At 40.4% G+C, this 115,615-nt stretch overlaps 1 protein-coding gene and 1 long non-coding RNA gene across 42 annotated transcripts; one reads left to right on the top strand and one right to left on the bottom strand.

The window, feature by feature from the left end:
• Positions 1-1,317: 1,317 nt before the first annotated feature.
• Positions 1,318-79,642, top strand: LOC149129218 (uncharacterized). Of its 38 annotated transcripts, XR_016240231.1 has the most exons (8): positions 1,318-1,470; positions 12,635-12,740; positions 34,153-34,267; positions 70,993-74,225; positions 75,769-75,849; positions 76,298-76,353; positions 77,228-77,321; positions 79,297-79,642. XR_016240231.1 is itself a non-coding variant. In XM_089346700.1 (4 exons), exons 1-4 carry the CDS (start codon positions 1,329-1,331, stop codon positions 71,098-71,100), a joined length of 471 nt encoding a protein of 156 aa, XP_089202826.1. In that variant the 5' UTR covers positions 1,318-1,328; the 3' UTR covers positions 71,101-74,237. The 38 variants fall into 38 exon arrangements, 2 of the variants coding, with proteins under 2 accessions (XP_089202826.1, XP_089202828.1); XR_016240226.1 differs by having other exon boundaries at positions 70,993-74,104; positions 77,228-79,642; XR_016240229.1 differs by lacking the exon at positions 75,769-75,849 and adding an exon at positions 75,680-75,725 and having other exon boundaries at positions 70,993-74,104; positions 77,228-79,642.
• LOC149129217 (uncharacterized) lies at positions 71,654-86,248 on the bottom strand. 4 transcript variants are annotated; one of them, XR_016240251.1, is made up of 3 exons: positions 83,527-86,248; positions 80,287-80,301; positions 71,654-72,004 (listed from the first exon to the last, which is right to left on the bottom strand). It is a non-coding gene; the product is annotated as an uncharacterized LOC149129217 (long non-coding RNA). The 4 variants fall into 4 exon arrangements; XR_016240249.1 differs by having other exon boundaries at positions 80,283-80,301; positions 83,527-83,663; XR_016240252.1 differs by lacking the exon at positions 80,287-80,301.
• Positions 86,249-115,615: the final 29,367 nt, after the last annotated feature.

Genomic DNA, 115,615 nt, shown 5'->3' with positions numbered 1-115,615 from the left:
GGCAACACCAGGCTCCAATCTAATTTGGTAGAGTTTCTACAGCTGGATGACCATCGTAACGCCAACCACTCAGAAAGTGTAGTGGGTGCTTTTACGGAGGACAGAAGAACATGTCTGGCGCCCAAAGAACGTGCCCGGAGCAGCAACTACATGCCTCGAGCAGTATGTACGTGTCTGGGGCCGTAGGTACGTGCGTGGGGCCGTAATTATGTGCCTAAGGCCGCAAGAACGTGCCCAGCAATGCAAGAACGTGCCTTGCGTTGCAAGACATTCCTAGAGCCACAAGAACGCGCCTGGGGCCGCATGAAGGTACCTGGCGCCGCAAGAACGTGTTCGGGGCAGTAACTACGTGCCTAGGGCCGCTAGTAATTGCCTGGGGCTATATGCACGTTCTTTGGGCCGTAATTACGAGCCCGGGACCGTAAGTATGTACCTGGGGCCGCAAATATGTGCCCGGGGCTGTAAGTATGTGCTCAGGGCCGTAAGTACGTGCCCAGCGCCGCAAGAACGTGCCTGGCGCCGCAAGAACGTGCCTAGGGGCACAAGAACATGTCTAGGGCTGCTGCCAGAAGCTGCTTAGAGACGCAAGAACGTGATCGGGGCAGTCACTACCTGGGGCCGCAAGTAAGTTACTGTGGCCGTCTGTACGTGCCTGGGGCCGTAAGTACGAATCCCGGGCTGTAAGTACGTGTCCGGCACCGCAAGAACGTGCCCGAAGCCGCAAGAAAGTGCTCGGCGCCGCAAGAACGTGCCTGGCGACGCAAGGTCGTGCCCGATGCCGCAAGAACGTGCACCCTACTGGCTATGCAAGCAGGGTAATGTCTGTTCTCCCCGATCAGAAAGATAGTCCATTGCTGGGAAATCTATTTACAATTGAGTGGACTGCAGCTATATGAAATGAGGTGTTTTGCTCAAGAATACAATGTACTGCTCAGTATGGGAATTGAACCCACAATCTAGCCACTGTGAGTGCAACACCCTAACCGCTAGATCACACGCCTTCACACACACACATGTATACATATGCATATATATAGAAGTATATATGTATGCATATGCATGTATGGCAATCATTTTTATGTCTGTTTTCCATGCTAGCATGGGTTAGATGTATATATATTTGATGAATTTTATCTACGTCTGGATCCCATTCATGTCTTAACCCTTACCTATTGCTCAAATAAGGGATCTCTTATTCCAATGGTTTATTCATTAACAGGGGAAATGATAACAATCTAATTGCTCATAGCTAAAAAAATTGTCCGAGACAGAAAATGTAAACACACGAAGTATTGAGTAGAAGCTGAAATTAAGGCGAAGGTGTGAGAATGTTTTGGTTCTGTCTGGAGTTCGTCCGGACGGAAGCGTGGATGGGAGCATGCGCATTGGTGAGCGAAAGAGGTCAGAGGGCAACTGGATGTCATGTTTACAACGAAGAGAAGAAAACCTTCCCCTCCAGATTGTTGACAGGTAAGAAGAAAAGCTCATTTCCCCTTGTTTTTTTTAATGTCAACCCTCCTGTTTCTTAATTTTCCCTTCATACCACAACACACACGCTTTTGTGAGAAGCAGAGGAGTGTTTATAATCCGTAAATAACTTATACTGAAAAAAAGAAGAACCAAAACAAAACAAGAATACATTCTGGCATTTTAAATGAAGATTTCCAAGAGTCTCTTCTTCACAGTTCATTTAATCTACCAAAACCTCGCCCTTGCCTCAGCTTCCTATCATCTTTTGATTTGTTTTATTTCTTTCATCATTTTTCAACGACGACTTCGGGTATTTTCTGTACCCGAAATGGGAGAAGAAGAAGAAATCTAATGGATTGTGTTTGCTTGATTGTTTCTGTCTGTTTTTATGTATCTATGCGTTATAGATATAACGAAATCATGCCAGCAATGTCTCATTTTAAACTAGAAGAAGAAAAAAAGCCTTACAGATTTATTCTCACCTGCTTCAGGTGTGTATGTAAAATGCAGAAAACAGAATCGAAGTTTTATGCATCAGATGCGTCTATTTTTAACGCATCTGTTCGAGTTTAGTTGATACAACAGAGACAATGCTTTTATGAATTTCATAAAATGAGACACCCAACCGTTTAATTTCTTCTGACTCTCCTCCCATTTCGTTAAATCTCACTTGACGCAGAAATACCCGAAGTCATCCGGTTATATTTTGTTTGCAACGTCCTGTACCCAGATATGCATCTATATATATATACAGGTACGTGAAGGTATGTACATACATGTACATATATAGATGTAAAAATTTACATTTCCTTCTCCAAGCCTAGATTCGAAACCGAATCTAAGAATTAGCGGTCGCCCAAACACGACAATCAACAGGCGCGAAAAACAGGTTTTCTTTGTCCTGTCAAAAAGTGATCGATCATCTCCCTTTGACCTTCGACCTTAGAATGTCAGGCGAAATTCAACTGGTCAGCATCTAACCTATTTAGGTACAAACTCTGCTGCAGTATGTATGTCCTTCTAGCTGCCACGATTCTTATAAATAGAGTGGTCAGCAAGACGTCAGGACACACAGGGACAGACAGACAGGGAGACTGCTACTATGAGACCTCTGCTAATGTGAGACAGAGATTTTCCTCCGGCCAAGCAAGATGAGAGAACGAACACACACGAACATATCCTGGTTCCATCATTTGTCTAGCAACTCGAAGCAAGTTGTTAAAATTGAATGTAGTGGCTATTAATATTTATTAACTCCAGCTAATAAAAATGTTATAATTGAATCAGTTACCACTTTGTCATTTCTCAGGCAAACACATGCCTATCGCACCGACACTCAACAAAAACACACTACATTCTGGTGACTCCACTACATTTTGGTGACCCCGTCAAAGAATTCCGGCCTTCCCTGGAACCAGCTTCTACGAAGAATAACAGCCTGCACATCATCTGTCAACAAACCAACTGTGAATTTCTGCGAACACCATGGCTCTTCCAGAACCGAATCCAGCGGTGAATCCATTACCTTCCGACACGACAATTCAAGCGGCGATTACGTGGAAAATTCCCCCATTCTGGACGCACGACCCTGCATTATGGTTTCACCACATAGAAGCCCAGTTTTCTTCTCACCGAATACTGAGCGATGCGTCTCGACTGTCGCATGTAATCGGTTCTCTTTCACCAGAGATCATGAACGTCGTCCGTAATCTCGTCATGGCTCCACACGGTTCTGTGTCGTACGACACCTTTAAAACGACACTTATTAACAGAACTTCCGAGTCCCAACGAAAGCGACTTCACCAACTTCTGACATCCGAAGAATTGGGCGACAGAACGCCTTCCCAGTTTCTAAGAAGAATGAAGCAGCTTCTTGGAGATGAGAGCCTCCCCGACAAAGTGTTCAAGCAGCTTTTTCTCCAGCGTCTACCCTCCAACACACAGGTGGTTCTCGCTTCCACACGAGAATCCACATCCATTGAGGAACTGGCAGAGCTAGCGGACAAAATAGCTGAGGTACTACATAAGTTTTCCACGGTATCGACGGTGACGCCAGCCGCTCCCACTACCAATCCTTTCCTTGCGCCGACCAGTTCTTCCGAAATTGCGGACTTGCGTTCATTAATGACGCAGCAAGCCGCACAAATACAGACCCTCACAACCCAAATACAGGCCCTATCGCTTGGAAACCGGCGCCGAAGCAGCAGCCGACCGCATCGATATGGTAGACGATCCCGCAGTCCCAGTGCTACCCGCAACTCACCCGACACGTGCTGGTACCACCGAAAATTCGGTACACAGGCGCAGAAATGCACCATACTATGCTCATTCGCATCACCCAGTTCGGGAAACGGTACAGCCGGGAACTGAATGCGACGGACGTTCCTGGTTCGCACCCACAAAGTCGCCTGTTTTTCGTTTGCGATCGGGTAACAGGCACACGTTTCCTAGTTGACACCGGCGCGGAAGTCAGCGTAATCCCCGTGTCCAGCATTTCAGGAAAACGAACGGAGACACCAGTCTGTCTTCAGGCAGTCAATCACTCGCCAATCCAACAGTTAGGGAACAGTCCCTAACACTGAACTTGGGACTACGCCGCACATTCCAGTGGGTATTCGTCATCGCAAAACTGCCGACCCCTATCTTAGGAGCCGATTTCCTCCATCATTTCGGTCTCCTAGTAGACATACAAAACAGACGACTTGTCGACAGCACCACACAGCTTACTGTGCGCGGTATAGCCGCTCGTATGGCCACAGTCAGCCCAACCATATTGCTTTCAACAACGACTCGTCACAGTACCATCCTGAAACAGTACCCGGACGTCGCTCGACCAGTTTTCCACAACCAGCCGATCAAGCACGATATCACCCACCACATCAAGACCAGCGGTCCACCTGTTGCTGCACGACCCAGAAGGTTACCACCTGATCGCCTCAAAGCCGTCAAACGGGAATTCCAACACATGCTCGACCTTGGAATCATCCGCCCGTCCAGCAGCAACTGGTCCTCGCCGATACACTGCGTCCCAAAAAAATCATCGACCGACTGGCGAGTTTGCGGTGATTATCGGTCACTAAACAAAAGTACCGTCAGTGATGCTTACCCAGTCCCTTATCTGCAGGATTTTTCTAGCTCGCTGCATGGCGCTCGCATTTTTTCCAAAATCGACCTTGTGCGAGCGTACAACCAAATACCGGTTGAACCCGAGGACATCCCAAAAACAGCAGTCACGACACCTTTCGGAATGTTTGAATTCCTGCGTATGCCTTTCGGTTTACGCAACGCAGCACAGACATTCCAAAGGTTCATCGACATGGTCACCAGAGGTTTGCCTTTCGTCTATGCCTACATAGACGACATACTGGTGGCCAGTAACTCGGAAGAAGAGCATGACCAACATCTGCACTTGCTATTCGAACGTCTGCAAAAATTCGGAGTCGTCATCAATCCCAGCAAATGTGATTTCGGAGTTGCTTCCCTTCATTTTCTCGGGCACATCATCGATAAGGATGGTATTCGTCCCCTCCCTGATAAAGTACAGGCCATCGTGGAATTTTCGCCACCCACATCTCTCCGCAAATTAAGGGAGTTCCTCGGTCTAGTGAATTTTTATCGGAGATTTGTACCTCACCTTGCCGAGATAGCGCAACCGCTCACAGATTTGCTACGTCAGCGAACCTGCAAAAATACCGAAATTGCCCTGGATGAACATCAGCTCGCCTCTTTCGCCGCCCTAAAAAAAGCTTTATCCGACGCTAGTATGTTGGTGTATCCGAAACCAAATGCCTCGCTGTGTTTACTCGTCGATGCATCCGATTCCGGAATAGGAGGCGTCCTACAGCAGCTTGTTGATGGCATATGGCAACCGTTGTCTTTCTTTTCTAAGCGGTTAAAACCCGCCGAAACGAAATACAGTACCTTCAGTCGGGAATTATTGGCGGCATACCTGGCCGTTAAGCATTTCCGACACATGCTAGAGGGTACCAATTTTGCCATATACACCGATCACAAACCACTGGTATATCCATTCAACACCAAGCCTGATCGCCACTCGCCGAGAGAAATCCGCCACCTCGACTTCATATCACAATATACGACGGATATTCGCCACATCAAAGGGACGACTAACTTAGCAGCCGATGCACTGTCTCGAACGCAGATCAATGCCATCCACACCACGTCTACAATTGATCTGGCTAGTATAGCAGCTGAACAGGAGAATGACGAAGAACTTCTAAAGCTCCGGAATTCGCCATCTCTCAAATTTCAACATGTTCCGCTACCATCTTCCTCGGCCCATATTTGGTGTGATATCTCCACTGGTCACCAACGCCCTTATGTACCGCAAAAATATCGTCGTGAAGTTTTCTCTGCTCTGCATTCTCTGTCACATCCTGGTATTCGCTCCACTCAAAAGCTGATATCAACCCGTTTTGTGTGGACCAATATCAACAAGGACATCAGAGAATGGACCAAGTGCTGTGTCGCGTGCCAAAAAGCAAAAATCTACCGGCACATAAAATCACCAATCGGTTCATTTTCGCAACCCGACGCACGATTTCAGCACGTTCACATTGATATCGTAGGACCTCTGCCACCTTCGCAGAATTACACTCATCTACTCACCTGCGTGGACCGTTTTTCGCGATGGCCCGAAGCTTGGCCCTTATCCGATTCATCCGCAGAAACGGTCGCCAAAACGCTGATATCACAATGGGTTTCGCGTTTTGGCACACCCGCAACAATCACCACAGACAGAGGACGTCAGTTCGATTCCCACCTTTTCGCCGAACTGACTCGTCTACTCGGGTGCAAACACACCCGCACTACTGCTTACCACCCTGCAGCAAATGGCATGGTTGAACGCTTCCACCGCCAACTCAAAGCAGCTATTATAGCATCTGCAGACTCTTCCAACTGGCTGGAACATCTCCCCTTCATCCTCCTTGGTATTCGATCCACGGTTAAGGAGGAAGTTGGACACACTCCGGCAGAACTAGTCTACGGCTCAACACTCACCTTACCTGGGCAGATGATTGAACCTGTTGCATCACAACACCTTCCTGACCCAGCACAATATGTGCACCGATTGCGGACATCCATGTCGCTTTTGTCACCTGCAGGCCCCAGACAACAGAACGTCGTTTCACATGTTCCCAAGTGTAATAATTAAATTGTATAACTCGTTATGTTATCTCTGCGAGTCAGTCCGAGGGAAACATAACAGAGTTTATTGGCGTCGCCGATAGGATACATGCTTACTTTACCGTAAAATTATTCATCGTAATAACAATGGCTGAAAAACAGACAGTAGAACTTATTAAATTGTTTAGGGAACAAATGGACAAGCAAATGCAACAACATCAGAGAGATATGGACGCTCTGTTAAAACTGTTTGGTGCTCGACAAGTTGAAGGCGATTCTAGTGGCTATTTTTCAGCTGCTTCAACAACAGTGTCGATTCCACCATTTACTGCATTTGATTCAGCGACAGAACTATGGCCTGATTACTGGTCAAGATTCCGTACGTTTGTGGCTGCTAATGCTGTACCTGAAAAACGCATGGCACAAGTGTTCCTGACCAATCAGACTGCTACTGTTTACAAACAACTTGCTAATCTGGCTACCCAACAAAATCCGCCTAAAGATATCAACAACTTGATAATGGACGAAATCGTTGACTTCATGAAGGAACAGTTCGACCCTAAACTTTTCATTGTGAGAGAGCGTTTCAGGTTTTGGAGTGATATGCAGCGGAAGCCAGGCGAAACTCTCCAGGAGCTGGCAGCACGTATACGCCAGGATGCAGCTACCTGTGATTTTCCAGCGATCACCAACCCACAGGATGAAGCTCTGAGACAGAGATTCATATGTTCGGTTAACAATGAAGCGGTTCTGAAGGCGCTTTTTAAGATAAAAGACTCAGAACTAGATTTTGCCCGTGCTGTCCAGGTTGCCATTGAGACTGAAGACGCAGCAAAGGTTGCAAAAGAAACTGTATACGGTTCCAAAACCAAGCAGGTGTACAAGGTCCAGCAGAACAGGAATAAGAGTCCTCAAAAGAAACATCAGCAGTCTTATTCCACAAACCAGGAGAAATGCTACCGATGTGGAAAGGCCCACAAAGCAACAGACTGTCCTTTCAGGGAAACCAAATATCATTTTTGTGATAAAAAGGGTCATTTGCAAGCGGTGTGTAGGAAAAAACAACATCAGCAACGCAATGGCCATTCACAAACTCCCGTGAAAAGAATCACAAAAGCTGAGCTAGTCAAGGCGATCCTAGGTGAAGTTTCCCGAGACACTCACAGTTTAATTGTGCCAGTAACAATCCAGAACAGACTGTTCACAATGGAATTGGACACTGCTACTACAGGCAATTTTGTTTCCTTGTCAGTCTGGAAACAACTTGGAAGACCAAAGCTGCAAGATGTCAAGCATCGCTATGAATCTGCCAGCAAGCACAACCTGCCTGTTCTAGGAACTTTCATGGGCCAAACCAAGGATCCAACAACTGGTAAGCAGGATCTTATACCTTACATAGTCACCAAGATCTCTGATCTTAATTTGCTGGGTCGGAATGCTATCCAGACTCTGGGAATTTCCGTAGACACTGCTCTAGGTTTGAAAAGCATAGACAGCCAAGCTAAGAGGGAAGGTGCAGAAGGGATGTATCCAAAGACCTCAAGCGAGCCCTATGTTTCCCTGCAGCAAGATTGTCACAACATGTGTGATGAATTTCCAGATCTTTTCAAGCAAGAATTGGGATGTCTCAAGAACTTTGAACTGGAAGTGAAGTTCAAATCGGACGCAACACCAGTCTTTCACAAGGCACGTCCGGTCCCATTTGCTCTTCGTGATGACCTGGCCAAAGGTTACGAAGAAGGCATCGCCAAGGGAATCTGGAAGCCTGTTCAATTCAATGAATACGGAACGCCAGTGGTACCGATTCGTAAAGCACACGCTTCAAGCAACCTGAAGCCCAAACTACGGATTTGTGGTGACTACTCTGTGGGAATTAATGACCAACTTGCTGATCACCGTCATTCAATGCCACTCCCTGCTGAACTGATGCAGAAACTCGGAGGTGGATTCGGATATACAAAGATAGACCTTGCTGATGCCTATAATCAGATCAAGCTGGCTCCAGAAAGTCAACGCAGACTCGCACTCAGCACTCACCGTGGAGTACTCCTGCAACAACGACTCCCTTTCGGAATTAAGTCAGCACCTGGTTACTTTCAGGAGATCATGGAAAACCTGACCCATGATCTACCTGGAGTGGCCGTCTTCCAGGATGACATGCTCGTCAGTGGGAAAGATGCAAACAGTCACTTAAACAACCTAAAGTGTCTGCTCACACGTCTAAGCGACAATGGACTCAGATGTCGCCGTGAAAAGTGCCAGTTTGCACTACCCAGTGTAGAATACCTTGGACACATTTTGTCGGCTGAAGGGATCACTAAGGGATCCAAAGTCGAAGCAGTCTTAAAGATGCCACGTCCAACGAACGAATCAAGCTTGAAATCTTTCCTAGGTTCAGTTCAGTTTTATGGAAAGTTTATCCCAAACCTAGCCAGTATAGCAGAGCCACTCTATTGCCTTACAAAAAAGTCAACTATTTGGAAGTGGGGAGATGAGGAACAGTCAGTTTTTGATCACTTGAAAAATGTACTTTCATCAAGTCAAGTTCTGATACACTTCGATCCAAACAAAACTTTGCGACTGGCTTGCGACGCATCAAACGTTGGTATTGGAGCAGTCCTGTTTCACCGCTATCCTGATGGAAGCGAGCGCCCAATATCCAATATGTCCAAGACTCTCACTTCTGCACAGCGTAACTACAGTCAAATTCAAAAGGAAGCCCTAGCTATCATATTTGGCTTGCAGAAGTTTTACCAATATTTGTACGGTCGTAAATTCGTACTCGTGACTGACCACAAGCCACTGACATCACTATTCAGTCCGAGGAAAGGGACGCCACTTCTCGCTGCTAACAGACTAGCACGATGGGCCCTGTGGCTGAACCAGTTTGACTACACCATTGAATATCGGAAATCAGCAGATCATGGCAATGCTGATGCCCTCAGTTGCTTGCCATTCGGTGATGACAACGACTTTGACAGAAAGGAAAATGGTGAAGACATAGACATGGTGTGTGCCATCAAAGCTCTTAGTATTCAAGTCCAACCTGTGGATGCTAACGTCCTCCGTCAAGAGTCAGGGAAAGATCCAGTGATATCTACAGTGATGCGCTACGTCCGTGAAGGCTGGCCACCAAAGAACATGGAGATCAATGACGAATGTCATTGATATATATATGGCGGACATGACTTTTGTTTATTCATAACGAACATTGGGTGAGTGCGTTCTTTGTATGTAATTGAACAATAAATGTAATAATTAAATTGTATAACTCGTTATGTTATCTCTGCGAGTCAGTCCGAGGGAAACATAACACCAAGGACATCAACACTTGGACTCATGTTTTCGTCAGAAACGATGGCATACCATCGCAACTCCGGCCACCATATTCCGGGCCGTACAAAGTCATCAAACGAGAACCCAAGTATTTCGTCCTCGATATCGGAGGTAAACGAAATACCGTTTCGATTGATCGTTTGAAAAAAGGCTTCATCGAGGACGACTTACATTCAGTTCCCTCTGTTCCTCGAACAGACTCACCAACCCCAGCAAGCACTACAGATTCTGCACAACCCCGGCACACTAAATCGGGAAGAACTGTTCGATGGCCCGCAAGGTTTGTGCAAGTTTTTCGGGTAAGTCCCAATTCTCAACCTACCCATCTTCTTTAATGGAACGCATACATCAAAACATAACTCATATGACTGCATCACCTACATTCAAACCTAAAGAATTCAACGAACAATTTGTATACATAAAAGAAAACATTGTTCCATATCAGCGAAAAACTTTCTGTTTGAACATTTTACTGAACATTTCACAAGCGAACTTTTTCGATGAACATTCTTTCATTTTTTGCATGTACATATGTTTTGTTTTCTTTTTAAACTGTTTTGCTTTCTTGTAAAAATATTTTGTTATCTGACGTTTACACACACTTGCAACAGTCACATTCTCACTCGTGCTACCATTTGATCTTTTGCACCACTGAAATACAACCTGCCTCTATTTAGACCTCTAGTGGGTCGAGCAATCAATAGATGCACGTCTCTTTCAACGCGCCAACATGTTTCTGCCTGGGCACATATATGCATTGCCCACCATATAGCACACACCAACAGTGAATCCTTGCTTCATATTTTTTTTATGTCCCATGTTTTTGACATTCACTTGTCTGTTGCACCTTGTAAAATCTTTTTGTGCATACACAAAAAGATAACATTTCCAAAATCGTTCGATCTCCGGCCTTCTCACTAGAAGAGGGGTAGTGTAAAAATTTACATTTCCTTCTCCAAGCCTAGATTCGAAACCGAATCTAAGAATTAGCGGTCGCCCAAACACAACAATCAACAGGCGCGAAAAACAGGTTTTCTTTGTCCTGTCAAAAAGTGAACGATCATCTCCCTTTGACCTTCGACCTTAGAATGTCAGGCGAAGTTCAACTGGTCAGCATCTAACCTATTTAGGTACAAACTCTGCTGCAGTATGTATGTCCTTCTAGCTGCCACGATTCTTATAAATAGAGTGGTCAGCAAGACGTCAGGACACACAGGGACAGACAGACAGGGAGACTGCTACTATGAGACCTCTGCTAATGTGAGACAGAGATTTTCCTCCGGCCAAGCAAGATGAGAGAACGAACACACACGAACATATCCTGGTTCCATCATTTGTCTAGCAACTCGAAGCAAGTTGTTAAAATTGAATGTAGTGGCTATTAATATTTATTAACTCCAGCTAATAAAAATGTTATAATTGAATCAGTTACCACTTTGTCATTTCTCAGGCAAACACATGCCTATCGCACCGACATATGTGGAGGTTTCTGTGTGTGGGGGTGTATGGGTGTATGTGGGTATGTGGGTATGTACACATGGGTATGCGCTTACGTATGTGCGCACGTGTTTGTAAATAGGTGTCTGCACGCTAGCAGACACATATGTAAACGCTCACTTTAATTACCTCCCCTCACCCACCCGAATGACTCCTTGACCACAACCTTTAGCATCACATCAGAGACACCCTCCCTTTATATTTCTATGTAAACTAGCGTTCTCATGCCTCTAAAGCCCGTGGAATAATATCGGTGACCCCGTCGTAACTCTATGTAAACAAACCTTCTGACGGTCACTGACCATGTAACACCTCAGCTGGTAAGTTACCCCTTCATTTCGCTTTTGTCTTGCTACTAAATGTTTTATTATGTTCTCCCTGGTGAGAAACAAGTGATAATTCCAGCTACCCTTTCTTTTTTTGTGAAATGGCCCTCATTTGCTTGGAACTTTCATCGACATGCGTTTTGCTCCATTTGTTGTTATTATGCATATACTTATATATTATTTGTATTTTATTGAAGGAATCCCCGTTCTTCCTATCAAGTTCACAGGTGCCCTTAACTCAGTCAGACCCATTAAACTTCACTTTTTCCCACCCCTTTTTCCGGGATAACACTTAACCCCTCCCCTTTTCATCTCCTAATTACGTGGTTACCCTGTTGTCCACTTCTACCTGACAACGACACGTCAACAGCTGATTTTAAAGGAAGGAGATAATTTGACTTCACTAACTATTTCAGAAGAGGTGCGCATTGCCTAATTACTAAACACTCAAATGGTTCAGTGTTTTTAATTCTGGTGACTTTCGCTTATTGGCGCCTCAGAGATGTTCTTGATCTGCGCGGGATTTGGCTGCTATTTCTCGCTGTGGAAGACAGGTGTCTATGATCTGTGCGTGATTTGGCAGCTGTTTCTAGCTATGTAGATGTCTCCAACGACTAGAACTCTAGAGCCTCAAGAGATTACTTTACTTGCTGTTAGTTTCAACAACAACCACTGGCTTCCAGTCCGGCTATTTGCAGAGACTGAATTAGTGGTTAACAGTAATCCATGTGTCCTGTTTCTATTACTCCTTCCTTTACCATTTGTAGTCACCGTGTTTCTTATAGAAAACCTTTGAAAGACCACCCATACTACCTTTACACAGAAACTTAAGTAAGATCAATATTTCTAATACACAGTTTGTCAACATCAGTTGCTGAGATGTCCAGAAGAAAATGAAACAAAGTGTTTCGGCCAGAAGCAACTCAAGTGGAGGTCTCCGATGAAATTTCCCAGCTCGTTCAGGTATGGTAGTATGTTATTGCAATTTGCAATTCGTTTTCTTTCTGAATGTCAAGTTTTATTGACTTCTCTTTCTTTACTAACATTGAAAATGCTTTGATATGGTATTTTACTCACTTATTTAAAAAAAAAAAAAACATCCAAAGCTTTATTATTTTTTGTTGTTGTTTCATTTCCACACAGCAGAAATGTTAGAAGGTAAGTTTCTATTTAAAAACCTGATATATATATATAAAAAAAAAAAAAAGTCTCACATTTTATGAATCTTTATAACTGATTGTGAATATTGGTGTGGTTGTACCCCCGCCCCCTCTGTTAAACTTTAAATCACTGTGAAATAGGAAGTTAGTATTGTAGAACAAAGATCAGTTTGATCAGATATGTTGGTATCAAAATGGTGTAGAGTTTCTTTTTCTTTTCTTTTTTTCTTTTGTTGGTTTGTAATATTTTAAGCCACTTCACTGAATTTCCTTTGCAGATTCATAGCTTGTTGAGAGCCTCCGAGAAATGTGCTGTTGGTCAGACCAAACTCAAACGAGTGCTCATCTCCATAGCCGGTGTGTCCACACTTGTTCTCAAAGGAAATTCCGAGTTGACTGCAGAGACCTGCAATGGCTGCTAATATTTTTAGAGATTCAGGACGATTTTGTCTCTTGATATTTGTGTTATTTTTTGAGTTCTGTATCTATTTTGTCCTTGTCTGCATGAGTGGCTCCGTGGTTAAGAAGTTTGCTTCGCAACCACATGGGCTGACCAAAACTTTCAGAGTGGATTTGCTAGATGGAAACTGAAAAAAACTCATATATATGTGTGTGTGTGTGTATATATATATATATATATATATATATATATATATATATATATATATATATATATATATATATGTGTGTGTATATAGATATATATATACACACACACACGTGTGGTTATGTACAAGGAGTGAGAGTGAACGAGTAGACAGGCATGAAGAAGCATTGGAGATTGATTTGCAGTGCTGCTCATTGGGGTTAATTGATGATGGTGACTTTGCATGTGGTGTGTCCCCTCCCCTCCACTAGTACCAAGACCACCATCATTCACCCTAATTTCAAAATGTTTTTAAAACTTGCGCATATGCGCACGGCCTGTTATTAATTATCGGTTGAATGACATCACGTAAAGTTTGATAATTTAAAAAATTTTTATGAATTTGTGTTCTGCAAATATCTTGTACAATTATGCAAGTCCCACCCCCATAAACCTCTGTGGATCCTCAAATTAGACTTAACTGGTATCGATCCCAGTAGGAATTTTTGTATAGATTTAAGAGGTATGTAAATGATAAATTGTTTTGATAACATAATTATCTGTTAGTAAATATCTTTTCCTTACACACACACACACACACACACACACACAAACAAACTACCTTTATCCTGTGAGGTGTCGAAATTAAAAATTTCAAATTTTATTTTATGTTTTAGTTATTTTAGAACTTCAGATTTTTTTTCTATAATTCTATTTATATAAATTACCATTTTGTGTGATGTTTTGGCTTGTAGAGACTGCAGTATATTTTTGGTTACTGTTATAAAAAAAGTGACAAGGAATAGTCCTACAAATGAAAGTAAATTACATGTTACCAATTCTTTTAGTCCTGCCACCTCTGTTTACCATTCTTGTATACTTTGAAATGGACTTTGTCTCTGTAAAAATTTTTTGTTTACTCTGTACGTTTTCTTCCTTTGGCAACAATTTCTCAAAGATCAATTTAATTTTTCAATCGAACATTAGATCTGCAGGTGACTTGCCTGAACTGATATTTAGAATTTATTTAGCATTTCGTCATTGCCTAATTTTTTTTTTCTCTCTAGCACTTACTTCAAAGTATCTACAAATCATTCTGCTTGCCCATTTGACCCTGGGTGGTAGGGTGGAGTAAACGTGTGCTTGATTGCATGCATTTTATACAATTTCTTGAACTCATCCTGTAAATTATGTTCCATTGTCCGATACTATGGTGTCTGGAACATTGTATTGAGCAAAAAAGTTCATGCAGGAACTTTGCTACCTTCGCGGTAGGTTGACCGCACCTACATACTTCCGGTCACATGGTAAGGCTATCAACAATGTAGTAGGCACCATTCACTGGTCCAGTGTAGTCTATATGTACTCTGGACAATGGACTCAGGCCATGATTGGTATTTGTGGTGCCTTGGCTGCTGGCACACAACCTCTACAAGATTTTACCAAATTTTCAATGTCCTGGTCCAGTGTCGGCCAAGACGCATAACTCCTTGTCAAAGCTTTCATTCTCGACATCCCCAGGTGTCCACTACGAAATTCATGTAATATCTGTTTCTGTAGGGCAGTTGGTACCACCACGGCCTTTCCTCAGCTTCAATGTCCCAGGCTTTGGGATTGATGTCGGTCAGTTTTAGGCTTTGCCTCAGCTGATCCTTGTATCAGTGGCATGGATGGCCACACAGTGGTCACCAGATAAAATCTGACGCAGTAGCTTGGTTTCTTTCATTCTTGCATTTGTGGCCTGTCCATTTCAGGATGATGGCCTCGATGCTATTGTTTTAATTTAATATTGAGATCACATATTTTTGGTATCTTTTTACAATTATATTTTCATGTTCTTGAATTCCGGATGGATTTGACGAAAGCCTTCTTGACTCTATCCACATTTTCTGTTTCTGGTTCAGAATCTAATATGATTGTCTTTTCTGTTCTTGAAAATATTTTATAAGGTCCTATATAACAAGGACTTAACGAATGAGGAGTGATTTCTTTATTACCCACAAGGGGGCCAGTGGGGACATATAACAATTAGAAAAAAACAAAAACTTATGATAAAAATGAATGATAATGAAAATGAGCTACTTTATTTCATTATATTGGCTATGAAAGCCGTACATAGGTGGAGTAGCTGCGGGCTGGACAAAGACATTGATGAGATGAATGATGAACACGATGATATTAATGGGAGAAGGCAGAAGTCTCCCGCCGAACTCTGCTTCTCTAAAACATTGTTCTTTTATAATTTACATATTTGAGGCAATAAACCTCTTAGCACAGTTTCTTATTGGACTCAAGCTCCTTACAATGAAGTACTAAGCCTCTTACTGCAGACGACACCATGTCCTTAAAATGAAGCACCTGCCTCTTACAACTCTTCTCATGGGTCACATGCCCCTTCAGTATGAGGCACTCATCCTCTTACAATCTTCCGACCCAAAGTGCCACTTAGGCACTCCAACAGTGCCACGATCGGAAGCACAATATATCCTCAGGGAAGGAGTCCATTCAGGCTATGTCTCCTCCCTTGACAAGCCCTGTAAAAAAGCTCTCCCAACGCCTCCTCTCACCTTCTGGAGAAAACCAAATATTGTTCCTCCATTTGTTCGAGGCTACAACTTCCTCTGTCGGTGGCACAATTCCCACCGACGGGGCTTTGGAACATGCCAGCAGTGTGTATTAGCAATCATTTTGTTTGGCCAGGACATACATTCATGGGTTACTCTGTTTCTCTGGCACGAAAAGAGTCTTGTAAAACCAGTGGAGATGTCACGGCAAATGTATTGGAATCAACTGAAATTGCAATGCAGAAGAATTTGATTTACCTGTTTCCAAAGCAGACCCTGAGCAGTTTAAGGGGGCCTTTCGTCAAACGATGCTGTTGGGAGGCATTGACCTGCCCCTGCAGGTGCTAAGTTGCAAGCCCGACTGATTTAGGCTGGTTGACTTTTGCCCCTGCCACTGCTTCATATTTTTTAATGGGATCTTCTTCACGAAGTCGCTGCCCTTCATCAGACACGAGGATGGTGACTTCATCCACATATGCTGTTGCTCCCTTACCATAACGTAGATCATGTGGTCTTCCTGCACAGTCCCCAACCTCCGCAGCAGTGGCTCAAGGGCTAATATATGCAGAAGCAGCAACAGGGGGCAGCCCTGGCAAATTTAATGCTTGATTGCGAATGGCTTTGAGAAGAGACCGTTCACCTGGATGACTGATTCGATCAATGATATACATAGCATTGATCCAGCCATGGAAAGTTGAGCCCAGTCTGACCCCCACCAGATACCGATGGTCAACCGTATCGAATGCTGTAGACTGGTCTAAATTCACCAGTGCCCCACCCTTGCCAGGAATTTTTCCTACCTGCTCTATGGTGTAGTAAATGAGGTGAAGGTTGTCGTAGCAACTGGAAAAAGGGATCTGCTGTAAGGAAAGTATTTCCCAGCAGCGAAAGACCAGACCTGAGTCAATCAGAAACAGCCAGAATCATCTTCCTTAAACATTGCTGGATAAAATTTGCGAAGTTGAGACAGAAATCTAGGGCAGTGAAAGATGAAACATTGGTAAAAAAATGAAGCCAAGAAAGTGATGCAGTTGTTGGTGGGGGTCAATGAAGGCAGGTCCTTAGGAGTCACAGTTTTGGTAGGGTGCCATCTTCTTCGTTTGTTTTACTATCAACTCTCAGTCTGCTGAGGGGTAATGTTGTAAAACGTGATAAATCTTTTTTGAATACTTCAAAGGTTAATCCCAAATAAGGAGCCAAAGTATTAAAGGAGTCTCAATATGGTAGAGGTCTGATGGATTTAATTGGTGAATCCTCTTCAATTCACAATTTACCATCTTAACGAAGAACATATTGGGCCATGTGGCTCTGGGTTCTTTACATTTAAGAATTCCTTCTGGCTGAAGGAATTTAATCCTGGGTCTCTGTTTAGTGAAGTTGCGCCTGAGAATAAAGAGTAGCAACATTTACACAGACCCCACTTCTTTGTCTAATGATAAACATTCAAATGCAGTGAAACACTCAGTTTCTTTTAGTGATTTGTGTATCCGTTTTTTGGGATTACAACTTAGAAACCATTTGCATAGAGTTTGGTAGCTCTGTCTTACAATGTCAAAGGGATAGTTATGCTTGATAATTTCCAGGTCAATAGTTTTAATTCCTAAGAAAATACCAGCTTGCTACCAATTACTTCCTAACTGATGTGCCACCTTCAGGAGATGCTTCTCTTCCAGGTTTTGAGAACCAACTTATTGGGATAGAACCTCTAATGGTTGTGAATCAGTCTGTACTTTCTTGTTCTCAACCTTTGCAGATTCAACTGTCTGTGATGTCGTCAGGACCTCCTCCATACACGTTGGAGTCTCAACTGCCACTGTTTGAACTTGCTTCTCTTCAATCTTTGGAGTCTCAACTTGCTATGGTTTCCTTTCTGATGTAGGTGCCAACGTGGGATTCTTATAAGTAGTTGGCACCCTAGACATCATTTCAGAGGAATTTTGGAAAAGCATTCCCCACAAATCACAACATGACCACAGGGATAGAATTTCATGTTGTATTTCTTTACTTCACACAACCTACATGGTGCCTGTGCTGTGAATAATAGCTTTAATTTTTCTTTCAACTTTGCATTTTTAAGTGGAGTTAATTCTCTTGCTTTTAAAGTAAAAATTTCCACTCTCATGGACTAGATAACTAGCAACCACCACACCAGAGAGCCTTTCTCTATTTCGCATGTTGAGCTTCATGCAGTACTTAACTAAAATGGTCAAGTGTTCCTCCTCAGAATGAAACACTTTCTTTACAGCAAGGTGCAGACAATTGTTGCCTTCTTTGTTCACAGCGTTTACGTCTGCACAAAAAAACTTCTTTTAAAAAAAATGAGATTTTAAAATCCACACCATACCTAATATCACTTTTAAATGTCAAGTCATACCCTAATTCAAACACAACTATGCTTTCCCATTGGACACCTCTTAAACTTCCTATGAGAAAGAATCACTTTGTGCTGATAGAAGTAAATGAGAAAGAGTTATTATATATTATTATTATTCATAATTTACATTTGTTTTCTTATGGTAATCATAAATATAATAGAAAATAGCACAAATAAATAAATAGTTGATATACTGGAAATTCTTTCTTTCGAATACGTAGAGGCATATTTATATAATAAATATTGATCTACGTTATAATTGTTTTTTTTATGTGTTTTAACTTTGTTTTTTTTTTATGTATTTGAATTCTCATTGCAAATACTCTTAAACATACGGATTTCGAACCAATATTTTGTGATTTAGCATTCCTTGAACATAGAATTTCATGTGTCTTTTTGAAATATTGTACTCAAGTGGCTTATGTACAGAGATATGTATTGTTTATCAATCAAATATTGTATATAAGTCAAAACAAATTGTTGGCTTTGTCTTTTTCAAAAATTTTTATATTATAATGTAAATAAATTGTTAGATTGTCAATTGTATTTTTCTATTTAATTTATTATTTGTAATTTATACTCCTATGTCTGTGGTATTCAACTGCTGTACCTGTGAACTGGATGTTTTACACTCCATATAATTTTTTTTTCTTTTGTTACATTATATATATATATATATATATACACACACACACACACACACACACGTAAAAAGAACCCTTCATGTGTCATTGATGCCAGTGTTGCCTGACTGTTTCCATGCCAGTGGCAAGGAAAAAGCATTCTAGCGTGGTCGTTGCCAGTGCCGCCTGACTGGCTCCTGTGCCAGTGAAATATAAAAAGCACCCACTACACTCTCATAGTGGTTCATGTTAGAAAGGGCATCCAGCCGTAGAAACCTTGCCAGATCAGATTGGAGCCTGGTGCAGCCTCCTGGCTTGCCAGCCCTCAGTCAAACCATCCAACCGACTCAGTGAGAACAAAGTCTGGCTGACCAGCTAGAACCTTGGCCAGAGGGAAAACTGAAGTTTACTGTCAGCAACTGTGAGACAACGTCCCACAACCCTACGAGCTCTAATTCTCTTCTCTTACAACATCATTCTATCTCTCTCTGTAGTTACTACTAAACATTGAAATAGGACACAAACACAAACTTTACTTCGCATGCTTTTGGATCTATCAGAACCTGTCCGTCGAGGCAAGGTATTGTAACATAATGGTAAACAAACACGTCCTTAAAACTTCAAGCATTGTTCATCTTTCACATCCTACAACTTGCCAGTATAACAACAAATTTTTATCGTCAAAACCGCTGACTCTGACATTTCATAATATTGTGTCCCTAATCCAACCTTACCCTTTACGACTGGTAACTACACAAATTATTATCGTTACATATATATATATATATATATATATATATATATACACGCACACACATACACCTTACAAACTGATTGGCGGCAAGAAGGGCATCCAACTGTAGAATCATACCACAAATGAACCCATTAGCTTGCTTACCAACCACACGGTTCCGGGTTCATTCCCTCTGCGTGGCACCTTGGGCAAGTGTCTTCTACTATAGCCTCGGGCCCACCAAAGCTTTGTGAGTGGATTTGGTAGACGGAAACTAAAAGAAGCCCGTCGTATATATATATATATATATATAATCATCATCATCATCATCATCATCGTTTAACGTCCGCTTTCCATGCTAGCATGGGTTGGACTATTTGACTGAGGACTAGTGAAACCGGATGGCAACACCAGGCTCCAATCTAATTTGGCAGAGTTTCTACAGCTGGATTCCCTTCCTAACGCCAACCACTCAGAGAGTGTAGTGGGTGCTTTTACATGTCACCCGCACGAAGGCCAGTCAGGCGGTACTGGCAACGGCCACGCTCAAAATTGTGTCTTTTATGTGCCACCCGCACAAGACTCAGTCCAGGGGCACTGGCAACGGTCTCGCTAGAAAATCTTATGAAGGCCAGTGAGGCGGTACTGACAACGGTCACACTCAAAATGGTGCATCTTATGCGCCACCCGCACAAGAGCCAGTCCAGGGGCACTGGCAACGATCTCACTTGGCTTGCCGGGTCTTCTCACGCACAGCACATTTCCAAAGGTCTCGGTCAGTAGCCATCGCCTCAGTGAGGCCCAATGTTCGAAGGTCTTGCCTCACCACCTCAGCCCAGGTCTTCCTGGGCCTACCTCTTCCACGGGTTCCCTCAACTGTTAGGGTGTGGCACTTTTTCACGCAGCTATCCTCATCCATTCTCACCACATGTCCATACCAGCGCAATCGTCTCTCTTGCACACTACAACTGATGCTTCTTATATTCAGCTTTTCTCTCAAGATACTTACACTCTGACGGGTATGCACACTGACATTACACATCCAACGGAGAATACTGGCTTCATTCCTTGCGAGCTTACACATGTCCTCAGCAGTTACAGCCCATGTTTCACTGCCATGTAGCATGGTTGTTCATACACATGCGTCATACAGTCTGCCTTTTACTCTGAGTGAGAGTCCCTTTGTCGCCAGCAGAGGTAAGAGCTCTCTAAACTTTGCCCAGGCTATTCTTATTCTAGCAGCTACACTTTCAGCGCACCCACCCCCACTACTAACTTGGTCACCCAGATAGCGGAAGCTATCGACTATCTCTAGTTTTTCTCCCTGGAATGAGATAGAAGTTGTTTCCTGTTTGTTTACAGTGTTTATTGCACCTGAACATCTGCCACATACAAAAACTAACTTCCTAGTTAACCTGCCTTTGATATTGCTGCACCACTTATGTGTCCATAGCTTGCACCGGGTACGTCTTATAGAGTTACTACCTACTCCTTTTCTACATACTGAGCAGGACCATCTACCTGGAGGGGTTTGTATTTTATCTACATTCCTACTTATTAGGATTTTGGTTTTAGCTAGGTTGACTCTAAGGCCCTTCGATACTAGTCCTTGCTTCTACACCTGAAACTTCTCCTCTAGTTCTGATAGTTACTGCGCAATTAGTGCAAGGTCATCAGCATAGAGGAGCTCCCAGGGGCAACCTGTCTTGAATTCCTCTGTGATCGCCTGGAGGACTATGATAATAGGAGGGGGCTGAGGACGGAACCTTGGTGGACCCCTACCTCTACCCGGAATTCATTACTGTACTCATTTCCAACCCTCACCTTACTGGCAGCATCTCTGTACATGGCTCGCACAGCTCTCACTAACCATTCTTCTATCCCAAGTTTCCTCATTGACCACCAGATAAGGGATCGGGGGACCCTTTCAAAGGCTTTCTCCATGTCAACGAAAGCCAGGTACAGAGGTTTATCCTTGGCTAGGTATTTCTCCTGCAGCTGTCTTACTAGAAATATGGCATCAGTGGTGCTTTTACCTGGCACGAACCCAAACTGCATCTCATCTAATTTGACTCTCTACCTAATTAGTTGGGCTATGACCCTCTCCATAACTTTCATGACCTGATCTAACAGCTTGATGCCTCTGTAATTATTTGTATCTAAAGCGTCACCTTTACCTTTGTAGCAGTTGACTATGGTGCTGCTATACCAGTCATTGGGTATGACTCCTTCGTGTATCACCTGGTTCGTAATACGGGTGACTAGGCTGTAGCCAACACTGCCAGATATTTTGAGCATCTCTGCAGTGATTCCTGATGGGCCGGGGGCTTTCCCTGTCCTCATACTCTTAATTGCTTTATCTACCCTGGTACTATCAACTCGAATAGCTGGTCCCTCTGTTGGGTCGACATACGGCAGGCTCTCTTTCTCCCATTCATTCTCTTTATTAAGCAGTCTATCGTAGTGGCATCTCCAGACCTCTTTCTTTGCAGCCTCATTTAGTGCAAGATCTCTCTCTGTAGTTACTACTAAACAATGAAAGAGGACACAAACACAAACTATACTTCGCATGCTTTTGGATCTTTCAGAACCTGTCTGTCGAGGCAAGGTATTGTAACATAATGGTAAACAAACATTTCCTTAAAACTTCAAGCATTGTTCATCTTTCACATCCTACAACTTGCCAGTATAACAACAAATTTTTATAGTCAAAACCACTGACTCTGACATTTCATAATATTGTGTCCCTAATCAAACCTTACCCTTTACGACTGGTAACTACACAAATTATTATCGTTACATATATATATATATATATATATATATTTATATATATATATATACACGCACACACATACACCTTACAAACTGATTGGCGGCAAGAAGGGCATCCAACTGTAGAATCAAACCACAAGTGAACCCATTAGCTTGCTTACCAACCACACGGTTCCGGGTTCATTCCCTCTGCGTGGCACCTTGGGCAAGTGTCTTCTACTATAGCCTCGGGCCCACCAAAGCCTTGTGAGCGGATTTGGTAGACGGAAACTGAAAGAAGCTCGTCGTATATATATATATATATATATATATATATATATATATATATATATATATATATATATATATATGTGTGTGTGTGTGTGTGTGTGTGTGTGTGTGTGTGTGTGAAACAGGTAAAAGAGAGTAAAGATTATCTATATATATAAAAATGAGAATGTGTGTCTGTCTGTCTGTCTGTCTGTGTGAATCCCTAAAACTCGAGAACTACACAACCAATTCCATTCAAATTTTACACATGCCTTACTTAGGGTTCCAGTTGTGTTTTAGTTTAAAAAAATTATTAACTTGTTGCAGAGTTCGAGCACACGGCAACATAATATCTCCTCCACTATTACGTGTCAAAAGTGAAACAAAAACACTCATGTCAAATACTTTCACTTTAAAAATGAAACTATTCCACTAACTGAAACAATCACATTTCGATACTGTAGTGACAGATACTTTCACAGAGAGAGAAAGAGAGAGAGAGAGAGAGAGAGAGAGAGAGAGAGAGAGATGTATATGTATACATATATATGTATATGTACACCATTTCGATACTGTAATGACAGATACTTTCAGAGAGAGAGAAAGAGAGAGAGAGATGTATATGTATACATATAGATGTACACGTATATGTATATATATATAGATCTATATATACATGTATATGTATACATATGTGTAGATGTATATATATATATATATAGATGTACATGTAATATGTACACATATATACATATATACATGCATACAGATATCTATACATATATACACCCATCACACACACATACACATGCACACAAACACACACATGCACACAAACACACACATTAGTCATTTGTTTTCTTATCCAAAACTACGTCAAAAGTACTGAATGGATCTTTATGAAATTTGGAAATTATATTCTTTGCATATATTTTTGATGTTGATGAAATTTTAACCCGAACATAACAGATGAGCATTATTTAGAAAATGATGTCACACGTTATCGAGGCTACCATTCTTTCTGGATTTGCAAAAGGGGATGACGTCTTTATTCCAAGAATTCCTCTTACTCCATCAGGAGCAGACATTCCTTTTACATTCAGAAGACTACAATTCCCCCTTCGTGTGACTTTTGCCATGTCCATAAACAAATATCAGGGTCAAACACTGTCTGTAGCTGGTCTTCTCTTGGAAGAGCCCTGCTTCTCACATGGACAACTGTATGTTGGCTGCTCAAGAGTGGGCAGCAACAAAAAACCTATTTGTATATGCTCCACAAGGGAAAACAAGGAACATAGTTTACAATGAGGTGTTATAATCACAACAGCAAGAAAGTATGTACATGATCACCTTCTTTAACGAAACTTCATTGACTTTCACATATTTATATTGCTATACATATATATATACGTGTGTTTGGGTGCGTGTGTGTATATACATCTCTATATATAAAGATGATGCGTAGTCTAGACGGCGTTTTTAGATTTCATTATTCTCTTTAACCCGGGCAACGCCGGGTATTTCTGCTAGTGTATATATATATATATATATATATATATATATATATATGTATATCTGCCTATCTGTCTGTCAGTCCATCCCCCTATCTATCTGTCTGACTGTCCGTCAGTACACCCATCTGTCTGTCTATCTGTCGGCCGTTTGTTACGTTGACTTCCGTAAGCTGAAGTCATTTTTCTTTGTTAAAAAGCTGCCCAACAACTTTTGCCTGGCCTCAAGCGAGGCTTTCACCCTTTAAAGGGTGAATTTTCGAATTTTAAAACATTTCATAAAAATGTTTTTCATCTGTCTAGAAAAATGAACAGCCTTTCTAAGACTGCCAAGTGTTTCGGTCTTTAAATTAAAATTGGGATTTCCACCATTGCCGCCGACGAGGCAGACTTCAAATAACACTCAACACATTGAGACACTGTCACACTCACCCTTTTGAATAAGCACAATACACATACTGATCCAAGTGGGAAGGGGAGGCAGAAACAACGAAGACACTGATGAAACAACGAGCAGCAGGGCAACCCCGACTATCACTTCTCCTCTCACCACTACTCTCACTTCCGTCCTGAAAACTGCCATCACCGAACAACAAACAATGTCACGGACAAACTAAATGATTTTGCTTCTGTTTTAAAGCAAAAGAAATATTTAAAGTCCTTCTCAAAGGAAGAACTTCTACAATGTAAACAATTATTATACAAAAAAGACAAAACCATTAAACTGAACACCTCACACAGCATTTTGTAAGACATCCCCACCCCAAAAAACCCCCATTATTTACAAAACCCTGAACATAAAAAATAAGATATTAGAAGGGGCCACTTAAGAAACAGTTGGGAAATGTGTACAGGCCATAATGAGCATTCAAAACATATATTGCAAGAGTGTAAAGATTTGCCTGGATCGAGGTTCGATTTGATACGGAAGAACGGGCAAAGGGACACTCGACAAAAAGTGTTTGGATTGCAGGGGATTTCTAAGGATTCCCACTTACCTTGGTTATCGGGTGACAACGGTAAAAATTAAAAGATGAATGGCAAATGGCCATGGAGGGGGGGGGGAGAAGAAAAAGGGGAAAGAAAAGAGACATAAAATCAAACAAAGCAGGGAAGGTTCACCGCTCAGAAGAGCAAAACTCCCACACAAAATAAAAAAGATTGACAGCAACACTACAAACACACGAATACCAAATGGCCCCACGAAAGTTGATAGCAATAAACACAAACAATTCAGACCTAATGTAATACACCAACAGAAGTGAATGTGAAAACAAACAATCACCCATGCACAACACAAAAAAACCTCCTTCACGTGACACAAAACATACTGAAATCTCTCTACCTTGATGCAGGAGGGAGATTTCAAAAGTAATTAACAGGAAAAAAAAATGGACAAAAAACATTCTGAGAAATGATTTTGAGGAGGGGAACAACCAACCTTCAAACAGTTACTTTCTCTCTCTCTCTCTCTTTCTCTCTCTCTTTCTCTCTCTCTCTCTCTCTCTCTCTCTCTCTCTCTCTCTCTCTCTCTCTCTCTCTCTCTCTCATTCTTTTCCTTTTGTTTGTAAAACACAACTTTCGATAGGAACATGCTTAGAATAGGTTGTATAAATGTGCGTGGCTTGGGGTCCCCATGGAAACAAGGCTGTCTGTTAAATGAGATCGAGTCACAGAATAGACATATAGCCATCAGTGAGACCAGACTCCACAACCCACGGTCTCCCCAACACATGTTCAGCAGACAATTTGACGTTTGTTTTTCTCCGTGTCTGCCAAGAATGGGAGGAGGTGGTACCATGGTGCTTTTAGGAAGAGTCTGGACCTCAAAGTAAGAGCAATATTCCTAGACCCGGAGGGTAGGCTGGTCGTTTTGGATGTCAATGGTGTGCTTTTCGACCGATAACAATTTATGCACCGTCCTTAACAGGTCAGCTGGATTTCTTTCGACGTCTAGAGGTTTTCCTGGGAACGTCTCGACTTTTACTTTCAGTGGGGGATTGGAACGCTACCTTGGACATGCAACTAGACTACGTGGGTAGAGATAGAAATAGAAGGGGATGTAAATGCTTCAAAGACCCACTCAGACATTTCCAACTGTCTGATAGGTACCGACTGGACCACTTGAATGCACTAAAGTGGACATGGACCAATCGCATCGGGCCATCCTGATCGTAGTTAGATAGTGTTCTACAGGACAGTGGATAGGGATAGTGTAGGTTGTCCACAGTTTCATATAGTCAGCTACACAGGTCATAAATTTGTGACTTGTATGTTTGACTTAGATAAGAGTCATAGGCAGGGTCCCAGTTACTGGAAACTAGATGCGTTATTCACGGCGTGCCAGGTTTACAGAGACCGGATTAGCACACTAGTTAAGAGGGCGTTGACGGGCACCAGCATCAACAATAGATGGTGGTATGCCCTAAAGAAAGCAATTAAAATAGACTCGGTTAGGTATAAAAAGGCTCTGGTGATAGGTCGAAATAGAATAGAGGGAGACCTAGTTAAGAAATTAGAAGAGGCACATACATGTGGCATCATGTCCAATGTGTTGGCAGTGAGGTTGGCCCATGACCAACATTTCAACGCCAAACACGAAGGATATGTTGTCAGAGCTAGGATGAGTGCTCTGGGAAACGAAGGAGTTGGAGCCACCTGAGAGGTCCAAGTGGCAGAGGCGCAACAAGGCAACAAAGCCACCATTCGGTCTCTGACAGATGAACAGGGGCGCGAATTACTCGAGCCCGAAAGGATGTGTGAGGCCTTTCAACAGTAATTTGCCCGACTGTACGGGACAACTGGTGGGTCAGAATGCAGGGTGGACTTTAGTGCCTACCTGCATGGCTTGGAGTGTATGTGGTGCAATGACAGGCTGGGCTTGGACGGTCTGCCTTACGAGCCTTATTGTCATATTCCAGACTTGTTTGGAGGCATTTTGGCTGCAGTCTACTGTCACTGGCATCAAAATGGGAGTATCCGCAGTTTTGTGAGGTGGGGAGCGGTGGTAGCGTTAAAGAAAGATCCAAACAAGGAGATTGTTATGGATCATTTTCAGCCCATCACTCTGCTCAACGCAGATTTGAAAATTTTGGCCACGGTGCTAGCCGAGAGGTTGGAGCTTATCGTTGAGACGCAAACATGCGCTGTGCCGGACAGGAGTATCCATGACAACTTCCATCTGATGCGTTACATCATAGACAGGGTAGTTAAGGAATCGTGCATGGTTGGGGGCACCGATCAGTTTGAATCAATCGAAAGCTTTCGATAAGGTTGACCATCGTTACTTAGAAGCTGTCCTTAGGGCACTGGTTTCGGTTCCTTGCCTGAGGTCACCGTGGTCTTTTTCGCAGACTCCTCTTTCCACAGATAAACTTAATTTGTTTTACCTTTTTACTCCACTTTATTTTGCTGTTTACACGCCCCAAACTTTTTTAATCGTTTTTGTTTTCCTTTCTTTCTTTCGAATAGAAAAGTTCTACATTGTATTTTCCCCTCTGTATACGGCCCTGTGTAGCTAATAAAGAAATCTATCTGTCTGTCTAACGGTCTACGTTCTGTCTGTCTATCTATACACACACACCTATCTATGAAGGGTTACGTAAGTTACTCAAGAGTTTCGTAATTCAGACTCGTCAAACTTTGACGAAATCCATTCACGGAACTCTCGCACTTTCCCCTCATTTATTTAACTTAACAACTAAATCTTAAATAGATTTTACTCAAATTTACTGCTCCCCGCCTCTTCTTTTATATATATATATAAATTTGTGGGCTTCTATGAAGCACATACACGCTATATATATGTATGTGTGTATATATATATAAATATAAACAGGCATATATACAAGGGCCGGGAACAGGGGGTGCAGCGGGTGCACCCACACCCCCTAGAGTTTTCAGGGGTTGCAAGATCAAAATTTGCATCCCCTACAAAATCTTACCAGTTGCAGAAAAAAAGTGTTTAAAATCTATCGGTATAAAATGCTTAAGTTCGATCTCGTTTCAAAACAAAGAAAAAAATAAACATATAAATAAATAAAAGTAATGAAGCTGGCATAAAATTCCTTAGGGAGTTTAGAACCACTAACTTCTGAACTGAAGGCAAATAGCGTCAAAATACCAAAACTTAATTGACAATAACAACAGTAGCAGCAACAATAACAACAACAAAACCAGCATGTATGGTTAATTTTGAATATATAGCATTACTTGAATTCTTGAAGACAGCTCCCACCTAGTTTCTGTCTGTCAATACTTCTCTCCATCTTTTAGTACCACTCCCAAGTTCTTTGTAATTGGTGTTGCTAAAGACTTAAAACACGGTTGACTAGATTCGACCGTTTGACCCCAGTCTAAAAATAAAACCCCTTCAAAATTCTTTCAATACAAAACGACCATTTAATACTCCATACCATTATTTGCTTGACCACTGCCTGGGTAAGTGCCTTTTTTTTCAACTCCAACCTGATTCACCTTTTCATTAAATCTTTACTTTCCTTTTGTCTTTATTCCTCTCTATCTGCTTGAGTTCCTTAGGAAATAGTTTCCTTTTTGCGTTACTACTAACAAATCGTATCTTAAAGACGTAGTTTAGGCAGAATACCTTATATATTGACAACTTTCATTTTTTATCTTGCCTTAATTCTGTCATATTATTAACCAAAAGTCTTCCTGCCTATATATAAAATAGTATCTGCGTCATATCTGTTTCCGATACTGTCCTGCTTTTTCGTTTTATATAGAAAACGTTGATTTAATTAGTTTGATAAGTGCCTCTGCACGAAACTCTCGAACCTTCAGTCACTATGTAACTTTCTCCGATGAATAAATCTATACTTATTGAGACTGACTCAACATAAATTCTATTTTTCATGTTTGATGAGAACCCAATAATGTTCGGAAATCGATTACAGTTGTTCATCTTTTTTTTCAATCTACCGAGAAATGGCTAAATTTGCCCTCTTTATAAATATACGATATATATATAAATCTAAATAGACCTCGATAATCGGCTCGGGAATCTCCACAATGACTTTACAAAGGTCACTTGGGGCCCCAATTCGCCGTGAAACCATTTGGTAGCTGGTATCGTTACGAGGTCTATTTATATTTACCCACTTCTCTACTTGGAGAGTAAGCCCTCCTCCTGTTATATGGTTTTACCGTATATTATCACATATGTATATATATATATATCTCTCTCTATATATATATATGTATATATGTGTGTGTGGAGAGAGAGAGAGAGAGAGAGAGAGAGAGAGACGTAGGTAGGTACATATGTAAGCACACAAACACGCACGCATATATATACGAATGTATGTATTTGTGTGTCTGTATGTCACCCCACCATCGCCGTATAACTAATGTTGATGCGATTATGCCCCTGTAACTTGTCGGTTCGAAAAAAGAGGCGTATAGGCTACTTTTGTATTATAGTGTGCGTGTTGTTATTTAACCCAGGGTCAAACCTGACTGAGCAGGCTCGTGCTCAAAGTCACTCTGGCCGTGACCATCCCATCCTATTCCTACGTCTCTGCTTGAAGTAGTTGTGTGGGATTTTAATCGAGATTTGGTTACTACTTCTAGCAGTTCGAGCCAAAACGTATAGGCCAGTTGTTGTTGTTTAATCCCAGGTCAGTCCTGATCCGGGCAGCTCTACAATCAAAGATGTTCCAGCAATGACCATCTCTTCTGTTATTCAGACAGAGTGTATCTAGGACTACATTGTGTAATGTATAGTATAGTGTTCAGTCTTAATAGCTACAGTTGTAGTTAGTTCCGTCTTGGTTCAACTTGCGCTTGGTAGCCTCTTCGTTTACACCCTTTAAATCCCACTTCAACTCAACAAAACTCTGTTACACACACACACACACACACATACATGCAGAGCCACCTTTGAAAGTGTCAGTCTTTAAGGGATTATGTTCGTCCACCACTGTTTGGCCTTCATTGCTGCACATTCTCTGTGTGTTTTGTGGATAAAGTTTCCTTTCGATCTCAGCAGAACTTTTTGCCAGACACTTTGTTCACGTCGATTGAAGCAATGACAAATAAAGGGTCTTCAATGTACCTGAAAATTGAAGGAAAAGATGATGGATAATGAAACGAATAATGCATGGCAAATTGAATGCAATTTAATAAATGATAATATACGTGTGTTTAATTGTAATCGTCTAAGCCCTCTAACCACTAAGCTACACACCTGCACTTGTACGTATCTCCTGGTAGTTTTGTCTCTTGCATGTGAGATATCTCTGTGGGTTTAAGTGGAGCGGGGTCAGTTGTCTGATGTTCCATGGGGTTTGCTGCTAAGAAATCAGATAGGGTTTGGCAGTCTGTTATTTTGGAACCAGTTTTCTTGGTGATTTATCCAGGGTTGAAATAGTTGCCTGGCAATGTCTTGGGGACAACGGATTAGATGTCGGTTGATTATCCTGTTATGTTGTTATTTTATAGGTGTGTGGCTCCTGGTTAGGAGATTCAGCTCATAATCGTAAGGGTGTGGGTTTGGTTCCCACACTTTACTTCAGCTCACTCAGCTGGCAGAAATGAGTCATACCTGTAATTCAGTGGACCAGCTTATCATGTTCTGTGTTCTGTGTTGGATTTCCCTGAGAACTACATCTATCGTATGCATGTCAGTCGCATCTTGTCTTCTACTATAGTCTCAGGTTAAGCAAATCCTTGTGAGTGGATTTGGTAGAAAGAAACTGGAAGAAGCCCATCACATATATGTGTGTCTATGTGTTTGTCCCCCCACCATTCCTTGACAGCCAATGCTGGTGTGTTTGTGTCCCTGTAACCTAGTGGTTCAACAAAAGAAAGCGATAGAATAAGTTCTGAGGTTGATTTCTTCGACTAACACCCTTTAAGGCGATGCTCCAGCATGACTACAGTCAAATGGCTGAAGCATATAGAAAACAGTAAAAAATGTCTGTGGTGCACTTAGCCACTTGCTTGTTAATTTCACGAGCAGGCTGTTCCAGTGATCGGAACAATCCTAATTGACCAACAGCATTTTTAGATGGTGTTGGATCACTCGACACTTTGGTTTGCCCTCATTCTGCGCTGTGGTTCTGTCTTCAAGTGGTTGTGAAGTGTTTTGTTTGCCAGATGGGAATGTGGTTGAACACCATCCTCTTTTCTGATGTTGTGAGGATGCTGAAGGATTAAGGGGGGAGTGTGGTGGCTGTTGTTGTTGGTGTTGTTTAACCTCAGGTTAGTCCAGATTGAGCAAAATCCATGATCAAAAGTATCACAGCCATGACCATCCTGTCATTAACAAATCCAGAACCACATGACGCAGCATATCCTGAGTCTAGCCACCATGTAGTGGTCTCCCTCATTGGCTCATACATACATACATACATATATATATATATATAGATAAGAGAGTAGGGTGTGATTTGAGGGAGATTTGGCTGCTATTTCTAGCAGGTCCAGCTACCATGTAGAGGTCTCCCTCATTGGCTCATACATACATATATACATAGGTAAGAGTGTAGGGTGTGATTTGAGGGAGATTTGGCTGCTATTTCTAGCAGGTCCAGCTACCATGTAGAGGTCTCCCTCATTGGCTCATACATACATATATACATAGGTAAGAGTGTAGGGTGTGATTTGAGGGAGATTTGGCTGCTATTTCTAGCAGGTCCAGCTACCATGTAGAGGCCTCCCTCATTGGCTCATACATACATATATACATAGGTAAGAGTGTAGGGTGTGATTTGAGGGAGATTTGGCTGCTATTTCTAGCAGGTCCAGCTACCATGTAGAGGCCTCCCTCATTGGCTCATACTTACATATATACATAGATAAGAGAGTAGGGTGTGATTTTGAGGGAGATTTGGTTGCTATTTCTAGCAGGTCTAGCTATCATGTAGAGGCCTCCCTTATTGGCTCATACATACATATATACATAGATAAGAGAGTAGGGTGTGATTTTGAGGGAGATTTGGTTGCTATTTCTAGCAGGTCTAGCTACCATGTAGAGGCCTCCTTCATTGGCTCATACATCATCATTATCATCACCATCGTTTAACGTCCGCTTTCCATGCTAGCATGGGTTGGACGATTTGACTGAGGACTGGTAAAACCGGATGGCAACACCAGGCTCCAATCTAATTTGGCAGAGTTTCTACAGCTGGATGCCCTTCCTAACGCCAACCACTCAGAGAGTGTAGTGGGTGCTTTTACGTGTCACCTGCACGAAGGCCAGTCAGGCGGTTCTGGCAACGGCCACGCTCAAAATGGTGTCTTTTATGTGCCACCCACACAAGAGCCAGTCCAGGGGCACTGGCAGCGATCTCACTTGGCTTGCCGGGTCTTCTCACGCACAGCACATTTCCAAAGGTCTCGGTCAGTAGTCATCGCCTCGGTGAGGCCCAATGTTCGAAGGTCTTGCCTCACCACCTCAGCCCAGGTCTTCCTGGGCCTACCTCTTCCACGGGTTCCCTCAACTGTTAGGGTGTGACACTTTTTCACGCAGCTATCCTCATCCATTCTCACCACATGTCCATACCAGCGCAATCGTCTCTCTTGCACACCACAACTAATGCTTCTTATGTTCAGCTTTTCTCTCAAGATACTTACACCCTGACGGGTATGCACACTGACATTACACATCCAGCGGAGCATACTGGCTTCATTCCTTGCGAGCTTACGCATGTCCTCAGCAGTCACAGCCCATGTTTCACTGCCATGTAGCATGGCTGTTCAATGAATTTTCAAAATTCTAGTCGTTCTATTGACGGGATTTTGTCAAAAGAAAGTGAGCTAAAAGTAAAAAAGATACAATTCCTCTTTCCATCAGGAAAGGAACCTTTGGAGAAAACTCCAAGCTGCCATTATATGGAATTTTTTTTTTTTTATTTAGTGTTTAATTTTATTTTTCATTTTCGAATTAACTGTCACGATATCTGCAAGAATAAATTGCATTGATATAAGAACTGCCGTTCAGTGGCACCAGTTCTGTAGAGATGTTTGTTTGGCAAAAAACTGGTGCCGGACAAAACTCCAATTGCTGGTCCGGACCATAGAGTGGAGTTCCATGAAAGTTTGTTCTTCAAAAAGAAGAACAATGGACGACGAATGTGTCGCAAAACTTGGGTTGTTGGATGTTATGACACCACAACCAGAAAAAGGATTTCTTCAACGTCTACCCGATAGGAGTGCAGAGATGTTGGAGAATGTTATCAGACAAAACGTTCTTGCAGAAAATTTATGACTGACAATTTGGCAAGCTATTGGAATCTGCATATACTCGGTTCCATTCACCAGACAGTAAATCGTTCCCCAAATTTCTTAGATCGGTCATCGGGGCATGTAAAAATCAGCGGAGGTAAAGATTATGGGAGATTATTTTTGTTGGTTTTATTTTGAAATGAAAACATTATATCAAGGTACGATTCAAGAAGAATGGATCCAGGGCGCGCATCCGCGCATGCGAGACGTGACTAGTGGATCCTACGACTACCTAGCGCGCGTGCGCCACGCACAAAACATGTATGAGGGTGTTTGCGTTTTGTTTACAATGTGTTTTATTTACTTTGTTCAAAAAAACCAAAACAAACCGTCCTGCATGTTTTGTGCATACATGCATTGGCAATAGATTGTTATTGTAGGATCGACTAGTCACGACTCACGTGCGCGTGCGCAATAGCAGGTGTGTACGCCAATTAATGGCGGTGAATTCGAATGTGTGAAAAAAAGGTAAATTTCAACATTTCTCTCGTTCAACACCCGACAAAGCATAAACCACAAAATTCACCTTTATTCTGTAATTCTATCTCCAGAAAATCGAAATATACAAGTTATTCGCTGAAAAATTCTGCGCCAGAAATCGCAAAAGAAGCCAAAACCATTTCACAGCTGATGTCTTCTGCTGAATCGCAGACATTTTCGAACAAGGTAAGGCAAAGAGATTTCCTTTTAATTGGCTTTCGCTTGTTTCAATAAAGACAAAACAAAACACTAACATGCTTTTGCTTTTGTTCAGACTTCGTTACTACTAATTTTTATAATTTCAGCATTCGTTTATTATTGTTTTCAAACGTATTTCTGCCAAATGTCATTTATAAAACATGTTTAAAGAAAAAGGGTGCGGATGCAGTCACGCCCCTCACCTTCGAAAATGTGTTTTTTAGTGAAAGGTTTCTAAGGAAACGTGTCTGTTTATTATTACATGTGTGTTTATATAGATGTATGTAGGTATATAACGTGTGTATTTGTCTTTCTATAGCTCGAGAGAGAGAGAGAAAGTTGTAATGGAATTGAAGGCTTGTAATGGCTGTGGAGTATCTCTGGGTCAGTTCGTCGTACTTTATATTGTCTGATATCGTCTTTAAATCACATTTCACCTTCCAACACTTATAACCCCTCCTGAATCTCAATATTTCGTCGTTTTTTTGGCTTTCGGACACCTGAGTGTTTGTCCATCCATCGACATGCACAAATCTTGCAGTCCTCCATTTTGTTCTCTTCTGGATCCTTTCTTGGTCTACGCCTTTCAAACACGCGCGAAACAATTTCCAGTGGGAGGAGGGGGAGCCTGTTGAGCCTTGTGTTTTTTTGTATTTGTTTTTTTTTCTCTTGCTTTGTATCGGAGGGGAATGGGTGGAGGGGGTGTCTGAGAAGGTGGGTGGGGTGGGGTGGGACGGGGTGTATGGCTTGGGGTTCTAATTCAATCTGTCCTTTCTTCCTCTTCCTTCAGCTACCATCCACTGTTCTTTGTTTCTCTTTTCTTCCTGTTGCACCTTCTCCGGCCCCTTTCTAACTTCTTCCTCTGCAGAGGCCTTTTTTAGCAACATTTAAAGCAACGAGGGGTTCTGCCCTCCACCCCCACCCCCACTCTCAACACTACATCTCCAATGGTCACCGTTTCCACCATATTTTCAGTGGTTCTGCCAATACCCAATATGATCAGGTCCAATGTTTGCTCTTTCCATACAGAATTTTCTGTTTTCGTGGCCTGCAGGACGGCTATTTCTTCTTTACTTCCGAGAAGAACAGCCGCCACAACCCAAGCCACATCTGTTTCTGGTGGGATTCTCTCCACCCTAATCCTGGAAGTCCTTCTTCCAAGATATGTAGGTTACTGTGGTTACAGCATATTCTTTTGCCTTTCCTGCCTTCTTGAACCACAATTGTTCCAAATCTGCTTCCTCTGCCTCAACGTTTTCAATTTTCCTTTCTTCCACTGAGTACACCTTATATATTTACTGTTTTCTTACCCATATTTTCCAATACTTTCTGGAGTAGGGACAACTTAGCATCACCACCGATCCTACGTGCCATCTTCTCATATTTCTCCATGTTTGTCAGGTCCACCTCCTTTTTTGTGACTTCTGTCACTTCAGCAAATCTTTCTTCTTCCTTAAACACTTGTCCATTCTATCAACTGCTCGTACGAGCCACTCCTCCGAAGAGGACAATTCGGACTCCCTAAGGTCTGAATAGAACATGTTCCTTACTGTTGGCATTGCTGATCCTGCTTAAGGCGGAGAGAAAGCACAAGACAGTCGACCCCTCCTCACACAATCAACAAATACACCAACACTATGTAAAAGCGTGAGATGAAATGGGAAAGAAGAAAGAGAGCGAATGTCTTAATTCTCCTGCTTAAATAGTCGTTGCCGATGGGAGTCTTGCCGATGAGAGTCTTGCTGTTGTATTAGATTGATAGATAGAGAGATATTGAGATATGTAAATATATATGTGTGTATATATTTAAGTGCAAGATCTCAGGATCAAGGTGTAGGAAGTGAGTAAGCTTCAAGCAGTCCATAGTAGAAAGTATAAAAAGCAACTTTGAAGAACATTAGTGGTTTATTGTCAAAGAAGATTGTAAATGTTTTCAAAAATTAGGGAACAGAGGAGATAAAATCACCAGCAGAACCTCAGAAATAGTAATTAGCCTAACGAGGGGTACTCCACTAGCTACTGATAAGGGTGAATACACCTTAGTTAAATGAAGGTTACATTGTTGTCAAAATATCTCAAGAGAATAAGGTTCTGCTAGCTGGGAGACATATGTTACTGGGATTTTCACCTGTTCCAATCCTTAAATTTGCATGTGTCTGTAGTTATATGTGTGTTTGTGCATGTGTGTGTGTGTGTGTGTGTGTGTGTGTGTGTGTGTGTACATGTATGTAGAAGAGAAGAGATGAGAAAGGAATAAACGATCATCTTCTGAACTTTCTAGGATGATTGCTCCTTCCTTTGTCATTCCTTTTCTTATTACTGCTCCCTACTTGACTAATGTGTCATTCTGGTGTATATTCAGTTTCACACCAGGTTATTTGGATCTCAATGCCTTAGCAATATATTCTTTTACTTGTTTCAATCATTTTGATTGTGGCCACGCTGGAGCACCACCATTTAGTCAAAGAAATGGACCCCGGGACTTATTCTTTGCAAGCCTAGTACTTCTGTTGGTCTCTTTTAATGTATTTTAATTATCATGTGCTTTTCAAGAGGCTTTTATAATTGAAGATTTCAACTTCACAATTCAGTCTTAATTCACTGTGAGATACACGTTTCAAGGTTGTATTAATGTCCAACAGAAGTGTACCCCAACACCGTAACTTTGTTTCCTCATAGCTGCATGCAACAAACATGAATATTTGAAGATAAAATTCTTTACAAATGGAGTAGATTACAATTGTATCTGGATTTGTTGTGAAAGAAAGTTTTGAAGGAGGGTGAAAAGAGGAGTTTCAGATAAATCACCCATGGGTTGTGAATAAAAATAGGGAAACAGAATACTTTGAGAGAAAAACCCCACCCTTTTTTTTTTTTAAAGCTAATTTCAATAAGGCAAACCCCCATCTGTGTCATAAACAGATTCACTGTAGACACAATAAACATATGGTCCTGTGATATTGGACTGGGGTGGAACAGTTCTCCACTATCTACTTGAAGCTCTTCTATAGGCACTGTACTAAAAATAGCAACCCTTTATATTCTTAAGGTAGTGATATACAAAAAAGAAAACTTAATAAATTTATCATACAGACAGAGACATGGCTGTGTGGGAAAGAAACTAATTTTGTAATCTCATGGCTTCAAGTTCAGTCCCACTGCATAGCACCTTGGGAAAGCGTGTGTATATATATATACATATATATATTGATTGAAGTGTACAGTATTATAGTACTATGTATCCATTGTGGCCATCCTTACCAGTCGGTTTTGCACTTGGGGCTTAATAGGTTGTTAGATAACAGTCCAATTATGTAACCCTGCACTCTTCAGAGCAGCTCTACTGTCTGTTTTGTATGGTTTCTATGACTGAATGCCCTTCCTAACTAATGCCAGCCACTTTACAGAGTGAACTGAGTTCCTTTTTATGTGGTGCCCATGCACATATGTTAGTACATTACAATATTAGAGAAGTATTTCAGTTGATTTCACCAATCAGGCTCCCACACAACAGCAGAAAATCCCAATCCTGGTGCTTGTTAGAAGAAGGGCTCGTGCAAACAAAGAAGATTGTGCTGAAATGGATTTGTTGTATATATATAATATATATACATGGGTTGCATGGAGGCAAAGTGACTGAGTCCCTTTCAAGTGTTGGGCCTCATGGAGGCAATGACTGAGAAGACCCATCAAGCTGAGCAAAACCGCAGTTGTGGCAGATACTGGTACAGTACAAATTGGCATGTAAGGGCATCCAGCTATAGAAAACCATGCCAAATCAGAGAGGAGCCTGGTGCAGCCTTCCAGTGTGCCAACCCAGTCAAACCATCCAACCCATACCAGCATGGACAATGGATGCTAAATGATGATGATGATGACACACACACAATAAATACATATGTGTGTATACATATATATATATATATATATATATATATATATATATATATATATATATATATATATATACATACATATAATTATATATATATATTTCGTTTTTTTGGATTTGGTTCCCAAGACTTATTTTATGTCATTTCGTGTGTTGAAGCATCTTCTGTTGTGTCTGGGGAGAGTCATTTTCTTATTGTGCCTTCAAATTTAACACTCACCGGTAACATTTCCACTTATTTCTTATTTTTATTTTCCTAAAACTTTCGTTGCGTCTTGCAAACTTATCAATAGTCTTGACTCTGTCCGTTATTTATGCATGTGTGTGTCTCAGTGTGTGTGTATGTATGCGTGCATGTGTGTGTATGTATGTCTGTGTGTGTGTGCATATGTATATATGTATGTATGGGTGTGTATGCATACATGTATGCATGTATGTATTCTGCATATTCCTGTGTTTGTGTGGGTTTTTATGTATGTGTGTGCATGTGTGTATATGTATGTACCTCTGTCTCCTTGTGTGTGCATGTCTGAGTGTGTGTGTGTGTGTGTTTTGCTGCTATGTACCATGTTTTTATGTATGGGTGTATACACATGTGTGTGTGTGAGTGTATCTCTGTGTATGTATGTATATATGTATACTTGTGTGGGTGTGTGTACGTATGTTTGTAAGTATATATGTGTGTATATGTGTACATATCTATGTATATGTATATATAATTGTGTATGTATTTGTATAAATCCATATGTATGAGTTATTAGGTTCTGTATGTATGTACATATATCTGTATGTATGTGTGTGTATATATGTATGTATGCGTGTATGTGTGTTTGTGTGTATATATATGTATGTATGTATATATATATATATATATATATATATATATATATATGTATGTGTATGTGTATGTATGTATATATGAAAACACTTGAGTTCTTTTTCTTTTATATATATGTATTTGTATGTATGTATGTATGTATGTATGTGCATGCGTGTGTTTACGTATGTGTTTGTATACATGTATGTATATGTATATGCGTATCTGTTTATTCGGTTATAGGCGTAGATGTATATGTATGAGTATATGTATGTGTCTATTTCTATTTATACATGTGTATATATATATATATGTATATATGTGTGTATGGGACATGCACACATATGGGTATATTTGTATAGGCATGGGTACGTATGTGCATATGTGTAAATGTGGACGTATGTGTGTATACGTGTGTGTGTGTATATATATATATATATATATATATATATATACACATATATATATGTGTGTATATATATGTGTATATATATGTATGTATATGTGTATATGTCTTTATGTATGCATGTATGTTTTCACACAGTTATATGTATGTGTTGTCCAACCCACTATCCGGTAGCGTCCAATTCTCTAACGGTTTTTTTCAAATGAATCAAGTCATAACCTTATCCATCTATTGTTTTCATAATCGGTCATAAAGTCTTACGTTTAAGATGATTCCCATGCATTCCCTGAAGAGAAGGTTACAATTTTAATATCACAGATCCCTATGGATCACACAGGTTGTAATCCTTTGAAACATATGTAGGAATAAAGTATGCAATTATAACATGCGTTTTCTCCATTCCTTAAATTTTTAATATATATATATATATATATATATATATATATGTATGTATGTATGTATGAGCCAATGATGGAGACCTCTGCATGGTGGCTACACCTGTTAGAAGTAGCAGCCAAATCTTCCTCGAATCACACCTTACTCTCTTATATTTTAGATGAGGAAAGTATTTGAATATCCCAGGAGATTCTTGTGGTGGTGGTGTGGTGGTGGTGGTGGTGTATAGGGCAATCATTGTTAAGGGGAAGGGCTGCAGAACTGTCCCTGAATACTTAAGGGATTACGTAGTAGAGATACAGCCAATCCAGGGAGGGTCCTGCAACGTTGTGTGAATGTAGTTCCTTGTTTTTGTGTGTTGACTGTGATCTTGAGCATGATAAGAGGGTCTGCCATGTTGTTTAACCCTAGGGCAATACTGATCCAGTAGACCTATGATGGTGGGTGTTACAACTATGATTATCTTGATTTTGTTTGGTTTTAATTCAGCCCTAGTGTATCTTGGAATATATAATTTAATGGGTCTTTCCAACTTTAAGACAGTTAAGCAGTGATTTCAGGGAGAGTTAGCTGCTATTTCTTGTAAAGTAAGGTACCACATAAAAGTTACTCACCAATTTTTGATGATGATGATGGTGATGATAGTGGTAGTAGTGGTGGTAGTGGTGATGATGATGTTGATGACAATGATGGTGGTAGTAGTAGTGGTGGTGGTCATGACGATGATAGCAGTAATGCTGGTGACAGTGATGATGATGATGATGATGGTGAATGCGATGGTTGTGGTGGTGGTGGTGGTGGTGTTAAGTAGAACACAATGAATCGCCCCCAAGAGGCTCTGTGTGAAGGAAGTAAAACAGCAGACTATTTTCTTAGGACACCCAAGAGAGAGGAGGGGGGCGCAATGGGGGTGGGGGTGGGGGATATAACATTTCACTGTTGTCGTGTTGACGTGGGTGGTGCATATATATATATACACACACACGTATGCATGATATAATCTCGTATATATATATATACATAGATATATTCACTCCCTCACACCCTCTCCCCTCATACACGGCTTATTTTTTCTCGAAGTGTCTTGAAGTACACAGAGGAAGCTATAAATAAGGCCTTGTAAATACTGAGTTGAGAAAACTATTTTGGACCCCAAAAAAAAAACAAATCAGTTTCTAAAATGCTTTGGTCCAATGGTAGAACATCTGTCATGTTCAAAGATGTGGGTTTGAGTCTCACTGGCAGCCTCTTTGATTTTTACTCTCCAAATAGTTTCCATGTTTCTATTTATTAGCTTCACGTTTGTGCTTCGAAATCCACCATTTCCCCAAAAAAGGGATTCTTTTACATTCGTCGAAAAATTTATTACAAGAAGGCAAAGCTGTGTGGTCAGGAAGACCCCTTTGTAGCCAGTTGGTTTTGGGTTCAGTCCCACTGTGTGGTACCTTGGCTAAGTCTTTTATACTATACTGTCAGACCAATCAATGCCTTAGACATGAATTTTGTAGATGGAAACTGGAAGGAAGCCTATTCTACTGGGTTGGCCATGTGATTCAGATACCAAGTAGCCAGTTCCCAAAGATGGTCCTCTTCAGCAAGATTCAGACTGGAAGTTGGCCCCGTCGACTTTCGAAAGTTTGTTTTGCTGCAGGTCTCAAGTGGTCTCTCATTTTACGTAGTATCCTTCCCAATTGGTGAGGGTCCCTGGCTGTTAATTGGAAGCCATGCAAGTCCATGTGCTTTTACCTGTCTCTTCTCAAAGCTCGTTACTCCAGCGTTCACCACATCAGCTCGTTAAGTCTCAACAGTCCTCACCGTTTGTTTTTACTGTTTTGTTCTTGTTGTTCTGTTTTGTTACCACTTTAACCTTCTGCGGGAAGGACTGTTTTAACGAAGTCTCATCTGGTCCCTGCCTTTGAAATGCGGAGTATATAAAACAGGGGGAAACTGATGAAGGGAATGTTCTTTATGTTGCCTGTTTCGTTTCTCTGTTTGTTTCTTTCGATGTTCATTGTTTGTGTCTTTTTTATGTTCTCGTTTCTCTTTTTGTTCACATTTCTTTGATGCCCTGTACCAATATATGCATGTATATATATACATATATAAGTAGGCATGTACATGTATGTGTGTATATATGCATATACTTATATGTTGCTTTCCAGAATTCTTTGCTACCAGCATAAATAAGTTATTGATAAAATGGCAAAATTGTGTTGATGATTTAGGTGCATTCTTTGATTAACTGCATTGCTTTTCGTTGAGATAAAGTAAAATAAACTTTCAGTTCAAAATCGGATCATTTCATTCTTAACGACCTGATATAATGTAGCCCTGTACGTTTACTTTAAATCCACAGGTTGGTCGTGAGTGGAACACCTTTGTTCATTGAACAGCCGTATCAGGGTTGGCCTAGGGCTAAACAATCACACACACCCACAGATTTCCATAACAATACAATCCTTGGCATTTGGGGTGGCCACCAGTTGCAAACAGATGGTGCACTTTGAGTGCAAACATGTACACACACTTTTACTGTCCTTGTTGTTTTTGTTGTTGTTGGTGGTGGTGGTGGCGGCGGTGGTGGTGGGGTGTTGTCCCTGTTTGGTGTCAATGTTGTTTTCTTTGTCTTTCATGGATTATTTAATGAAATATATTTATACATACATAGACGCATACACAAACACACTCACACACTTATATACATACATTGCATTCATACAAGCATACACAGATACATATATAGAGTTACTCATACATTCACATGTACACACACACACACACACATTCATACACATACCTATATATATCTTGCATTCATGCATACACACACAGTACATGCATACATGTATAGTGACATGCAATGACATTAACTCCCACATACATGTTAGTCAATACACACACAGCCTGGAAGACTTCCTAAAAAAAAAAAAACCCCATATATCACAACACCACCACCACCACCACTACCACCTCAGCCACCACTGTCACCACTACCAACACCACTACAAGTGCTGCAACATATACCATCACAAAATTGCCACCAGAACTACCACCACCACCACCACCACTGCCACCGCCCTACTCGCTACTCACTTCATAACCACTACTACTATCACCTAAGCTGCAACTCCTACTTTCACCACCACCACTTTCCACCACAAACCAATGAGGGAGATCCGCCACTACTAACTACATTATTATAAATAGCAGCTAAATCTCCCTCAAATCACACCCTACTCCTCTCTTATGTATGGACCAATGTGGGAGGCATCTACATGGTAGCTAGAGCTGGGAGAAATAGCAGCCAAATCTCCCTGAAATGGCTCCCATTTTAGAAATAGTTACATTGTATAAACAAAATTTTAGGGGAAAGGCAAGATGGTCACAGCTGGAGTGTCTGCTGTGACTGGATTGACCTGGGACTAAACTACCACCACCACCACCACCATGTTGTTATTATTCATGTCAACATTTCCATGGCAACAGAAAACTGTTCACACACAACACGGTGGGGGAGGTCAGTGTGTGTGTGTGTGTGTGTGTTTATCTGGTGCCTGGTGGTGATGGAGACATCCTGTTCTATAAGTGTCACTGTTGGTTTTTCGTTGTTTAACCCTAGGCCAGCCTCGGTGGAGAAGGTCTATGACCACAGATGCCTCAACCATGACCATCTCATATTTAGAAGTGCATGACTTCAGGTGTCCTCCTTTCTTTATTGAAGAAGTTCAGAAGTGAGGTGAGGATCATTTAGCTGTTATTTTCAGCAGATAGAGCAACCATACAACAGCTCTCATTTCCCTGTGCCTGGTTTCAGCTGCAGTCAGAGTCTTGACTTATGATCAAAGGGTTTCCATCCTTGACCATCCAACATGATCTCGTGTTTTTTGAAGACAGCAATGTGGTGTGATTTTGAGGGAGATTTGTCTGCTATTTCTAAATGAAGACCAGTTCCCACATGTGAGCTGATTTGTGTCAGGAGCAGTGGGGAGAGGCAGGGTGATGGGGTGGGGGGCAGATATCGTGTGCTTATGTTGTCATTTTGCTCCAGCTAAACCCTGAGTAAGCAGAAGTATGATCACAGGCAATCCAGTTGTGACTATCCCCTCTGTCTCCGATGTTTAGGGAGCCAAAGCTCCCATTAGCAAGTAAGCATGATTTGTAGGAGATTGTGGAGTGAAGGAGGAATTGCGAGAAAGAGAAGAGACGTGGATTGGTTTGTCGAGGTAGGGTGAGGGCAAAATGTTCTTGTTATGTGTTGGTGGAACATCCAGGTTGGGGGGGGGGGGGCTAGCAGATGGCAATACTAGAGTGAGAGAAGGCATGTGGGTAGAATACACAGGTCGGGGGCAAGCAGAGAGTAAGGATACAGTGGCCCTGGGCCAAGAGGACGACAAGATTGGGGAGTGAGAGGTAATCATAATGCGTGAGAAAGAGATGTAGTTTGGTTCATTGTGTAAGAAGTTTTCTTGTTAAGTGTAGGTGGGACACACAGCACTTGTAGAACTCAGTTTCACTGATGTGGGTGGGACAGATTGAAGGATGTGCTGAAACGATTGTCATGTTGAATAAAAGATTCTAAATCCATCTTCTGTTTCTTTTATCAACAATAAACACAACAAACATTGTGGGTTTCCTGACATAAATCCAGTGAAAATTGTAGAGTTTCTGTGGAGGATGACATCAGGTAGCCTGAAACGGTGAATGTGCTTTGACTGACATAAGAATAGGCATATACTCAAAGTCCAAATAGTTACATGTGTGTGTGTATATATGCATCTGTGTGCGTGTGTATATATATATTTATATATATATATATATATAGCAGTGTATATGTCTGTGTGTGTGTATATATATATATATATATATATATATATATATATATATATATATATATATGTATATATATAACTTTTATGAGTAATATTCTAAAAGAATATATAATTGAACTTATGTTGAGTGCTCAATTATCTTGAGCAAATAAATGTGTATATATGTGATTTTATATTATTAATTCATCAATAATATATTTAGGAAATCAATATTTAGTATTTCAAAAGATATATATCCAACATAACATGGTAGCATAATAAATTTAAAAGTTTCAAACATAAAAATAAAAATATGGAATATAAATATCGATACATATAAAAATCTAAAAATAGATAAATATATGTTTAAATATATATGCGTATAAAAATTTATGTGTAAATAAGCATGAATATTATGTTTATTTTTATGTTTTAAACTTTTAAATTTATTATGCTACCATGTTATGTTGGATATATATCTTTTGAAATACTAAATATTGATTTTCTAAATATATTATTGATGAATTAATAATATATATATATATATATATATATATATATATATATATGTATACCCATGCACTTTTACACCCTGATGTGGGCTGATGCAAACAAACAGCCAAAGAAACTGAGTCAGTGACTGCGTGCTCGTGTATGTATGTGTGTATCTGTGTTCTACATGATACGGGGAGGGGGGACAGTTATGTGGTGGTGGTGGTGTGGGGGGATCATGTTTCAAGTGAGACTGGGAAGGAAGTTGAGGCAGGGTAACCCACATAGACGCCCCCCCCCCCTTGCCACCCCATTCCGATGGTGGGACAGACCCAGACACACACACACACCACCGACAAGGAGTTCATATGGGGTGGGGGGGTAAGTATTGGGTGGCTGGTGAGGTGGGAGTGGGGGCTAAGGAATGCCCAGCAAACACATTAACATATACTCACTCCCTCACACACACACACCTACCCAAGCAGCCAGAAAGGCAGAAACACACACAAAACCAAGTCTTAAAAGCTGAGGAAGCTCTGACCTGATGTGAGTTCTTTTTACTTGCTAAAAATAGCAGTCAAATTTCCCCTGTCACAAGTTGAAAAGAAGAACACATAGCATCATGGGCTTGTTGATAGAAGAAGAAATGGGGGGGGGGGTCAAAGATGGAACCCTTATGACTAAAGCTCTGCTCAGGCTGGTTTAGCCTGGGGCTAAACGAATACAACATTTCCATGGAGCGCACAGGCATATATACACATACGTATATAAACAAGCACTCCTTTGTTTACAACGACAAGTGTTCCGGTTGATCTGATTGACGGAACAACCTCCTTCAATTGGATCAGTGCCCTACACACACCTGCACCCTTAACATAGTTCTCAGGAGAATTCAGTGTCACACAGAATGGGACAGGATTGGTCCTTTGAAATACAAGTACGACTCTTTTTTGCCGGCTGAGTGGACTGGGGCAATGCAAAATAGAGTGTCTTGCTCAAGGATACAACGCACCATTAAGGATCGAATTGTTGACCGTATGATTGTAAGCTCAACACCCTAACCAGTAAGCCATGTGCCTTCACCATATATATCATCATCATCATCATCATCATCGTTTAACGTCCGCTTTCCATGCTAGCATGGGTTGGACGATTTGATTGAGGACTGGTGCAACTGGATGGCTACACCAGGCTCCAATCTAATTTGGCAGAGTTTCTACAGCTGGATGCCCTTCCTAACGCCAACCACTCAGAGAGTGTAGTGGGTTCTTTTACGTGTCACCCGCACGAAAACGGCCATGCTCGAAATGGTGTCTTTTATGTGCCACCCGTACAAGAGCCAGTCCAGGGGCACTGGCAACGATCTCGCACGAAAACCCTACAAGGCCAGTCAGGTGGTACTGGCAACGGTCACGCTCAAAATGGTGCATCTCATGTGCCACCCGCACAAGAGCCAGTCCAGGGGCACTGGCAACGATCTCACTTGGCTTGCTGGGTCTTCTCACGCACAGCACATTTCCAAAGGTCTCGGTCAGTAGTCATCGCCTCGGTGAGGCCCAATGTTCGAAGGTCTTGCCTCACCACCTCAGCCCAGGTCTTCCTGGGCCTACCTCTTCCATGGGTTCCCTCAACTGTTAGGGAGTGACACTTTTTCACGCAGCTATCCTCATTCATTCTCACCACATGTCCAAACCAGCGCAATCGTCTCTCTTGCACACCACTACTGACGCTTCTTATGTTCAGCTTTTCTCTCAAGATACTTACACTCTGATGGGTATGCACATTTACATTACACATCCAGCGGAGCATACTGGCTTCATTCCTTGCGAGCTTACGCATGTCCTCAGCAGTCACAGCCCATGTTTCACTGCCATGTAGCATGGCTGTTCGTACACATGCGTCATACAGTCTGCCTTTTACCCTGAGTGAGAGTCCCTTTGTCGCCAGCAGAGGTAAGAGCTCTCTAAACTTGGCCCAGGCTATTCTTATTCTAGCAGTTACACTTTCAGCGCACCCACCCTCACTACTAACTTGGTCACCCAGATAGCGGAAGCTATCAACTACCTCTAGTTTTTCTCCCTGGAATGAGATAGAAGTTGTTTCCTGTTTGTTCACAGTGTTTATTGCACCTGAACATCTGCCACATACAAAGACTAACTTTGTAGTTAATCTGCCTTTGATATTGCTGCACCTCTTATGTGTCCATAGCTTGCACCGGGTACATCTTATAGAGTTACTGCCTACTCCTTTACTGCATACTGAGCAGGGCCATCTACCTGAAGGGGTTTGTGTTTTATCTACCTTCCTACTTATTAGGATTTTGGTTTTTGCTAGGTTGACTCTAAGGCCCTTCGATTCTAGTCCTTGCTTCCACACCTTAAACTTCTCCTCTAGTTCTGATAGTGACTGCGCAATTAGTGCAAGGTCATCAGCATAGAGGAGCTCCCAGGGGCAACCTGTCTTGAATTCCTCTGTGATCACCTGGAGGACTATGATAAATAGGAGGGGGCTGAGGACGGAACCTTGGTGGACCCCTACCTCTACCCGGAATTCATTACTGTACTCATTTCCAACCTTCACCTTACTGACAGCATCTCTGTACATGGCTCGCACAGCTCTCACTAACCATTCTTCTATCCCAAGTTTCCTCATTGACCACCAGATAAGGGATCGGGGGACCCTGTCAAAGGCTTTCTCCATGTCAACAAAGGCCAGGTACAGAGGTTTATCCTTGGCTAGATATTTCTCCTGCAGCTGTCTCACTAGAAATATGGCATCAGTGGTGCTTTTACCTGGCACGAACCCAAACTGCATCTCATCTAAATTGATTTGCTCCCTAATTAGTTGGGCTATGACCCTCTCCGTAACTTTCATAACCTGATCTAACAGCTTGATGCCTCTGTAATTATTTGTATCTAAAGCATCACCTTTACCTTTGTAGCAGTTGACTATGGTGCTGCTACACCAGTCATTGGGTATGACTCCTTCGTGTATCACCTGGTTCGTAATACGGGTGACTAGGCTGTAGCCAACACTGCCAGATATTTTGAGCATCTCTGCAGTGATACCTGATGGGCCGGGGGCTTTCCCTGTCTTCATACTCTTGATTGCTTTATCTACCCTGGTACTGTCAACTCGGATAGCTGGTCCCTCTGTTGGGTCGACATACGGCAGGCTCTCTTCCTCCCATTCATTCTCTTTATTAAGCAATCTATCGTAGTGGCATCTCCAGACCTCTTTCTTTGCAGCCTCATTTAGTGCAAGCGTACCGTCATCCATGCGAACACATTTCTCTCCTACAACATCACTATTCTCTCTCCTACACTGTCTTGCAACACGAAATACCTCGAGTCTTTGGTCCTCACGGCGCAGAACATTGGCAAATCTTTTCTTATCTGCTTCCCCTCTGGCTAAATAAACCTGTCGCCTAGCTTCCCTTCTGGCAGATTGGTACAATTCCCTGCTACCACCGTTCTTCCAGTCCTTCCAAGCCTGTTTCTTTTGTCTAATAGCCCTGTCTACATCCTTGTTCCACCACCACATATATATATATATATATATATATATATATATATATATATATATATATATATATATATATATATATATATATACATGTATATATACATGTATATATACACACACATGTACATACATATATATGTGTGTATATATATATATATATTATTATTATTATGTAACTTAGATAGAACCATCCCTATAAGAGTTTTTTATTCTCATATTGACTGAATATATGTATGTATGTATGTATGTATGTATGTATGTATGTGTGCGCCTTTGTGTGCCTTTGTGTCTGTCTCTCCTACTAGATAACAACAGCTGTTGGTTTGTTCCACCCTACCCTCATAACTTAGCACAAAAAACCCCCCAAAAACCCTGCACTAAAGACAAAACTTGAAACGTGGAATGAAATAAAAAATCTATATTAATGACAACCAGTGAAGAGAAACATAACGAGAGTGTTGCGAGACTGAAAGATTATGGGTGGAAGTTAATGAAGAAGCTGGAGTGAGTTTCAATTTGGAGTCCATGTTGAAAGAAAAGGATTTGGAAGAAGACAACGAAGAGGAATAGAAAACTAATTGTATTCAATGAAATGTATCTGAGAAAGATGTTGAGAGCACACTGGCAGATCAGGTCAGAAACAAAGAGATTCTGAGAAGAGCGAGGTTGTGACCATTGCAAGGGATTCCATCTGGCTGGCTCCATTCTGTACCTAACCAATCAGCAGGACTTGAAAACAACCATGGCTTGAGTACTACCTGATAACGAGTGTGAAAAAAGGGAGGCCAAAGATCCCATGCTACCCGGTGGTGGCCATTTCAAGATGACCCGAAGACTTGCTGGGGCTGCCTACTGGACCCTAGCAGCGGGAAATTTAGACACTGTCACGTGACAACTTGCTGGGGCAGCCTGCTGGAGCCTAGCAGCAGGTATAAAAAGGGGAATTTGACAAGACAATCAGTCGGACGCTGACACTCGTTGATGCTGCATTGAAGAGGCCAGGGAATAGAAGAAAGAAGACATGCACCCAACACCGGAGCTGAAGACACCTCCGAAAGGGGGGGAGGCGCCACGTCAAAATGGTAGGGGAGTAGGGGCCGAAACCGGACGTGCATCCTCCTGATGATGTCTTGAGCTAACTGGATCCTATAAAGGAGCTGTTGTGGTAGCAGACCACGAAACATGGTTGAAATTCCTCAGCATTATGTAGAATGGATGTGTGACGATAGAAGCTGAATGGAACCCACTGGAGGAGGCTGGTTGCCCACTGCCCTGAGCAAAAGTCAGTTTGCTTTGAATTGTAGACATTGAATGAAGTTTTAATTATCCGTTTCCTAAGCAACAAGCAGAGCATCAACGATGTTCCTAATCATGTGATATAAAAGCATTTTGTCGTTTGTTTTAAAAGCTGGGACAAAGACCGTTTAAAAAAGTCTGTGTTTCCGACCACTTGGATAAAAACCTGAAACTATCGCGTAAAAGTAGTTGACAAGTGATAAATATAGATTAATGTATAATAGAGTCTATGAGACTGTGTGTGGGTGAATAATTAGCTGTTTGTTGTTGGTTTGAATAAAATTAAACATCATTTAACACACGCACACAGATGTACATCAGGTGGAACATGAGACTAACTTTAATGAATGCTTTTAATCTCATAGGATACATATATATATATATATATATATATATATATATATATATATCATCATCATCATCATCGTCGTTTAACGCCCGCTTTCCATGCTAGCATGGGTTGGACAATTTGACTGAGGACTGGTGAAACCGGATGGCTACACCAGGCTCCAATCTGATTTGGCAGAGTTTCTACAGCTGGATGCCCTTCCTAACGCCAACCACTCCGAGAGTGTAGTGGGGGATTTCTACGTGCCACCAGCACGAAGGACAGTCAGGCGGTACTGGCAAAGGCCACGCTCAGAATGGTGTATTTTATGTGCCACCTGCACAAGAGCCAGTTCGAGGGCACTGGCAACGATCTCACTTGAATGTCTTTACACGTGCCATCTGGCACAAGTGCCAGGAAGGCGACGCTGGGCACAGGTGCCATTAACGGTGCTCGAAACGTCAAAGACTTTCTCTATTCCCGAGCGTTAAACTAATACATCCTTTTGTTGTTTACACCACCTGTCCTCGTCTGTTGTTGTTTTTTTCGTAAATTCTCCCATTTATATGTATGAATGTATTTATGTGTGTATATATATGTGTGTGTGTGTGTGTGTGTGTGTACGTATGCATATGTAACTAACAGGCATTCCCGTCAGTTATGACGATGAGTGCTCAATGATCTGATCAATGGAACGACTTGCTTGTGAAATTAGCATACAAGTGGCTGAGCACTCCACAGACATTGCATAATCCTTAACATAGTTCTCATGGAGGTTCAGTGTGACTGAGAATGGGACAAGAGTGGCCCTTTTTGAATCCCATGTACAACTCCTTTCTGCCAGCTGAATGACAGGACACAACACCACCACCGGGAACTCACAGCCTTGCAATTGAGGGCAGGACACACTGCAACCACTAAGCCACAGGCCTCTACGATGCAAACACATACATACATACATATATACATGTATATATGTATATACAGTGGCATGTAAAAAGCACCATTTGAGCATGGTTGTTGCTAGTGCTGCCTGACTGGCCCACGTAAAAGCACCCACTTCACTCTTGTAGTGGTTGGCATTTGGAAGGGCATCCAGCTGTAGAAACCTTACCAGATCAGAATGAAACCTGGTACAGCCTGCTGGCTTGCCAGTCCTCAGTCAAACCATCCAACCCATGCCAGCATGGAAAGTGAACATTAAACAATGATGATGATGATGATGATGCATATGTACATATGTATATCTTAGATAAAACTTTGATATGTTTCAACCAAAGATTGGTCCAGGCCATGTCCAATTTAATAGCACCATCTGATAGGATTATCTAAATCCTTTTAAAGCCAAGTTTTGCGGTATCGTGGTCCACTCAAGTGGGGAGTTCTTGTTGAGTGAGTTGTACCCAGGTATGGGTGGCTCATCTGGTATTCCTTGAAAAAGCTGATAGGATCCTTTTCCTCTTTGATCAGTTTTGGGACAATGTTAAATAAGGCAGGGCCCGTTGAGGCCCAAATATTCTGTTTTAGGTTCAAACTGGCCAGATCTGGCCACTCACACCTCCCTAACAATGCCATTCCAAAAAGGAACAATTACATCGCATATAAATAAAAGTTGGTCCTAACTATGATATTAATGTCATCTACATATCTGCTGTAAAGTAGAAGAGTTGTGGACCGTTCTGCTAACATATGTTTGAGTTTTCTGTCCCAACAGGTCATGAAGAGGCCGGCCACATCTCCAGCTACACCAATGCCGATGGCTGCACCTTGAACCTGCATGTATAATTTTTTGTTGAACTTTACTATGTGGTTCTTCAAGGTGGTTTTTATACTGGCCCCTATTGCGTGAGCCATCATTTCCTTCACCTGATTGTTGTTCTCAGGTTTTGGGTGGGTGCAGTCCAGCCACTCCAGTGTTGAGTGGTGCTTCTTTTTCACTGCTGAAGTGATGATGGGTGGTCTTCCCCTCTGTGGCCTGGTGGGGCAGAATCTACTGAGGTCATGGTCATCCAAATAGTTACTGTCGTAGCTTAGTCTGAGGAGGAGGCCCAGTTCCCTCGTGTTGACCTTGCGGAACTCCACTTCACTCTCACAGATCACCTGAATGCATATCCCCACAGCAAAATCTATGTCTATAGATGGGTAGAGTGAAATCACATCCATACTACCCACTACACAACCTGTGAGGTCGTCGGAGTAGTTGCAAGTACTGATTCTACTGAGGAGATCTTCCATGCTTATACAGACATCTGGAGACATCTCTATGAGAGGTCGTAATACTTGTGAGAGGAAGTAGGACAGTGTACAGTTGCTGGAGATATTTGCTCCACAAACTGGTCTGGTTGGAGGTCCCATGACAGGGTTTATGTAGGGTTTGTGGTCTTTGCGTAACCCGTATAGTGTAGGAATGTCGTTGTTGGTAGCTTGGAAATTGTGTGCTGTCCTTTTTGTACGTTGGAGTATGTTGCACCACATTCCCATGTGTGCGTTGAGGATTTTTTTCCACTTTTTCATGTTCTTGTGTAACTTCTCTCATGTTACTGATGTGTTGTTGCATAGTTTGGACATAGTTCTGACGGCTGTCTATTGACAGTCTGCCAGACTTCTCCGTAGGGAGGCACACTAATTCCCTGTTCCTAATTCGCTGTCTCAGTTTATGTAGGCCTCTGTCAACAGAGGAGCTGATTTGGTGGGTCCCCTCCTCACTATGTTTTTTAGTGGATTTGTTGTATTAGTCTAAGATATGTCGGAGTCTATTTCTTGCTAAGGAGATCTTTGCTTCTGTTTCACTGTCGATTTGGGGTGGGATACATGCCCTTTTGTTGAAGGGTAAGTCTGTGGGGGAGATCCTTGTCATGTCATAAGATTAGTTGTTAGGGTTAGGGTTAGGGTTGTAGAAGACAGAGTGTAGGGTGTTACTATCATTGTGGTTGTTGTTGTTGTTGTTATAATAATAATAATAATAATAATAAATAAGTAAGGATCATTTTCTCCATACTAGCACGGGTTGTATGTGTCCTGTTGATATCTGTTTCAGTTTAATTCCTTTTGCAATGTTTTCATAAAATACAGTTGTTCCTTGGCTTACACAGTTTTCTGTTTCTTAGTTTCACTTTAGCAACGAAAATGTGATAATTAGATGCGGGGTAGCCATGTGCTTTCTCTGCAGCAACACACCTCTACCTGTCCCTCTATCATACTACAGCTGAGGATGAAGCCACCTCTCTCACTACTAGCAATCTACTCTGCCTTGAAATTTACTTGGTAATTTTACTCGTGTCAGTGTTACCGAAACTGTTTCTCAGACATAGAGAAACCATGTCAAAACACACATTAGAGCTAAGTGTAGTAATTTGTCTCAGATCATGTGAAATAGTCCAACCCATGACAGCCTGAAAAACGAATGTTAAATGATGATGATGGTTACACATACACATTAACTGTATTTCTTATTTTCATTGCAATAATTAATTTGTTTCTATTATAAATAAAAACATCAACTTCATTTCGCATGATAATGATTAGCTTGATGACTTGTGGATGCAATGCACTTTCACGTGTGTCGCAGGCACAGATGCCAGGAAGGCGACGCTGGTAACGATCCCGCTCAAAAGGTGCTATTTACATGCCTTCTACCTTACAATTAACTAAATTGGCATAGAATAATGGTTTCATATTGTTTTATAATTAAGATCTAAACTGTTAATATATGAATGCAAAAGAGATTGTTGAAGAACTGCGAACCTACTTTTGGGTCCCCCTGTATATAGTAATTTCATTCTAAGACAATGTGGTAAGAACCTTATGTGGTTGATAAGTTTCGATAAGGAATACTGTGTGAATACAAGGACAACTGTATTTAGTAAACAAGTGTATTTCATGATTCAACACATTAAAAAAATCAAAAAAATCTGACGTTCAAATGTTGTTGGTTGATATTTTGCTCGTTGTTTGTATATCATGTTTTCTGTTATAGTTGGCAAATTGCCAAAGGTAAGTAGTTTTTCTATTTCATGATTCGACATAAGAAACAAAAAAAAAAAAACAATCTGACTTAAAAAAAAAATAATAATTTGTCTTTAACCCTTTCGTTACTATATTTCTGGCCAAAATACACCCCTCATGAGTTTCAATTAAATTCTAAAATAATCATGAATTTAGACTAGTCTCATTAAACACCTGTAACTTTTTTATTTATCAACATATTAATGTGATATTTGGAACATAATTAAAGAAAGGGTTCTTAATCAATTCTATTGCATAAGTTTTGTCTCACAGTTCTGCACGTACTGGGGCGGGGGGGGGGGGGGGTACTGCTACTGTCTCTCACATGTATATATTGGTTCAGCTTCACGAATCGTACTCGTTCATAATACTGGAAATATATTCATCGCCAAAAGGTTCCTGATCGCTCCAGTAATTTGTTATTCTGGGTAACTGTCTAATATCCATGATAATATTTATGGAAAAAAATGCCCGTATTTCATCTACAGTTGCAGGAAACTGCAAGCGATCTTTTTTTTCCCGGTTCATTTACATTCTTCGTAACGGTTTGTTTCCGCAGTAATCAGTTGAAACAAGCATGAAAAGGAAGTCTAAAGGTTTCGCTTCCTGAGAAAGACTATGGCTAGACCCTGTTTCCTCACAAAAATTGTTAATAAAAACGTTTGTTTTAATTTTTACTCCATTCTGGTGTAAAATCATCCTCGCTGTCACCGTCGCCGCTTTCAGAATCGCTGATTTCGGTTTCGGATCCAGAAATATCCGATTCCTTATCGTTCACCACGTGCTTTTGTAGCTCATTCATTCTTTTCTTCGATATCTCCATATCTTCTGTTGAAAAACCTTCAAATTCGGAATCACTGCTTGATAGCATGAAACTCCTCTCCATCTTCAAAGTTGAAAAAAATCAACGCCGCAAAAAATGTGGAAAGAAATCTTCCAAAATTCAGTGAGTTCAAATATCAGGCCAAACAATGTGGGAGACAATAACTCAACTGTTTGCAAAGTGAAATCAGGTGTTTTAACGACTGTATTAACGAGATTTGGGTTCAAATATACATTTAAATAACAATGGGTATGCTCGGCCGGCTACGGCCGGGTTAGTCTTATGAACCAAAAATTTTTGGGCCGGCTACGGCCGGGTTAGTAACGAAAGGGTTAAAAAAAAAAAAAATAATAATCTGAATTTAAAAAAAAAAAACAATCTGACTTTAAAAATAAAAAATTTGACTTTAAAAAAAAAAATAATAATCTGACTTAAAAAAAAAATCTGACGTTCAAATGTTGTTGGTTGATATTTTGCTCGTTGTTTGCATATCATGTTTTCTGTTATAGTTGGCAAATTGCCAAAGGTAAGTAGTTTTTCTTATTTTGTTGAGTATTTGCTGTTTTTCTTATTTTGTTGAGGGTTTGTTGTTAGGATTGGGGTTCAGACTTTAGACTATATTAGGGTTAGCTTGGGGATTTGTGAACGGTTTTTAGAGAGAATAGTTAGGTAAGAGATCAAAGTTTGAACTAGGGGTTAGGCTTTGTGGCGATGGGGAGGGTAGAGATTAAACAGGATCAGTACTGAAGATGAAGGTTTATTGCGAGTGTTGATCATGGTTTAATGTTGGGTTTAGCAGTGAAAGACAGGGATGAGGGCTAAGGTGAATGTTTTGTGCGATCATGCCTCATCCCCTACTAGAATAGGAGGGAAGAGGTAGGCCCAGGAAGACTTGGGATGAGGTGGTGAGGCACGACCTTCGAACATTGGGCCTCACCGAGGGATGACTTCTGACTGAGACCTTTGGAAATATGCTGTGCGCGAGAAGACTCGGCAAGCCAAGTGAGACCTAAATCTAAGGCCTCAGCCAGTCCACTTATGCGTACCTTCCTTCATTGGACACTAAACTCCACTTGCGAAGACCTGTTAAGGCAAGTGAAATTGAAATCGAGTTGAATTGGACGCTAAACTCCACTTGCGAAGACCGGTTGAGGCAAGTGAAATCGAAATCGAGTAAAATTCGATGATTGGCACCCATGCCAATGTCGTCTCCTTCATTAGACACAAAACTCAGCTTGCGAAGACTTATTGGGGCAAGCGAAAGCGAAATTGTGATGGCACCTGTGCCCAGCGTCGCCTTTCTGGCACTTGTGCCTGCGGCATATGTAAGGACTTTCGAGCGAGATCGTTGCCAGTGCCCCTGGACTGGCTCTTGTGCGGGTGGCTCATAAAATACACCATTTTGAGCATGGCCGTTGCCAGTACAGCATGACTGGCCTTCGGGCCGGTGGCAAGTAAAAAACACCCACTACACTCTCTGAGTGGTTGGCGTTAGGAAGGGCATCCAGCTGTAGAAACTCTGCCAAATCAGATTGGAACCTGGTGTAGCCATCTGGTTTCACCAGTCCTCAGTCAAATTGTCCAACCCATGCTAGCATGGAAAGCGGACGTTAAACGACGACGATGATGATATATATATATATATATATAAATTGGAAATGTAAAATAAAAACAAGAGAGAAAGGATTCTGTATATATATATATATATATATATATATATATATATATATATATATATATATATATATATATATATATACATATATATATATATATATATATATACATGTATACTCTTTTACTCTTTTACTTGTTTCAGTCTTTTGACTGTGGCCATGCTGTAACACCACTTTTAGTCGAGCAAATCAACCCCAGGATTTATTCTTTGGAAGCCTAGTACTTATTCTATCCGTCTCTTTTTGCCGAACCGCTAAGTTACGGGGACATAAACACACCAGCATCGGTTGTTATGTGATGTTTGGGGGACAAACACAGACACTCATACACACATACATAGATATATACGACGGGCTTCTTTCAGTTTCCGTCTACCAAATCCACTCGTACATACATCTATACATATATATATATACATATGTATGTATATATATATATATGTATGTATGTACATATGTATGTATGTATGTATATATATATATATATATATATATATATATATATATATATATATACATATATATGTATGTATGAATGCATGTATGTATGAATAAATGAGTGTGTGGGTATGTATGTAGATATGTATGTATGTATGTATGAATAGACAGACATACATGAGGTGTGTCTGACAGATAGTGTCAGGCTCCATTAAACTTGAAATATGATATCCCTGGAGTTACTGGTCATCCATGGGATAATTACAATTTAAGTAGAGAGATTTTTTATTCTATTTGTCTATACCACTTGTCTAGAAGATAAAAGTATGTGTGTATATATGTAAATGTTAATTAGAAGTATATAAAACCCAAAAGAATGAAGAATTCGAATAATAATGAAAATAAACTTAAAAATATAAAGAAACATAAAGAAACATATATATGGTGCCGGGGTGGCTATGTGAATGGGCGAAGGGGTGGCTGTGTGGTAAGTAGCTTGCTTACCAACCATATGGTTGTGGGTTTAGTCCCACTGCATAGTACCTTGGGCAAGTGACTTCAACTATAGACTCGGGCCGACCAAAGCCTTGTGAGTCGATTTGGTAGACGGAAACTGAAAGAAGCCCGTCGTATCTATCTATCTATATATATATATATATATGTGTGTTTATGTTTGTGTTTGTGCCCCTAGCATTGCTGGACAACCGATGCCGGTGTGTTTACGTCCCCGTAACTTAGTGGTTTGGCAAAAGAGACCGATAGAATAAGTCCTGGGGTCATTGTGCTCAGCTAAAGGTGGTGCTCCAGCATGGCCGCAGTGATATGATTGAAACAAGTAAAAGAGAAAAGATATGTATATATATATTATTAATTTTTCTATATGTGATAGTGGATTTTCATCGATGAGTTCTTGAAAATTGGTTCTTTTCTTGAATGGATACAACGAATGTATGCATATATGCACATATATAACCTTGCTTATATGCACATATATAACCTTGCTTATATGCACATATATAACCTTGCTTATATGCACATATATAACCTTGCTTATATGCACATATATAACCTTGCGTATACGTATATACAAGTACACACAATCATATTGACACTCACACACACTCACAAATATACGTATAATCTTAAAGTATACACACATATACGCTTATCCATCACTACACCTATACATATATACACATATATACACACACACATACATATATACAAATATATATGACACTAATACAAGGATAACGGTTAAATTCAAACATGCATTTTTTTAATATTGTTATTTTATTAAAACCTTTTTTTTAACACACATAAACATGCCACACATAGATGTATCTACACATACTCATATCTACACATGTTCATACGCACATAGTCATATACACAACGCGCAACACATACACACACGTGCACACACATATGCATCTGCACATACGTACATACATATCAAACTATATACGCTCATACGGTTATATATATCTACATATATGTATGTATTATGCATCGCAACATGTATGTAGGGAATGGAATTCCACATGTAAAAGAGAGAGGAGGGTGATTATAGAGGTGTACTCCCGAGTGGAATCTGGATGTTACCCCATTCGCATTTACGGTTGAGAGAGGGTTTGTATTCCTGTATACAGACAGCTTCAGTGACTTGTCTCAGCATTGCATCAGTGGGATGTGTGGATAAGATATTTAAATTAAGTCTCCCTAACGAGCCCTTGTGGCAGTCTACAGCATGCTGGTAGAAGATGGAGTTTGGTTTCTTGTCAATGCAGTTGTCCAGGTGTTCTTTGAACCTATCATTGATACTCCTAGAAGTCTCATCAATGTATGACCCTGGGTTAGTCGCGCAAGCTCCTTATTGGCACTTGATCTGGTATACAGTGTTCTTGGTTTTGCAGTTCACGTGTGGGTTTGTAGGACATACTGCACAATTATTTTGACAGATGATTCTATCAAACGGATATGATCTACATAATACAGATTTGATAGTCCTACCAGTCTTTTCTACAACTTTGATCTTAAGGCCAGTTTTGTGCAGGATTTTCTTGAATGCCTTACTTAATACGTTCTTAGGTGTAGCATCAACAAACATTACACTGTGAAACTTCTTGTTATCATACCAAGTATCGTTCTTATTTCTTTTGTTGGCCTCCCCCTCTAACCTATTCCAGAACTTGTTGCGGTACAGGGGCCATATACCGTTTTCAGCATCTCTTAGGATGCGTTCGAATTTTGTTTTCGCTCCATTGTACACCCTGATTCTATAATGCTGTGTGTATCCGGAACGTTGCATTCGGAATATATGGTGCTGGATGTGTTGTTGTCGTTGTTGAGGTTGGCATAGTGGCGATACTTTCCTCATTACACCAACTAAGGCTGCTACAAGGATGTTGACCTTGGCAGTACTTGACATCGCAGAGTCACTACGGGTTACCCGTGGATCAGCCACAGGTTTAGAGTAGTGTGAGTGGAGTAGACAGGGTTGAACAGTTCCGTCAATTCTTGTATTTTCTCTCCAGAGCTCAGTATCTAGGACGGGTAACTGTTACTGGGGTGTTTAGAGCGGTAGTCTACGGTAGCCGTTCTACTGCTGATATGGATAGGGTCAGCCATGTGTTGTATAGCTGTCATCACCTGTTCCTCATTTAGGGGAGTGTTCGTATCTGTATGTGTATCTGTATTATTATTACATTTCACGACGAGGTTAATGTGGTCGACGTATCGAGAGTACATGGCTAAGTGGATGTTACGGGTCGCAAAGCACTCTGTAAAATTAGCTATGCACTTAGCTATGTACACTCGATACGTTAACGACAGTACCTTCCTTTCAAACCACAAGACGGAAGTTTTGCGGAGGTTGTGACTTCGAAACTCACTCGGGGCACAATTTTTTTGTGTCTTTCTACTGTGAATCTTTAAATATATTATATCTACATATATATATGTAAACATGACAGTTGACCATTTACGTATATAGAGATATATTTCATGCACGTGTGTGTATATACATATACGTATACTTTCGACTAAATAGATTTGAGTGGGGACGACCTTGAAGATCAACATTGAAGTTAGACAGAGATTCTGAGGTCGAAACTCGTTAGGAGCACAATTTTTTTTTTAACGTACTTTTATCATCAAACTTTAGATATATCATTTTGTAGAAATATGTAAATATATTTGACGATTTAAGTATCTGTATATTTAACGTGAATGTATATATAACGTTCATATATATATATATATATATATATATACAGAGAGAGAGAGAGGGGGGCACACACATATACTTATATCGCGTAATCATCTGTGTACATGCAAATTGGTGGGTTAGGGTTAGGGTTAGGGTTAGAGTTAGGGTTAATTGTTTCAGAATCGTTTGTTTATGTAGTCGGCGCTTAATGTATATCGGCTGAATGGACGTCAGTGATTGGTTGAAATTACAGAAATACGACAACTTTAACATGGAATAATTTATGGATTTCTTTTTTTTTTAAAGAAGACTAAGAGAAAAAGATGTTTTATATGACACATTCTACCAGTGTTCCAAGTTTCAAAGTGTCTCGTTAATGAAAAATGTGGCCCCCGTTTTAAAAAAGATCCGGGTTAGGGTTAGGGTTAGGGTTAAAGCAAATTTAAAACGAAAAAAGCAAATAAAACGAAGAATCGTTTGTTTATGTAGTCGGCACTTAATGTATATCGGCTGAATGGACGTCAGTGATTGGCTGAAATTATCGAAATAAGACAATTTTTTACATGAAATAAATTCGAATACAAAAATATTTTTCTGTTCTATAATATAAAATAGATAAGTATACGAAGTTTGAAAGTCTTTCGGTACCAAAAACACTACGTAAAACATTAATGAAAAATGTGGCCCCCGTTTTAAAAAAGATCCTATATATATATATATATATATATATATATATATATATATATATACAATGATAATAATAAAGTGACAACAAAAGAATGAAACCTCAATATTAGGTAAATATAGCATTATTTATATATGTATATAGATAGGACAATCAGTAAGTTGTCATAATAGTGTTTGGAGTGTGGATATGTGTATACATATGAGTACGTACATGCACATATATGTTTGTGTGTGTATGCCCATATACATGTTTGTGTGAGTGTGTATGTATGTAGACATTATGAACACAGGAGGTGTTTCTTTCTTTTTTTTATAAATCTCCTTTTACAAAACCACTACATTATAGGGATGTCAAAAAACCGACACCAGCCCCTAAGTGATGGCCTTGAAAAATTCTGTTTTAGTCGAATGAATCGAATCCAGCACTTATTTTGGTCTGCTTTGCTGAACTGCTAGGTTATAGGAGCATAAACACCAACACCAGTTATCAAGCAGTGATGGGAGACAGACACACAGACACACACATATATATTCGATGGGCTTCTTTCAGTTTCCATCCACCAGAAACCACTCACAAGGCTTTGGTCGGCATGAGAATATAGCAGAAGACACTTGCTCAAGGTGGCACGCAGTGAGACTGAACCCAGAACCATGTGGTTGGGAAGCAAGCCTCTTACTACACATAATATATGACAAAGATGGTGGGATAGGCTGGAAGTATAAGGTAAGTGATGACGTATGAACGGTCAAGGGGCCTTGCAAGTAAGACAGACATGTGAGCAGAAGGACAACTAGTGCGTATGACTTTTGCTTTCGGGCTTTCGCTTGGGACAGACATGGTGACCCCGCAAGAGTTCAGGGAAATTGGCGTTAGGTTCTGGCCAGAGGTTAGGTCGGTGTATCCTAAGTGGACAGTATAAATGTTGCGAGAGGACCCATGTGACAGATGAACCAAGCTTTTTAGCCCATTTCACACACCTGCTTATACCCACTGATCCACTGACTTGTACGAGTTAAGGCAGCTGGTGTGTATATATATATATATATATACAAACATATATGCTGTGTGTAGCATCGTGTGAAAGAGGGAGGCTAGTATATATTATATAAAAAAAACTTTAAGGCGCTGCTCCAGCATGGCCGCAGTCTAATGAATGAAACAAGTAAAAGAAAGAAAGGAACATGAGAAAAAAAACCCCATACATTTCGTACGTATACCTGCGGCTAAAGACACGCAGCTAGCTTTACTGATTGAGTGTGACAAGGGACGGATTGATGTCTAGCAAGATATATTTAAACGAAGTCTATGAAAAGCATTCGACAATCCAGAATCGACCCACCCTCTCTGATCGAAGTAACCAAGTCTCGAAGGTAAATTCTTCCATTTATTGTGAGATGATGGGGGGTGGATTGGTTCGCAAAAGTTTTGCTTCGTCTCGACGTTTCCATGGAACCTTTGATTTCTTTGTAGGATGCCAAGAAGATTCCGTCCAGATTCTCTGTTGTCGGCTGAATTCCTGATTGTTGTTTCTAAGTTATTTGGGGATGTAAGGTCGGTGGAGTTGCCTCCCCTTGTCCGTCTCTGGTTTGTGTTCGATAAGCCTGGGTTCATTTCTGTGTATGTTTTTGGTTTATTTTCCTTCAGCAAGGGCTTATCCGATGCCTATTCTACGATGAACTGTGTTTCGTAGTTAATAAACAAATTGCTTTGTCTTTGCCAGCCTTGTAGCGAGTTTGTTTCTTCAGCTTCACAAGTTGTTTGCCACAGTTTAAAGACACTTTCCAAGCGTTGACCATCTCAATGTTTCTTTAATTCGTTGTAGATTTCCTCATCTATGTTCTTCAATTTTTCTTCATTGCTCAGCGCTCTAAGCTTAAGCAGTTCTATTTCTGTCTTCATGTTTTCCAAGTGTTAGTTTCTCCCATAATTGTCTTTGTTGGTCCTGTTCGTTTGGAATACGTTTAATTTGGAGTTTATGAGGCAGAATTTAACCAGTGTTCATAAATTTCTGCCTTGTGCTTGTTTTTGATCATGTTCCAGAAAGTAACCTTTCTGGCTTTAAGTTTTTCATTCTATATGTGTATAATGCGGTTTTTAATTGATAGTGGAGGGGGATGGGCTTCTATCTTGTGTATCATCTTTAGGTGGATTTTCATTTAAGCAATTATTATGTGGTAAAGAATGAAGAGTGGTGCATAATTTGGACAAATGTTGATTGAGCTGTTGCAGGGATTGTTCTTTTCCTCTTCTTTTCCTCTTGTGTGGAGCGAGTGAGTTCATCAGTGTTGCTAATCAAAAGTCTCAAATTCGTGTTCATCTCTCTCAGTTCCTTAAGAGTCTCTTCATTCCTTAAGAGTCTCTTCGTCTCAAGAAGATTAAGTTTGTCCAAAGACACCTGGAAAAGGTTTAGTTTTTGAAAGCATTATATTTCGGTTGCCTACTTCCATGAGAGTTACCTTGTCTGTTGGAATACATTTGTAGATTACTGGCGTGTACAATACATGCTCACACATGTATGTATGTGTATATATATATATATATATATATATATATATATATATATATATATGTATATATATATATAGGTAAGTGGTAGGTTTGCCTCGATCCTTCAGGGGTAGTCTGAAGCATCCAAGCAACCAGGGGATGTTTAAATCCGGAGGCACTCCTGGGGATCACCTGTATGGGTACCGTCATGGGAAGAGGGCGTCCAGAGGCAGGTAATATGTTGCTTAAACCGTAGTTTATGCATTTACTTGGAGGACAATCAGTAAGTTGTCATAATAGTGTTTGGAGTGTGGATATGTGTATACATATGAGTACGTACATGCACATATATGTTTGTGTGTGTATGCCCATATACATGTTTGTGTGAGTGTGTATGTATGTAGACATTATGAACACAGGAGGTGTTTCTTTCTTTTTTTTATAAATCTCCTTTTACAAAACCACTACATTATAGGGATGTCAAAAAACCGACACCAGCCCCTAAGTGATGGCCTTGAAAAATTCTGTTTTAGTCGAATGAATCAAATCCAGCACTTATTTTGGTCTGCTTTGCTGAACTGCTAGGTTATAGGAGCATAAACACCAACACCAGTTATCAAGCAGTGATGGGAGACAGACACACAGACATGAGGAGACACACACACACATATATATATTCGATGGGCTTCTTTCAGTTTCCATCCACCAAAACCACTCACAAGGCTTTGGTCGGCTTGAGACTATAGCAGAAGACACTTGCTCAAGGTGGCACGCAGTGAGACTGAACCCAGAACCATGTGGTTGGGAAGCAAGCCTCTTACTACACATAATATATGACAAAGATGGTGGGATAGGCTGGAAGTATAAGGTAAGTGATGACGTATGAACGGTCAAGGGGCCTTGCAAGTAAGACAGACATGTGAGCAGAAGGACAACTAGTGCGTATGACTTTTGCTTTCGGGCTTTCGCTTGGGACAGACATGGTGACCTCGCAAGAGTTCAGGGAAATTGGCGTTAGGTTCTGGCCAGAGGTTAGGTCGGTGTATCCTAAGTGCACAGTATAAATGTTGCGAGAGGACCCATGTGACAGATGAACCAAGCTTTTTATCCCATTTCACACACCTGCTTATACCCACTGATCCACTGACTTGTACGAGTTAAGGCAGCTGGTGTATATATATATATACAAACATATATGCTGTGTGTAGCATCGTGTGAAAGAGGGAGGCTAGTATATATTATATAAAAAAAACTTTAAGGCGCTGCTCCAGCATGGCCGCAGTCTAATGAATGAAACAAGTAAAAGAAAGAAAGGAACATGAGAAAAAAAACCCCATACATTTCGTACGTATACCTGCGGCTAAAGACACGCAGCTAGCTTTACTGATTGAGTGTGACAAGGGACGGATTGATGTCTAGCAAGATATATTTAAACGAAGTCTATGAAAAGCATTCGACAATCCAGAATCGACCCACCCTCTCTGATCGAAGTAACCAAGTCTCGAAGGTAAATTCTTCCATTTATTGTGAGATGATGGGGGGGTGGATTGGTTCGCAAAAGTTTTGCTTCGTCTCGACGTTTCCATGGAACCTTTGATTTCTTTGTAGGATGCCAAGAAGATTCCGTCCAGATTCTCTGTTGTCGGCTGAATTCCTGATTGTTGTTTTTAAGTTATTTGGGGATGTAAGGTCGGTGGAGTTGCCTCCCCTTGTCCGTCTCTGGTTTGTGTTCGATAAGCCTGGGTTCATTTCTGTGTATGTTTTTGCTTTATTTTCCTTCAGCAAGGGCTTATCCGATGCCTATTCTACGATGAACTGTGTTTCGTAGTTAATAAACAAATTGCTTTGTCTTTGCCAGCCTTGTAGCGAGTTTGTTTCTTCAGCTTCACAAGTTGTTTGCCACAGTTTAAAGACACTTTCCAAGCGTTGACCATCTCAATGTTTCTTTAATTCGTTGTAGATTTCCTCATCTATGTTCTTCAATTTTTCTTCATTGCTCAGCGCTCTAAGCTTAAGCTGTTCTATTTCTGTCTTCATGTTTTCCAAGTGTTAGTTTCTCCCATAATTGTCTTTGTTGGTCCTGTTCGTTTGGAATACGTTTAATTTGGAGTTTATGAGGCAGAATTTAACCAGCGTTCATAAATTTCTGCCTTGTGCTTGTTTTTGATCATGTTCCAGAAAGTAACCTTTCTGGCTTTAAGTTTTTCATTCTATATGTGTATAATGCGGTTTTTAATTGATAGTGGAGGGGGATGGGCTTCTATCTTGTGTATCATCTTTAGGTGGATTTTCATTTAAGCAATTATTATGTGGTAAAGAATGAAGAGTGGTGCATAATTTGGACAAATGTTGATTGAGCTGTTGCAGGGATTGTTCTTTCTCTTCTTTTCCTCTTCTTTTCCTCTTGTGTGGAGCGAGTGAGTTCATCAGTGTTGCTAATCAAAAGTCTCAAATTCATGTTCATCTCTCTCAGTTCCTTAAGAGTCTCTTCATTCCTTAAGAGTCTCTTCGTCTCAAGAAGATTAAGTTTGTCCAAAGACACCTGGAAAAGGTTTAGTTTTTGAAAGCATTATATTTCGGTTGCCTACTTCCATGAGAGTTACCTTGTCTGTTGGAATACATTTTTAGATTACTGGCGTGTACAATACATGCTCACACATGTATGTATGTGTATATATATATATATATATATATATATATATATATATATATATGTATATATATATATAGGTAAGTGGTAGGTTTGCCTCGATCCTTCAGGGGTAGTCTGAAGCATCCAAGCAACCAGGGGATGTTTAAATCCGGAGGCACTCCTGGGGATCACCTGTATGGGTACCGTCATTGGAAGAGGGCGTCCAGAGGCAGGTAATATGTTGCTTAAACCGTAGTTTATGCATTTACTTGGAGGACAATCAGTAAGTTGTCATAATAGTGTTTGGAGTGTGGATATGTGTATACATATGAGTACGTACATGCACATATATGTTTGTGTGTGTATGCCCATATACATGTTTGTGTGAGTGTGTATGTATGTAGACATTATGAACACAGGAGGTGTTTCTTTCTTTTTTTTATAAATCTCCTTTTACAAAACCACTACATTATAGGGATGTCAAAAAACCGACACCAGCCCCTAAGTGATGGCCTTGAAAAATTCTGTTTTAGTCGAATGAATCGAATCCAGCACTTATTTTGGTCTGCTTTGCTGAACTGCTAGGTTATAGGAGCATAAACACCAACACCAGTTATCAAGCAGTGATGGGAGACAGACACACAGACATGAGGAGACACACACACACATATATATTCGATGGGCTTCTTTCAGTTTCCATCCACCAAAATCACTCACAAGGCTTTGGTCGGCTTGAGACTATAGCAGAAGACACTTGCTCAAGGTGGCACGCAGTGAGACTGAACCCAGAACCATGTGGTTGGGAAGCAAGCCTCTTACTACACATAATATATGACAAAGATGGTGGGATAGGCTGGAAGTATAAGGTAAGTGATGACGTATGAACGGTCAAGGGGCCTTGCAAGTAAGACAGACATGTGAGCAGAAGGACAACTAGTGCGTATGACTTTTGCTTTCGGGCTTTCGCTTGGGACAGACATGGTGACCTCGCAAGAGTTCAGGGAAATTGGCGTTAGGTTCTGGCCAGAGGTTAGGTCGGTGTATCCTAAGTGCACAGTATAAATGTTGCGAGAGGACCCATGTGACAGATGAACCAAGCTTTTTAGCCCATTTCACACACCTGCTTATACCCACTGATCCACTGACTTGTACGAGTTAAGGCAGCTGGTGTATATATATATATACAAACATATATGCTGTGTGTAGCATCGTGTGAAAGAGGGAGGCTAGTATATATTATATAAAAAAAACTTTAAGGCGCTGCTCCAGCATGGCCGCAGTCTAATGAATGAAACAAGTAAAAGAAAGAAAGGAACATGAGAAAAAAAAACCCATACATTTCGTACGTATACCTGCGGCTAAAGACACGCAGCTAGCTTTACTGATTGAGTGTGACAAGGGACGGATTGATGTCTAGCAAGATATATTTAAACGAAGTCTATGAAAAGCATTCGACAATCCAGAATCGACCCACCCTCTCTGATCGAAGTAACCAAGTCTCGAAGGTAAATTCTTCCATTTATTGTGAGATGATGGGGGGTGGATTGGTTCGCAAAAGTTTTGCTTCGTCTCGACGTTTCCATGGAACCTTTGATTTCTTTGTAGGATGCCAAGAAGATTCCGTCCAGATTCTCTGTTGTCGGCTGAATTCCTGATTGTTGTTTCTAAGTTATTTGGGGATGTAAGGTCGGTGGAGTTGCCTCCCCTTGTCCGTCTCTGGTTTGTGTTCGATAAGCCTGGGTTCATTTCTGTGTATGTTTTTGGTTTATTTTCCTTCAGCAAGGGCTTATCCGATGCCTATTCTACGATGAACTGTGTTTCGTAGTTAATAAACAAATTGCTTTGTCTTTGCCAGCCTTGTAGCGAGTTTGTTTCTTCAGCTTCACAAATTGTTTGCCACAGTTTAAAGACACTTTCCAAGCGTTGACCATCTCAATGTTTCTTTAATTCGTTGTAGATTTCCTCATCTATGTTCTTCAATTTTTCTTCATTGCTCAGCGCTCTAAGCTTAAGCAGTTCTATTTCTGTCTTCATGTTTTCCAAGTGTTAGTTTCTCCCATAATTGTCTTTGTTGGTCCTGTTCGTTTGGAATACGTTTAATTTGGAGTTTATGAGGCAGAATTTAACCAGTGTTCATAAATTTCTGCCTTGTGCTTGTTTTTGATCATGTTCCAGAAAGTAACCTTTCTGGCTTTAAGTTTTTCATTCTATATGTGTATAATGCGGTTTTTAATTGATAGTGGAGGGGAATGGGCTTCTATCTTGTGTATCATCTTTAGGTGGATTTTCAGTTAAGCAATTATTATGTGGTAAAGAATGAAGAGTGGTGCATAATTTGGACAAATGTTGATTGAGCTGTTGCAGGGATTGTTCTTCTCTTCTTTTCCTCTTCTTTTCCTCTTGTGTGGAGCGAGTGAGTTCATCAGTGTTGTTAATCAAAAGTCTCAAATTCGTGTTCATCTCTCTCAGTTCCTTAAGAGTCTCTTCATTCCTTAAGAGTCTCTTCGTCTCAAGAAGATTAAGTTTGTCCAAAGACATCTGGAAAAGGTTTAGTTTTTGAAAGCATTATATTTCGGTTGCCTACTTCCATGAGAGTTACCTTGTCTGTTGGAATACATTTTTAGATTACTGGCGTGTACAATACATGCTCACACATGTATGTATGTGTATATATATATATATATATATATATATATATATATATATATATATATGTGTATATATATATATATATATGTATATATATATATAGGTAAGTGGTAGGTTTGCCTCGATCCTTCAGGGGTAGTCTGAAGCATCCAAGCAACCAGGGGATGTTTAAATCCGGAGGCACTCCTGGGGATCACCTGTATGGGTACCGTCATGGGAAGAGGCCGTCCAGAGGCAGGTAATATGTTGCTTAAACTGTAGTTTATGCATTTACTTGGAGGACAATCAGTAAGTTGTCATAATAGTGTTTGGAGTGTGGATATGTGTATACATATGAGTACGTACATGCACATATATGTTTGTGTGTATGCCCATATACATGTTTGTGTGAGTGTGTATGTATGTAGACATTATGAACACAGGAGGTGTTTCTTTCTTTTTTTTATAAATCTCCTTTTACAAAACCACTACATTATAGGGATGTCAAAAAACCGACACCGGCCCCTAAGTGATGGCCTTGAAAAATTCTGTTTTAGTCGAATGAATCGAATCCAGCACTTATTTTGGTCTGCTTTGCTGAACTGCTAGGTTATAGGAGCATAAACCAACACCAGTTATCAAGCAGTGATGGGAGACAGACACACAGACATGAGGAGACACACACACACATACACACACACATATATATTCGATGGGCTTCTTTCAGTTTCCATCCACCAAAACCACTCACAAGGCTTTGGTCGGCTTGAGACTAGAGCAGAAGACACTTGCTCAAGGTGGCACGCAGTGAGACTGAACCCAGAACCATGTGGTTGGGAAGCAAGCCTCTTACTACACATAATATATGACAAAGATGGTGGGATAGGCTGGAAGTATAAGGTAAGTGATGACGTACGAACGGTCAAGGGGCCTTGCAAGTAAGACAGACATGTGAGCAGAAGGACAACTAGTGCGTATGACTTTTGCTTTCGGGCTTTCGCTTGGGACAGACATGGTGACCCCGCAAGAGTTCAGGGAAATTGGCGTTAGGTTCTGGCCAGAGGTTAGGTCGGTGTATCCTAAGTGGACAGTATAAATGTTGCGAGAGGACCCATGTGACAGATGAACCAAGCTTTTTAGCCCATTTCACACACCTGCTGTAAAGCGGTTGGCATTTGGAAGGGCATCCAGCTGTAGAAACCTTGCCAAATCAATTTGAGCGTGGTGCAGCCTCTTAGGTTGCCAGTCCTCAGTCAAACCGTCCATGGGAAGCAGAATTAAATGATGATGCTTTATTCACAATTTTATAGACTTCTCTCTCACGCTTCCCCTCTTTTTCTTCACTTTTCCCTTCAACCAATCACATGAAGAAGGCATTACAGTCAGACGAAATAACTAGGGAATAAGACTGAGTTAAAAAGAATTCCACGTTTCACTCCCAGCCTCCCTGCCTTCAGCCAATCACATGACAGCCTCACGAATGGGCTGAGTAACGGAGGAAGAAGCAGAATTATTATAAGATTGAATTTCCGTTACCAACCCGGCTGAAACTACAAATGTTGTGTTGTTTTTAGAAGTTCTCAATTAAAATCTCCCACCATACCTTAGTCACGTTCTGTTCCTAAAACTGGCTGAATGATAACTGAGTTATTCAACACAGAGCATCTCGAAATAAATGCACCACTGGGAATGATGTATATTGGCTAATACGGGGTTGGGTACACAAGAAAGTTTTAATATAGAGTTGCACATATTAGTGGATGATCAGTTTGTAATTCTGGATCATTTCCTTGTATCCAGAATAATGTGGCTCCTGGCCTTGCCCGGTTCCATGGTGGTAATGTAAAAAGCATCCTGAACACTATTTATTTATTTACTTATATATTTATTCATTTATTTATTTATGTATTTATTAATTTATATATATATATTTTTTATTTATTTATTTATATATATATATATATATATATATTATTTATTTATATGGTGTGGCTCCTGGCCTTGCCCAGTTGCTCCCAAGATGTCCAGCCGATGCCAGCAGACAAAATGGATGGTAAATGAGGATAGAATTTATCTATTTTGTATTGTTATTTTGTCTTTTTCGGGATTTGTGGTTTTATTGTCTAATCTTTTTTTCTTTTTTTTTTTTTTCTTTGTCTTTGCAGCTTTTCCACATAGATGTTGGTATATATAACATTATACATTACATAAATGTGTATGTGCGTGTGTGTGTACAACATGTCCATATACGCATGCATATATACACAGACTGAGAGAAGAAGAAGAGGAGAAGGGGAGTTAGCTGCCTGCTTATATTTGTACTGATGATGTTATTGAAATTACAATAATTATTATTCTTATTAATCTCCCTTCCAACATTCTTGCCTCCTGTTTTCATTTCTTCCTTATTCCTCCTCTTCCTCCCCATCATACCACAACCTCTGACCCCTTGCTGCTTCTCCTTAACCATTTATAGACACGCTCGTGCACATAGACGTCATCTGCCAAATTTCTTTTCTGCTGTGGTGGCGGCAGTGCTGGTGTTGTCCTTTTCTCTCACTATCAGCTTGGTGTAATAATATTTTTCCTTCATAAATGGTAGCTGACCGCACCATACAGTAAGGTTTTAGCAAAGTTGTATTGGAATAATGGGGCTGGGGAGCGGGACATCTTTAAAAATGTGTGTGTGCATGCGTCTTTCTGTAAAAATATATACAAGTTGAGGGGGGGGGGGGCCAAAGGTCATGTGCCAAGATTAAGACTCTAATATCTCTATTGCACATTTCAAAAACAACCCATTTATATTTAATTAGAAAGCAAAACAAATTAGCAAATGTCTGTAGCTTTTATTCTTCGTTGCATTGTTGTGTGAGGAATATCAACTCCCTGTGACAATGTGTGCACGAATTTCTTTGGACTTTTTTTCTTTTTAAAGCCTCTTTCTGACAGAGACATCTCGGTGGTGAGGGGTCCACTTTGCTATGTGTTGGGCACACCGTATTGCATGAACTTCTCGGACAAATTGACCGGCCGTTGTATGCGATGTTGCTTTTTCTCACGATGCTTTTGGTTGGAGATGTCCACAACTGTTCTGTTCTGTTTTGTTGCACCATCGCAACCAGACTGAAAAACAAGTCCAATGTGCTCCGGAATTGTCAAAGACGTGTTTCAGTTTTTCTAAAATGGAGTGAAATAAAATAATAATAATAATGATTTCTTGTTACTCTTATCAAACTCATTGGGCCCCAGGTTAAGCTAAACTCTCCTTATTCTCCCCACCAAAGTGAGGGAGTTTGTGTGTGCTCAATGTTTTCCCATTAGATAGTCTGGTAGGTCTGTTGTCCCTTCATTTAGTTCCTTAGCCATCATAACTGCCCCCGTTTCTCTCTCTCTCTCTCTCTCTCTGCCTCTTCAGTATGTATGTGTTGGGGGAGTCTGTAATGTCGTCATGGTTAGTTTTTTTTTTTTCGTTTGTTTTTTCACCACCACAGCTTTACTATTAACAATATTTCAGTCGCATTTTTAAATCTGATAATTTCAGGGCAGGAAACTCATGATTGTCACCTCATCCCTCCCTCCCTCCTTATTTCTAATATCTTTCTAAATTCTGTTGCTACAACTACTTTGACGACGACGACCACCACCCACAAGTACTGCTACTACTACTACTACTGTCATGTCTCTGAATCGGCAGAGCGTCAGACAAAAGGTGCTTTATGGGTAGGTAAGTCTGTTTCCCTTGCTAGCTTTGAATCTGTCAAAATACAGGATGGGCCCAAAGTCACACACTGAGACCCCCCTCTCCCCCATATTTCAAAAACAGCACTTTATGGTTAATTACAACACAAAACTAATTAGGAAATGTCAACATCCTGATTACAAGGGTTCGAAACATTCACCATTTGCAGATTTTTTTATTGTTTGTTGTACAAGGAACAGAATTTCCTGCACAGATCTTTGCACAGGTAGGGGAGGGGGCAACCATTGGTATTTGTCCTGCACACTGCATGTTGCATGGACTCTTTGCACTAATCAGGCGCAGGCTGTGTGGTAAAGAAGCTTGCTTTCCAACCACATGGTTCCTGGTTCAGTCCCACTGTGTGGCACTTTAAATAAGTGTCCACTAAGCCTCGGGCCAACCAAAGCCTTGCGAGTGGATTTGGTTGACAGAAACTGAAAGAAGCCCGTCGTGTGTATATATATATATATATATATATATATATGTGTATGTACATGTGAGTGTGTCTGTCTGTCCCTGCCACCATTGTTTGATAGCCGATGGTGTGTTTACGTCCCCCGTAACTTAGCAGTTTGGCAAAAGAGATAGAATAAGTACTAGGCTTAGAAAAAATAATTCCTAGAGTCAATTTGTTCGACTGAGAGGCAGTGCTCCAGCATGGCTGCAGTCATGTGACTGAAACAAATAAAACAATAATCGACCAACAGTGTTTCAATGTTACACAAAATAATAATGATGATTAATAGTAGTATAAGATGTTATATTTTCGTGTGTGACTTTTGGCCCACCCTGTACCCAGAAATATGACCACCACCACAAAAAATAATATTTTTTTTTGCTATTGAAGTATCGAACGGGGTAGACAACTCTAGATATGTTTTGCTCTTATTTGACCTCCGTGAATTACAGCTTGTTTTTGCCAGATGGTAAGATGCATCTGTATACACACACATATACATACATGCTGCTGCATGCAGATAGAGAGATTTGTAAGCCTAATACTTATTCTCTTTTGCCGAAACCACTAAGTTACGGGGACGTAAACACACCAGCATCGATTGTCAAGCGATGGTGGGGGGACAAACACAGACACACAAACACACCTACATATTTTGAGGGAGGGGACTAGTCGATTATGTTGACCCCCTAGCGTTTTAATTACCCTAACCCTTATAGGTTGAAAGGAACAGTCGACATCGGCGGAATTTGAACTCAGAACGTAAAGACGGACTGAACACCGTTAAGCACTTTCTCCGGCGTGCTAACGATTCTGCCTTTAAAAATAATAATAATGTTCGTAATCCTTTCAATTATACGCATGGGCGGGGGTAGTTAATTACATTGACCCCTCAATGTTCGTCTTTTAATTAATAATCGGTCCCAGAAGGATCTTAGAAGCTAAAACACATTCGTCCAGCGAAATAAAGATTCTGATCGCAGAGAAACAAAGGGAAGTAACTCGGAGAAGCCAGAGTAAAATAGAGACGTTACAGATAGATGGCGCTGGTGTTTGTTGTTGGTTTGTCATAGCAATGGCGGTGAAGATGGCGGTAGGAACTCGTTAAAATTACTCTTTTCCTTGTTTCAGTCCTTTTGACTGCGTCCAAGCTGGAGCACCGCCTTTATAGTCGGTCAAATCGACCGCAGGACTTACTCTTTGTAAGCCTGGTACTTATTCTATCGGTCTCTTTTGCCGAAACCGCTAATTTACGTTGACGTAAACACACCAGCATCGGTTGTCAAGCGATGTTGGGAGGTGGGGACAAACAGACACACAAACATATACACACACATACATATATACAACGGGCTTCTTTCAGTTTCCGCCTACCAAATCCACTCCTTACGGTCTTTATTTCTTTCTCTGTCTTATTTCTGTGACCGGTTTCAGTCAGTATTTGTATCCGCCATCACTTGTTTACAACCCCAGGACCAGACATTTTATTTTCTTTTCGATAATTTATTAAGTTTGATTCGTTCGACGAAAACCGTTCACAGGGAACACGTCTGTGGAATGCACAGCCACTTAAACATTAATTTCACCGTGCCCCAGTCCACTTACCTGGCAAAAATCACTTACACCTGTAATTCAAAGGGACCGGCCTTGTCACATTGTATTTCTTTGTAAATTACGTGAAGAAGACGTGTCTGCGGAGTACTGAGCCACTTGCATGCTAATTTTCTGTTGATTGAATTGTAATCGATATGTCACTTTCGCTTCATACTGTTTTATTGACCTTGAAAAATAAAGCTGACAAATATATACACATACATTACTAGATTCATAATATATACACACAAGCACATACATTACTAGATTCATAATATATACACACAAGCACATACATTACTAGATTCATAATATATACACATACATACATTACTCGATTCATAATATATATACACACAAGTACATACATTACTCGATTCATAATATATACACATACATACATTACTCGATTCATAATATATACACACACACATTACTCCATTCATAATACACACACACCTTACTAGATTCATAATATACATACACTACTAGATTCATAATATATACACACACACTCTCACTACTAGATTTATAATATATACACACAAGCATATACATTACTCGATTCATAATATTTACACACACACACACACACATTACTAGATTCATAATATATACACACAAGCACATACATTACTCAATTCATAATATATACACATACATTACTAGATTCATAATATATACATTACTACATTCATAATATATACATACATAACTCGATTCATAATATATGCACACACGTTACTCGATTCATAATATGTACACACCTTACTAGATTCATAATATATACACACACATAGATCACTAGGTTCATAATATACACACACAAGCACACACATTACTCGATTCATAATATATACACACACACATTACTCGATTCATAATATATACACATATATTACGCTATTCATAATATATACACATACATTACTCGATTCATAATATATACACATACATAGATCACTAGGTTCATAATATACACACATTACTACTTGATTCATAATATATACACATACATTACTAGACATTGTAGACACTAAATTATCATACTTAAATGTTGTAGAAACTTGAAAAATAAAGCTGACAAAGCCAGGATTCGAAATCACAACGTAGATATAGTTTTATTTTATTTATCTCTTGACCACCAAACAGAATGGAAATTGCAGAGAGTTACCTCCCTTGAAACCAACGCGACAAGATCCAATTGTTCCCTAAGCGAAGCATTTCCAAAATGTAATAGTTATTTAATTATCGTAATTAAAAATATTATTTAATTACCTGGAAATAAAAATAAAAATAATAAAAAATGTGTAGGAAATACGGGAGGAGTATGTTTAAAAAACAAAAAAAACGACGCCATTATAAGGCCCCCCCCCCCCTTAAAAATTTTTCCGGGTTTTGACACTTTAGCGACATCGATTCCCCAGATTTTCTCCAGAAAATTTTCGAGCTACTCCTCACCTATTGGTTATAAACATTATCGATTTGACATTATTACCTTCCGCGCGTCCCACGATGGGATTTTCTGGATTAAGACTTGTTTTCTTCTTCCTGTTGCAGTCGATTCTTCTTCTTTGCATAATTTTTGTGGTTTTTATTTTATTTATTCAACAAAAATCATCTTTAAATGATTTTTTTTATTCGAAAAAGACTATGTAGACATTCTTTTATTTGTTTTCAGTCAATTGACTGCAGCCATGCTCAGTCAAACCAATTCGACCCCAGGACATACACTTTGTAAGTCTAGTACCGTCTCTTTTTGCTAAACATACCAACATTGGTTGCCAAGCGATGGTGGAGAGACAAACATACACATAGATACGACAGGCTTCCTCCAGGCCTTGATTGGCCTGAGGCTATAAGTAGAAGACACTTTCCCATCGCTTGACAACCAATGTTGGTGTGTTTACGTCCCCCATAACTTAGCAGTTTAACAAGAGACCAATAGAATAATAAGTACTAGGCTTCAGAAGTCCCAGGGTTGATTTGCTCCAACATGGCCACAGTCAAAATAATTCACTACAGCTAGAATCCTTTTGTCCAAAGACGAAAGGGATCAGGACCACACAGCAGGTGGACCCACCAGTCAAATAAAAAAGACAAACACTGTCAGTGGGAGGGTCAATACTTTTTTTTTTTTTTCCTCTCAAAATAGAGTTGAAATTGAAATGATGAAGGTAGAAGGAAGAGGTATGTATACATGATAGAAGGGGGGAGTGATTGGCATGGAGTGGATGGGAGGAAGAAGAAAAAGGACCCTTGACCACTAGTTGCTTCTGCTGTCACCTTCCATCAACCACTTACTAAGGTGCACTTAGACATCCACTAACCCAAACTGCTGTTACTACCACCACAACCAGTTACTATGGTAATGATCCAAGTTGTTAATGGTTACAACAGCTTCTGCTGTGCTTCACACTACTCCCACCACAACTACTAACCTCTCCCTCGCTAGATATAGTGACCAATCAACCCTTCCGTTCTAATTGCTTTGAATAAAGAATGAAAAAAAAAACAATACATTAAAATGCTAGATATTCCCCTCTAAGACGAGATGGCCATGGTTGGAACACTGCCCCAGAGTTAAAACTACCACTGACTTTTATTACAGAGAAACAAGAGATTTCAATTAAAAGTTACATCCATAACGAGAAAAGAAGTAATTAAGTATGAAGGTTCATTTGAAGAGAACGAACCCAACAAAGGTAAATTAAATGAGAAAAAAGGTTTAGAAATTAAAATAAATTGCAATAGTGGGGGGACAACCTTGGATAGGTTTCAGTGTTATTGACCTCCTCAAGCAACCAGACAATAACTAAGATCACACAAGATTTATATATATACACACAAAACGGGGTCTCTTCCTGCCAAGGGTTCCAGATGAGACTACTTCACGGCAGGTGAGAGCAGCAGTGATCAGACTCTCTCATTGACCAAATGCCACCTATCAGAGGAGGTTCCAAATAATAGTGTAGCACAGGCAACGGTGGTGCCCCAGCATGACCACAGCTTTAAATATGTTTAAAGACTAGAGATATACATGTGCAATGAAGTATGTGTGCACAGAATTTATATACCTCGCACCATGCACACATAATGTAATTCCGTGTGCACTCAAATCTCTCTATCTGTATGCAGCAGCATGTATGTACATGTGTGTGTGTGTATAGAGATGCATCTTACCATCTGGCAAAAACAAGCTGTAATTCACGGAGGTCAAATAAGAGCAAAACATATCTAGAGTTGTCTACCCCGTTCGATACTTCAATAGCAAAAAAAATTATTATTTTTTGTGGTGGTGGTCATATTTCTGGGTACAGGGTGGGCCAAAAGTCACACACGAAAATATAACATCTTATACTACTATTAATCATCATTATTATTTTGTGTAACATTGAAACACTGTTGGTCGATTATTGTTTTATTTGTTTCAGTCGCATGACTGCAGCCATGCTGGAGCACTGCCTCTCAGTCGAACAAATTTACTCTAGGAATTATTTTTTCTAAGCCTAGTACTTATTCTATCTCTTTTGCCAAACTGCTAAGTTACGGGGGACGTAAACACACCATCGGCTATCAAACAATGGTGGCAGGGACAGACAGATACACTCACATGTACATACACACATATATATATATATATATATATATATATACACACGACGGGCTTCTTTCAGTTTCTGTCAACCAAATCCACTCGCAAGGCTTTGGTTGGCCCGAGGCTTAGTGGACACTTATTTAAAGTGCCACACAGTGGGACTGAACCAGGAACCATGTGGTTGGAAAGCAAGCTTCTTTACCACACAGCCTGTGCCTGATTAGTGCAAAGAGTCCATGCAACATGCAGTGTGCAGGACAAATACCAATGGTTGCCCCCTCCCCTACCTGTGCTAAAGAAAAGTGCAAAGATGTCTGCAGGAAATTCTGTTCCTTGTACAACAAACAATAAAAAAATCTGCAAATGGTGAATGTTTCGAACCCTTGTAATCAGGATGTTGACATTTCCTAATTAGTTTTGTGTTGTAATTAACCATAAAGTGCTGTTTTTGAAATATGGGGGAGAGGGGGGTCTCAGTGTGTGACTTTGGGCCCATCCTGTATTTTGACAGATTCAAAGCTAGCAAGGGAAACAGACTTACCTACCCATAAAGCACCTTTTGTCTGACGCTCTGCCGATTCAGAGACATGACAGTAGTAGTAGTAGTAGCAGTACTTGTGGGTGGTGGTCGTCGTCGTCAAAGTAGTTGTAGCAACAGAATTTAGAAAGATATTAGAAATAAGGAGGGAGGGAGGGATGAGGTGACAATCATGAGTTTCCTGCCCTGAAATTATCAGATTTAAAAATGCGACTGAAATATTGTTAATAGTAAAGCTGTGGTGGTGAAAAAACAAACGAAAAAAAAAAAACAGTAACCATGACGACATTACAGACTCCCCCAACACATACATACTGAAGAGGCAGAGAGAGAGAGAGAAACGGGGGCAGTTATGATGGCTAAGGAACTAAATGAAGGGACAACAGACCTACCAGACTATCTAATAGGAAAACATTGAGCACACACAAACTCCCTCACTTTGGTGGGGAGAATAAGGAGAGTTTAGCTTAACCTGGGGCCCAATGAGTTTGATAAGAGTAACAAGAAATCATTATTATTATTATTTTATTTCACTCCATTTTAGAAAAACTGAAACACGTCTTTGACAATTCCGGAGCACATTGGACTTGTTTTTCAGTCTGGTTGCGATGGTGCAACAAAACAGAACAGAACAGTTGTGGACATCTCCAACCAAAAGCATCGTGAGAAAAAGCAACATCGCATACAACGGCCGGTCAATTTGTTCGAGAAGTTCATGCAATACGGTGTGCCCAACACATAGCAAAGTGGACCCCTCACCACCGAGATGTCTCTGTCAGAAAGAGGCTTTAAAAAGAAAAAAAGTCCAAAGAAATTCGTGCACACATTGTCACAGGGAGTTGATATTCCTCACACAACAATGCAACGAAGAATAAAAGCTACAGACATTTGCTAATTTGTTTTGCTTTCTAATTAAATATAAATGGGTTGTTTTTGAAATGTGCAATAGAGATATTAGAGTCTTAATCTTGGCACATGACCTTTGGCCCCCCCAACTTGTATATATTTTTACAGAAAGACGCATGCACACACACATTTTTAAAGATGTCCCGCTCCCCAGCCCCATTATTCCAATACAACTTTGCTAAAACCTTACTGTATGGTGCGGTCAGCTACCATTTATGAAGGAAAAATATTATTACACCAAGCTGATAGTGAGAGAAAAGGACAACACCAGCACTGCCGCCACCACAGCAGAAAAGAAATTTGGCAGATGACGTCTATGTGCACGAGCGTGTCTATAAATGGTTAAGGAGAAGCAGCAAGGGGTCAGAGGTTGTGGTATGATGGGGAGGAAGAGGAGGAATAAGGAAGAAATGAAAACAGGAGGCAAGAATGTTGGAAGGGAGATTAATAAGAATAATAATTATTGTAATTTCAATAACATCATCAGTACAAATATAAGCAGGCAGCTAACTCCCCTTCTCCTCTTCTTCTTCTCTCAGTCTGTGTATATATGCATGCGTATATGGACATGTTGTACACACACACGCACATACACATTTATGTAATGTATAATGTTATATATACCGACATCTATGTGGAAAAGCTGCAAAGACAAAGAAAAAAAACAAAAAAGAAAAAAAGATTAGACAATAAAACCACAAATCCCGAAAAAGACAAAAAAAACAACACAAAACAGATAAATTCTATCCTCATTTACCATCCATTTTGTCTGCTGGCATCGGCTGGACATCTTGGGAGCAACTGGGCAAGGCCAGGAGCCACACCATATAAATATATATATATATATAAATAAATAAAAATATAAATAAATAAGAAATATATATATATAAATTAATAAATGAATAAATATATAAGTAAATAAATAAATAGTGTTCAGGATGCTTTTTACATTACCACCATGGAACCGGGCAAGGCCAGGAGCCACATTATTCTGGATACAAGGAAATGATCCAGAATTACAAACTGATCATCCACTAATATGTGCAACTCTATATTAAAACTTTCTTGTGTACCCAACCCAGTATTAGCCAATATACATCATTCCCAGTGGTGCATTTATTTCGAGATGCTCTGTGTTGAATAACTCAGTTATCATTCAGCCAGTTTTAGGAACAGAACGTGACTAAGGTATGGTGGGAGATTTTAATTGAGAACTTCTAAAAACAACACAACATTTGTAGTTGGAGCCAGAGCCAGTTTCAGCCGGGTTGGTAACGAAAATTCAATGTTATAATAATTCTGCTTCTTCCTCCGTTACTCAGCTCATTCGTGAGGCTGTCATGTGATTGGCTGAAGTCAGGGAGGCTGCGAGTGAAACGTGGAATTCTTTTTAACTCAGTCTTATTCCTTAGTTATTTCGTCTGACTGTAATGCCTTCTTCATGTGATTGGTTGAAGGGAAAAGTGAAGAACAAGAGAGAAAAAGACGGGAAGCGTGAGAGAGAAGTCTATAAAATTGTGAATAAAGCATCATCATTTAATTCTGCTTCCCATGGACGGTTTGACTGAGGACTGGCAAGCTAAGAGGCTGCACCACGCTCAAATTGATTTGGCAAGGTTTCTACAGCTGGATGCCCTTCCAAATGACAACCGCTTTACAGCAGGTGTGTGAAATGGGCTAAAAAGCTTGGTTCATCTGTCACATGGGTCCTCTCGCAACATTTATACTGTCCACTTAGGATACACCGACCTAACCTCTGGCCAGAACCTAACGCCAATTTCCCTGAACTCTTGCGGGGTCACCATGTCTGTCCCAAGCGAAAGCCCGAAAGCAAAAGTCATACGCACTAGTTATCCTTCTGCTCACATGTCTGTCTTACTTGCAAGGCCCCTTGACCGTTCGTACGTCATCACTTACCTTATACTTCCAGCCTATCCCACCATCTTTGTCATATATTATGTGTAGTAAGAGGCTTGCTTCCCAACCACATGGTTCTGGGTTCAGTCTCACTGCGTGCCACCTTGAGCAAGTGTCTTCTGCTATAGTCTCAAGCCGACCAAAGCCTTGTGAGTGGTTTTGGTGGATGGAAACTGAAAGAAGCCCATCGAATATATATGTGTGTGTGTGTCTCCTCATGTCTGTGTGTCTGTCTCCCATCACTGCTTGATAACTGGTGTTGGTGTTTATGCTCCTATAACCTAGCAGTTCAGCAAAGCAGACCAAAATAAGTGCTGGATTCGATTCATTCGACTAAAACAGAATTTTTCAAGGCCATCACTTAGGGGCCGGTGTCGGTTTTTTGACATCCCTATAATGTAGTGGTTTTGTAAAAGGAGATTTATAAAAAAAAGAAACACCTCCTGTGTTCATAATGTCTACATACATACACACTCACACAAACATGTATATGGGCATACACACACAAACATATGTGCATGTACGTACTCATATGTATACACATATCCACACTCCAAACACTATTATGACAACTTACTGATTGTCCTCCAAGTAAATGCATAAACTACGGTTTAAGCAACATATTACCTGCCTCTGGACGCCCTCTTCCCATGACGGTACCCATACAGGTGATCCCCAGGAGTGCCTCCGGATTTAAACATCCCCTGGTTGCTTGGATGCTTCAGACTACCCCTGAAGGATTGAGGCAAACCTACCACTTAACTATATATATATATACATATATATATATATATATATATATATACATACATGTGTGAGCATGTATTGTACACGCCAGTAATCTAAAAATGTATTCCAACAGACAAGGTAAGTCTCATGGAACTAGGCAACCGAAATATAATGCTTTCAAAAACTAAACCTTTTCCAGGTGTCTTTGGACAAACTTAATCTTCTTGAGACGAAGAGACTCTTAAGGAATGAAGAGACTCTTAAGGAACTGAGAGAGATGAACACGAATTTGAGACTTTTGATTAGCAACACTGATGAACTCACTCGCTCCACACAAGAGGAAAAGAAGAGAAAGAACAATCCCTGCAACAGCTCAATCAACATTTGTCCAAATTATGCACCACTCTTCATTCTTTACCACATTATAATTGCTTAAATGAAAATCCACCTACAGATGATACACAAGATAGAAGCCCATCCCCCTCCACTATCAATTAAAATCCGCATTATACACATATAGAATGAAAAACTTAAAGCCAGAAAGGTTACTTTCTGGAACATGATCAAAAACAAGCACAAGGCAGAAATTTATGAACACTGGTTAAATCCTGCCTCATAAACTCCAAATTAAACGTATTCCAAACGAACAGGACCAACAAAGACAATTATGGGAGAAACTAACACTTGGAAAACATGAAGACAGAAATAGAATTGCTTAAGCTTAGAGCGCTGAGCAATGAAGAAAAATTGAAGAACATAGATGAGGAAATCTACAACGAATTAAAGAAACATTGAGATGGTCAACGCTTGGAAAGTGTCTTTAAACTGTGGCAAACAACTTGTGAAGCTGAAGAAACAAACTCGCTACAAGGCTGGCAAAGACAAAGCAATTTGTTTATTAACTTCGAAACACAGTTCATCGTAGAATAGGCATCGGATAAGCTCTTGCTGAAGGAAAATAAAGCAAAAACATACACAAAAATGAACCCAAGCTTATCGAACACAAACCAGAGACGGTCTAGGCGATACAATTGCACCTCTCTTACATCCCCAAATAACTTAGAAACAACAATCAGGAATTCAGCCGACAACAGAGAATCTGGACGGAATCTTCTTGGCATCCTACAAAGAAATCAAAGGTTCCATGGAAACGTCGAGACGAAGCAAAACTTTTGCGAACCAATCCACCCCCCATCATCTCACAATAAATGGAAGAATTAACCTTCGAGACTTGGTTACTTCGATCAGAGAGGGTGGGTCGATTCTGGATTGTCGAATGCTTTTCATAGACTTCGTTTAAATATATCTTGCTAGACATCAATCCGTCCCTTGTCACACTCAATCAGTAAAGCTAGCTGCGTGTCTTTAGCCGCAGGTATACGTACGAAATGTATGGGGTTTTTTTTCTCATGTTCCTTTCTTTCTTTTACTTGTTTCATTCATTAGACTGCGGCCATGCTGGAGCAGCGCCTTAAAGTTTTTTTTATATAATATATACTAGCCTCCCTCTTTCACACGATGCTACACACAGCATATATGTTTGTATATATATATATATACACCAGCTGCCTTAACTCGTACAAGTCAGTGGATCAGTGGGTATAAGCAGGTGTGTGAAATGGGCTAAAAAGCTTGGTTCATCTGTCACATGGGTCCTCTCGCAACATTTATACTGTCCACTTAGGATACACCGACCTAACCTCTGGCCAGAACCTAACGCCAATTTCCCTGAACTCTTGCGGGGTCACCATGTCTGTCCCAAGCGAAAGCCCGAAAGCAAAAGTCATACGCACTAGTTGTCCTTCTGCTCACATGTCTGTCTTACTTGCAAGGCCCCTTGACCGTTCATACGTCATCACTTACCTTATACTTCCAGCCTATCCCACCATCTTTGTCATATATTATGTGTAGTAAGAGGCTTGCTTCCCAACCACATGGTTCTGGGTTCAGTCTCACTGCGTGCCACCTTGAGCAAGTGTCTTCTGCTATAGTCTCAAGCCGACCAAAGCCTTGTGAGTGGTTTTGGTGGATGGAAACTGAAAGAAGCCCATCGAATATATATGTGTGTGTGTGTCTCCTCATGTCTGTGTGTCTGTCTCCCATCACTGCTTGATAACTGGTGTTGGTGTTTATGCTCCTATAACCTAGCAGTTCAGCAAAGCAGACCAAAATAAGTGCTGGATTCGATTCATTCGACTAAAACAGAATTTTTCAAGGCCATCACTTAGGGGCCGGTGTCGGTTTTTTGACATCCCTATAATGTAGTGGTTTTGTAAAAGGAGATTTATAAAAAAAAGAAAGAAACACCTCCTGTGTTCATAATGTCTACATACATACACACTCACACAAACATGTATATGGGCATACACACACAAACATATATGTGCATGTACGTACTCATATGTATACACATATCCACACTCCAAACACTATTATGACAACTTACTGATTGTCCTCCAAGTAAATGCATAAACTACGGTTTAAGCAACATATTACCTGCCTCTGGACGCCCTCTTCCCATGACGGTACCCATACAGGTGATCCCCAGGAGTGCCTCCGGATTTAAACATCCCCTGGTTGCTTGGATGCTTCAGACTACCCCTGAAGGATTGAGGCAAACCTACCACTTAACTATATATATATATACATATATATATATATATATATATATATACATACATGTGTGAGCATGTATTGTACACGCCAGTAATCTAAAAATGTATTCCAACAGACAAGGTAAGTCTCATGGAACTAGGCAACCGAAATATAATGCTTTCAAAAACTAAACCTTTTCCAGGTGTCTTTGGACAAACTTAATCTTCTTGAGACGAAGAGACTCTTAAGGAATGAAGAGACTCTTAAGGAACTGAGAGAGATGAACACGAATTTGAGACTTTTGATTAGCAACACTGATGAACTCACTCGCTCCACACAAGAGGAAAAGAAGAGAAAGAACAATCCCTGCAACAGCTCAATCAACATTTGTCCAAATTATGCACCACTCTTCATTCTTTACCACATTATAATTGCTTAAATGAAAATCCACCTACAGATGATACACAAGATAGAAGCCCATCCCCCTTCACTATCAATTAAAATCCGCATTATACACATATAGAATGAAAAACTTAAAGCCAGAAAGGTTACTTTCTGGAACATGATCAAAAACAAGCACAAGGCAGAAATTTATGAACACTGGTTAAATCCTGCCTCATAAACTCCAAATTAAACGTATTCCAAACGAACAGGACCAACAAAGACAATTATGGGAGAAACTAACACTTGGAAAACATGAAGACAGAAATAGAATTGCTTAAGCTTAGAGCGCTGAGCAATGAAGAAAAATTGAAGAACATAGATGAGGAAATCTACAACGAATTAAAGAAACATTGAGATGGTCAACGCTTGGAAAGTGTCTTTAAACTGTGGCAAACAACTTGTGAAGCTGAAGAAACAAACTCGCTACAAGGCTGGCAAAGACAAAGCAATTTGTTTATTAACTTCGAAACACAGTTCATCGTAGAATAGGCATCGGATAAGCTCTTGCTGAAGGAAAATAAAGCAAAAACATACACAGAAATGAACCCAAGCTTATCGAACACAAACCAGAGACGGTCTAGGCGATACAATTGCACCTCTCTTACATCCCCAAATAACTTAGAAACAACAATCAGGAATTCAGCCGACAACAGAGAATCTGGACGGAATCTTCTTGGCATCCTACAAAGAAATCAAAGGTTCCATGGAAACGTCGAGACGAAGCAAAACTTTTGCGAACCAATCCACCCCCCATCATCTCACAATAAATGGAAGAATTAACCTTCGAGACTTGGTTACTTCGATCAGAGAGGGTGGGTCGATTCTGGATTGTCGAATGCTTTTCATAGACTTCGTTTAAATATATCTTGCTAGACATCAATCCGTCCCTTGTCACACTCAATCAGTAAAGCTAGGTGCGTGTCTTTAGCCGCAGGTATACGTACGAAATGTATGGGGTTTTTTTTCTCATGTTCCTTTCTTTCTTTTACTTGTTTCATTCATTAGACTGCGGCCATGCTGGAGCAGCGCCTTAAAGTTTTTTTTATATAATATATACTAGCCTCCCTCTTTCACACGATGCTACACACAGCATATATGTTTGTATATATATATATATATACACCAGCTGCCTTAACTCGTACAAGTCAGTGGATCAGTGGGTATAAGCAGGTGTGTGAAATGGGCTAAAAAGCTTGGTTCATCTGTCACATGGGTCCTCTCGCAACATTTATACTGTCCACTTAGGATACACCGACCTAACCTCTGGCCAGAACCTAACGCCAATTTCCCTGAACTCTTGCGGGGTCACCATGTCTGTCCCAAGCGAAAGCCCGAAAGCAAAAGTCATACGCACTAGTTGTCCTTCTGCTCACATGTCTGTCTTACTTGCAAGGCCCCTTGACCGTTCATACGTCATCACTTACCTTATACTTCCAGCCTATCCCACCATCTTTGTCATATATTATGTGTAGTAAGAGGCTTGCTTCCCAACCACATGGTTCTGGGTTCAGTCTCACTGCGTGCCACCTTGAGCAAGTGTCTTCTGCTATAGTCTCAAGCCGACCAAAGCCTTGTGAGTGGTTTTGGTGGATGGAAACTGAAAGAAGCCCATCGAATATATATGTGTGTGTGTGTCTCCTCATGTCTGTGTGTCTGTCTCCCATCACTGCTTGATAACTGGTGTTGGTGTTTATGCTCCTATAACCTAGCAGTTCAGCAAAGCAGACCAAAATAAGTGCTGGATTTGATTCATTCGACTAAAACAGAATTTTTCAAGGCCATCACTTAGGGGCCGGTGTCGGTTTTTTGACATCCCTATAATGTAGTGGTTTTGTAAAAGGAGATTTATAAAAAAAAGAAAGAAACACCTCCTGTGTTCATAATGTCTACATACATACACACTCACACAAACATGTATATGGGCATACACACACAAACATATATGTGCATGTACGTACTCATATGTATACACATATCCACACTCCAAACACTATTATGACAACTTACTGATTGTCCTCCAAGTAAATGCATAAACTACGGTTTAAGCAACATATTACCTGCCTCTGGACGCCCTCTTCCCATGACGGTACCCATACAGGTGATCCCCAGGAGTGCCTCCGGATTTAAACATCCCCTGGTTGCTTGGATGCTTCAGACTACCCCTGAAGGATTGAGGCAAACCTACCACTTAACTATATATATATATACATATATATATATATATATATATATATACATACATGTGTGAGCATGTATTGTACACGCCAGTAATCTAAAAATGTATTCCAACAGACAAGGTAAGTCTCATGGAACTAGGCAACCGAAATATAATGCTTTCAAAAACTAAACCTTTTCCAGGTGTCTTTGGACAAACTTAATCTTCTTGAGACGAAGAGACTCTTAAGGAATGAAGAGACTCTTAAGGAACTGAGAGAGATGAACACGAATTTGAGACTTTTGATTAGCAACACTGATGAACTCACTCGCTCCACACAAGAGGAAAAGAAGAGAAAGAACAATCCCTGCAACAGCTCAATCAACATTTGTCCAAATTATGCACCACTCTTCATTCTTTACCACATTATAATTGCTTAAATGAAAATCCACCTACAGATGATACACAAGATAGAAGCCCATCCCCCTCCACTATCAATTAAAATCCGCATTATACACATATAGAATGAAAAACTTAAAGCCAGAAAGGTTACTTTCTGGAACATGATCAAAAACAAGCACAAGGCAGAAATTTATGAACACTGGTTAAATCCTGCCTCATAAACTCCAAATTAAACGTATTCCAAACGAACAGGACCAACAAAGACAATTATGGGAGAAACTAACACTTGGAAAACATGAAGACAGAAATAGAATTGCTTAAGCTTAGAGCGCTGAGCAATGAAGAAAAATTGAAGAACATAGATGAGGAAATCTACAACGAATTAAAGAAACATTGAGATGGTCAACGCTTGGAAAGTGTCTTTAAACTGTGGCAAACAACTTGTGAAGCTGAAGAAACAAACTCGCTACAAGGCTGGCAAAGACAAAGCAATTTGTTTATTAACTTCGAAACACAGTTCATCGTAGAATAGGCATCGGATAAGCTCTTGCTGAAGGAAAATAAAGCAAAAACATACACAGAAATGAACCCAAGCTTATCGAACACAAACCAGAGACGGTCTAGGCGATACAATTGCACCTCTCTTACATCCCCAAATAACTTAGAAACAACAATCAGGAATTCAGCCGACAACAGAGAATCTGGACGGAATCTTCTTGGCATCCTACAAAGAAATCAAAGGTTCCATGGAAACGTCGAGACGAAGCAAAACTTTTGCGAACCAATCCACCCCCCATCATCTCACAATAAATGGAAGAATTAACCTTCGAGACTTGGTTACTTCGATCAGAGAGGGTGGGTCGATTCTGGATTGTCGAATGCTTTTCATAGACTTCGTTTAAATATATCTTGCTAGACATCAATCCGTCCCTTGTCACACTCAATCAGTAAAGCTAGGTGCGTGTCTTTAGCCGCAGGTATACGTACGAAATGTATGGGGTTTTTTTTCTCATGTTCCTTTCTTTCTTTTACTTGTTTCATTCATTAGACTGCGGCCATGCTGGAGCAGCGCCTTAAAGCTTTTTTTATATAATATATACTAGCCTCCCTCTTTCACACGATGCTACACACAGCATATATGTTTGTATATATATATATACACCAGCTGCCTTAACTCGTACAAGTCAGTGGATCAGTGGGTATAAGCAGGTGTGTGAAATGGGCTAAAAAGCTTGGTTCATCTGTCACATGGGTCCTCTCGCAACATTTATACTGTCCAGAACCTAACGCCAATTTCCCTGAACTCTTGCGGGGTCACCATGTCTGTCCCAAGCGAAAGCCCGAAAGCAAAAGTCATACGCACTAGTTGTCCTTCTGCTCACATGTCTGTCTTACTTGCAAGGCCCCTTGACCGTTCATACGTCATCACTTACCTTATACTTCCAGCCTATCCCACCATCTTTGTCATATATTATGTGTAGTAAGAGGCTTGCTTCCCAACCACATGGTTCTGGGTTCAGTCTCACTGCGTGCCACCTTGAGCAAGTGTCTTCTGCTATAGTCTCAAGCCGACCAAAGCCTTGTGAGTGGTTTTGGTGGATGGAAACTGAAAGAAGCCCATCGAATATATATGTGTGTGTGTGTCTCCTCATGTCTGTGTGTCTGTCTCCCATCACTGCTTGATAACTGGTGTTGGTGTTTATGCTCCTATAACCTAGCAGTTCAGCAAAGCAGACCAAAATAAGTGCTGGATTCGATTCATTCGACTAAAACAGAATTTTTCAAGGCCATCACTTAGGGGCCGGTGTCGGTTTTTTGACATCCCTATAATGTAGTGGTTTTGTAAAAGGAGATTTATAAAAAAAAGAAAGAAACACCTCCTGTGTTCATAATGTCTACATACATACACACTCACACAAACATGTATATGGGCATACACACACAAACATATATGTGCATGTACATACTCATATGTATACACATATCCACACTCCAAACACTATTATGACAACTTACTGATTGTCCTCCAAGTAAATGCATAAACTACGGTTTAAGCAACATATTACCTGCCTCTGGACGCCCTCTTCCCATGACGGTACCCATACAGGTGATCCCCAGGAGTGCCTCCGGATTTAAACATCCCCTGGTTGCTTGGATGCTTCAGACTACCCCTGAAGGATTGAGGCAAACCTACCACTTAACTATATATATATATACATATATATATATATATATATATGTATACATACATGTGTGAGCATGTATTGTACACACCAGTAATCTAAAAATGTATTCCAACAGACAAGGAAAGACTCATGTAACTAGGCAACCGAAATATAATGCTTTCAAAAACTAAACCTTTTCCAGGTGTCTTTGGACAAACTTAATCTTCTTGAGACAAAGAGACTCTTAAGGAATGAAGAGACTCTTAAGGAACTGAGAGAGATGAACACGAATTTGAGACTTTTGATTAGCAACACTGATGAACTCACTCGCTCCACACAAGAGGAAAAGAAGAGAAAGAACAATCCCTGCAACAGCTCAATCAACATTTGTCCAAATTATGCACCACTCTTCATTCGTTACCACATTATAATTGCTTAAATGAAAATCCACCTACAGATGATACACAAGATAGAAGCCCATCCCCCTCCACTATCAATCAAAAACCGCATTATACACATATAGAATGAAAAACTTAAAGCCAGAAAGGTTACTTTCTGGAACATGATCAAAAACAAGCACAAGGCAGAAATTTATGAACACTGGTTAAATTCTGACTCATAAACTCCAAATTAAACGTATTCCAAACGAACAGGACCAACAAAGACAATTATGGGAGAAACTAACACTTGGAAAACATGAAGACAGAAATAGAATTGCTTAAGCTTAGAGCGCTGAGCAATGAAGAAAAATTGAAGAACATAGATGAGGAAATCTACAACGAATTAAAGAAACATTGAGATGGTCAACGCTTGGAAAGTGTCTTTAAACTGTGGCAAACAACTTGTGAAGCTGAAGAAACAAACACGCTACAAGGCTGGCAAAGACAAAGCAATTTGTTTATTAACTACGAAACACAGTTCATCATAGAATAGGCATCGGATAAGCTCTTGCTGAAGGAAAATAAAGCAAAAACATACACAGAAATGAACCCAAGCTTATCGAACACAAACCAGAGACGGTCTAGGGGATACAATTGCACCTCTCTTACATCCCCAAATAACTTAGAAACAACAATCAGGAATTCAGCCGACAACAGAGAATCTGGACGGAATCTTCTTGGCATCCTACAAAGAAATCAAAGGTTCCATGGAAACGTCGAGACGAAGCAAAACTTTTGCGAACCAATCCACCCCCCATCATCTCACAATAAATGGAAGAATTTACCTTCGAGACTTGGTTACTTCGATCAGAGAGGGTGGGTCGATTCTGGATTGTCGAATGCTTTTCATAGACTTCGTTTAAATATATCTTGCTAGACATCAATCCGTCCCTTGTCACACTCAATCAGTAAAGCTAGCTGCGTGTCTTTAGCCGCAGGTATACGTACGAAATGTATGGGGTTTTTTTTCTCATGTTCCTTTCTTTCTTTTACTTGTTTCATTCATTAGACTGCGGCCATGCTGGAGCAGCGCCTTAAAGCTTTTTTTATATAATATATACTAGCCTCCCTCTTTCACACGATGCTACACACAGCATATATGTTTGTATATATATATATACACCAGCTGCCTTAATTCGTACAAGTCAGTGGATCAGTGGGTATAAGCAGGTGTGTGAAATGGGCTAAAAAGCTTGGTTCATCTGTCACATGGGTCCTCTCGCAACATTTATACTGTCCAGAACCTAACGCCAATTTCCCTGAACTCTTGCGGGGTCACCATGTCTGTCCCAAGCGAAAGCCCGAAAGCAAAAGTCATACGCACTAGTTGTCCTTCTGCTCACATGTCTGTCTTACTTGCAAGGCCCCTTGACCGTTCATACGTCATCACTTACCTTATACTTCCAGCCTATCCCACCATCTTTGTCATATATTATGTGTAGTAAGAGGCTTGCTTCCCAACCACATGGTTCTGGGTTCAGTCTCACTGCGTGCCACCTTGAGCAAGTGTCTTCTGCTATAGTCTCAAGCCGACCAAAGCCTTGTGAGTGGTTTTGGTGGATGGAAACTGAAAGAAGCCCATCGAATATATATGTGTGTGTGTGTCTCCTCATGTCTGTGTGTCTGTCTCCCATCACTGCTTGATAACTGGTGTTGGTGTTTATACTCCTATAACCTAGCAGTTCAGCAAAGCAGACCAAAATAAGTGCTGGATTCGATTCATTCGACTAAAACAGAATTTTTCAAGGCCATCACTTAGGGGCTGGTGTCGGTTTTTTGACATCCCTATAATGTAGTGGTTTTGTAAAAGGAGATTTATAAAAAAAAGAAAGAAACACCTCCTGTGTTCATAATGTCTACATACATACACACTCACACAAACATGTATATGGGCATACACACACAAACATATATGTGCATGTACGTACTCATATGTATACACATATCCACACTCCAAACACTATTATGACAACTTACTGATTGTCCTCCAAGTAAATGCATAAACTACGGTTTAAGCAACATATTACCTGCCTCTGGACGCCCTCTTCCCATGACGGTACCCATACAGGTGATCCCCAGGAGTGCCTCCGGATTTAAACATCCCCTGGTTGCTTGGATGCTTCAGACTACCCCTGAAGGATTGAGGCAAACCTACCACTTAACTATATATATATATACATATATATATATATATATATATGTATACATACATGTGTGAGCATGTATTGTACACACCAGTAATCTAAAAATGTATTCCAACAGACAAGGTAAGTCTCATGGAACTAGGCAACCGAAATATAATGCTTTCAAAAACTAAACCTTTTCCAGGTGTCTTTGGACAAACTTAATCTTCTTGAGACGAAGAGACTCTTAAGGAATGAAGAGACTCTTAAGGAACTGAGAGAGATGAACACGAATTTGAGACTTTTCATTAGCAACACTGATGAACTCACTCGCTCCACACAAGAGGAAAAGAAGAGAAAGAACAATCCCTGCAACAGCTCAATCAACATTTGTCCAAATTATGCACCACTCTTCATTCTTTACCACATTATAATTGCTTAAATGAAAATCCACCTACAGATGATACACAAGATAGAAGCCCATCCCCCTCCACTATCAATTAAAATCCGCATTATACACATATAGAATGAAAAACTTAAAGCCAGAAAGATTACTTTCTGGAACATGATCAAAAACAAGCACAAGGCAGAAATTTATGAACACCGGTTAAATCCTGCCTCATAAACTCCAAATTAAACGTATTCCAAACGAACAGGACCAACAAAGACAATTATGGGAGAAACTAACACTTGGAAAACATGAAGACAGAAATAGAATTGCTTAAGCTTAGAGCGCTGAGCAATGAAGAAAAATTGAAGAACATAGATGAGGAAATCTACAACGAATTAAAGAAACATTGAGATGGTCAACGCTTGGAAAGTGTCTTTAAACTGTGGCAAACAACTTGTGAAGCTGAAGAAACAAACTCGCTACAAGGCTGGCAAAGACAAAGCAATTTGTTTATTAACTACGAAACACAGTTCATCGTAGAATAGGCATCGGATAAGCCCTTGCTGAAGGAAAATAAAGCAAAAACATACACAGAAATGAACCCAAGCTTATCGAACACAAACCAAAGACGGTCTAGGGGATACAATTGCACCTCTCTTACATCCCCAAATAACTTAGAAACAACAATCAGGAATTCAGCCGACAACAGAGAATCTGGACGGAATCTTCTTGGCATCCTACAAAGAAATCAAAGGTTCCATGGAAACGTCGAGACGAAGCAAAACTTTTGCGAACCAATCCACCCCCCATCATCTCACAATAAATGGAAGAATTTACCTTCGAGACTTGGTTACTTCGATCAGAGAGGGTGGGTCGATTCTGGATTGTCGAATGCTTTTCATAGACTTCGTTTAAATATATCTTGCTACACATCAATCCGTCCCTTGTCACACTCAATCAGTAAAGCTAGCTGCGTGTCTTTAGCCGCAGGTATACGTACGAAATGTATGGGTTTTTTTTTCTCATGTTCCTTTCTTTCTTTTACTTGTTTCATTCATTAGACTGCGGCCATGCTGGAGCAGCGCCTTAAAGCTTTTTTTATATAATATATACTAGCCTCCCTCTTTCACACGATGCTACACACAGCATATATGTTTGTATATATATATATATATACACCAGCTGCCTTAACTCGTACAAGTCAGTGGATCAGTGGGTATAAGCAGGTGTGTGAAATGGGCTAAAAAGCTTGGTTCATCTGTCACATGGGTCCTCTCGCAACATTTATACTGTCCACTTAGGATACACCAACCTAACCTCTGGCCAGAACCTAACGCCAATTTCCCTGAACTCTTGCGGGGTCACCATGTCTGTCTCAAGCGAAAGCCCGAAAGCAAAAGTCATACGCACTAGTTGTCCTTCTGCTCACATGTCTGTCTTACTTGCAAGGCCCCTTGACCGTTCATACGTCATCACTTACCTTATACTTCCAGCCTATCCCACCATCTTTGTCATATATTATGTGTAGTAAGAGGCTTGCTTCCCAACCACATGGTTCTGGGTTCAGTCTCACTGCGTGCCACCTTGAGCAAGTGTCTTCTCCTATAGTCTCAACACGACCAAAGCATTGTGAGTGGTTTTGGTGGATGGAAACTTAAAGAAGCCCATCCAATATATATGTGTGTGTGTGTCTCCTCATGTCTGTGTGTCTGTCTCCCATCACTGCTTGATAACTGGTGTTGGTGTTTATGCTCCTATAACCTAGCAGTTCAGCAAAGCAGACCAAAATAAGTGCTGGATTCGATTCATTCGACTAAAACAAAATTTTTCAAGGCCATCACTTAGGGGCCGGTGTCGGTTTTTTGACATCCCTATAATGTAGTGGTTTTGTAAAAGGAGATTTATAAAAAAAAGAAAGAAACACCTCCTGTGTTCATAATGTCTACATACATACACACTCACACAAACATGTATATGGGCATACACACACAAACATATATGTGCATGTACGTACTCATATGTATACACATATCCACACTCCAAACACTATTATGACAACTTACTGATTGTCCTCCAAGTAAATGCATAAACTACGGTTTAAGTAACATATTACCTGCCTCTGGACGCCCTCTTCCCATGACGGTACCCATACAGGTGATCCCCAGGAGTGCCTCCGGATTTAAACATCCCCTGGTTGCTTGGATGCTTCAGACTACCCCTGAAGGATTGAGGCAAACCTACCACTTACCTATATATATATATACATATATATATATATATACATACATGTGTGAGCATGTATTGTACACGCCAGTAATCTAAAAATGTATTCCAACAGACAAGGTAAGTCTCATGGAACTAGGCAACCGAAATATAATGCTTTCAAAAACTAAACCTTTTCCAGGTGTCTTTGGACAAACTTAATCTTCTTGAGACGAAGAGACTCTTAAGGAATGAAGAGACTCTTAAGGAACTGAGAGAGATGAACACGAATTTGAGACTTTTGATTAGCAACACTGATGAACTCACTCGCTCCACACAAGAGGAAAAGAAGAGAAAGAACAATCCCTGCAACAGCTCAATCAACATTTGTCCAAATTATGCACCACTCTTCATTCTTTACCACATTATAATTGCTTAAATGAAAATCCACCTACAAATGATACACAAGATAGAAGCCCATCCCCCTCCACTATCAATTAAAATCCGCATTATACACATATAGAATGAAAAACTTAAAGCCAGAAAGGTTACTTTCTGGAACATGAGCAAAAACAAGCACAAGGCAGAAATTTATGAACACTGGTTAAATTCTGCCTCATAAACTCCAAATTAAACGTATTCCAAACGAACAGGACCAACAAAGACAATTATGGGAGAAACTAACACTTGGAAAACATGAAGACAGAAATAGAATTGCTTAAGCTTAGAGCGCTGAGCAATGAAGAAAAATTGAAGAACATAGATGAGGAAATCTACAACGAATTAAAGAAACATTGAGATGGTCAACGCTTGGAAAATGTCTTTAAACTGTGGCAAACAACTTGTGAAGCTGAAGAAACAAACTCGCTACAAGGCTGGCAAAGACAAAGCAATTTGTTTATTAACTACGAAACACAGTTCATCGTAGAATAGGCATCGGATAAGCCCTTGCTGAAGGAAAATAAAGCAAAAACATACACAGAAATGAACCCAAGCTTATCGAACACAAACCAAAGACGGTCTAGGGGATACAATTGCACCTCTCTTACATCCCCAAATAACTTAGAAACAACAATCAGGAATTCAGCCGACAACAGAGAATCTGGACGGAATCTTCTTGGCATCCTACAAAGAAATCAAAGGTTCCATGGAAACGTCGAGACGAAGCAAAACTTTTGCGAACCAATCCACCCCCCATCATCTCACAATAAATGGAAGAATTTACCTTCGAGACTTGGTTACTTCGATCAGAGAGGGTGGGTCGATTCTGGATTGTCAAATGCTTTTCATAGACTTCGTTTAAATATATCTTGCTAGACATCAATCCGTCCCTTGTCACACTCAATCAATAAAGCTAGCTGCGTGTCTTTAGCCGCAGGTATACGTACGAAATGTATGGGTTTTTTTTTCTCATGTTCCTTTCTTTCTTTTACTTGTTTCATTCATTAGACTGCGGCCATGCTGGAGCAGCGCCTTAAAGCTTTTTTTATATAATATATACTAGCCTCCCTCTTTCACACGATGCTACACACAGCATATATGTTTGTATATATATATATACACCAGCTGCCTTAACTCGTACAAGTCAGTGGATCAGTGGGTATAAGCAGGTGTGTGAAATGGGCTAAAAAGCTTGGTTCATCTGTCACATGGGTCCTCTCGCAACATTTATACTGTCCACTTAGGATACACCGACCTAACCTCTGGCCAGAACCTAACGCCAATTTCCCTGAACTCTTGCGGGGTCACCATGTCTGTCCCAAGCGAAAGCCCGAAAGCAAAAGTCATACGCACTAGTTGTCCTTCTGCTCACATGTCTGTCTTACTTGCAAGGCCCCTTGACCGTTCATACGTCATCACTTACCTTATACTTCCAGCCTATCCCACCATCTTTGTCATATATTATGTGTAGTAAGAGGCTTGCTTCCCAACCACATGGTTCTGGGTTCAGTCTCACTGCGTGCCACATTGAGCAAGTGTCTTCTGCTATTGTCTCAAGCCGACCAAAGCCTTGTGAGTGGTTTTGGTGGATGGAAACTGAAAGAAGCCCATCGAATATATATGTGTGTGTGTGTCTCCTCATGTCTGTGTGTCTGTCTCCCATCACTGCTTGATAACTGGTGTTGGTGTTTATGCTCCTATAACCTAGCAGTTCAGCAAAGCAGACCAAAATAAGTGCTGGATTCGATTCATTCGACTAAAACAGAATTTTTCAAGGCCATCACTTAGGGGCCGGTGTCGGTTTTTTGACATCCCTATAATGTAGTGGTTTTGTAAAAGGAGATTTATAAAAAAAAGAAAGAAACACCTCCTGTGTTCATAATGTCTACATACATACACACTCACACAAACATGTATATGGGCATACACACACAAACATATATGTGCATGTACGTACTCATATGTATACACATATCCACACTCCAAACACTATTATGACAACTTACTGATTGTCCTCCAAGTAAATGCATAAACTACGGTTTAAGCAACATATTACCTGCCTCTGGACGCCCTCTTCCCATGACGGTACCCATACAGGTGATCCCCAGGAGTGCCTCCGGATTTAAACATCCCCTGGTTGCTTGGATGCTTCAGACTACCCCTGAAGGATTGAGGCAAACCTACCACTTACCTATATATATATATACATATATATATATATATATATATACATACATGTGTGAGCATGTATTGTACACGCCAGTAATCTAAAAATGTATTCCAACAGACAAGGTAAGTCTCATGGAACTAGGCAACCGAAATATAATGCTTTCAAAAACTAAACCTTTTCCAGGTGTCTTTGGACAAACTTAATCTTCTTGAGACAAAGAGACTCTTAAGGAATGAAGAGACTCTTAAGGAACTGAGAGAGATGAATACGAATTTGAGACTTTTCATTAGCAACACTGATGAACTCACTCGCTCCACACAAGAGGAAAAGAAGAGAAAGAACAATCCCTGCAACAGCTCAATCAACATTTGTCCAAATTATGCACCACTCTTCATTCTTTACCACATTATAATTGCTTAAATGAAAATCCACCTACAGATGATACACAAGATAGAAGCCCATCCCCCTCCACTATCAATTAAAAACCGCATTATACACATATAGAATGAAAAACTTAAAGCCAGAAAGGTTACTTTCTGGAACATGATCAAAAACAAGCACAAGGCAGAAATTTATGAACACTGGTTAAATTCTGACTCATAAACTCCAAATTAAACGTATTCCAAACGAACAGGACCAACAAAGACAATTATGGGAGAAACTAACACTTGGAAAACATGAAGACAGAAATAGAATTGCTTAAGCTTAGAGCGCTGAGCAATGAAGAAAAATTGAAGAACATAGATGAGGAAATCTACAACGAATTAAAGAAACATTGAGATGGTCAACGCTTGGAAAGTGTCTTTAAACTGTGGCAAACAACTTGTGAAGCTGAAGAAACAAACTCGCTACAAGGCTGGCAAAGACAAAGCAATTTGTTTATTAACTACGAAACACAGTTCATCGTAGAATAGGCATCGGATAAGCTCTTGCTGAAGGAAAATAAAGCAAAAACATACACAGAAATGAACCCAAGCTTATCGAACACAAACCAGAGACGGTCTAGGGGATACAATTGCACCTCTCTTACATCCCCAAATAACTTAGAAACAACAATCAGGAATTCAGCCGACAACAGAGAATCTGGACGGAATCTTATCCTACAAAGAAATCAAAGGTTCCATGGAAACGTCGAGACGAAGCAAAACTTTTGCGAACCAATCCACCCCCCATCATCTCACAATAAATGGAAGAATTTACCTTCGAGACTTGGTTACTTCGATCAGAGAGGGTGGGTCGATTCTGGATTGTCGAATGCTTTTCATAGACTTCGTTTAAATATATCTTGCTAGACATCAATCCGTCCCTTGTCACACTCAATCAGTAAAGCTAGCTGCGTGTCTTTAGCCGCAGGTATACGTACGAAATGTATGGGTTTTTTTTTCTCATGTTCCTTTCTTTCTTTTACTTGTTTCATTCATTAGACTGCGGTCATGCTGGAGCAGCGCCTTAAAGCTTTTTTTATATAATATATACTAGCCTCCCTCTTTCACACGATGCTACACACAGCATATATGTTTGTATATATATATATATATACACCAGCTGCCTTAACTCGTACAAGTCAGTGGATCAGTGGGTATAAGCAGGTGTGTGAAATGGGCTAAAAAGCTTGGTTCATCTGTCACATGGGTCCTCTCGCAACATTTATACTGTCCACTTAGGATACACCGACCTAACCTATGGCCAGAACCTAACGCCAATTACCCTGAACTCTTGCGGGGTCACCATGTCTGTCCCAAGCGAAAGCCCGAAAGCAAAAGTCATACGCACTAGTTGTCCTTCTGCTCACATGTCTGTCTTACTTGCAAGGCCCCTTGACCGTTCATACGTCATCACTTACCTTATACTTCCAGCCTATCCCACCATCTTTGTCATATATTATGTGTAGTAAGAGGCTTGCTTCCCAACCACATGGTTCTGGGTTCAGTCTCACTGCGTGCCACCTTGAGCAAGTGTCTTCTGCTATAGTCTCAAGCCGACCAAAGCCTTGTGAGTGGTTTTGGTGGATGGAAACTGAAAGAAGCCCACCGAATATATATGTGTGTGTGTGTCTCCTCATGTCTGTGTGTCTGTCTCCCATCACTGCTTGATAACTGGTGTTGGTGTTTATGCTCCTATAACCTAGCAGGTCAGCAAAGCAGACCAAAATAAGTGCTGGATTCGATTCATTCGACTAAAACAGAATTTTTCAAGGCCATCACTTAGGGACCGGTGTCGGTTTTTTGACATCCCTATAATGTAGTGGTTTTGTAAAAGGAGATTTATAAAAAAAAGAAAGAAACACCTCCTGTGTTCATAATGTCTACATACATACACACTCACACAAACATGTATATGGGCATACACACACAAACATATATGTGCATGTACGTACTCATATGTATACACATATCCAAACACTATTATGACAACTTACTGATTGTCCTCCAAGTAAATGCATAAACTACGGTTTAAGCAACATATTACCTGCCTCTGGACGCCCTCTTCCCATGACGGTACCCATACAGGTGATCCCCAGGAGTGCCTCCGGATTTAAACATCCCCTGGTTGCTTGGATGCTTCAGACTACCCCTGAAGGATTGAGGCAAACCTACCACTTACCTATATATATATATATATATATATATATATATATATATATATATATACATATATATATATATATATATATACATGTGTGAGCATGTATTGTACACGCCAGTAATCTAAAAATGTATTCCAACAGACAAGGTAAGTCTCATGGAACTAGGCAACCGAAATATAATGCTTTCAAAAACTAAACCTTTTCCAGGTGTCTTTGGACAAACTTAATCTTCTTGAGACAAAGAGACTCTTAAGGAATGAAGAGACTCTTAAGGAACTGAGAGAGATGAACACGAATCTGAGACTTTTCATTAGCAACACTGATGAACTCACTCGCTCCACACAAGAGGAAAAGAAGAGAAAGAACAATCCCTGCAACAGCTCAATCAACATTTGTCCAAATTATGCACCACTCTTCATTCTTTACCACATTATAATTGCTTAAATGAAAATCCACCTACAGATGATACACAAGATAGAAGCCCATCCCCCTCCACTATCAATTAAAAACCGCATTATACACATATAGAATGAAAAACTTAAAGCCAGAAAGGTTACTTTCTGGAACATGATCAAAAACAAGCACAAGGCAGAAATTTATGAACACTGGTTAAATTCTGACTCATAAACTCCAAATTAAACGTATTCCAAACGAACAGGACCAACAAAGACAATTATGGGAGAAACTAACACTTGGAAAACATGAAGACAGAAATAGAATTGCTTAAGCTTAGAGCGCTGAGCAATGAAGAAAAATTGAAGAACATAGATGAGGAAATCTACAACGAATTAAAGAAACATTGAGATGGTCAACGCTTGGAAAGTGTCTTTAAACTGTGGCAAACAACTTGTGAAGCTGAAGAAACAAACTCGCTACAAGGCTGGCAAAGACAAAGCAATTTGTTTATTAACTACGAAACACAGTTCATCGTAGAATAGGCATCGGATAAGCTCTTGCTGAAGGAAAATAAAGCAAAAACATACACAGAAATGAACCCAAGCTTATCGAACACAAACCAGAGACGGTCTAGGGGATACAATTGCACCTCTCTTACATCCCCAAATAACTTAGAAACAACAATCAGGAATTCAGCCGACAACAGAGAATCTGGACGGAATCTTCTTGGCATCCTACAAAGAAATCAAAGGTTCCATGGAAACGTCGAGACGAAGCAAAACTTTTGCGAACCAATTCACCCCCCATCATCTCACAATAAATGGAAGAATTTACCTTCGAGACTTGGTTACTTCGATCAGAGAGGGTGGGTCGATTCTGGATTGTCGAATGCTTTTCATAGACTTCGTTTAAATATATCTTGCTAGACATCAATCCGTCCCTTGTCACACTCAATCAGTAAAGCTAGCTGCGTGTCTTTAGCCGCAGGTATACGTACGAAATGTATGGGGTTTTTTTTCTCATGTTCCTTTCTTTCTTTTACTTGTTTCATTCATTAGACTGCGGCCATGCTGGAGCAGCGCCTTAAAGTTTTTTTTATATAATATATACTAGCCTCCCTCTTTCACACGATGCTACACACAGCATATATGTTTGTATATATATATATATATATATATACACCAGCTGCCTTAACTCGTACAAGTCAGTGGATCAGTGGGTATAAGCAGGTGTGTGAAATGGGCTAAAAAGCTTGGTTCATCTGTCACATGGGTCCTCTCGCAACATTTATACTGTCCACTTAGGATACACCGACCTAACCTCTGGCCAGAACCTAACGCCAATTACCCTGAACTCTTGCGGGGTCACCATGTCTGTCCCAAGCGAAAGCCCGAAAGCAAAAGTCATACGCACTAGTTGTCCTTCTGCTCACATGTCTGTCTTACTTGCAAGGCCCCTTGACCGTTCATACGTCATCACTTACCTTATACTTCCAGCCTATCCCACCATCTTTGTCATATATTATGTGTAGTAAGAGGCTTGCTTCCCAACCACATGGTTCTGGGTTCAGTCTCACTGCGTGCCACCTTGAGCAAGTGTCTTCTGCTATAGTCTCAAGCCGACCAAAGCCTTGTGAGTGGTTTTGGTGGATGGAAACTGAAAGAAGCCCATCGAATATATATGTGTGTGTGTGTCTCCTCATGTCTGTGTGTCTGTCTCCCATCACTGCTTGATAACTGGTGTTGGTGTTTATGCTCCTATAACCTAGCAGTTCAGCAAAGCAGACCAAAATAAGTGCTGGATTCGATTCATTCGACTAAAACAGAATTTTTCAAGGCCATCACTTAGGGGCTGGTGTCGGTTTTTTGACATCCCTATAATGTAGTGGTTTTGTAAAAGGAGATTTATAAAAAAAAGAAAGAAACACCTCCTGTGTTCATAATGTCTACATACATACACACTCACACAAACATGTATATGGGCATACACACACAAACATATATGTGCATGTACGTACTCATATGTATACACATATCCACACTCCAAACACTATTATGACAACTTACTGATTGTCCTCCAAGTAAATGCATAAACTACGGTTTAAGCAACATATTACCTGCCTCTGGACGCCCTCTTCCCATGACGGTACCCATACAGGTGATCCCCAGGAGTGCCTCCGGATTTAAACATCCCCTGGTTGCTTGGATGCTTCAGACTACCCCTGAAGGATTGAGGCAAACCTACCACTTACCTATATATATATATACATATATATATATATATATATATATATATATATATATATATATATACATACATGTGTGAGCATGTATTGTACACGCCAGTAATCTAAAAATGTATTCCAACAGACAAGGTAAGTCTCATGGAACTAGGCAACCGAAATATGCTTTCAAAAACTAAACCTTTTCCAGGTGTCTTTGGACAAACTTAATCTTCTTGAGACGAAGAGACTCTTAAGGAATGAAGAGACTCTTAAGGAACTGAGAGAGATGAACACGAATTTGAGACTTTTGATTAGCAACACTGATGAACTCACTCGCTCCACACAAGAGGAAAAGAAGAGAAAGAACAATCCCTGCAACAGCTCAATCAACATTTGTCCAAATTATGCACCACTCTTCATTCTTTACCACATTATAATTGCTTAAATGAAAATCCACCTACAAATGATACACAAGATAGAAGCCCATCCCCCTCCACTATCAATTAAAATCCGCATTATACACATATAGAATGAAAAACTTAAAGCCAGAAAGGTTACTTTCTGGAACATGATCAAAAACAAGCACAAGCCAGAAATTTATGAACACTGGTTAAATTCTGCCTCATAAACTCCAAATTAAACGTATTCCAAACGAACAGGACCAACAAAGACAATTATGGGAGAAACTAACACTTGGAAAACATGAAGACAGAAATAGAATTGCTTAAGCTTAGAGCGCTGAGCAATGAAGAAAAATTGAAGAACATAGATGAGGAAATCTACAACGAATTAAAGAAACATTGAGATGGTCAACGCTTGGAAAGTGTCTTTAAACTGTGGCAAACAACTTGTGAAGCTGAAGAAACAAACTCGCTACAAGGCTGGCAAAGACAAAGCAATTTGTTTATTAACTACGAAACACAGTTCATCGTAGAATAGGCATCGGATAAGCCCTTGCTGAAGGAAAATAAAGCAAAAACATACACAGAAATGAACCCAAGCTTATCGAACACAAACCAAAGACGGTCTAGGGGATACAATTGCACCTCTCTTACATCCCCAAATAACTTAGAAACAACAATCAGGAATTCAGCCGACAACAGAGAATCTGGACGGAATCTTCTTGGCATCCTACAAAGAAATCAAAGGTTCCATGGAAACGTCGAGACGAAGCAAAACTTTTGCGAACCAATCCACCCCCCATCATCTCACAATAAATGGAAGAATTTACCTTCGAGACTTGGTTACTTCGATCAGAGAGGGTGGGTCGATTCTGGATTGTCGAATGCTTTTCATAGACTTCGTTTAAATATATCTTGCTAGACCTCAATCCGTCCCTTGTCACACTCAATCAATAAAGCTAGCTGCGTGTCTTTAGCCGCAGGTATACGTACGAAATGTATGGGTTTTTTTTTTCTCATGTTCGTTTCTTTCTTTTACTTGTTTCATTCATTAGACTGCGGCCATGCTGGAGCAGCGCCTTAAAGTTTTTTTTATATAATATATACTAGCCTCCCTCTTTCACACGATGCTACACACAGCATATATGTTTGTATATATATATATATACACCAGCTGCCTTAACTCGTACAAGTCAGTGGATCAGTGGGTATAAGCAGGTGTGTGAAATGGGCTAAAAAGCTTGGTTCATCTGTCACATGGGTCCTCTCACAACATTTATACTATCCACTTAGGATACACCGACCTAACCTCTGGCCAGAACCTAACGCCAATTTCCCTGAACTCTTGCGGGGTCACCATGTCTGTCCCAAGCGAAAGCCCGAAAGCAAAAGTCATACGCACTAGTTGTCCTTCTGCTCACATGTCTGTCTTACTTGCAAGGCCCCTTGACCGTTCATACGTCATCACTTACCTCATACTTCCAGCCTATCCCACCATCTTTGTCATATATTATGTGTAGTAAGAGGCTTGCTTCCCAACCACATGGTTCTGGGTTCAGTCTCACTGCGTGCCACCTTGAGCAAGTGTCTTCTGCTATAGTCTCAAGCCGACCAAAGCCTTGTGAGTGGTTTTGGTGGATGGAAACTGAAAGAAGCTCATCGAATATATATGTGTGTGTGTCTCCTCATGTCTGTGTGTCTGTCTCCCATCACTGCTTGATAACTGGTGTTGGTGTTTATGCTCCTATAACCTAGCAGTTCAGCAAAGCAGACCAAAATAAGTGCTGGATTCGATTCATTCGACTAAAACAGAATTTTTCAAGGCCATCACTTAGGGGCCGGTGTCGGTTTTTTGACATCCCTATAATGTAGTGGTTTTGTAAAAGGAGATTTATAAAAAAAAGAAAGAAACACCTCCTGTGTTCATAATGTCTACATACATACACACTCACACAAACATGTATATGGGCATACACACACAAACATATATGTGCATGTACGTACTCATATGTATACACATATCCAAACACTATTATGACAACTTACTGATTGTCCTCCAAGTAAATGCATAAACTACGGTTTAAGCAACATATTACCTGCCTCTGGACGCCCTCTTCCCATGACGGTACCCATACAGGTGATCCCCAGGAGTGCCTCCGGATTTAAACATCCCCTGGTTGCTTGGATGCTTCAGACTACCCCTGAAGGATTGAGGCAAACCTACCACTTACCTATATATATATATATATATATATATATATATATATATATATATATACATATATATATATATATATATATACATGTGTGAGCATGTATTGTACACGCCAGTAATCTAAAAATGTATTCCAACAGACAAGGTAAGTCTCATGGAACTAGGCAACCGAAATATAATGCTTTCAAAAACTAAACCTTTTCCAGGTGTCTTTGGACAAACTTAATCTTCTTGAGACAAAGAGACTCTTAAGGAATGAAGAGACTCTTAAGGAACTGAGAGAGATGAACACGAATTTGAGACTTTTCATTAGCAACACTGATGAACTCACTCGCTCCACACAAGAGGAAAAGAAGAGAAAGAACAATCCCTGCAACAGCTCAATCAACATTTGTCCAAATTATGCACCACTCTTCATTCTTTACCACATTATAATTGCTTAAATGAAAATCCACCTACAGATGATACACAAGATAGAAGCCCATCCCCCTCCACTATCAATTAAAAACCGCATTATACACATATAGAATGAAAAACTTAAAGCCAGAAAGGTTACTTTCTGGAACATGATCAAAAACAAGCACAAGGCAGAAATTTATGAACACTGGTTAAATTCTGACTCATAAACTCCAAATTAAACGTATTCCAAACGAACAGGACCAACAAAGACAATTATGGGAGAAACTAACACTTGGAAAACATGAAGACAGAAATAGAATTGCTTAAGCTTAGAGCGCTGAGCAATGAAGAAAAATTGAAGAACATAGATGAGGAAATCTACAACGAATTAAAGAAACATTGAGATGGTCAACGCTTGGAAAGTGTCTTTAAACTGTGGCAAACAACTTGTGAAGCTGAAGAAACAAACTCGCTACAAGGCTGGCAAAGACAAAGCAATTTGTTTATTAACTACGAAACACAGTTCATCGTAGAATAGGCATCGGATAAGCTCTTGCTGAAGGAAAATAAAGCAAAAACATACACAGAAATGAACCCAAGCTTATCGAACACAAACCAGAGACGGTCTAGGGGATACAATTGCACCTCTCTTACATCCCCAAATAACTTAGAAACAACAATCAGGAATTCAGCCGACAACAGAGAATCTGGACGGAATCTTCTTGGCATCCTACAAAGAAATCAAAGGTTCCATGGAAACGTCGAGACGAAGCAAAACTTTTGCGAACCAATTCACCCCCCATCATCTCACAATAAATGGAAGAATTTACCTTCGAGACTTGGTTACTTCGATCAGAGAGGGTGGGTCGATTCTGGATTGTCGAATGCTTTTCATAGACTTCGTTTAAATATATCTTGCTAGACATCAATCCGTCCCTTGTCACACTCAATCAGTAAAGCTAGCTGCGTGTCTTTAGCCGCAGGTATACGTACGAAATGTATGGGGTTTTTTTTCTCATGTTCCTTTCTTTCTTTTACTTGTTTCATTCATTAGACTGCGGCCATGCTGGAGCAGCGCCTTAAAGTTTTTTTTATATAATATATACTAGCCTCCCTCTTTCACACGATGCTACACACAGCATATATGTTTGTATATATATATATATATATATATACACCAGCTGCCTTAACTCGTACAAGTCAGTGGATCAGTGGGTATAAGCAGGTGTGTGAAATGGGCTAAAAAGCTTGGTTCATCTGTCACATGGGTCCTCTCGCAACATTTATACTGTCCACTTAGGATACACCGACCTAACCTCTGGCCAGAACCTAACGCCAATTACCCTGAACTCTTGCGGGGTCACCATGTCTGTCCCAAGCGAAAGCCCGAAAGCAAAAGTCATACGCACTAGTTGTCCTTCTGCTCACATGTCTGTCTTACTTGCAAGGCCCCTTGACCGTTCATACGTCATCACTTACCTTATACTTCCAGCCTATCCCACCATCTTTGTCATATATTATGTGTAGTAAGAGGCTTGCTTCCCAACCACATGGTTCTGGGTTCAGTCTCACTGCGTGCCACCTTGAGCAAGTGTCTTCTGCTATAGTCTCAAGCCGACCAAAGCCTTGTGAGTGGTTTTGGTGGATGGAAACTGAAAGAAGCCCATCGAATATATATGTGTGTGTGTGTCTCCTCATGTCTGTGTGTCTGTCTCCCATCACTGCTTGATAACTGGTGTTGGTGTTTATGCTCCTATAACCTAGCAGTTCAGCAAAGCAGACCAAAATAAGTGCTGGATTCGATTCATTCGACTAAAACAGAATTTTTCAAGGCCATCACTTAGGGGCTGGTGTCGGTTTTTTGACATCCCTATAATGTAGTGGTTTTGTAAAAGGAGATTTATAAAAAAAAGAAAGAAACACCTCCTGTGTTCATAATGTCTACATACATACACACTCACACAAACATGTATATGGGCATACACACACAAACATATATGTGCATGTACGTACTCATATGTATACACATATCCACACTCCAAACACTATTATGACAACTTACTGATTGTCCTCCAAGTAAATGCATAAACTACGGTTTAAGCAACATATTACCTGCCTCTGGACGCCCTCTTCCCATGACGGTACCCATACAGGTGATCCCCAGGAGTGCCTCCGGATTTAAACATCCCCTGGTTGCTTGGATGCTTCAGACTACCCCTGAAGGATTGAGGCAAACCTACCACTTACCTATATATATATATACATATATATATATATATATATATATATATATATATATATATATATATATACATACATGTGTGAGCATGTATTGTACACGCCAGTAATCTAAAAATGTATTCCAACAGACAAGGTAAGTCTCATGGAACTAGGCAACCGAAATATGCTTTCAAAAACTAAACCTTTTCCAGGTGTCTTTGGACAAACTTAATCTTCTTGAGACGAAGAGACTCTTAAGGAATGAAGAGACTCTTAAGGAACTGAGAGAGATGAACACGAATTTGAGACTTTTGATTAGCAACACTGATGAACTCACTCGCTCCACACAAGAGGAAAAGAAGAGAAAGAACAATCCCTGCAACAGCTCAATCAACATTTGTCCAAATTATGCACCACTCTTCATTCTTTACCACATTATAATTGCTTAAATGAAAATCCACCTACAAATGATACACAAGATAGAAGCCCATCCCCCTCCACTATCAATTAAAATCCGCATTATACACATATAGAATGAAAAACTTAAAGCCAGAAAGGTTACTTTCTGGAACATGATCAAAAACAAGCACAAGCCAGAAATTTATGAACACTGGTTAAATTCTGCCTCATAAACTCCAAATTAAACGTATTCCAAACGAACAGGACCAACAAAGACAATTATGGGAGAAACTAACACTTGGAAAACATGAAGACAGAAATAGAATTGCTTAAGCTTAGAGCGCTGAGCAATGAAGAAAAATTGAAGAACATAGATGAGGAAATCTACAACGAATTAAAGAAACATTGAGATGGTCAACGCTTGGAAAGTGTCTTTAAACTGTGGCAAACAACTTGTGAAGCTGAAGAAACAAACTCGCTACAAGGCTGGCAAAGACAAAGCAATTTGTTTATTAACTACGAAACACAGTTCATCGTAGAATAGGCATCGGATAAGCCCTTGCTGAAGGAAAATAAAGCAAAAACATACACAGAAATGAACCCAAGCTTATCGAACACAAACCAAAGACGGTCTAGGGGATACAATTGCACCTCTCTTACATCCCCAAATAACTTAGAAACAACAATCAGGAATTCAGCCGACAACAGAGAATCTGGACGGAATCTTCTTGGCATCCTACAAAGAAATCAAAGGTTCCATGGAAACGTCGAGACGAAGCAAAACTTTTGCGAACCAATCCACCCCCCATCATCTCACAATAAATGGAAGAATTTACCTTCGAGACTTGGTTACTTCGATCAGAGAGGGTGGGTCGATTCTGGATTGTCGAATGCTTTTCATAGACTTCGTTTAAATATATCTTGCTAGACCTCAATCCGTCCCTTGTCACACTCAATCAATAAAGCTAGCTGCGTGTCTTTAGCCGCAGGTATACGTACGAAATGTATGGGTTTTTTTTTTCTCATGTTCGTTTCTTTCTTTTACTTGTTTCATTCATTAGACTGCGGCCATGCTGGAGCAGCGCCTTAAAGTTTTTTTTATATAATATATACTAGCCTCCCTCTTTCACACGATGCTACACACAGCATATATGTTTGTATATATATATATATACACCAGCTGCCTTAACTCGTACAAGTCAGTGGATCAGTGGGTATAAGCAGGTGTGTGAAATGGGCTAAAAAGCTTGGTTCATCTGTCACATGGGTCCTCTCACAACATTTATACTATCCACTTAGGATACACCGACCTAACCTCTGGCCAGAACCTAACGCCAATTTCCCTGAACTCTTGCGGGGTCACCATGTCTGTCCCAAGCGAAAGCCCGAAAGCAAAAGTCATACGCACTAGTTGTCCTTCTGCTCACATGTCTGTCTTACTTGCAAGGCCCCTTGACCGTTCATACGTCATCACTTACCTCATACTTCCAGCCTATCCCACCATCTTTGTCATATATTATGTGTAGTAAGAGGCTTGCTTCCCAACCACATGGTTCTGGGTTCAGTCTCACTGCGTGCCACCTTGAGCAAGTGTCTTCTGCTATAGTCTCAAGCCGACCAAAGCCTTGTGAGTGGTTTTGGTGGATGGAAACTGAAAGAAGCTCATCGAATATATATGTGTGTGTGTCTCCTCATGTCTGTGTGTCTGTCTCCCATCACTGCTTGATAACTGGTGTTGGTGTTTATGCTCCTATAACCTAGCAGTTCAGCAAAGCAGACCAAAATAAGTGCTGGATTCGATTCATTCGACTAAAACAGAATTTTTCAAGGCCATCACTTAGGGGCCGGTGTCGGTTTTTTGACATCCCTATAATGTAGTGGTTTTGTAAAAGGAGATTTATAAAAAAAAGAAAGAAACACCTCCTGTGTTCATAATGTCTACATACATACACACTCACACAAACATGTATATGGGCATACACACACAAACATATATGTGCATGTACGTACTCATATGTATACACATATCCAAACACTATTATGACAACTTACTGATTGTCCTCCAAGTAAATGCATAAACTACGGTTTAAGCAACATATTACCTGCCTCTGGACGCCCTCTTCCCATGACGGTACCCATACAGGTGATCCCCAGGAGTGCCTCCGGATTTAAACATCCCCTGGTTGCTTGGATGCTTCAGACTACCCCTGAAGGATTGAGGCAAACCTACCACTTACCTATATATATATATATATATATATATATATATATATATATATATATACATATATATATATATATATATATATATATATATATATATATACATGTGTGAGCATGTATTGTACACGCCAGTAATCTAAAAATGTATTCCAACAGACAAGGTAAGTCTCATGGAACTAGGCAACCGAAATATAATGCTTTCAAAAACTAAACCTTTTCCAGGTGTCTTTGGACAAACTTAATCTTCTTGAGACAAAGAGACTCTTAAGGAATGAAGAGACTCTTAAGGAACTGAGAGAGATGAACACGAATTTGAGACTTTTCATTAGCAACACTGATGAACTCACTCGCTCCACACAAGAGGAAAAGAAGAGAAAGAACAATCCCTGCAACAGCTCAATCAACATTTGTCCAAATTATGCACCACTCTTCATTCTTTACCACATTATAATTGCTTAAATGAAAATCCACCTACAGATGATACACAAGATAGAAGCCCATCCCCCTCCACTATCAATTAAAATCCGCATTATACACATATAGAATGAAAAACTTAAAGCCAGAAAGGTTACTTTCTGGAACATGATCAAAAACAAGCACAAGGCAGAAATTTATGAACACTGGTTAAATTCTGACTCATAAACTCCAAATTAAACGTATTCCAAACGAACAGGACCAACAAAGACAATTATGGGAGAAACTAACACTTGGAAAACATGAAGACAGAAATAGAATTGCTTAAGCTTAGAGCGCTGAGCAATGAAGAAAAATTGAAGAACATAGATGAGGAAATCTACAACGAATTAAAGAAACATTGAGATGGTCAACGCTTGGAAAGTGTCTTTAAACTGTGGCAAACAACTTGTGAAGCTGAAGAAACAAACTCGCTACAAGGCTGGCAAAGACAAAGCAATTTGTTTATTAACTACGAAACACAGTTCATCGTAGAATAGGCATCGGATAAGCTCTTGCTGAAGGAAAATAAAGCAAAAACATACACAGAAATGAACCCAAGCTTATCGAACACAAACCAGAGACGGTCTAGGGGATACAATTGCACCTCTCTTACATCCCCAAATAACTTAGAAACAACAATCAGGAATTCAGCCGACAACAGAGAATCTGGACGGAATCTTCTTGGCATCCTACAAAGAAATCAAAGGTTCCATGGAAACGTCGAGACGAAGCAAAACTTTTGCGAACCAATTCACCCCCCATCATCTCACAATAAATGGAAGAATTTACCTTCGAGACTTGGTTACTTCGATCAGAGAGGGTGGGTCGATTCTGGATTGTCGAATGCTTTTCATAGACTTCGTTTAAATATATCTTGCTAGACATCAATCCGTCCCTTGTCACACTCAATCAGTAAAGCTAGCTGCGTGTCTTTAGCCGCAGGTATACGTACGAAATGTATGGGTTTTTTTATCTCATGTTCCTTTCTTTCTTTTACTTGTTTCATTCATTAGACTGCGGCCATGCTGGAGCAGCGCCTTAAAGTTTTTTTTATATAATATATACTAGCCTCCCTCTTTCACACGATGCTACACACAGCATATATGTTTGTATATATATATATATATATATACACCAGCTGCCTTAACTCGTACAAGTCAGTGGATCAGTGGGTATAAGCAGGTGTGTGAAATGGGCTAAAAAGCTTGGTTCATCTGTCACATGGGTCCTCTCGCAACATTTATACTGTCCACTTAGGATACACCGACCTAACCTCTGGCCAGAACCTAACGCCAATTACCCTGAACTCTTGCGGGGTCACCATGTCTGTCCCAAGCGAAAGCCCGAAAGCAAAAGTCATACGCACTAGTTGTCCTTCTGCTCACATGTCTGTCTTACTTGCAAGGCCCCTTGACCGTTCATACGTCATCACTTACCTTATACTTCCAGCCTATCCCACCATCTTTGTCATATATTATGTGTAGTAAGAGGCTTGCTTCCCAACCACATGGTTCTGGGTTCAGTCTCACTGCGTGCCACCTTGAGCAAGTGTCTTCTGCTATAGTCTCAAGCCGACCAAAGCCTTGTGAGTGGTTTTGGTGGATGGAAACTGAAAGAAGCCCATCGAATATATATGTGTGTGTGTGTCTCCTCATGTCTGTGTGTCTGTCTCCCATCACTGCTTGATAACTGGTGTTGGTGTTTATGCTCCTATAACCTAGCAGTTCAGCAAAGCAGACCAAAATAAGTGCTGGATTCGATTCATTCGACTAAAACAGAATTTTTCAAGGCCATCACTTAGGGGCTGGTGTCGGTTTTTTGACATCCCTATAATGTAGTGGTTTTGTAAAAGGAGATTTATAAAAAAAAGAAAGAAACACCTCCTGTGTTCATAATGTCTACATACATACACACTCACACAAACATGTATATGGGCATACACACACAAACATATATGTGCATGTACGTACTCATATGTATACACATATCCACACTCCAAACACTATTATGACAACTTACTGATTGTCCTCCAAGTAAATGCATAAACTACGGTTTAAGCAACATATTACCTGCCTCTGGACGCCCTCTTCCCATGACGGTACCCATACAGGTGATCCCCAGGAGTGCCTCCGGATTTAAACATCCCCTGGTTGCTTGGATGCTTCAGACTACCCCTGAAGGATTGAGGCAAACCTACCACTTACCTATATATATATATACATATATATATATATATATATATATATATATATATATACATACATGTGTGAGCATGTATTGTACACGCCAGTAATCTAAAAATGTATTCCAACAGACAAGGTAAGTCTCATGGAACTAGGCAACCGAAATATGCTTTCAAAAACTAAACCTTTTCCAGGTGTCTTTGGACAAACTTAATCTTCTTGAGACGAAGAGACTCTTAAGGAATGAAGAGACTCTTAAGGAACTGAGAGAGATGAACACGAATTTGAGACTTTTGATTAGCAACACTGATGAACTCACTCGCTCCACACAAGAGGAAAAGAAGAGAAAGAACAATCCCTGCAACAGCTCAATCAACATTTGTCCAAATTATGCACCACTCTTCATTCTTTACCACATTATAATTGCTTAAATGAAAATCCACCTACAAATGATACACAAGATAGAAGCCCATCCCCCTCCACTATCAATTAAAATCCGCATTATACACATATAGAATGAAAAACTTAAAGCCAGAAAGGTTACTTTCTGGAACATGATCAAAAACAAGCACAAGCCAGAAATTTATGAACACTGGTTAAATTCTGCCTCATAAACTCCAAATTAAACGTATTCCAAACGAACAGGACCAACAAAGACAATTATGGGAGAAACTAACACTTGGAAAACATGAAGACAGAAATAGAATTGCTTAAGCTTAGAGCGCTGAGCAATGAAGAAAAATTGAAGAACATAGATGAGGAAATCTACAACGAATTAAAGAAACATTGAGATGGTCAACGCTTGGAAAGTGTCTTTAAACTGTGGCAAACAACTTGTGAAGCTGAAGAAACAAACTCGCTACAAGGCTGGCAAAGACAAAGCAATTTGTTTATTAACTACGAAACACAGTTCATCGTAGAATAGGCATCGGATAAGCCCTTGCTGAAGGAAAATAAAGCAAAAACATACACAGAAATGAACCCAAGCTTATCGAACACAAACCAAAGACAGTCTAGGGGATACAATTGCACCTCTCTTACATCCCCAAATAACTTAGAAACAACAATCAGGAATTCAGCCGACAACAGAGAATCTGGACGGAATCTTCTTGGCATCCTACAAAGAAATCAAAGGTTCCATGGAAACGTCGAGACGAAGCAAAACTTTTGCGAACCAATCCACCCCCCATCATCTCACAATAAATGGAAGAATTTACCTTCGAGACTTGGTTACTTCGATCAGAGAGGGTGGGTCGATTCTGGATTGTCGAATGCTTTTCATAGACTTCGTTTAAATATATCTTGCTAGACCTCAATCCGTCCCTTGTCACACTCAATCAATAAAGCTAGCTGCGTGTCTTTAGCCGCAGGTATACGTACGAAATGTATGGGTTTTTTTTTTCTCATGTTCGTTTCTTTCTTTTACTTGTTTCATTCATTAGACTGCGGCCATGCTGGAGCAGCGCCTTAAAGTTTTTTTTATATAATATATACTAGCCTCCCTCTTTCACACGATGCTACACACAGCATATATGTTTGTATATATATATATATACACCAGCTGCCTTAACTCGTACAAGTCAGTGGATCAGTGGGTATAAGCAGGTGTGTGAAATGGGCTAAAAAGCTTGGTTCATCTGTCACATGGGTCCTCTCACAACATTTATACTATCCACTTAGGATACACCGACCTAACCTCTGGCCAGAACCTAACGCCAATTTCCCTGAACTCTTGCGGGGTCACCATGTCTGTCCCAAGCGAAAGCCCGAAAGCAAAAGTCATACGCACTAGTTGTCCTTCTGCTCACATGTCTGTCTTACTTGCAAGGCCCCTTGACCGTTCATACGTCATCACTTACCTCATACTTCCAGCCTATCCCACCATCTTTGTCATATATTATGTGTAGTAAGAGGCTTGCTTCCCAACCACATGGTTCTGGGTTCAGTCTCACTGCGTGCCACCTTGAGCAAGTGTCTTCTGCTATAGTCTCAAGCCGACCAAAGCCTTGTGAGTGGTTTTGGTGGATGGAAACTGAAAGAAGCTCATCGAATATATATGTGTGTGTGTCTCCTCATGTCT

The sequence above is a fragment of the Octopus bimaculoides genome, unplaced genomic scaffold (assembly GCF_046866305.1).
Source record: "Octopus bimaculoides isolate indiv1 unplaced genomic scaffold, ASM4686630v1 contig104, whole genome shotgun sequence".
NCBI lineage: Eukaryota > Metazoa > Mollusca > Cephalopoda > Octopoda > Octopodidae > Octopus > Octopus bimaculoides.
This window is presented reverse-complemented; position numbering and strand designations above follow the sequence as displayed.

Bases quoted from the DNA above. Each gene is read 5' to 3' on its own strand.
- LOC149129218 (XM_089346700.1), top strand. From the start codon at position 1,329: ATGTTTTGGTTCTGTCTGGAGTTCGTCCGGACGGAAGCGTGGATGGGA. The intron at 12,741-34,152 runs GTATGGTAGTAT...TTCTATCTCCAG, and splicing joins AAATTTCCCAGCTCGTTCAG to AAAATCGAAATATACAAGTT. The intron at 34,268-70,992 runs GTAAGGCAAAGA...TTGTCTTTGCAG, and splicing joins CGCAGACATTTTCGAACAAG to CTTTTCCACATAGATGTTGG.